The sequence below is a fragment of the Salmo trutta genome, chromosome 6 (genome assembly GCF_901001165.1).
Source record: "Salmo trutta chromosome 6, fSalTru1.1, whole genome shotgun sequence".
Taxonomy (NCBI): Eukaryota; Metazoa; Chordata; class Actinopteri; order Salmoniformes; family Salmonidae; genus Salmo; species Salmo trutta.
This window is the reverse complement of record NC_042962.1, coordinates 32,774,703-32,918,881: the sequence shown is the minus strand read 5'-3', so window position 1 is coordinate 32,918,881 and position 144,179 is coordinate 32,774,703. Positions and strand designations below refer to the sequence as shown.

The window sequence follows — 144,179 nt, the reverse complement described above, 5'->3', positions numbered from 1 at the left end:
ATCTTTGACCATCCACCAGAGGGCAGAGCGGGAGGTGAGCGACTACTCCAACTCCGTCAGAGTGCCCATACCCGCTGCTGAGTATGCCCTCACCTTCCGGACTGTGGCAGCCTCCAGTGGCTGGAATGAGCTGGTGCTCCACACACCCAATTCTGAAAAGGACTGCGCGAGGAGGTCCAGATGAAGTTGGCATGCCGAGGCGACAACCTTTACCTGGACGTGCTCATTGCTATGGTCATCTGCCTGGACAACCTCCATTGGGAGTGCCGTGACTCCCCTCGCCCTCCTCATTTAGCCATCCTGGGGCAGAGCCTGAACTCATGGAGATAGGGGGTCACACCTCCCTGTGGCAGAGTGACATTGCCGGAGAAAGCTGGGGCTGTGTCCCTATTGTGGCCAAGAGGGGATCCAGCGGTGTCCGGTGCGTCCCAACCCAAAGTCGACTGGGACAGAGGGAAGGCCACGCGATCATCCGTCTCCCAGGGTGAGCGTGAGTATTCCTTTATTGTTTTCCGCCAAATCCTTCCTGGTTTCCATTTCACTGGCTGGCTGTCCCTCAGGTGTTGTCTCTGTGGCTCTAGTGGTGCCACAGGGAATTTTGTCGACCTGGCCCTAGTCTCCTCCCTCAACATCACCGCGTTCCCACTCTCCTTTTCCGGTCCAAGCCCTGGATAAACATCCATTTGGATCATGCACATCACAAAATCACTCACCCTCACCGTGGGACCCATGCACCAAGAAAGCCTTCCATTCCTCATCATCACTGCTCCTGTACACAAACTAATCTTCTGCCTTCCGTGGCTCCAACGTCATGACCCCACCATCTCCTGGTCGAGGATAAAAACTCACCACCTGGTCACCCGGATGTCAGAAGACCTGATTTCCCTTACCTTGTGGTTCCACGTCAGTTGACAGTCCTGTGAGTGCCCTCCAGCCCATCATTCCATCCTTCCATATCTTTGGCCCACAGTTTTGTGCCGTAGATGTGGACATCTGCCAGGCTCTGGAGAGGGAATCTGGGCCTGCTACCTGCCCACTTGAGTGCATCTACATCTCCATGGAGGTGAGGGGTTGCCTGTTGGCCTGGGTGCACACATCCCTTGCCGCTGGACACCCAGGCACCACCCGCACTATTCAATCCATCTCCATGAAGTACTGGTGACCCACCTTGGCACAGGACGTCACCCGCTATGTCCATTCATGCTCTGTTTGGACGCATAATCTCCCCGGCATGCTCCAGCAGAGATACTCCTTCTCGTACCTCAGTGGCCTTGGTCCCCTCTGTCCATTAGATGTTGTTACTGATCTCCCTCTGTCTGATGGTTTCACCACTTATGGTTGTTGTGGACAGATTCTCTAAATCCTGTTGTTTCATCCCTCTCACTTGTCTCCCTACCTCTCTCCAGGTTGCTGAGGCATTGTTTCAGCAGGTCTTCCGGCACTATGGCCTTCCGGAGGACAGCGTCTCCAACCGTGGTCACGGTCAGCTTCACATCTGGGTACCGGCCTCAGTCTGACAGGCAGGTGGAGAAGACCAACCAGTAGCTGTGGATTTTTAAAAGGAGTAACTGCCAGGCCCGGTTTATTTCATGGGTGGAATATACCCAGAACTAATTTCATCACTCCTCCACCGGTTTGACTCCCTTCCCGTGCGTCCTGGGATTTCAGCCAGACCTTGCTCCGTGGACTCCGAGCCAGACCGAGGCCCCTGTAGTGGACGAGTGGTTCCGGCATGCAGAGGTGTCGAACGCCACACACGTGAGGCTCCACCTGGAGAGTCATCGAGATAACATACAGATTCCAGCTCCCCACTAACTACTGGATCTCACCCTCTTTTCATACAAGAGTATGTTATAATACTGTTATTGCATCAAATGGTGGTTTTATGGAGTAGAATAGGGTTTTTAGAACACTCTCATCTGTGCGTGGTCTTCTGAATTTGGCCTCTGGGGCTTAATGCTGACAGTAGATTTCTGATGCCTTAGGCCACATTCCATTCATGTGAGGGAGATGGCTTGGGTATGGATAAATATCAGAGGAACCTTGTTTGGGGCCAGACTCTGGTTTCTACACAATGAGAACAGTCTTTACAGCAGATACTGTCAGCTGTGAATTATTAGTATCTTTCATACAAATTCTAACCTTGTGGCCCATTCCATACATCTGTTTGTCATGAACATTCAGGAGGATGTACTTTGTTATAAAGTGCTGTGGCTCAAATCCGCTCGTTGGGCTCTCAACAAATCATCTAAGGGTGGTTTGTCGACCAGCTTCATTATTGCAATAATTAATTGATGTTATTAATACGTTTTGAATAAAGTAATGTCCTGATTGATGATTGACCTAGTCTCTCCTCATTATTGATTAGTATTTCCACGACAGGCCGGTGGTTCCTGGTCCCCTGGCTGATGCCGTTCGCCATGACACAACCCCGCCTATCCCCTCAGATCTCGTGGGGGTCGGCTCCAGTACCTGGTGGACTGGGAGGGGTATGTTCCAGAGGAGCGGTGTTGGGTTCTATTAAACAACATTCTAGATCCCAACATCTGAGATTTCCACCTTCCCCGACTGGCTCGCTCCTCGCCCTCAGGACTGTCCCCCTGGCCTGCGTCATCCTGCGACTGGGGCCGCGCAATGGGGGGTACGGTCATGTCTACTACCGCTTTGCAAAAACTTTCAAATACAATTTGGAAGATTCTTTGTTTTTTCCAATCATTAAAATATAAAGAAATATAAACTACAATTCAAAAGTTTGGGGTCACTTACAAATGTTCTTGTTTTTGAAAGAAAAGCACTTTTATCCATTAAAATAACATCAAATTGATCAGAAATAGTGGAGACATTGTTAATGTTGTAAATGACAATTGTAGCTGGAAAATACTTTTTTTTATTTTCATTGAATATCTACAGAGGCCCATTATCAGCAACCATCACTCCTGTGTTCCAATGTCACATTGTGTTAGCGAATCCAAGTGTATCATTTCAAAAGGCTAATTGATCATTAGAGAACCATTTTGCAATTATGTTAGCACATCTGAAAACTGTTGTTTTCAGCATCCCGGAGCCGCCTCTTCATTGTTGATGTTGAGACTGCTGTTTTGTGTGTATTATTTAATGAAGCTGCCAGTTGAGGACTTAAGTCGTCTGTTTCTGATCAATTTCATGTCATTTTAATGGACAAAAAAGGTGCTTTTTCTTTCTAAAACAAGGACATTTCTAAGTGACCCCAAACTTTTGAATGGTAGTGTGTGTGTATATATTATATATATATTTGGCTGCTTAATTGAAAATAATAAAATGGTCATGTATCTGAACCCAGGTCCATGGTCCATATGGCTCTGGTCAAAAGTTTTGCATTATAAAAATAATATGGTGCCACTTGGGATATATCCAAACCTATTATTTTTCACATTAGCATAGAGTTTATTAACCAAGCCAGTCAGTCCAGGCCCTATTTGTCCAATATATGTCATCAAATAAATCTACTACCACTACAGTGGAAGTCGGAAGTTTACATACTGTCACAACTTCTGCCGAAGTCGGTCCATCTCCTTGTTCGGGCGGAGTTCGGCGGTCGACGTCACCGGTTTTCTAGCCATCGCCAATCCACTTTTCATTTTCCATTTGTTTTGTCTTTGTTTTCTACACACCTGGTTTCTATTCCCCAATTACATGTTCATTATTTAACCCTCTGTTTCCCACATGTTAGTGTGCGTGTTTATTGATTGTTCATGTCGGTACTTGTCGGCTGATTATGTTTGTCGGGTTATGTATTTACACCCGTTGTTTTCGAGTGACAGGTATTTTTCTGAACCTTGAGTATTGTCTTTTTCCTGGTGCTGTCGTGGAATTAAATACCTTGTACACTCATTTCTGCTCTCCTGCGCCTGATTCATTGCACCAGTTACCCACCGCCTGACACATTTACCTTAGCCAAATACATTAAAACTCAGTTTTTCACAATTCCTGTCATTTATCCTAGTAAAAATTCCCTCTTAGGTCAGTTAGGATCACCACTTTATTTTAACCTGTTTAGGATAGGGGGCAGTATTTTCACGGCCGGATAAAAAACTTACCCGATTTAATCTGGTTATTACTCCTGCCCAGAAACTAGAATATGCATATAATTGTTTGATTTGGATAGAAAACACCCTAAAGTGTCTAAAACTGTTTGAATGGTGTCTGTGAGTATAACAGAACTCATATGGCAGGCCAAAACCTGAGAAGATTCTAAACAGGAAGTGCCCTTTCTGACCATTTCTTGGCCTTCTATAGCCTTTTTATCGAAAACAGAGGATCTCTGCTGTAACGTGACATTTTCTAAGACTCCCATAGGCTCTCAGAAGGCGCCAAAACGGGGAATGATGACTCTGCAGTCCCTGGCTGAAAAACAGTAGCGCATTTGGATAGTGGTCGATCTGAAAACAATGAAACGGGCGCATGCGTGCACGTGAAGAGTCCATTTTACATTTTCAGTCTTTGAACGTAAACGACGTCTCCCGGTCGGACTATTATCGCTATTTTACGAGAAAAATCGCATAAAAATTGATTTTAAACAGCGTTTGACATGCTTCGAAGTAAGGTAATGGAATATTTTGAATTTTTTTGTCACGATATGCACCGGCACGTCACCCTTCGGATAGTGTCTTGAACGCAAGAACAAAATGCCGCTATTTGGATATAACTATGGATTATTTGGAACCAAAACAACATTGGGTGTAAACTAGAAGTCCTGGGAGTGCATTCTGACGAAGAACAGCAAAGGTAATCCAATTTTTTTTTGTAAATCTGAGTTTGGTGAGTGCCAAACTTGGTGGGTGTCAAAATAGCTAGCCATGATGGCCGGGCTATCTACTCAGAATATTGCAAAATGTGCTTTCACCGAAAAGCTATTTTAAAATCGGACATAGCGATTGCATAAAGGAGTTCTGTATCTATAATTATTAAAATAATTGTTATGTTTTTTGTGAACGTTTATCGTGAGTAATTTAGTAAATTCACCGGAAGTGTTCGGTGGGAATGCTAGTTCTGAACGTCACATGCTAATGTAAAAAGCTGGTTTTGGATATAAATATGAACTTGATTGAACAAAACATGCATGTATTGTATAACATAATGTCCTAGGAGTGTCATCTGATGAAGATCATCAAAGGTTAGTGCTGCATTTAGCTGTGGTTTTGGTTTTTGTGACATTATATGCTAGCTTGAAAAATGGGTGTCTGATTATTTCTGGCTGGGTACTCTCCTGACATAATCTAATGTTTTGCTTTCGTTGTAAAGCCTTTTTGAAATCGGACAGTGTGGTTAGATAAAGGAGAGTCTTGTCTTTAAAATGGTGTAAAATAGTCATATGTTTGAAAAATGGAAGTTTTCGGATTTTCGAGGAGATTGTATTTTGCGCCACGCCCTATCATTGGATATTGGAGCGGTGTTCCGCTAGCGGAACGTCTAGATGTAAGAAGTTAAGCCATTTTGCCACAACTTTGGAAGTATGCTAGGGGTCATTGTCCATTTAGAAGACCCATTTGCGACCAAGCTTTAACTTCCTGACTGATGTCTTGAGATGTTGCTTCAATATATCCACATAATTTTCCTCCCTCATGACGCCATCTATTTTTGATGGCCCCCCATTTGACGGTCGAGAAGCATTGCAATGTCTGGGCACCACCATGGATCGCGTGCTGCAGACAATGGGTAGATGGGAGAGAGGAGGTCGTTCAACGCCTCCACCAGCCCCACTACAGCAGGCCCCACTGTCCACCCCTCCTTCACCCAGTTCCTGCGGGATTTCGCTCTCGCTCCCGAGGGAGTATGATGGGATGGCTGCTGGATACCAGGGGTTCCTACTTGAGCTGGAGCTCTACCTGGTGACCGTCCACCCGGCTCCTTCGGGACGTGAGAGCGTCTCCGCCCTAGTCTCCTGCCTCTCAGGCAAAGCCCTGGAGTGGGCCAACGCCGTATGGAGTGAAGCAGACGCGGCGTGGACCTTTACGCAGAGTTCACCTGCCGCTTTCGGGGCAGTTTTCGACCACCCACCTGTGGGTCGAGTTTTGGGTGAACGTCTGTTCCACCTGAGGTAGGGGACGAGGAGCGCACAAGATTTCACTTCGGACTTCTGGACCCTGGCCGCCAGCACGGGATGGAACAAGAGGGACCTGATCGATCACTACCGGTGCAGTCTGCACGAGGATGTCCTTCGGGAGTTGGCCTGCCGAGACACCACCCTCACGTTGGACCAGCTGGTAGACCTGTCCATCCGGCTGGAAAACCTGCTGGCAAAACCCTTCGGACGTCCGGATCGGGGCCTGTCAGTTCCATCCCCCAGCACCTCAACTCCGACGCCCATGGAACTGGGAGGTGCTGCGCTTAGGGCGACCGGAGGAGGGGCCATTCCCTGCACCATCTGTGGCCGCAGAAGGCACACTGCTGGTCGGTGCTGGGGGGGTTCCTCAGGGAGTCGAGGCAGCAGGCAGGGCACTATCTTGTCACCCCAGGTAAGTCGGCACCAGGCTCACCCAGAGCCCCCTGTTGCTCACATGTATGTGTTGATTAAAGCTCTGAAGGCGTGGAGACACTGGCTGAGAGAACACGGCTACTATTCCAGCCTCGGACGCGTCCACCTCCACTTTGAACGCCAAAGAGGGATCCGGATGAGCCAGCATGGGAGTCGAGGTAAACAGAGCCCTCAGATGACCAAAAGCCCTGTCCACCTAAGCCGATCACTGCAGTCGTTCATAGTGGAGGTGGATGCGTCCAAGGCTGGGATAGGAGCCGTGCTCTTTCAGTGCTCGGGTACGCCACCGAAGCTCCGCCCCTGTGCATTCTTCTCGAAGAAGCTCAGCCCGGTGGAGCAAAACTATGATGTGGGGGACCAGGAGCTGTTGGCTGCCGTCAAGGCTCTGAAGGCATGGAGACATTGGCTTGAGGAGGCGAGACACCCTTTTCTCATCTGGACTGACCACCACAATCTGGAGTACATCCGGGCAGCGAGGAGACTGAACCTTCGCCAGGCAAGGTTGGCCATGTTTTTACCCGTTTTGTGTTTACCCTGTCCTAACGACCAGGTTCCCAGAACGCTAAGTCACACGCATTGTCCCGGATGTATGACACAGAGGAGCAGTCCATGGATCACACTCCCATATTCCCGGCCTCTTGCCTGGTGGCACCGGTAGTGTGGGACCTGGACGCGGACATCGAGCGGGCGTTACGTACAGAGCCCACTCCTCTCCAGTGTCCAGCTGGGTGTCTGTACATTCCGCCTGCTGTCCGCGAGCAGTTGATCTATTGGGCCCACACGTCATCCTGGCATCGGTCGCACGGTGCGCTGTCTCAGTGGGAAGTACTGGATGTCCACCTTGGCCAAGGACGTGAGGGTGCATGTTTCCTCCTGCTTGGTGTGCGCCCAGTGCAAGGCTCCCAGACACCTGCCCAGAGAGAATTACAACCCCTACCCGTTCCACAACGGCTGTGGTCGCACCTGTCGGTGGACTTCCTGATGGATCTTCCTCCCTCACAGGGCAACACCACGATCCTGGTCGTTGTGGATCGGTTTTCTAAGTCCTGCCGTCTCCTCCCTTTGCCCGGTCTCCCTACGGCCCTACAGACTGCGGAGGCCCTGTTCACTCATGTCTTCAGGCACTACGGGGTGCCTGAGGACGTAGTCTCTGATCGGGGTCCTCAGTTCACGTCCAAGGTATGGATGGCGTTCGTGGAACGATTGGGGGTCTTGGTCAGCCTCACCTCAGGTTTTCACCCCGAGAGTAACGAGCAGGTGGAGAGAGTAAACCAGAATGTGGGTAGGTTTCTTCGGTCATATTGTCAGGACCGGCCGGGGGACTGGACGGCCTTCATCCCTTGGGCAGAGATGGCCCAAAACTCACTCCACCACTCCTCAACTAACCTCTTCCCCTTCTAGTTCGTACTGGGGTACCAGCCGGTTCTGGCACCTTGGCATCAGAGCCAGATCGAGGCTCCTGCGGTGGACGAACGGTTAAAGCGCTTGGAGGAGACCTGGGACGCCGCTCATGTGCACCTGCAATGGGCCGTGAGGCGGCAGAAGGCGAGCGCCGACCACTACCGCAGTGAGGCCCCGATGTTCGCACCGGGGGACCGGGTCTAGCTCTCGACCCGAAACCTGCCCCTCCGCCTGCCTGCCGGAAGCTGGGTCCACGGTTTGTGGGGCCATTCAAAGTCATGAGGAGACTGAACGAGGTATGCTACAGGTTACAGCTTCCCCCAGATTACCGTATTAATCCCTCGTTCCATGTGTCTCTCCTCAGGCCGGTGGTGGCTGGTTCACTCCAGGATTCTGAGGTGCGGGAGGTTCCTCCGCCCCCTCTGGACATTGATGGGGCCCCGGCGTATGCTGTTCGAGCCATCCTGGACTCGAGGCGTCGGGCGAGGGGCCTTCAGTACCTCGTGGAGTGGGAGGGGTACAGTCTGGAGGAGAGATGCTGGGTGCCGGTGGAGGACGTCTTGGACCCTTCGTTGCTGCGGGAGTTCCACCGTCTCCATCCAGATCGCCCTGCGCCTCGTCCTCCGGGTCGTCCCCGAGGTCGGTGTCGGCGCGCTGCTGGAGCCACGTGTCAAGGGGGGTGACTGTCACGGCTTCCGCCGAAGTCGGTCCCTCGCCTTGTTAGGGTGGCGGTAGGCGGTCGACGTCACCGGCCTTCTAGCCATCGCCGATCCACTTTTCATTTTCCATTTGTTTTGTCCTTGTCTTACACACCTGGTTTCAATTCCCCAATTACTTGTTCATTATTTAACCATCTGTTCCCCCATGTTTGTTTGTGAGTGATTGTTTATCTGTTCATGTATGCGCAGGTTAGACTGGTTACGCTGGGTTATGTTTTTAAAACCTCTTACATCTAGACATTCCGCTAGCGGAACGCCTCACCAAAATCCAATGGTATAGCGTGGCGCGAATTACAAATACCTGACTAAACATATGACTATTTTACACCATTTTAAAGACAAGACTCTCCTTTATCTAACCACACTGTCCGATTTCAAAAAGGCTTTACAATGAAAGCAAAACATTAGATTATGTCAGGAGAGTACCCAGCCAGAAATAATCACACACCCATTTTTCAAGCTAGCATGTAATGTCACAAAAACCAAAACCACAGCTAAATGCAGCACTAACCTTTTGATGATCTTCATCAGATGACACTCCTAGGACATTATGTTATACATTTACATTTAAGTCATTTAGCAGACGCTCTTATCCAGAGCGACTTACAAATTGGTGCATTCACCTATAATATCCAGTAGAACAACCACTTTACAATAGTGCATCTAAATATTTTAAAGGGGGGGGGGGTTAGAAGAATTACTTTATCCTATCCCAGGTATTCCTTAAAGAGGTGGGGTTTCAGGTGTCTCCGGAAGGTGGTGATTGATTATACAATACATGCATGCTTTGTTCAATCAAGTTCATATTTATATCAAAAACCAGCTTTTTACATTAGCATGTTTTGTTCAGAACTAGCATTCTCACCGAAAACTTCCGGTGAATTTACTAAATTACTCACGATAAACGTTCACAAAAAGCACAACAATTATTTTAAGAATTATAGATACAGAACTCCTTTATGCAATCACGGTGTCCGATTTTAAAATAGCTTTTCGGTGAAAGCACATTTTGCAATATTCTGAGTAGATAGCCCGGCCATCACGGCTAGCTATTTTGACACCCACCAAGTTTGGCACTCACCAAACTCAGATTTACTATAAGAAAAATTGGATTACCTTTGCTGTTCTTCGTCAGAATGCACTCCCAGGACTTCTACTTCAACACCCAATGTTGTTTTGGTTCCAAATAATCCATAGTTATATCCAAATAGCTCCGTTTTGTTCGTGCGTTCAAATCACTATCCGAAGGGTGATGCGCCGGCGCATTTCGTGACAAATAATTTCAAAATATTCCATTACCGTACTTCGAAGCATGTCAAACGCTGTTTAAAATAAATTTTTATGCGATTTTTCTCGTAAAATAGCGATAATATTCCAACCGGGAGACGTTGTATCCGTTCAAACACTGAAATAAGAAAATGGAGTCTTCACATGCGCGCGTGCGCCAGTCTCATTGTTCTCAGAAGGAGCACTCTCCAAAATCCCTGCTGTTTTTTGCCCAGAGACTGCAGAGTTATCATTCCACGTTCTGGCGCCTTCTGAGAGCCTATGGGAGCCTTAGAAAATGTCACGTTACAGCAGAGATCCTGTATTTTCGAGAAAGAGGCTACAGAAGACCAAGAAATGGTCAGACAGGGCACTTCCCATATAGAATCTTCTCAGGTTTTGGCCTGCCATATGAGTTCTGTTATACTCACAGACAACATTCAAACAGTTTTAGAAACTTTAGGGTATTTGCTATCCAAATCTACTAACTATATGCATATTCTAGTTTCTGGGCAGGAGTAATAACCAGATTAAATCGGGTATGTTTTTTATCCGGCCGTGAAAATACTGCCCCCTATCCTAAACAGGTTAAACCCTTATTTGTATTTCGTGTTAGTTTGTGCTGTGTGCTTTTGGGTCACCAAATAAAAGGCTCCGTTTTGCTACCAACTATCTGCTCTCCTGCGCCTGACTTCCTACAGCCCTTCACACATATCATTACAAGTGCATGTCATGCACAAAGTCTTATGTCTTTGGTGTGGGTGTGTGTGTATGAACCTGCTTGCCTGCCTGTGTAGTGGTTTGTGTTATAATAATTTTATCAGTAACTTTGTGTATAAATCAACAGATTGATATTGTATAAACTGAATACAGTACTATACTGTAGATTTCACACTATATTTGTTTTACAGCACACTAAGACCATTCTGTAATTTCAACATTAAAACACCTTAGACATTCTCAGTAAAATACTGTAAATGTGTTTTACAATATTAATTATGGTGGATTGTGGGAAAATATTGTTGGTGAGGAAAGAATCTCAGGCTCGTTAACATATTTTAAGGTGTGCCTTGTAAGTGGCTATATTTGTTGCACCTGTGAGTGAGAATGCTGTACCCCTACAGAATAAGGTAATAGTGTATACTCTATTTTATGAATACTACAAACTTTGTCCTGAAACTCTACAGTAACTCACTGGCCAATTGCTACCAGTCATTTTCTCTAATTCCGAATATAGTACCACACCACATTTTTGGAGTGACAAAAATATTTGAACACTAGTGGGTGAATAATATTGTTGTTTCTCTTTCGTCAACCTATTTTGATGTATGTCTTGTAGGAGCGAACTGAGAAGAGAAGCGACCCAGGGATGTGTGTACTTTGGGGAACTTTAACAGAACGTGATTGGCAGAACGGGTGTTGTATGTGGAGAATGAGGGCTGCAGTTGATAGATCGGGGGAGTGAAGTCTAAGAGGGTTTTAATTAAATACAATTAAATATTCACTATTAGCAATTGCTGTTTTTATTTTAATACAATTCAACAATAACGTACTGCATTGCGGTTTTGCTATATATTAACTGCAGCATACAGTAAATGATGGTGCATTGTGGGGAAATATTTTGGGAGGAGAAATAATCACTGCCTCATTAACATATTTTAAAGAGTGCCTTGTAAGTATATTAGTTGCACCCATTAGTGAGAGTCCTGTACAATTTGAAGGATAAAGAGTAGTAGTGCCCTAAAAATGAAATGTAAAGACCCTTTTCCAAAAATTTTTGTGTTACAGCCTGAGTTTAAAAAGGATTAAATTGACATGTTTTGGTCACTGGCCTACACACAATACCCCATAATGTCAAAGTGGAATTATGTTACAAATTAATGAAAAATTCTAAGCTGAAATGTCTTGAGTCAATAAGTATTCAACCCCTTTGTTATGGCAAGCCTAAATAGGTTCAGGAGTATACATTTGCTTAACCCGTTAAGCATTGGGAAGTTGTTATTGACACTTTGGATGGTGTATCAATACACCCAGTCACTACAAAGACACAGGAATCCCTCCTAACTCAGTTGCCGGAGAGGAAGGAAACCAGCCAGGTATTTCACAATGAGGCCAATGGTGACTTTAACCTTTTCACAAGTGAGTTCCAAATATCTCTAACGGTCGGCCCAGCGTGAGTTGTTTTATGCACGTGATGTCAGAATGCACTCACTGTTCCAAAATGTGATTATTATGCAACAGGACAGTTAACATGCACTGCCTGCTAATTATCTATAGGCTGTGTTTGCACATGTTAATTTCAAAATATTTTCTAACAAGTTGTATTTTCTAACAGTTTGAATTGAGGTCTGTTCCGCCTCCTCATTAATTCACGTAGAAGTAGTCCATTTCAGCGATGCAGACAATTTATGTTTGAGGCTTTACTGAGACGGATACACTTCTCTCTTCAAGGAGACCCCACCGCACTTCACTCATGTTTGCGCAGATCAAGTATGCATTTATTTGCACAGCAACTATTGGAACATTTTCATGCTGGCGCTTGATTTGCCTTCCTTGTTGCTTTAATAATAACTTTGGACATGTGTGCATTCCTATCAAAGTCAGTTCCTTAGTTTCTGTATATCGTGCTGTCATTTCTACTGTAGGCGCATACAGTTCCTGCAGTTCCAAGATTGCATAGCAGTCAGACATCCGTTGTCCTCCTCTTGTCGTGTCCCGTGTATATACACTGCTCAAAAAAATAAAGGAAACACTTAAACAACACAATGTAACTCCAAGTCAATCACACTTCTGTGAAATCAAACTGTCCACTTAGGAAGCAACACTGATTGACAATACATTTCACATGCTGTTGTGCAAATGGAATAGACAACAGGTGGAAATTATAGGCAATTAGCAAGACACCCCCAATAAAGGAGTGGTTCGGCAGGTGGTGACCACAGACCACTTCTCAGTTCTTACGCTTCCTGGCTCATGTTTTGGTCACTTTTGAATGCTGGCGGTGCTTTCACTCTAGTGGTAGCATGAGACGGAGTCTACAACCCACACAAGTGGCTCAGGTAGTGCAGCTCATCCAGGATGGCACATCAATGCGAGCTGTGGCAAGAAGATTTGCTGTGTCTGTCAGCGTAGTGTCCAGAGCATGGAGGCGTTACCAGGAGACAGGCCAGTACATCAGGAGACGTGGAGGAGGCCGTAGGAGGGCAACAACCCAGCAGCAGGACCGCTACCTCCGCCTTTGTGCAAGGAGGAGCAGGAGGAGCACTGCCAAAGCCCTGGAAAATGACCTCCAGCAGGCCACAAATGTGCATGTGTCTGCTCAAATGGTCAGAAACAGACTCCATGAGGATGGTATGAGGGCCCGACGTCCACAGGTGGGGGTTGTGCTTACAGCCCAACACCGTGCAGGACGTTTGGCATTTGCCAGAGAACACCAAGATTGGCAAATTCGCCACTGGCGCCCTGTGCTCTTCACAGATGAAAGCAGGTTCACACTGAGAACGTGACAGACGTGACAGAGTCTGGAGACGCCGTGGAGGACGTTCTGCTGCCTGCAACATCCTCCGGCATGACCGGTTTGGCGGTGGGTCAGTCATGGTGTGGGGTGGCATTTCTTTGGGGGGCCGCACAGCCCTCCATGTGCTCGCCAGAGGTAGCCTGACTGCCATTAGGTACCGAGATGAGATCCTCAGACCCCTTGTGAGACCATATGCTGGTGCGGTTGGCCCTGGGTTCCTGCTAATGCAAGACAATGCTAGACCTCATGTGGCTGGAGTGTGTCAGCAGTTCCTGCAAGAGGAAGGCATTGATGCTATGGACTGGCCCGCCCGTTCCCCAGACCTGAATCCAATTGAGCACATCTGGGACATCATGTCTCGCTCCATCCACCAACGCCACGTTGCACCACAGACTGTCCAGGAGTTGGCGGATGCTTTAGTCCAGGTCTGGGAGGAGATCCCTCAGGAGACCATCCGCCACCTCATCAGGAGCATGCCCAGGCATTGTAGGGAGGTCATACAGGCACATGGAGGCCACACACACTACTGAGCCTCATTTTGACTTGTTTTAAGGACATAACATCAAAGTTGGATCAGCCTGTAGTGTGGTTTTCCACTTTCATTTTGAGTGTGACTCCAAATCCAGACCTCCATGGGTTGATAAATTGGATTTCCATTGATTATTTTGGTGTGATTTTGTTGTCAGCACATTCAACTATGTAAAGAAAAAAGCATTTAATAAGATGATTTCTTTCATTCAGATCTAGGATGTGTTGTTTAAGTGTTCCCTTTATTTTTTTGAGCAGTATATATATTTACATCTTTTCTTCGCATATCTTTTTAGATATTTTTTTCTAAAAACTCAAACTCAAAACATTCTCCTGCAACCCACCTCACCAATTAAAAAAAAAAAGTATTTACCTCAAATCTGAAATCCACAACAGAAGCTAGCCAGAGGTTAGCCAGAGGTTCAGCTAGCCACGGTTGGCGGTCATCAGCTATCCCTTAGCTCGAAAAGCTATCGCCTGTTTTGTACAGCGCGACTCAGATCAGAGCATACCGTACCTATTTTCTCTCCATATCCCCGGATTTCTACCGCAGGCTCTGGACATTTACACCTGGATCTTGCAGCTAGCTAGCTGCTACCCGAGTGACTATTGGCTAATGTCGGTCCCGGAGCTAACATCAATTATTCCGGAGCTAGCCAGCTGAAGAGTTCCATCAGCCACTCCTGGGCTACAATCACCTATCCGGACCCATTTTACTGCCGATGCGGAGCCCCATCGGGCTTTCACGACTGGAATACTGACGTTATCTGCCCGAGGGAGTTATCCAACTGGCCCCTCCATCGCAACGTAACCTGAACGCCCATCTGCGGCCCGCTAGTCGTTAGCTGTCTTATCGGCTGCTATCTTAATAGGTCTATCGGACAATTTTCTTGGGCCACTATAACTATTTTGCCAATTGGACTGGTCCCCCCTACCACACGGAACCCCACTAATCTACAGACGGAATTGCACGAGGTGGCTAAAAACAGACCTCCCTCCATCTTCTGCCAACTTGCTACCTATGGCCGGCTAGCTGTCTGAATCTCACTTGGACATTTATGATCACTCGGCTAAGCATGCCTCTCCTTAATGTCAATATGCCTTGTCCATTGCTTTTCTGGTTAGTGTTTATTGGCTTATTTCACTGTAGAGCCTCTAGCCCTGCTCATTATACCTTATCCAACCTTTCAGTTCCACCACCCACACATGCTATGACATCTTCTGGTTTCAATTATGTTTCTAGAGACAATATCTCTCTCATCATCACTCAATGACTAGGTTTACCTCCACTGTATTCACATCCTACCATACCTTTGTCTGTACATTATACCTTGAAGCTATTTTATTGGCCCCAGAAACCTGCTCCTTTTACTCTCTATTCCGGACGTCAAAAACGACCAATTCTCATAGCTTTAGCCGTACCCTTATCCTACTCCACCTCTGTTCCTCTGGTGATGTAGAGGTGAATCCAGGCCCTGCAGTGCCAAGCTCCACTCGTATTCCCCAGGCACTCTCTTTTGATGACTTCTGTAACCGTAATAGCCTTGGTTTCATGCATGTTAACATTAGAAGCCTCCTCCCTAAGTTTGTTTTATTCACTGCTTTAGCACACTCTGCCAACCCGGATGTCCTAGCTGTGTCTGAATCCTGGCTTAGGAAGTCCACCAAAAACTCTGAAATCTTCATCCCTAACTACAACATTTTCAGACAAGATAGAACGGCCAAAGGGGGAAGTGTTGCAATCTACTGCAGAGATAGCCTGAAGAGTTCTGTCCTACTATCCAGGTCTGTACCCAAACAATTTGAACTTCTACTTTTAAAATCCACCTCTCTAAAAACAAGTCTCTCACCGTTGCCGCCTGCTATAGACCACCCTCTGACCCCAGCTGTGCTCTGGACACCATATGTGAACGGATTGCCTCCCATCTATCTTCAGAGCTCGTGCTGCTACGTGACCTAAACTGGGACATGCTTAACACCCCAGCCATCCTACAATCTAAGCCTGATATCTCACACAAATTATCAATGAACCTACCAGATACCACCCCAAAGCCGTAAACACGGGCGCCCTCATAGATATCATCCAAACCAACTTGCCCTCTAAATACACCTCTGCTGTTTTCAACTAAGATCTCAGTGATCACTGCCTCATTGCCTGCATCTGTAATTGGTCAGCGGTCAAACGACCTCCACTCATCACTGTCAAATGCTCCCTGAAACATTTCAGTGAGCAAGACTTTCTAATCGACCTGGCCCGGGTATCCTGGGAGGATATTGACCTCATCCCGTCAGTAGAGGATGCCTGGTTATTTTTTTTAAATGCCTTCCTCACCATCTTCAATAAGCATGCCCCATTCCAGAAATGTAGAACCATGAACAGATATAGCCCTTGGTTCTCTCCAGACCTGACTGCCCTTAACTAACACAAAAACATCCTGTGGCGTTCTGCATTAGCATGGAACAACCCCCGTGATATGCAACTTTTCAGGGAAGTTAGAAACCAATATACACAGCCAGTTAGAAAAGCCAAGGCTAGCTTTTTCAAGCAGAAATTTGCTTCCTACAATACAAACTCAAAAAAGTTCTGGGACACTGTAAAGTCTGTGGAGAATAAGAACACCTCCTCCCAGCTGCCCACTGCACTGAGGATAGGAAACTGTCACTTCTGATAAATCCACTATAATTGAGAATTTCAATAAGCATTTTTCTACAGCTGGCCATGCTTTCCACCTGGCTACCGCAGTCAACAGCACTGCACCCCCCACAGCTACTCGCCCAAGCCTTCCCCATTTCTCCTTCTCCCAAATCCAGTCAGCTGATGTTCTGAAAAAGCTGCAAAATCTGGATCCCAACAAATCAGCTGGGCTAGACAATCTGGACCCTTTCTTTCTAAAATGATCTGCCGAAATTGTTGCAACCCCTATTACTAGCCTGTTCAACCTCTCTTTCGTGTTTTCTGAGATTCCAAAAGATTGGAAAGCAGCTGCTGTCATCCCCCTCTTCAACGGAGGGGACACTCTTGACCCAAACTGCTACAGACCTATATCTATCCTACCCTGCCTTTCTAAGATCTTCGAAAGCCAAGTCAACAAACAGATTACCGACCATTTCGAATCCCACCGCACCTTCTCCGCTATGCAATCTGGTTTCAGAGCTGGTCATGGGTGCACCTCAGCCACGCTCAAGGTCCTAAACGATATCGTAACCGCCATCGATAAGAAACAATACTGTGCTGCCGTATTCATTGACCTGGCGAAGGCTTTCGACTCTGTCAATCACCGCATCCTCATCGGCAGACTCAATAGCCTTGGTTTTTTAAATGATTGCCTCGCCTGGTTCACCAACTACTTCTCTGATAGAGTTCAATGTGTCAAATCGGATGGCCTGTTTTTTTCTCTGTATACATCAAAGATGTCGCTCTTGCTGCTGGTGAGTCTCTGATCCACCTCTACGCAGACAACACCATTCTGTATACTTCTGGCCCTTCTTTGGACACTGTGTTGACAACCCTCCAGACGTGCTTCAATGCCATACGTCTCTCCTTCCGTGGCCTCCAACTGCTCTTAAATACAAGTAAAACTAAATGCATGCTCTTCAACCGATCGCTGCCTGCACCTGCCCACCCGTCCAGCATCACTACTCTGGATGGTTCTGACTGAGAATATGTGAACAACTACAAATACCTAGGTGTCTGGTTAGACTGTAAGCTCTCCTTCCAGACTCACATCAAACATCTCCAATCCAAAGTTAAATCTAGAATTGGCTTCCTATTTCGCAACAAAGCATCCTTCACTCATGCTGCCAAACATACCCGCGTAAAACTGACCATACTACCGATCCTCGACTTCGGCGATGTCATTTACAAAATAACCTCCAGTACCCTACTCAATAAATTGGATACGGTCTATCACAGTGCCATCCGTTTTGTCACCAAAGCCCCATATACTACCCACCACTGCGACCTGCATGCTCTCGTTGGCTGGCCTTTGCTTCATATTTGTCGCCAAACCCACTAGCTCCAGGTCATCTATAAGTCTATGCTAGGTAAAGCCCCACCTTATCTCAGCTCACTGGTCACCATAGCAGCAACCACCCGTAGCACGCGCTCCAGCAGGTATATCTCTCTGGTCACCCCCAAAGCCAATTCGTGACTTGGCCGTCTCTCCTTCCAGTTTTTTGCTGCCAATGACTGGAACGAACTACAAAAATCTCTGAAACTGGAAACACTTATCTCCCTCACTAGCTTTAAGTACCAGCTGTCAGAGCAGCTCACAGGTCACTGCACCTGTACATAGCCCATCTATAATTTAGCCCATACAACTACCTCTTCCCCTACTGTACAGTTTTATTTATTTATTTTGCTCCTTTGCACTTTTTTCCACTGCAAATCTACCATTCCAGTGTTTTACTTGCTATATTGTATTAACTTTGCCACCATGGCCTTTTTTGCCTTTACCTCCCTTATCTCACCTCATTTGCTCACATTGTATATAGACTTATTTTTCTACTGTATAATTGACTGTATGTTTGTTTTACTCCATGTGTAACTCTGTGTTGTTGTATGTGTCGAACTGCTTTGCTTTATCTTGGCCAGGTCGCAATTGTAAATGAGAACTTGTTCTCAACTTGCCTACCTGGTTAAATAAAGGTGAAATAAATAAATAAAATAAAACAAAAAATACAGTATGAATGTATATAAACTCAGCAAAAAATAAACGTTCTCTCACTGTCAACTGCTTTTATTTTCAGCAAACTTGGCATGTGTAAATATTTGTATTAACATAACAAGATTCAACAACTGAGACATAAACTGAACAAGTTCCACAGACATGGGACTAACAGAAATGGAATAATGTTTCCCTGAACAAAGGGGGCGTCAAAATCAAAAGTAACAGTCAGTATATGTTGTGGCCACCAGCTGCATTAAGTACTGCAGTGCATCTCCTCCTCATGGACTGCACGAGATTTGCCAGTTCTTGCTGTGAGATGTTACCCCACTCTTTCACCAAGGCACCTGCAAATTCCCGGACATTTCTGGGGGGAATGGGCCTAGCCCTCACCCTCCGATCCAACAGGTCCTAGACGTGCTCAATGGGATTGAGATCCGGGTTCGTCGCTGGCCATGGCAGAACACTGACATTCCTGCCTTGCAAGAAATCACGCACAGAACGAGCAGCATGGCTGGTGGCATTGTTATGCTGGAGGGTCATGTCAGGATGAGCCTGCAGGAAGGGTACCACATGAGGGAGGAGGATATCTGTCCTGTAACGCATAGCGTTGAGATTGCCTGCAATGACAACAAGCTCAGTCCAATGATGCTGTGACACCGCCCAAGACCATGACGGTCTTGAGGCGGTGCAGGTGCAGGTGTTGTTACACGTGGTCTGCCACTGAAAGGACGATCAGCTGTCCATCCTGTCTCCCTGTAGCGCAGTCTTAGGCGTCTCACAGTACAGACATTGCAATCTGGACATTGCAATTTATTGCCCTGGCCACATCTGCAGTCCTCATGCCTCCTTGCAGCATGCCTAAGGCACGTTCATGCAGATGAGCTGGGCATCTTTCTTTTGGTGTTTTTCAGAGTCAGTAGAAAGGCCTCTTTAGTGTCCTTTGTTTTCATAACTGTGACCTTTACTGCCTACCGTCTAAGTTTATGCTGAGTTAATGTATGTATGTATGTATGTATGTATGTATGTATGTATGTATGTATGTATGTATGTATGTATGTATGTATGTATGTATGTATGTATGTATGTATGTATGTATGTATGTACAGTGGGGGGAAAAAGTATTTGATCCCCTGACAATTTTGTACATTTGCCGATAAAGAAAGGATCAGCCTATAATTTTAATGCTAGGTTTATTTGAACAGTGAGACAGAATTACAACAAAAATATCCAGAAAAACACACGTCAAAAATGTTATAAATTTATTTGCATTTTAATGAGGGAAATTAGTATTTGACCCCCTCTCAATCAGAAAGATTTCTGTCTCCCAGGTGTCTTTTATACAAGTAACGAGCTGAGATTAGGAGCACACTCTTAAAGGGAGTGCTCCTAACAGCAGCTTGTTACCTGTAAAAAAGACACCTGTCCACAGAAGCAATCAATCAATCAGATTCCAAACTCTCCACCATGGCCAAGACCAAAGAGCTCTCCAAGGATGTCAGGGACAAGATTGTAGACCTACACAAGGCTGGAATGGTCTACAACACCATCGCCAAGCAGCTTGGTGAGAAGGTGACAACATTTGGTGCGATTATTCGCAAATGGAAGAAACACAAAAGAACTGTCAATATCCCTCGGCCTGGGGCTTCATGCAAGATCTCACCTCGTGGGGTTGCAATGATCATGAGAATGGTGAGGAATCAGCCCAGAACTACACGGGGGGGATATTGTCAATGATCTCAAGGCAGCTGGGACCATAGTCACCAAGAAAACAATTGGTAACACACTATGCCGTGAAGGACTGAAATCCTGCAGTGCCCGCAAGGTCCCCCTGCTCAAGAATACATATACATGCCCGTCTGAAGTTTGCCAATGAACATCTGAATGATTCAGAGGACAACTGGTGAAAGTGTTGTGGTCAGATGAGACCAAAATGGAGCTCTTTGGCTTCAACTCAACTCGCCATGTTTGGAGGAGGAGGAATGCTGCCTATGACCCCAAGAACACCATCTCCGCCGTCAAATATGGAGGTAGAAACATTATGCTTTGGGGGTGTTTTTCTACTAAGGGGCCAGGACAACTTCACCGCATCAAAGGGACGATGGACGGGGCCATGTACCGTCTAATCTTGGGTGAGAACATCCTTCCCTCAGCAAGGGCATTGAAAATGGGTCGTGGATGGGTATTCCAGCATGACAATGACCCAAAACACACGGCCAAGGCAACAAAGGAGTGGCTCAAGAAGAAGCACATTAAAGTCCTGGAGTGGCCTAGCCAGTCTCCAGACCTTAATCCCATAGAAAATCTGTGGAGGGAGCTGAAGGTTCGAGTTGCCAAACGTCAGCCTCGAAACCTTAATGACTTGGAGAAGATCTGCGAGGAGAGGTGTGGGACAAAATCCCTCCTGAGATGTGTGCAAACCTGGTGGCCAACTACAAGAAACGTCTGACCTCTGTGATTGCCAACAAGGGTTTTGCCACCAAGTACTAAGTCATGTTTTCCAGAGGGGTCAAATACTTATTTCCCCCATTAAAATGCAAATCATTTTATAACATTTTTGATATGCGTTTTTCTGGATTTTTTTGTTGTTATTCTGTCTCTCACTGTTCAAATAAACCTATGGTGACAAAGGCATTTGCCAGCTATATGTGGCGCCATGTTTGTTGATATTAAACAATGCATTCTGGGTGTCACATAATCTGCCAGACCAAAGATGTTATAATGACGTGAAGGAATGGTTCACTCATCTTTCGGGTAAACTTCCGGAAGTGAATGAAGGGAAGTGGATGATCGTAGACGACACACCCCCTTCACCATGCATACCAAAAACAGACCAAACTCATCTAGTCTCCTCCTATTATCTTTGTTTGATGCAAAAAAAAACAAGCATGGCGGCACGCACAACCTACCCATCGTCTGATTACTTTCGATTTCTAGAAAGTTTTTTACTCAATTATTTCGATCAATGGTGAGCTCACCCGTGATGTGATTAATTGTAAATAGTAATTGCTATTAGCTAATTCATATTGTAGTTTCTGACAGCCAAGAGTTATAAAAATATGACCGATTATGTTATGTCAATCTTTCCTCCGTTAGTACTAAGACAAATGTAGCCTACATTTTTGCGGTTTGGATGATTGTGATATGCTGTAGCTACTTCTGTGAATGTCTGAACATTGCATCCAAAAATAAACTGCTCACATTCTGGACATAACTTTGTAAGGACTGTGTTTGTGCAAAATATTTCTGTAAAAACTGTATGGCCAGCTGAAATGCTGACTCTTTTGTCATTCGAAACGTTCTAAATAAGCGTTCTAGTCACACCGGTTTGATCGATCACTACAGGGACCACTGTAGAATGATCACACCCATGTGTTGGTATGTGTGAAAAGGTTAAAACAGTTACTGAGGTACATGGCTGGCTGTGATAGGAGAAACCTGAGCATGGGTCAACAACATTGTAGTTAATCCACCATACTAACCTAATTGACAGAGTGAAAAGAAGGAAGCCTGTACAGAATAAAAACATTCCAAAACATGCGTCCTGTTTGCAACTAAAGTAATACTGCAAAAAACTGCAAAGGAATTTACTTGTGTTCCTGAATACAAAATGTATATGGGCAAATCTAACGCAACCAGTGGCGGCTGCTGAGGGGAGGACGGCTCATAATAGTGGCTGTAACGGATCAAATGGAATGGCATCAAACACATGGAAATCATGTGTATTATGTAATTGATACCATTCAACCTATTCCACTCTAGCCATTAACATGAGCCCGTCCTCCCCAATTAAGGTGCCACTAACCTCTTCTGAATGCGACACATTAGTGAGTACCACTCTCCATATTTTCAAGCATAGTGGTGGCTGAATCATGTTATGGGTATGCTTTTAATCGTTAAAGACTGGGGTTTTTCAGGATCAAAAAGAAATGGAATGAAGCTAAGCACAGATAAAAATCCAAGTGGAAATATCAGTTCAGTCTGCTTTCCACCTGACACCGGGAGATTAATTCACCTTTCAGCAGTACAAAAACCTAAAACACAAGGCCAAATCTACACTGGATTTTCTTACTAAGAAGACAGCAAATATTCCTACTTAAAAATCTATGGCAAAACCTGAAAATGGTTGTCTAGAAATGATCAATAACAAATTTGAAAGATCTTGAAAAATGTTGAAATAATTATGGGCAAATGTTGTACAGTCCAGGTGTGGAAAGCTCTTAGAGACTTACCCAGAAAGACTCACAGCTGTGATCGCTGCCAAAGGTACTTCTACAAAGTATTTACTCAGGGCTGTGAATACTTATGTAAATTAGATATTTCTGTATTTCATTTTCAATAAATTTGCAAACATTTTGAAAAACATGTCATTATGGGGTATTGCGTGTTCATGGGTGAGAAAATATATTTAACAATTTTGAATTCAGGCTGTAACTCAACAAAATGTGGAATAAGTCAAGCGTTATTAATACTTTCTGAAGTCACAGTATATAGGGAACGGATCAGAGGTAGCGGGTCATAAACGTTTTAAATGTTGAATATTTACCCATGTCCATTTGATCTGTTTTGCCCTGTAATCATGGCCAGTTTGGAAGCCTTTGTTTAGGCCTCTTGAAGTGCAAGTAATATAAAAACACCTAGTATTCAATAGTATGCTGTAAAATGCAAAGCCAACCTGCTTGCTCCAACTCTTTGTAATTACTGAAGAAAAATACTAAAGAAAAAATGTCTCAGTTTCATAATCACTTTTACTGTATTGTACTGTGTTTCATTGCTGTGGCATCTAGTTACCGTACTTATCTCTGTATTGGAACTCTCCAGAGATGGTCTAAGATATATCATAAGATATTTTGTTGTAATTGCAATTATTTTGAAGACAAATGTATACTTAACTACAACAACATTTACAGTTACGGTAACAGAAACGTTTTACTTGCTATGACTGTGTTGTGATATGTTTTTTTATATCACCTTGGTTTAATGCACTGATTGTAAGTTGCTAAGAACAAGAGTGTTCGCTAAATTACGTAAATGTATAAATGTAAAAATGAAAACTTGCTAAGGACACTGGGTAATATGTAACTGTATGGGTAATTTCAGTTATATCAGTGGTGTGTATTTATGGATGCCAAGGGAAGCCAGGCTTCCCCAAAACATTTAGCAAGAATACAAATAAAAAATATACAATCATTTACCTTTCATCTCTCTGTGTTTCATAATTTTCCTTCAATTCGCAAGAGGCTGAATGTATCTCACCAGAGAAAGTATCCGAGCAAACGAAATAGCGCCCATATGTCTCTGTATGTCTGTCTGATGATGTCTGGTCCAAAAGAGTATGACATTGTTCCCCCCATAGCATTGAATGCAAGGGAAGTCAGCAAGCATTTGGCCTCCATTGATAAAAATAAATATATAAAATAATAGACAACCAGCGTTGAGCTAAACTGAGTGAGCTCAACTGTGAATGGTCCTGGCGCACCAACAAAATCACTTTGGGTCTGGCTTCATTCCAATCGCATCGAGAGCATATGTCATTGACAGAAACTCGTTGTGCATCTCATTGTGTCATTGTCCTCAGGTGGCTAGCTAGCTAAAATTGGCCCTTTCCTAAATTAGCCATTGATAGAAATAGGGATTTGGACTTGTGGTTTTACTTAATTCTCCATACTGGCCAATGATTATAATGGCGATTATGATCCATCCATAAATTCATACATTGTCAATTGGTGACCAGTCATTCAGGGCAGCTGGGGCAGATCCACAATTTTAGGGGGGTTTGCCTGTTTTTAGGGGGGCTTGCCTGTTTTGCTTGTTATTTTGACGTTAATACGTGTCACATATCAGTTTGCAAACAATGTAAAAAAATGTATAATCATTGAGACAATAAAACCGCATACAAACATGGTCTCTTTTTTGCTTTCTTGAGTAAGCCAGCTGCAAAATGCAGGGGTTTCGGCTGCTTTCTGTGGTGGTGGGGCTAGCCAGCAGAAATACAGAGCGTTGACCCTGATTGGCTCAGTTTTCTGTCACTCATGGGACAGTACGTTACCCCAAATGTTATGGTTAGAGTTCGAAAAATTTTGCCCGTAGAGTTATATTAGAAGTGCCCATCCAAATAGGCTCAAGGTCATTGGCCACAGATAGAATGACATCAAATCACGTTATATCTACAGTAGCTTTGATTGGACTGATCATGTCAATATTTTACTTTCAAAGTCTTAGCTAGCAGTCATTCTCATAAATCAAGCTGACAATCTACTGGCAAATCCTTTTTAGTCCTTGTCATTTGAAGAGAAATAATGAAGAGAAATTATAGATAAAACGTATCAGTGCTCATCGGCCATTGGACATAAAGATTACACAACAAGTTGGAAATCGCAAATTCAACAATGAGTCGTGGAAGGAAGGGATCAGTGGCTAACTGCAAGCAGTACAAAGCAATCAGTAACAGTAGCCTGCTATTCAATCGAAAGGCTGTGTTTTTTTCCCCAAGGACTCACCATAAATCCAGAGAATGACAGACTTTGATGACAAAACCGCCGCGCCACCTTCATGTTTAAGTGAGCTTATCAGAAGCCAAGGTGATTCCAAAAATGTCTTGTATGCTGCTGCATAAATTATGTACTATGCAAGGGAGCTATGTATACTGTAGCTGAGAAACTAATACTAAGTGTATGTTGTGTAGTAAGCTGTTAGTAGCCCATGTGCCTGACCCTAATAATTTGATATTCACCAACGCGGTATTGTAAACACATCAGTCGTGGCCGGTGTGTGCTTGTTTGCCTATGACCTGTTTTAGAGAGATGTAATCATTGAATATTGTAAGAGCTTTCATTGTCTGTTTATATGTAAGAACAGCCCATGTTCTGAATTCTGTCGCTGTACATTTCATAAGTGCTGAACAAATAGTTATATAGACTACGTGGCGGCAGGTAGCACTTAACCCACTGTTCCCCGGGCGCCGAAGACGTGGATGTCGATTAAGGCAGCCCCCCGCAGCCCCCCGCAACTCTCTTATTCAGATTTCAGTTGAATGCATTCAGTTGTGCAACTGACTAGGTATACCTCTTTCCCTTTCGCTCATTAATGTCTTAATCGAAATTAAGGATTGCCTCTTATCCGCTTGTCGTCCTCTTATGCAATAGTTTGTACATCTCAATTGTCAGTAGAAACCACATTTGTTTAAGCAAGTCAGCCATATACGCTATGTTTTTTTAAAGGGCAGTAAATGAGGCTGAATGAACTGTAGCAGTGGCAAGGCGTTGTTGGGATTCTGCTGTTGGGACAGCTTTATGTTGGCCCTAACAGTTTGTGGACACCGTTTGTCACCGTTATAGTGCAATTAATGTATTGTTTAGTGTTGTGTTGTGGCTTTGCTGGCATGCATCCCACATTTTCTTTGTTTGCCCCACCAAGATGTACATGCTAAAATTGCCACTGATTGTGCCCCTGGCCTGAGAAGATTGATGTTCAATATGTAGCAAGACGTAGAAGGTTAATGTTAACAAACTAAGAGTTGCCCATGAAAGGAAGTAAGGCTAGCAAGCAAGCATTTTAGCCAGGTTGCCTAGGACAACAAAAAATGAAAGCATGTACTGTATCACAGAGTGATAGACCCTTTCATCAAATTCAAAGAGAGGAGGATGGCATTGGCATTTTTTTCTACTTGCACTAACGCACATGCATACATGCACACACACAAAGAAATCAGAACCATGGACTGCCACATCATACTGTATTTCGCTTAGGTTGATTGGACTAAATAGTTTTTGGTATTGTTTAGTTTTCACTGTATTAGACTAAGTATAGGTGATTTGATGATTTTGAATATTGAAGTTGAAACGGTGCAGGAATAGTCGAGGCAGCTCGTGTTTTCTTTTAAACTTGCAGTAACTCTCTGTGGTTCTAAATCAATAGTTGTTTAGTGGGCCAAATATGTCGGAAGCATTGACTTGTTTGACCGTGCTGTAGATCATGTAACTGTTTGTTACATGCAATATGCTTTGTGGACTTCACCGGATAGAGGTTGCTCTCCAGTTTTGTGATGAAACAAAGGTTAGGTTGAATGTATCCTGCGACTATGTCTTCTTCTTGTCTCGGCCGTGGGCCTGTATATCACGGTCGCAAAACATATGAACTAACAGGTTATAGAGCAAACAACGCAATTATCACGACACAGGTTGTAATATGTTTTTTTTTTCTGGCTAGGCTTCCCCAGTCATTTTACAGACGCACCACTACTGATTTAAGTGTACATTTGATTACAGTAAAACAAAATGTACCGTAAAATTGCTTACCATTAAATTGAGTAATATACTGGCCAATTGCTGCCAGTAAGTTCCCTGTACATTTTACAGGAAATGTTTTACAGTGTGTGTGTGTGTGTGTGTGTGTGTGTGTTTCCTGTTTACATCTTAATAAATGCATGATTCTATTGTATACACCGTCTCTATCAATGCTCCCACTGTACTCTCTGATAATCTGAACACCAATCTAAATGCACATCAAATGTAATATTTCTTTGTCTGAACATTTAGGATTTTCACCTAATCAGGAGGAGTTTTGCTGGCCACAGCTATTTTAACACCGGGGCAAAGAGCGGCCCAGTCAGCTTGGTCTGCATTCCAGTGAAATGTGCATCAAAAGGCACACTATTCCCTATAGTGCACTGCTTTTGACCTTAGACTTATGGTTTCTGGTCAAAAGTAGTGCACTACATATGGAATAGGGATGCAACCCATATTTGGGACAAGGGGTCATGATATAGGCTGAAATGTGAAAACACTTTGCCATAAATCAACTGAGGTCACAAGATGGTCACTGGATAATTTGATTAGCTGTATTACTGATCTTTGATTCCAAAGATGATTTAAGCACATTGTTCTTAGCTCTAACAAATAGCTACATTTCAATATTCATTCAAACCAGATATAGGCATAATTCACTATTTTGTGTGTATATATATATATATATATGTTTTCTTTTTTATCATGAAAAAGCATTTAAACGTCAGCTAAATGTATGCAGAAGATGCAACATTGCGACAGTGAGACGATTTATACCATAGAGTTTCCCAACCAGCCAAATCCAAAACATTTGCAGTTTTATTTCCCCATAGAATTGTAAAACTAGTTGATAAAAAGTTATCTTTGCTTCACAGAACAACAGGGTTTCTGATATTTTCTAAAAGGAACTATGATATCCCAGATATGGCTCTTTTTGGTGCTTGACTCCCCTGTGCTCTCTTATTCATGTTCATGTTGTGCCACTACCATTGATCTTTACTGTTGTGTTTGTGGACTATGGTGTTATGATGTATGTAAGGACACACTTATAGATGGTATTTTTTTCCCTTCTTCACGTTGTGTGTCAGAGAGACAGAGAGAGAAAGAGGATACCCTTTCATAAACAGACAAAGATTCCACTAATTTACCATGGCTGCTTCTTTTTACCTGCTTTTAGGAATGTCTGAAAGGGGTAGGGGGTTAAAAACATGGCAATTAAAAGCCACCTAAAGACCTAGTCATGATTCATGCATTTTCACAGTGTGAATGGTTGTCTGCTGTTTTTCCTGTAAATTCATTAACCTCTAGGGGCTATGTGGGACGCAAGCGTGCCACCCGTGGTGCACCCTATCAACAACAGGTGCATTTCAAGAGCGGCAAATTTGAAACCAATTAAATGTCAAAATTCTAATTTTTCAAACATACAACTATCTTACACCCTTTGAAAGATAAACATCTCCTTAATCTAACCACGTTGTCCGATTTCAAAAAGGTTTTACGGCGAAAGCATAAAGTTAGATTATGTTAGGAGAGTACATTGACAATAGCTGTGTGTAATGTTTTGTCAATTCAAAGACAGGGATCACCAAAACCATAAAATCAGCTAAAATTATGCACTAACCTTTGACAATCTCCATCAGATGACACTCCTAGGACATTATGTTAGACAATACATGCATTTTTAGTTCTATCAAGTTCATATTTATATCCAAAAACAGCGTTTTACTATGGCGTTGATGTTCAGGAAATCGTTTCCCTCCAATAACCGGCAGTCAAGTCAGCACAACAAATTAAATAAATACTATTCGAAAACATTGGTAAAATATTATATTGTCATTCAAAGAATTATAGATTTACATCTCTTGAACGCAACCGGATTGCCAGATTTAAAAATAACCTTACTGGGAAATCACACATTGCAATAAGCTGAGCACTGCGCCCAGAAAAATACGCTTTGCGATACAGACTAACCGCCATGTTGGAGAGATCTAAAATCGAAAATACTATGTAAATAATCCATTACCTTTGATTCTCTTCATCAGATGTCACTTCCAGGAATCCCAGGTCCATAACGAATGTAGTTTTGTTCGAAAAAGCTCATCATTTATGTCCAAAAAGCTCCGTGTTGTTGGCACATGATCTATGCCAGCCGGACTTCACTTCATGAACGAGGGGAAAAAAAATATTTTTGTTCGTTCAAACATGTCAAACGTTGTATAGCATAAATCATTATTGCCTTTTTTAACCAGAACATGAATAATATTCAAGGCGGACGATTGCGTTCTCTTTTAAAACGTATTGGAACGAGAGTACCCAACATGAACTCGCGCGCCAGAGTCTAATCGGCCATCACCGTTCCATGGCTCTTGTTCGGTCAGATCTCACAGTAGAAGACTCAAAACACTTTGTAAAGGCTGGTGACATCTAGTGGAAGCAATAGGAAGTGCTCAAACATTAATAAGCCCCTGTGTGTTTCAATGGCATAGGCTTAAAGGTAATTCAACACATCAGGTATCCACTTCCTGTCAGAATCTGTCTCAGGGTTTTGACTGCCATATGAGTTCTGTTATACTTACAGACACCATTCAAACAGTTTTAGAAAATTCAGAGTGTTTTCTATCCAAACCTGAACAAAAATATGCATATTCTAGCTTCTGAGTTGGTGTAGGAGGCAGTTAAAAATGGGCACATATTTTTTTCAAAATTCTCAATTGTCCTAGCCCTAATTAACACTACCATTGTTTAGCACCTCCTTAATTTGAAATACAAACAGCCTCCATGGTTTAACAACACCCTCCACCCATCCCTATTTGCCAGTTAACCACTTATATGTATAAAACGTGAACATAGTTACAGGTAATATATTACGTCTTCTGTCTGAAATGGCTAGGAGAGAAAAGGAGAAAGAGAAAGAAAGTGAGAGAGAGAGACAGAGAGACAAACTGGCCCAACACCCACTATTACACCCGCCCAAGTCCCATAGTGCAACCTAAGAGGTATGTATCAGATGCTCAACATGCTCTGCTCACAGCTACTGTGATGGTCCGGGTGTAAATAACACAAAAACAACACTAGACACTACAGAACACAAAGCTTTTACTATCTCATCCTGGAATATACAAGGTCTGAGGTAATGTGCTTTTGGGCTAAAGAGCGGGAACCCAGACCTCGTCAAAGAAAATGGAAATACAGACATTGTCATCCTACAAGAAACATGGTTTAAAGGACACATTGTTTGCCCTCTAGGTTACAGAGCTGGAAGTCCCATCCACCAAACTATCATGTCTGAAACAGGGAAGAGACTCAGGGGGTATGCTAATTTGATATAGAGCAGACCTAACCCATTCTATTAAAAGTCAAAACAGGAACATTTTACATTTGGCCAGAAATGAATATGGAAATTATCTAAACAGAGAAAGATGTTCTCATGTGTGCTACCTATATCCCCCCAATAGAATCCCCATACTTTAATGATGACAGCTTCTCCATCCTAGAGGGGGAGATCAAGAATTTCCAAGCTCAGGGACATGTACTATTCTGTGGTGACAAAAATGCCAGAGCTGGACCCAGAAAACCTTAGCCTACGCCTTCACTATAGTGAATCACTAAAACAATACAGAAATACTCTATGGAAAAAGAAGGAACAGCACGTCATAAATCAGCTCAATGTAATTGAATAATCAATAGAATCTAACCACTTCTGGGAAAATTGGAAAACTCGAAACAAACGACACCATAAAGAGTTATCTATCAAAAACGGCGATGTATGGATAAACCACTTCTCTAATCTTTATGGCTCTACAACAAAGAACAAACAGCAAAAACATATACAGTTGAAGTCTGAAGTTTACATACACTTAGGTTGGAGTCATTAAAACTCATTTTCAACCACTTCACAAATTTCTTGTTAACAATCTATAGTTTTGGCAAGTCGGTTAGGACATCTACTTTGTGCATGACACAAGTATTTTTTCCAACAATTATTTACAGACAAAATATTTCACTTGTAATTCATTGTATCACATTTCCAGTGGGTCAGAAGTTTATATACACCAAGTTGACTGTGCCTTTAAACTGCTTGGAAAATTCTAGAAAATGATGTCATGGCTTTAGAAGCTTCGGATAGGCTAATTGACATAATTTGAGTCAATTGGAGGTGTATCTGTGGATGTATTTCAAGGCCTACCTTCAAACTCAGTGCCTCTTTGCTTGACATCATGGGAAAATCAAAATAAATCAGCCAAGACAACAGAAAAAAAATTGTAGACCTCAACAAGTCTGGTTCATCCTTGGGAACAATTTCCAAATGCCTGAAGGTACCACGTTCATCTGTACAAACAATAGTAAGCAAGTATAAACGCCATGGGCCCACGCAGCCGTCATACCGCTCAGGAAGGAGACGCATTCTGTCTCCTAGAGATGAATGTACTTTGGTGTGAAAAGTGCAAATCAATCCCAGAACAACAGCAAAGGATCTTGTGAAGATGCTGATGGAAACAGGTACAGTAAATTGAGTCCTATATCGACATAACCTGAAAGGCTGCTTAGCAAGGAAGAAGCCACTGCTCCAAAACCACCACAAAAAAAGCCAGACTATGGTTTGCAACTGCACATGGGGACAAATATCGAACTTTTTGTAGAAATGTCCTCTGGTCTGATGAAACAAAAATATAACTATTTGGCCATAATGACCATCGTTATGTTTGGAGGAAAAAGGGGGAGGCTTGCAAGCCAAAGAACACCATCCCAACCGTGAAGAACGGGGGTGGCAGCATCATGTTGTGGGGGTGCTTTGCTGCAGGAGGGACTGATGCACTTCACAAAATAGATGGCATCATGAGGGAGGAATATTAAGTGGATATATTGAAGCAACATCTCAAGACATCAGTCAGGAAGTTAAAGCTTGGTCGCAAATGGGTCTTCCAAATGGACAATGACCCCAAGCATACTTCCAAAGTTGTGGCAAAATGGCTTAAGGACAACAAAGTCAAGGTATTCGAGTGGCCATTACAAAGCCCTGACCTCAATCCTATAGAACATTTGTGGGCAGAACTGAAAAAGTGTGTGCGAGCAAGGAGGCCTACAAACCTGACTCAGTTACACCAGCACTGTCAGGAGAAATGGGCCAAAATTCACCCAACTTATTGTGGGAAGCTTGTGGAAGGCTAATCGAAACGTTTGACCCAACTTAAACATTTTAAAGGCAATGCTACCATATACTAATTAAGTGTATGTAAACTTCTACCCACTGGGAATGTGATGAAAGAAATAAAAGCTGAAATAAATAATTCTCTCTATTACTATTCTGACATTTCACATTCTTAAATAAAGTGATGGTCCTAACTTACCTAAGACAGGGAATTTTTACCAGGATTAAATGTCAGGAATTGTGAAAAACTGAGTTTAAATGTAGTTGGCTAAGGTGTATGTAAACTTCCGACTTCAACTGTACATGATCAAATACAAATATTAGAATCAACTATTAAAGACCAGAACCTACTGGATTCTCCAAATACATTGAATGAACTACAGGACAAAATACAAACCCTCCAACCCAAAAAGGCCTGTGGGGTTGATGGTATCATAAATGAAGTGATAAAATATACAGACCACATATTCCATTTGGCTATACTTAAACTCTTTAACATCATCCTCAGCTCTGGCATCTTCCCCAATATTTGGAACCAAGGACTGATCACCCCAATCCACAAAAGTGGAGACTAATTTGACCCCAATAACTAACGGGGGATATGCGTCAACAGCAATCTTGGGGAAAATCCTCTGCATTATCATTAACCTGCAGACTCTTACATTTCCTCAGCGAAAACAATTTACTGAGAAAAAGTCAAATTAGCTTTTTACCTAATTACCATATGACACCCATGCATTCACCCTGCACACCCTAATTGACAAACAAACAAACAAAAACAAAGGCAAAGTCTTCTGGTGCTTTGTTGTTTTCAAAAAAAGCATTAGACTCAATTTGGCATGAGGGTCTGCAATACAAATTCATGGAAAGTGGTGTTGGGGGAAAAACATACAACATTATAAAATCCATGTACACAAACAACAAGTGTGCATTTAAAATTGGCAAAAAATACACACATTTCTTTCCACAGGGCCGGGGGCTGAAACAGGGATGCAGCTTAAGCCCCACCCTCTTCAATATATATATATATATCAACAAATTAGCGAGGGCTCTAGAACAGTCTGCAGTACTCGGCCTCACCCTACTAGAATCTGAAGTCAAATGTCTATGTGCTTCTGTCCCCAAACATGGAGGGCCTATAGCAGCACCTATATCTTCCGCACAGATTCTGTCAGACCTGGGCCCTGACTGTAAATCTCAGTAAGACAAAAATAATGGTGTTCCAAAAAAGGCCCAGCTGCCAGGACTACAAATACAATTCCATTTAGACACTGTTGCCCTAGAGCGTGCAAAAAACTACACATACCTCGGCCTAAACATCAGCGTCACAGGTAACTTCCACAAAGCTGCGAATGATCTGAGAGAAGGCAAAAAAGGCCTTCTATGCCATCAAAAGGAACATAAAAATCTGACTTAGGTTCTAGCTAAAAATACTTGAATCAGTTATAGAACCCATTGCCCTTTATGGTTGTGAGGTCTGGTGTCCGCTCGCCAACCAAGAATTCACAAAATGGGACAAACACCAAATTGAGACTGCAAGATACGTTAAATTCTACAACCACCTAAAAGGAAGCAATTCCTAAACCGTCCATAACAAAGTCTTTACCTACAGAGAAATTAACCTGGAGAAGAGCCCCCTAAGCAAGCTGGTCCTGGGGCTCTGTTCACAAATACAAACAGACCCACAGAGCCCCAGGACAGCAACACAATTAGACCCAACCAAATCATGAGAAAACAAGAAGATAATTGCTTGACACATTAACAAAATTAACAAAAAAACCTAGCATACTAGAATGCTATTTGGCCCTAAACAGAGAGTATACAGTGGCAGAATACCTGACCACTGTGACTGACCCAAACTTAAGGAAAGCTACTGAGATAGGCTGCCGAAGGCAGACCTGGCTCTCAAGAGAAGACAGGCTATGTGCACACTGCCCACAAAATGAGGTGGAAACTGAGCTGCCCTTCCTAACCTCCTGCCAAATCTATGACAATATTAGAGACACATATTTCCCTCAGATTACACAGACCCACAAAAAAAATTGTAAACAAATATACTATTTTGATAAACTCCCATATTTATTGGGTGAAATACCACGTTGTGCAATCACAGCAGCAAGATGTGTGATGTTCTTGTTGCCACAAGAAAAGGGCAACCAGTGAAGAAAATACCCCATTGTAAATACAACCTATAGGTATATTTATTTATTTTCCATTTAACTATTTGCACATTATTACAACACTGAACTGTATATAGACATAGTATGACATTTGAATTGTCTAACTTTTTTGAGTGTATTGTTTACTGTTAATGTTTACCGTTTTATTTCACTTTTGTTTAATATCTATTTCACTTGCTTTGGCAATGTAAAGATATGTTTCTATGCCAATAAAGCCCCTTAAATTGAAATTGAGAAAGAGAGAGACAAAGAGAGAGAGAGAGGAAGACAATGAGAAAGAGGAGAGAATAGGAGAGAGTAAGAGAGAGAGAGAGACCATGCAGCCGTGAAACAAGTCAGTATTCAACGTTCCTCCATGCCTGTGGCACTGATGTCTCTCCTACAGGAAAAGGGGGCCGAACAGGCCCCCATTAACATCGGAGGGGCTGCAGTGGAGCAGGTCGAGAGTTTCAAGTTCCTTGGTGTCCACATCACCAACGAACTATCATGGTCCAAACATACCAAGACAGTCGTAAATAGGGCACGACAAAACCTTTTCCCCCTCAGGAAAAGATTTGGCATGGATCCCCAGATCCTCAAAGGGTTCTACAGCTGCACCATCGAGAGCATCCTTACCGGTTGCATCACCGCCTGGTATGGCAACTGCTCGGCATCTGACCGTAAGGCGCTACAGAGGGTAGTGCGAACGGCCAGTACATCACTGGGGCCAAGCTTCCTGCTATCCAGAAACCATATAATAGGCGGTGTCAGAAGAAAACCCAGAAGATTGTCAGAGACTCCAGTCACCCAAGTTATAGACTATTATCTCTGCTACCGCATGGCAAGCGGTACCAGAGCGTCAAGTCTAGGACCAAAAGTCTCCTCAAAAACTTCTACCCCCAAGCCATTAGACTGCTGAACAATTCATAAAAATCGCCACCGGACAATTTACATTGACCCCCCTCTTGTACACTGCTGCTACTCGCTGTTTGTTTGTTACCTATGCATATTCACTTCGCCCCCACCTGTACATAGCCTCGTTATTATTATTCGTATTGTGTGACTTTTTATTATTACTTTTTATTTTAGCCTACTTGGTAAATATTTTCTTCTTCTTGAACTGCACTGTTGGTTAAGGGCTTGCAAATAAGCACTTCACAGTAAAGTCTACACTTGTTGTATTTGGCGCTTGTGGCAAATAAAGTTTGATTTGATTTGAAGATGGTGTTAAAACCGTCCGCTAGGGGCAACAGTGAGCGCTATTACCTTCAAGTAGGTTTCGGTATTGCTAGGGTGTTGTGGACTGGGACTTATGGTGCCAAAGGTGGAATGTGGAATCCAGCGATTGAAAGTTATTTGTATTTTTCCTTTAAGCCTATCTAAAATCTTAACCCTTACCTTAACCATTCGGAGTTAATGCCTGAACTTAACCTGAAACACACATTTTGTTTAGAAGAATTTCGAAATTTGACTTTTCTGAAACATGGATAAACTTCTAATTCTGACGTGAGACTGTGAGAGTTAGTTGAGACCAAGACCAAAACAGAATTCATAAATATTCACAAAACCAATATTGAGGCTATCCAGGCCCATTCAGTAGGGAGGATTTGGTCAAGAGCCACAGTCAGTCATTGTCAATCAGTGGCTGATCTTTCAATAGAACATGCCAGATGTAGAAATCCCTCTGGCTCAGTGAATAGCTACAGTTTGATGCTTGGTTGGGAGGACAGCTCCAAAGTGAAAGCTTGGGAGAGTTCCAGGAATGCAACTCATGCAACTAACACCCTGGGGAGGAAACAACTCTTGCAGGCCTGCTGTTTGTGACGATTTATAAAGAACTCCCCATAGTTCAGTAAATAAAATTAGAAACCACAAACTAAATAATTTACATATTTTGCCCACTATAGATTTTTTTATTTGTGTTTAGAGGAAAAAATATTATTGCCACACTTTATGTAATTCAAGTTTTCTATATTATCCACACTTCAAGGTTAACATTTGAATACTTACAAAAAGGCAGGCAAACAGTAGCCTACCTTATTCTTACATGCTAAATAGGCCTATCCTACTGGTCACAGATGTCAGTTCATCTAGTTTTGAGTTGTCAACTAACATGAATTCAACATGAAATGAACAAAAAATGTCACCATGTCATTGGATTTAGGTTCAAAGTTGGGTGAAAAAAAGAGAAATGCCCTTACATTGACGACTTTTTGTAAATCCAATTAGTTTTCCACATTGATTCAACATCATCACATATATTTTTGGAGGTTGAAATTCCATGGAAATAACGTTGATTCACCAGGTTTTGTCCAGTGGGATATGTCAATATATTTGGACATTTCTTCATTAGGCCTATATTATTTGCTACCACATGAATATTAGTGGTCTTACATTCAGGCTGAGGTTTTCAAATTGAGCTGACAATAATATATAATTTCTCTCCATCCTTCTGTTGAAGTAGCCTACATCAGTCCGTTCAAACATGCCTCCACAGCGCAGCAAGCTGTTCATTATTTTCTCTCGGACGATTTCTCCCCCTGCCCTGTATCAGGGACTTGTGAATGACAGCCAATCGGAGGCTGTGCCCTTTCCTTCAGCCTCCCCTGACATACACATAGAGAAGTGATGCTGCCTACGCGAAAAAGCTAAACGCAGTTGAGGAACAGCCTTGAAGCTCTTTTGGAACTGCTGCAGTGAACGAAAGGATACACTTCGCCCTCATCTCACCAACTACCCCTTCGCTATCGTTGGATTTCTCCAACTGAATAAGAACTCCGGTGGCAGGTGAGTGAAACGATCAAATCAACTTTATATATATATATATATATATATATATATATATATATCGATGTGAACATCTTTGCAGCTTTGTGATTTGTGGCCAAATGAAAGGTTGTCCCGATATATAAGGCTACTGTTTGAAAACTGCCGAGTCAAGTGCTATTGCGACCTAGAGGTTAGGCTATTGGTGTAATTTATTGACCGTTGTACATGAATTGATTTCCAGGTAGCATTATACGTTATATGTTCAATAGTTGATTCATAAATAAGGGTAAGTCTAGGCGACTTAACTTTAGAGTACATCGCTGGAAGTTGCTTGGAATATCACTCGATGTGTAATTATGCCGCATTCACGTAACCAGCCGGAACTACGAAACTCGGAAATGTTCGACTCGCTAACTGGTTGAACGCGGCACGTGTAGCCTATAACTAGTTAGCAAGTCGGACATTTCCGAGTTTCCTAGTTCCGACTACCACATAAACGCGGCATTAGACATAATGGACCACTGTGCCAACTTTAGGTTTTCGTTTATTATAGGCCACGATGTTGCATAATGTATTGTGGATACTATTATTTATTTGACTCCTTCAGATCAGATGTACAGTAGGCTGCAGTAGCACTGTGCTGGCACCACAAGTCAACACATCATGGAGAGTATCAAACGGAGGGAGGTCCACCTTATATCTCCTTAATTAATATAATGACATCTGAATATTTTTTATGTAATATTCATTGTTTGTTGTGCTATATGTGCTATATGAAATGTTCTCATTCTTCTTAATTCTTCCCCACTGGTTATGCTACGGATATCGATGCAGGTAGCCTAAAGGCTACAGTAGAATAGGCTACATGCGTTGATGGAAATATGAAATTCTTTCTCTCTGTACAGTTGGCTGGTGTAGCCTGAAGCACACTGGCCAGACCATGATTTGAATAGGCTCCAGGAGATGCCAGGATTTTTCCAAGTATGCCTCCTCAAGTGCGCCCTCAGTCATATTACATTAAGTCATAACGTTTGAGGCTTTTACAGTATTAATTTGGACTAGGTACATTCGGGTAGGCCTGTAGGCTATGCAATTCTTCAACACCTTTGCATTCTCATCAGCTTTTTAGTTGGGGGGGGGGGGGGGGGGGGCCCACCTCGCTGCCATTTTTTTTGCCATGGGCAGAGAGAAAAAAGTTGCAGTTTTACAGCTAATTTCCTGCATTTCTACCCATTTTGTCACAGGGTGGAGTAAGATGTATGCAGTATTAAAGCTAATTTCCTGCAATTCTGCACATGTTGTAATGACATCTGAGTGAGAAATGACTAACAAAATCAATGGGGACCCCTCGAAGTCAGGGCCCCTGTTCAAGTGCCCTATATGCCCGGTCGGTATTCAGACGTGATTACTACAAGCTTAGATAGCTGGCTAGACTAATTACCAATCCAACAATTGTTAGTTGGCATGGCTAATTGAGTGGCTGTCAGTGACTGACATAAGATAAAACTTTGCTTTGTATGTGTACAGTGGGGAGAACAAGTATTTTATACACTGCCGATTTTGCAGGTTTTCCTACTTACAAAGCATGTAGAGGTTTGTCATTTTTATCATAGGTACACTTCAACTGTGAGAGACGGAATCTAAAACAAAAATCCAGAAAGTCACATTGTATGATTTTTAAGTAATTCATTTGCATTTTATTGCATGACATAAGTATTTGATCACCTACCAACCAGGAAGAATTCCGGCTCTCACAGACCTGTTAGTGTTTCTTTAAGAAACCTTCCTGTTCTCCACTCATTACCTGTATTAACTGCACCTGTTTGAACTCGTTACCTGTATAAAAGACACCTGTCCACACACTCAATCAAACAGACTCCAACCTCTCCACAATGGCCAAGACCAGAGAGCTGTGTAAGGACATCAGGGATAAAATTGTAGACCTGCACAAGGCTGGGATGGGCTACAGGACAATAGGCAAGCAGCTTGGTGAGAAGGCAACAGCTGTTGGTGGAATTATTCGAAAATGGAAGAAGTTCAAGATGATGGTCAATCACCCTCGGTCTGGGGCTCCATGCAAGATCTCACCTCGTGGGGCATCTATGATCATGAGGAAGGTGAGGGATCAGCCCAGAACTACACGGCAGGACCTGGTCAATGACCTGAAGAGAGCTGGGACCACAGTCTCAAAGAAAACCATTAGTAACACTACGCCGTCATGGATTAAAATCTTGCAGTGCACGCAAGGTCCCCCTGCTCAAGCCAGCGCATGTCCAGGCCCGTCTGAAGTTTGCCAATGACCATCTGGATGATCCAGATGAGGAATGGGAGAAGGTCATGTGGTCTGATGAGACAAAAATAGAGATTTTTTGTCTAAACTCCACTCGCCGTGTTTGGAGGAAGAAGAAGGATGAGTACAACCCCAAGAACACCATCCCAACCATGAAGCATGGAGGTGGAAACATCATTCTTTGGGGATGCTTTTCTGCAAAGGGGACAGGACGACTGCACCGTATTGAGGGGAGGATGGATGGGGCCATGTATCACGAGATCTTAGCCAACAACTTCCTTCCCTCTGTAAGAGCATTGAAGATGGGTCGTGGCTGGGTCTTCCAACATGACACCGACCCGAAACACACAGCCAGGGCAACTAAGGAGTGGCTCCGTAAGAAGCATCTCAAGGTCCTGGAGTGGCCTAGCCAGTCTCCAGACCTGAACCCAATAGAAAATCTTTGGAGGGAGCTGAAAGTCCGTATTGCCCAGCGACAGCCCCGAAACCTGAAGGATCTGGAGAAGGTCTGTATGGAGGAGTGGGCCAAAATCCCTGCGCAGTGTGTGCAAACCTGGTCAAAAACTACAGGAAACGTATGATCTCTGTAATTGCAAACAAAGGTTTCTGTACCAAATATTAAGTTCTGCTTGTCTGATGTATCAAATACTTATGTCATGCAATAAAATGCAAATTAATTACTTATAAATCATACAATGTTATTTTCTGGATTTTTGTTTTAGATTCCGTCTCTCACAGTTGAAGTGTACCTATGATAAAAAATTACAGACCTCTACATGCTTTGTAAGTAGGAAAACCTGCAAAATCGGCAGTGTATCAAATACTTGTTCTCCCCACTGTATGTATATATATATGCCAGAAATGTATGGGGGATTGGAAGTGATGCAGTTAATTACATTGATGGAAGCTACAATCTATCTGCAATATTAAAGCTGATCTACACCCTAAAAAAAATAAAATTGAGACCCAGACTGAGCCCCCCCATACGGTCAGGGGCCCTAAAAGGACCATTTATGTCGCTTATGCCTGGAACCTTAATAACTTTAATTGCTTGCATGAGTTTGATTGAGCTGTATTCTTTGGGTTGGTTAGGCCTACCTTATGCACCTTGCTTGGACAATATGGCAGTTGATTATTTCCTAGTGTTTTTTTTTGTTTTGTGCCATTTAGCCTATATCATAAACTTCACTCTTAACAGGCCCTTTGCTCTGTACACCTTAGCTTGTGCAGCATATAAATTACTTCATGTTTCATGCTTCAGTTACAAAAAATATTGTGCTTAAAAAAAGCATTAGATTAGAAACTACATTCTCAAATTGTGGGAACGTCAGGTGAGCGCTACTGGGTGTTGTCTAGATGGATTACAGTTTATGTCAACATTGACTTTTCGTAGCTGGTTAGAACTTACACAGCAGGTTAGGATAATTTACATAGCAGGTTAGGATAATTTGATTAAAGCTAGGAACATTTTGAGGGTTCGCAAAAATGTTACGTCAATTTGGCGTAAACTGAATCCCTTCTAGACATGACCATGCTGTTGGTCATGCGCACTGCATTCTGGGAATCTGCCTATTCCTCAAAACCTTTGGAGAAAAAATGACACATTTAGGCATACCTCACTGTATATACACAAAGATAAAAAAAGAATCACTGTTAAATTAAAGTTGATATGTAAAAGTAATTAATTATTCAAACATCCATATTTTGTGTTTTAATGCTTGATAAAGTTATCCAGGCCTTCCTCTAGCCTCCAGATTGCTTCATGTTGGTTATATTGCTCTAGATCTCTAAAGCCTGCAGTGATATGCCTGGAGGAGGCCAAGAAGTTGTTAGGGGGAGTTGACTAAGTAGGCTACCAGGGGAATATGCTGCAAGAATATTACCCTCTCTCACACATTCAAATGAGCAGATCATGTACTACAGTACATGCTTAAAAAAAATAAGATTGTACGCTGTTGACAGAGACTTGTGCAATGGGTAGCTCATGCATTACATTAAGATGTTGGCTTTGGAAATAAAATGCGTTTTACATTGACACTTGGAAGGAGTTGTGTTATAGGCCTAATGCTGATATGTTTTTCATAATTCACCCATCTGCATTTGAAAATTACTTATCACCATTTTGTTTGCATAAGACAGATGACAGCAGTTTGGTACTGTAAAATAACTTACTAGTGTGACGAGACCAAGGCTTTTGCAACAGAACAGATTTCATGGCTCAGTTTTTACATACATTTTGGTTTGAAGTTGGAAGATGAAAGAGAGAGAGTAGCATAAGATCGGTGTCTGATCAAAGACATACAGCAAACATGTCAGGGACTGAATATTTATAGCCTCTGAAAATAGACATTCCTCTGTGTGTGTGCCCCCGTGCATGGATGTGTGTGTACTGTGTGTGTGGTGTATGTCCGTGTGTAGAAGCATGTGTGTGATTGTGTGTCCGAGTGTGTGCGCATGGGTGTGTGGTGTATGTGTGTGTGTGGGGGGGGGGACGGACGGACGACAGAGGATAAGGGAATAGCCATATCATGGAATTTGTTTTGACAGGTAAGGGAATAGATATATCAAAACCATTATTCTTCAAGGCCTTGAAATGAATGCTTTGGAGTCAACATTTCATCAATCCATTTTTTAAAATCAACTATCTAGTATATTCCACAGGTAATTTGCGTCATCAGTTTAGGGCAAATCCAAAGGCTGGATGTTGTTATGAGGTGATGCTGATTACCTGTGTTCTCAATCTGCTCGTTCTCTCTCTCCCTGTCTCTCTTTCTCTCTCCTGTCTTCACTATCTCTCATCTCTTGAGTGTTAGTGTGATGATGATGACATCACAGGATGTGGGTAAACCCGATGGCCGGGCTGTCTGTGATGACCAATGACCCATTGCTGATTACATTATGTCCGCTCCAGATGGACAGCGTCATTTTGATGTGTCCTGCTCCAGAATCATAATATTGAACCTTTCAAGTCCTCAGTCCTCCAAGCAGCAGCATCTGGTCTTAATGAAATCACATCCCCATGCCCACTGACTATCTGTACCACTTCACAGTGACACACAAAACTAATTGCGTTCTTTCTGTGTGTGTGTGTGCACATGCGTATGTTTTGATGTATTAGTAGTCAGTCACATAATACCTTGGGGCACCTTGATTATTTCTGTGCGTTAGTGAAGGTCCATATATGTTGTGATTATCATGGCTGTGGTTGTATTGAAAGAAAGGGTATGGAGTTTGACAATTGTTCATTTGGATATTCCTGGGTTTAACTCAAATGGAGGATGTACTCACTAGAATGTTTGAAGAATTGCCTTTAGTATTTTGCCCATACAAAGAAACATGCCCCCTTCTGGACAGAAGAGATATGGAAACTATATGACAGGTGTTTATGACTGCTGACTTGTCATCACCAAAACTAAGCATTTTGAAGTTTCTTTGAGAACAATGCCAACCTGGTAACTATGTGCTAATGGTGTATCTTCATTCAGAAAGGTATGGTCAGAACATTTTTAACTGAACTCAAGCAAAATAACAGTTAAGATGTGGTGCTGACATCCCAAACATTTGAGACGTCTGTATTTTGGTTATTCTGAGTGTTTGTGGAGGTCAGTGTTCTTTTTTTGTTGTTGATTTTTGTACAAATATTGTCCGCTGGCCAAAATAATAACACCATTCTACAGTAGAATCTCAGTTGTTAATTATCTCAGTAATAACTTTAGTAACAGCATAGTTGTTACGTAGGTATTACTATGTAATTACATGGTAATAGGGAGTAGTGATATCAGTTATTACACAATTGGAACAAGGACTGTAATTACAGATCCACTTGCTGATGGTTATTCCATTACTAATGTTATTACACATTTCCTGTTCCACTATGTAATTAATGTTTTGTAATAACACGTATAAAAGTAAATTGTGAGTTAACATGTTTATAACGGCCAATAAATTGTGACCTCGTTACATGTAACCACACAGTGCCGCTACCATCAAATCCCCCACTTAATCCCAGGGTTGATTCCATCTTGAGCTAATGATGGAAATAGGCTGGTAACAACAATTACATACACACCAGTGTTGGGGTCAATTCCATTTCAATTCCAGTCGATTCAGGAAGTACACTGAAATTCCTATTCCACTTATTTTCAATGCTTTTAAAATGAATTGGAATTTCGTTTACTTTCTGAATTGGGTGGAATTGAAACCCTGAGACACACACACACACACACACACAACCCCCCCCCCCCCCACACACACACACCAGAGACAGCGCGAAGCAAAAGGTATAAGGTTCTCAACACGCTTCTCAGCACAATTTAACAAGATATATTAGTCACCCAGGAGGCAGCAAAAAGCCAGCCGTCCATAGTGCTCAGCAGACTGGGCTCTGACTGGGGAAGAGAGATAGTGATTTACCACAAAGCCCTGTAGACCATGGCACCATTTCAGAGGCTGGGAAGTCACATGATTGAGGCATGGCCGTGAAAGCCCACACATACAGTAGCTAGTTACCTCTTTTTATTTTTTCTTAGGGATAAAGGCTTGGAAAGAGTTGGAATTAGGGTAAGGGGGATTTGCGGTGGCTAAAATGCAGGTTTTAGCTAAATAGTTGTGTTTGGACTGTGCTGTGAGCTGTAAGGTATGAAAGATAAACAACTCCACCTTATATAAACTTAGATCGGGTGCTGAATCCTCGTGCTGTGCATAGTCCAAACAACAAAAATAGGAGAGCACTCCGGTGATTAAACTGAAATGAACATATTTGTATTAACGCACAAACTTAGAGTATGAGCCCTTCTTCAGCGTGCATAGGAGGCAATGGCAATCAATGTTATAGATTCACAAAGTCAGTATTGATCCAATCAAGAGATGCAATGCAGACTTTTCTATGACGCATCATGTGTTCCCTCAGTAGTATTATAGTATGTGTCTAATCTGTGCTGTGAGCTATAAGGTGTGGACAGATACTGTAGATGAAGACACTCATACAGCAGCACACATTCACACACACTCAGATCCTACCTCGCGTCCAGCCGCTTCACTCTGTCTGGTTATAAGGATTCCTGGCAGTAAACAGCCCAGGGGCTTAACTCCAATACTACAGACAGGGAACGTCCCAAATTGAACCTTATTCCCAATATAGTGCACTACTTTTGACCAGGGCCCATAGGGATCTGGTCAACAGTAGTGCACTATGTAGGGAATAAGGTGCCATTTGGGACGAAGGCACAGACTGCACTAAGTGGCCTGAGGATGTTAAACAGTGTCTGGGGGGCAGAACAGAAAAGAACATGACAGTCAGTTAATAAGTGTTAAGAAGAAGACCAAGTGGAGAACAGACGACAACAATGTCTGTCTGACTGACTCAACATACTGTACAGCACAGGAGGGTCTGACTGGTGTTAGAGAAGAGGAAGGGATCCTATTGACTGTTGGATAAGAATGGGGCAATAAGAAGAGATCACAGATCCAAGCAGAAGACGAGGAGTATTAGTGGCTAGCTTTGATACATAGACAAGGAATGGGTCTGTGTGTGTTTGTGTCTGACTCGCTAGAGCAGGGGCTGTGGGAGAGGAGAGGAGCGAGGGATCTAGCTAAATAGGATGATAATGACACATGCTTACTCCTGCAGGGCCTGCCATTGTTCTGTCAGCACAGCAGAGAACTGTCAACTACAGAGAACGCTAAGACCAAGGAAGATTTGGGTGTGATAGACTGTTTGTCTGTCAGTGTGTGTATGAATGTGTGTGTGTGTATGTTGGCAGCAGAGGGGGGGTGATATGATTTCCACACCCTAATAGTCTTCAGAAGTAATTATGCAGGTTATTGCATATGACTTGTAACACGTCGGCTCAGTGAATGTTCACAGTGTGACAGGCTGTCCTTGTGCATTAGCCTAGGGGCTGTGCTTCTGTCCTGCTGCTGGCCAAAACCCTCCTCTTACACCCAGCCCATTCAGGCAGGCAGGCAATCATTCTTTTATTTTTTATTTTTTTCTATCTCTCTCTCTCTCTCTCTCTCTCTCTCTCTCTCTCTACACTCACACACACACACACTTTTTAGTAGCACATTCACACGAATCTGCATGATAAAATGTTTCACATGAAGTATGTAAACATTTCTCATTTATTTCCCAAGGCAAAACTGGTCAGCATCCTATCTCAACTGAACTATCAAATACTGGAGGGTAGAAATGGTTCTAAAACACCGGTCCAAGATTTGCCAATCAGAAAGGGGAGGAGTCAAGGTTCGAATGACTGTCAGTTGTCAGAAAGCAGAATATTATTTCCAAGTAAAGCTCTCTCGCTCTCTCTCCCTCTCTGGTTCGTGGAACAACACTTGAAAATGTAGGATTTTATAGCATCTCTCAAATCTCTCTCACTCTCGCTCACTCTGTGTGTACTGTATGTGTTTCTCTCTTTCTCTTTGCTGTTGATGGCTTCCCTGCCTGTTGTGGCACTGATACTGTATCTGGACTTTCCTTTCCCAACAGTCCTCTCTCAGCACATTTTACTAGTTGTACCTTATACTGAAGAAGAACAGCTAACCTTTACAACAGGCTTTCATACACTCTTAAATATTAAGGTGCAAGTTGGAACCAAATAAGGTTCTTGAGAGCGATACCATAGGGTAGCCATTCCACAGTCTCTGAAGAAGCATAAATGGGATGGTTTTTTAAAGAACCATACAATAATCCAAAACCAGAAATGTTTCTGTCCTCCAGGACCAGAATTGAATAGCCCCGCTGTTGGGTTTCAAGCCTTATTTGCATATTTCCCAGGGTGTCTTTCAAGTAGTGATGGGAAACAGGCTTTCTGAACCCTTTGGGGCTTTCACCAAATTGTGCCGAAAAACTGTTAATTACTCAGAGCTTTTAACAGACAGCACATTTGTGACTTTTATCACATTTCAGGAGAACACCCAGATGCAGACAGTGTCGAAGTAACAAAGGTTTATTACTAGAACAGGGGGCAGGCAAAACGACAGGTCAAGGGCAGGCAGAGGTCAGTAATCCAGATCAGAGTCCATAAAATACAGAACGGCAGGCAGTCTCGGGGTCAGGGCAGGCAGAGGTCAATAATCCAGGGTGGTGTGACAAGGTACAGAATAGCAGGCAGGCTGAGGGTCAGGGTAGGCAGAATGGTCAAAACCGGAAAAACTAGAAAAACAGGAACTACAGTTAACAACATACAAACAGAGAACACAGGTATAATACACTGGGGGAAATGGGGAAGATGGGCGACACCAGGAGGGGGTGGAGACAAGCACAAAGACAGTTGAAACAGATCAGGGTGTGACAACTTTTGCTGGTCAGGAATAAATATATAAAAATTATATAGTACCAGTCAAAAGTTTGGACACACCAACTCATTCAAGGTTTTTTATTATTTTTTATTATTATTTTCTACATTTGTAGAATAATAGTGAAGACATCAAAACTATGCAATAATACATATGGAATCATGTAGAAACCAAAAAAGTGTTAAACAAATCAAAATATATTTTATATTTGACATTTTTCAAAGTAGCCACCCTTTGCCTTGATGATAGCATTGCACACTCTTGGCATTCTCACAACAAGTTTCACTTGGAATGCTTTTCCAACAATCTTGAAGGAGTCCCCACATATTTGAGTACTTTTTCGGGTGATTGTGAAGGCCAAGTCATCTGAGGCATCACTCCATCACTCTCCTTCTTGGTCAAATAGCCCGTACACAGCCTGGGGGGGTTGGGTCATAATCCTGTTGAAAAATAAATGATAGTTCCATTAAGCGCAAACCAGATGGGATGGCGTATCGCTGCAGAATACGGTGGTAGCCATGCTGGTTAAGTGTGCCTTAAATTTTAAATAAATCACTGACAGTGTCACCAGCAAGCCACCCCCACACCATCCACCGGTCTAATGTCCATTGCTCGTATTTCTTGGCCCAAGCAAGTCTCTTCATCTTATTGGTGTCCTTTAGTAGTGGTTTCTTTGCAGCAATTACACCATGAATGCCTGATTGACGCAGTCTCCTCTGAACTGTTGATGTTGAGATGTGTCTGTTACTTGAACTCTGTGAAACATTTATTTGGGCTGCAATTTCTGAGGTGCAGTTAACTCTAATGAACTTATCCTCTGCAGCAGAGGTGACTCTGGGTCTTCCTTTCCTGTGGCAGTCCTCATAAGAGCCAGTTTCATCATAGCGCTTCATGGTTTTTGCGACTTGCAAAACGTTATTGAAAATTTTCCGCATTGACTGACCTTCAATTCTTAAAGCAATGATGGACTGTCGTTTCTCTTTGCTTATTTGAGCTGTTTTTGCCATAATATGGACTTGGTCTCTTACCAAATAAGGCTATCTTCTGTATAATCTTCTGTATAAACTGTGCATCCAGAGTATTATTTAGGATGCTGGATAAATAAAACCAATTATTTGAACAACAATTGCAAGATAGTGTGGTTTTTCAAAAATATATTTTTCAACCATAATTTCAACGATTTAGAAAACAAATGTAATCTTTATGTGTATTTTATCCTCTCTCGACAAGATTAGAGTCACTGCTCTACAGGCTGAGCCAACTGTCAGGTGATAACTAGAGAAGAATATCTGGACTTAAGTCAAATCAAATCAAATGGTATTAGTCACATGCGCCGAATACAACAGTGAAATGCTTACTTACGAGCCCCTAACAAACAATGCAGTTTAAAAAAATACGGACAGGAATAAGAAATTAAAGTAACAAGTAATTAAAGAGCAGCAGTAAAATTACAGTAGCGAAGCTATATACAGGGGGGTACCGGTACAGAGTCAATGTTGTTTTGGTTCCAAATAATCCATAGTTATATTCAAATACCTCCATTTTGTTTGTGCGTTCAGGTCACTATCCGAAGGGTGACGCGCGAGCGCATTTCATGACCAAAAAAATTCAAAATATTCCATTACCGTACTTCGAAGCATGTCAAACGCTGTTTAAAATCAATTTTTATGCGATTTTTCTCGTAAAATAGCGATAATATTCCAACCGGGCGACGTTGTATTCATTCAAAGGCTGGAAGAAAAAAATGGAGAATTCTCATGAACGCGCTTCTCAGTCTCACTGTTCCCAGGCTGACCACTCACAAACAGAGCTGCTGTACTTCGCCCAGAGACTGCAGACACCCCATTACACTTTCTGGCGCCTTCTGAGAGCCAATGGAAGCCTTAGAAAATGTCACGTTACAGCAGAGATGCTGTATTTTCGATAGAGATGCAACTGAAGGACAACAAATTGTCAGACAGGGCACTTCCTGTATGGAATCTTCTCAGGTTTTGGCCTGCCATATGAGTTTTGTTATACTCACAGACACCATTCAAACAGTTTTAGAAAGCATACATGTAATCCCAGATGTGGCCCTACAAGCTTGTTGGAATGGTACAATACAAGCTGTCTAGAGAGTGACAGTCAGAAAATGACCATGTACTAATAATGCAACAATACCACAGTGTATACATAGGCCTATCGGTGGGGCCAGGGGCTGGGGTCCCTTCTGTATTTTACATGTCCTCAGTCAGTCCCTTTGTGAAAAGGTCACCCTTTGAGACCCAAAACAGCTGAACACAGTGCCGTGACACACTTAACTGACAGGTGGATTTGTATGGGCTGTGAAGGCCTCCAATTACTTTCTGACGTGTCTGCTCATCAAAGAGAAAGAGAGCAAGGACCTGTCAGAGAGGCTGGTGTGTGCGTGTGTGCGTGTGTGTGTGTGTTTAACTATATTTGTGGGAACCAGAAGTCCCCACAAGAATAGTAAACAAACAAGGTGAAATGTTATTTCTAGGGGGTTTAGGGTTAAGGTTAGAAGTAGTGTTAGGGTTAGGATTAGGTTTAGGGTTAGTTTTAGGGTTTGCATTAAGGTTAGATTTCTGGGTTAAGGTACTCATTAGGGTTAGGTTTAGGGTGAGGTTAGGGAAAATAGGATTTTGAAGGGGACTGAATTGTGTGTCCCCACAATGTTAGTTGTACAAGACTGTGTGTGTCTGTGTCTGTGTGTGTGTGTGCGCATGCCTAAAAGTCCACAAACCCCTGTCATTGTGGAGGGGCAGCAGGGTACTCATCATTATTTGAGTTTGATCTAATGAAGGTGATGCCAAATGAGAGTTATTGTTAGCCCCGAGGACAATACAAAGTTGAATTTTATGTAAGATGCTTGGGGAATTTCTTTGAAATGGAAAGATTGCATTAAACATTCCATTTGTATTAATCATATTGTGCTTGTTATTAGTAGCTATGGTGTGCTACTCCTACTAACAGCAGAAACGGCAGTTTAAGGCTATTTCCCACATGATAACCTTTTCCCTGTGTCAAAGGTAGTGTACTACCGGAAATTCCGGACTATAAGCCGCAACTTTTTTCCCACGCTTTGAACTTTGCGGCTTAACCATCTAGACGTTCTGCTAGCGGAACACCGCTCCAATATCCAATGATAGGGCGTGGGGCGAAATACAAACTCCTCGAAAATCCGAAAACTTCCATTTTTCAAACATATGACTATTTTACACCATTTTGAAGACAAGACTCCTTTATCTAAACACACTGTCCGATTTCAAAAAGGCTTTACAACGAAAGCAAAACATTAGATTATGTCAGGAGAGTACCCAGCCAGAAATAATCAGACACCCATTTTTCAAGCTAGCATATAATGTCACAAAAACCAAAACCACAGCTAAATGCAGCACTAACCTTTGATGATCTTCATCAGATGACACTCCTAGGACATTATGTTATACAATACATGCATGTTTTGTTCAATCAAATTCATATTTATATCAAAAACCAGCTTTTTACATTAGCATGTGACGTTCAGAACTAGCATTCCCACCGAACACTTCCGGTGAATTTACTAAATTACTCACGATAAACGTTCACAAAAAACATAACAATTATTTTAAGAATTATAGATACAGAACTCCTTTATGCAATCACAGTGTCCGATTTTAAAATAGCTTTTCGGATGAAGCACATTTTGCAATATTCTGAGTAGATAGTCCGGCCATCACAGGCTAGCTATTTTGACACCCACCAAGTTTGGTACTCACCAAACTCAGATTTACCATAAGAAAAATTGGATTACCTTTGCTGTTCTTCGTCAGAATGCACTCCCAGGACTTCTACTTCAACAACAAATGTTGGTTTGGTTCCAAATAATCCATAGTTATATCCAAATAGCGGTGTTTTGTTCGTGCGTTCAAGACACTATCCGAAGGGTAACGAAGGGTGACGCGCCAGCGCATTTAGTGACAAAAAAATTCAAAATATTCCATTACCGTTCTTCGAAGCATGTCAAACGCTGTTTAAATTCAATTTTTATGCGATTTTTCTCGTAAAATAGCGATAATATTCCGACCGGGAGTCGTTGATTTCGTTCAAAGACTGCAAATGTAAAATGGACTCTTCACGTGCATGCGTGCGCCCGTCTCATTGTTCTCAGATCGACCACTATCCAAATGCGCTACTGTTTTTCAGCCAGAGACTGCAGAGTCATCATTCAACATTCTGGCACCTTCTGAGAGCCTATGGGTGCCTTAGAAAGTGTCACGTTACAGCAGAGATCCTCTGTTTTGGATAGAGATGACAAAGAAGGCCAAGAAATGGTCAGACAGGGCGCTTCCTGTACATAATCTTCTCAGGTTTTGGCCTGCCATTTGAGTTCTGTTATACTCACAGACACCATTCAAACAGTTTTAGAAACTTTGGAGTGTTTTCTATCCAAAGCTACTAATTACATGCATATTCTAGTTTCTGGGCAGGAGTAATAACCAGATTAAATCGGGTACGTTTTTTATCCGGCCGTTAAAATACTGCCCCCTATCAATAACAAGTTAAACAATGACGCGGCTAATATATGGATTTTTCCCGCTTTCAAATTTGTGGGTCCTGACAGCGTGGAGCATTGTCAAAAAATCCACTATCATCAACGGGTTTCGAAAGGCTGGACTGATGCGTGTTGAAGAGGGCTCAGCGGGGGATTTGCCTCCGGATGAAAGTGACGAGAGCAACAATGAAAACAATCCAATATCGGATGAAGCAATTCTGAGGCTATTCAACACCGACTCCGAAGGAGATGGTTTCAGTGCACAGGAGGAGGAAGACAGTGACCAATGACTTTCTTGGTAGGCTACTGTTTACTGGTAATTTTACATTTTTTGTTATAAGCCGTGTTTCATTAAAGCCTATTTATTTTTGTTACAAGCCGTGTTTTGTTAAAGCCTATTTATTGTTGTTACAAGCCGTGCTTCGTTAAAGCCTATTTATTTTTGTTACAAGCCGTGTTTCGTTAAAGCCTATTTATTTTTGTTACAAGCCGTGTTTCGTTAAAGCCTGTGTAAAGTTCATTTGTTTCAATGTACCGGTAGGCACCTGCGGCTTATAGACATGTGCGGCTTATGTATGTTCAAAAAAATATAAAAAATGTAATTCAGTAGGTGCGGCTTACATTCAGGTGCGCTTAATAGTCCGGAAATTACGGTATATAGGGAATAGGGTGCCACTTGGGACATAGACAAGCAGTGGTAAGGGATAACTAAAGCAGGACTCTCCAACCCTGTTCCTGGAGAGCTAGCCTCCTGTAGGTTTTCGATCCAACCCCAGTTAAAACTAACCTGATTCAATTTATGAACCAGCAAATGTTTTTAATCATGTGCACTAGATTAGGGCTGAAACAAAAACCTACAGGACAGTAGCTCTCCAGGAACAGGGTTGGATAGTCATGCTGAAGAGGCATTAGAATAACCAGAAGCTAACTGTATGTGGCTTAGACCCTTAGTCAAAAGTAGTTCAAATCAAATCAAAGTTTATTTGTCACGTGTGCCGAATACAACAGGTGTAGACCTTACAGTGAAATGCTTACTTACAGGCTCTAACCAATAGTGCGAAAAAAAGGTGTGTGTGTGTGTGTGTGTGTGTGTGTGTGTGTGGGGGGGTTGGGGGGGGTAAGTAAAGAAATAGAACAACAGTAAAAAGACATTTGAAAATAAGAGTAGCAAGGCTATATACAGACACCGGTTAGTCAGGCTTATTGAGTTAGTATGTACAGTACATGTAGGTATGGTTAAAGTGACTATGCATATATGATGAACAGAGAGTAGCAGTAGCGTTAAAAGAGGGGTTGGCGGGTGGTGGGATACAATGCAGATAGCCTGGTTAGCCAATGTGCGGGAGCACTGATTGGTCGGGCCAATTCAGGTAGTATGTACGTGAATGTATTAGAGGTCGACCGATTAATCGGAATGGCCGAATAATTAGGGCCGATTTAACCTTTTCATAAGAATCGGAAATCAGTATTTGTGTACGCCGATTTGGCGTTTTTTTTCTTCTTTTTTTTACACCTTTATTTAACTAGACAAGTCAGTTAAGAACACATTCTTATTTTCAATGACGGCCTAGGAAAGGTGGGTTAACTGCCTTGTTCAGGGGCAGAACGACAGGTTTTTACCTTGTCAGCTCGGGGATTCAATCTTGCAACCTTACGGTTAACTAGTCCAACGCTCTAACCACCTGCTTTACATTGCACTTCACGAGGAGCCTGCCTGTTACGCGAATGCAGTAAGAAGTCAAGGTAAGTTGCTTGCTAGCATTAATCTTATCTTATAAAAAACAATCAATCAATCACTAGTTAACTACACATGGTTGATGATGTTACTAGTTTATCTAGCCTGTCCTGCATTGCATATAATCGCTTAGGTACACGTTGCTGCAACGTGTACCTAACCATAAACATCACTGCCTTTCTTAAAATCAATACACAAGTATATATTTTTAACCCTGGATATTTAGTTAATATTCCCTGCTAACATGAATTTCTTTTAACTAGGGAAAATGTGTCACTTCTCTTGCAACAGAGTCAGGGTATATGCAGCAGTTTGGGCCGCCTGGCTCGTTGCGAACTGTGAAGATTATTTCTTCCTAACAAACAGAGCCGACTTCGCCAAACGGGGAATTATTTAACAAAAGCGCATTTGCGAAAAAAGCACAATCGTTGCACGACTGTACCTAACCATAAACATCAACGCCTTTCGTAAAATCAAAACAGAGAAGTATATATTTTTAAACCTGCATATTTAGCTAAAAGAAATCCAGGTTAGCAGGCAATATTAACCAGGTGAAATTGTGTCACTTCTCTTGCGTTCATTGCACGCAGAGTCAGGGTATATGCAACAGTTTGGGCCGCCTGGCTCGTTGCGAACTAATTTGCCAGAATTTTACGTAATTATGACATAACATTGAAGGTTGTGCAATGTAACAGGAATATTTAGACTTAGGGCTGCCACCCATTTAGATAAAATACGGTTCCGTATTTCACTGAAAGGAAAAATGTTTTGTTTTCGAGATGATAGTTTCCGGATTCGACCAAATTAATGACCTAAGGCTCATATTTCTGTGTGTTTATTATATTATAATTTAGTCTATGATTTGACAGAGCAGTCTGACTGAGCGGTGGTAGGCAGCAGCAGGCTCGTAAGCATTCATTCAAACAGCACTTTCGTGCGTTTTGCCACCAGCTCTTCACTGTGCTTCAAGCATTGCGTTGTTTATGACTTCAAGCCTATCAACTCCCAAGATTAGGCTGGTGTAACCGATGTGAAATGGCTAGCTAGTTAGTGGGGTGCGTACTAATAACGTTTCAAACGTCACTCGCTCTGAGACTTGGAGTAGTTGTTCCCCTTGCTCTGCATGGGTAACGCTGCTTTGAGCGTGGCTGTTGTCGATGTGTTCCTGGTTCGAGCCCAGGTAGGAGCGAGGAGAGGGACGGAAGCTATACTGTTACACTGGCAATACTAAAGTGCCTATAAGAACATCCAATGGTCAAAGGTATATGAAATACAAATCGTATAGAGAGAAATAGTCCTATAATTCCTATAACTTCAACCTAAAACTTCTTACCTGGGAATATTGAAGACTCATGTTAAAAGGAACCACCAGCTTTCATATGTTCTCATGTTCTGAGCAAGGAACTTAAACGTTAGCTTTCTTACATGGCACATAATTGCACTTTTACTTTCTTCTCCAACACTTTGTTTTTGCATTATTTAAACCAAATTGAATGTTTCATTATTTATTAGAGGCTAAATTGATTTTATTGGTGCATTATATTAAGTTAAAATAAGTGTTCATTCAGTATTGTTGTAATTGTCATTATTACAAATAATTTTAAAAAATCGGCCGATTAATCAGTATCGGCTTTTTTTGGTCCTCCAATAATTGGTATCGGTATCGGCGTTGTAAAATCATAATCGGTCAACCTCTAGAATGTATAGTTAAAGTGACTGTGCATATAAGATAAACAGAGAGTAGCAGCAGCATAGAAGAGGGGTTGGGGGGGGCACACAATGCAAATAGTCTGGGTACCTTGGTTACCTGTTCAGGAATCTTATGGCTTGGGGGTAAAAACTGTTGAGAAGCCTTTTTGGCCTAGACTTGGCACTCCGGTACCGCTTGCCATGTGGTAGTAGAGAGAACAGTCTATGACTGGGGTGGCTGGGGTCTTTGACAATTTTTAGGGCCTTCCCCTGACACCGCCTGGTGTAGAGGTCCTGGATGGCAGGCAGCTTTGCCCCAGTGATGTACTGGGCCGTACGCACTACCCTCTGAAGTGCCTTGCGGTCGGAGGCCGAGCAGTTGCTGTACCATGCAGTGATGCAACCGGTCAGGATGCTCTCGATGTTGCAACTGTAGAACCTTTTGAGGATCTCAGGACCCATGCCAAATTTTTTTTGTTTCCTGAGGGGGAATAGGCTTTGTCGTGCCCTCTTCACGACTGTCTTGGTGTGTTTGGACCATGTTAATTTGTTGGTGATGTGGACACCAAGGAACTTGAAGCTCTCAACCAGCTCCACTGCAGCCCCGTTGATGAGAATGGGTGCATGCTTGGTCCTCTTTTTCCTGTAGTTCACAATCATCTCCTTAGTCTTGGTTACGTTGAGGGAGAGGTTGTTATTCTGGCACCACACTGCCAGTTCTCTTACCTCCTCCCTATAGGCTGTCTTCACTATATAGATAGGGCAGTGTTTCTCAACCCTGGTCCTTGAGTACCCCCAACAGTACACATTTATGTTGTAGCACTGGACAAACACACTTCATTCAACTCATTGAGGGCTTGATGATTAATTGACAAGTTGAATCATGTGTGCTTGCCCAGGTTTACAATAAAAATGTGTACTGTTGGGGGTACTCGACGACCAGGTTTGGGAAGCACTGATAAAGGGAATAGGCTGCCATTTGGTACGCAAGCTCTGTGAATCCAACAGTTGGTATATTGTTAATTATAATGTTTAGACCTCTGTTCCCGTGGGATGTCGTCAGTCATTCAAGCTCTTCACCAGCAGATTAAATGAATCATCCTCTTAATTCAATCAAATGGCCGACACTCACAGCTCAGCCTCTCTAAGTGGCTTTAAGAGAGCTGGAGACTGAGTATACGTCCCAAATAGCACCCTATTCCCTTTGTAGTGCACTACTTTTGACCAGAGCTACTTTTGGGCCATGGACAAAAGTAGTGCACTACTGGACTAGGGTGCCATTTGGGATGGAGAAGGAGACTATGTTTGAGGGTGTGTATGGCCCGTCACAACAGAGCTAAAGAGCTAGGCTTCTTTCTGTCTGGAGAGAATGAGAACTACTCCAAGTGGTCAGGGGTTGGATTCACAGAGTCAGGTGTAGTGGTTATTCATGACTCGCTTATCCTACACTACAAACACACAACTTCAAACCTGGCCTTATTCATGGGGTTGCCTAAGACTACACTACATACACACCAATTCAAAGTCAGAACTTGAATTCTATCAGATGCAGAGTTGCAGACCAGTTGTAGAAATGCAATGCAGTCCATCCATATCTCGTATCCCTCCTCTTCAGCCGCCCGGGGCGGCAGGTAGCCTAGTGGTTAGAGTGTCGGGCCAGTAACCAAAAGGTTGCTGGATTGAATCCCCGAGAAGTCAAGGTAAAATAATCAGTCATTCTGCCTGTGAACAAAGCAGTTAACCCACTGTTCCCTGGTAGGCTGTCAATGTAAATAAGAATGAGTTCTTAACTGACTTGCCTACTTAAATAAAAATGGTATGTAATGGATGCAGGCGAAGCATCTGTCAACCTGTTCCAGATGGGAGTCAAGCAGGATGCGCCGCTTGATTCAAACTCAGCATCCACTTCTGCCATCGAACTCAGCATCCACTTCTGCCATCTCTATCTGATGAATTCATGAGGTTCTAGGTCTCTAAACTGACCATCCTCCCCTCCACACAAACAAACAAACTGGCACCTGCCGCCCGGAAACTTGTCAGTAACGTAACGTAATGTCTTCAGAGTGTATGACTGTAGAATAAACTTAAGCCTCCGATGCCCTCTGTCTGTCAATTTATGGAGGACACTCTTACTCTTCTTGAACAGGGAAATGGACAGCACTCCAAAGATAACCTTCAATATTTATCCATACATTTTTTTAAGAACAATCTGTGAGTTAGTATGTAGTCTATGATCTCACATTCTCACTCTGCAGGCAGCTTAGCTCAATGAAACCAACGTACCTCTATGCTCACTGACATAGGGCTAAAAGTGGCAGTGAAATATGTCTCAGGACATTTTGAATCTCTGTTTTCATGGCTGCTGTCATTTCCACGCCTCTCCCTGCTCACCCCTGTCGAGGTGCTGAGTAGAATGAGTGGTGGCAGATCTGCATCCCAAATGGCACCATATTCCCTATATAGTGCACCACTTTTGACCAGCACCCAGGTCAAAAGTAGTGCACTATATAGAGAATAAGGTGCCATTTGGGACACATCCAGGGTGTACTGTACTGTACGGCTGTACTGATATAGCTGGTTTATGGACTATAGAGCACTGTCCCCCCAGTTTTGTCCTAATGGAGGATTCAGCTCATAAAACAGCATCATGATTTGCAATAAGCAGAGTTAGGGAGAGTAATGAATGTGGAAATCAACTGAGCATTTTTTTTTATCTGACGTTTGCGGCCCTCCTGCCTGCCTGTCCCCCACTACTCCAATGTCTTCCTCTCCTCCCCCCTCCCTACCGGCTCACCCTCCTACCGGCCGGCTCCCCTCTTCCCGGCCGGCTCACCCTCCTCCGGGCTGTCTCCCCTTCTCCCTCTGTAATGGAAATCCTGGTGCTCTCTAATAAAGCTAAGAGTGAGCTGTGGTGTTAGTAAACATAACCTGTAATCATTCAGCCTGGTCCCAGTTCTAGCAACGTGCCTCTTCTCATGCGTGACTTCGACTAGCCATATCCAGGAAAACAAAAGCTGACCGGAAGTGGGCAGTTGGGGATTTTACTTGGGGATGAATAGAAATAGTTTAATCCAAGTATGGAAGAGGGGGTATTTGTTGGGCCTACTGATAAATACAGCTTTGTTGTCAGCTATTCACGGATGTTCAGATAAGTTGTTTATTTCGTTGGCTGTGCATGGACTATAGCAGGGAATGTATTGATTACGTACAGGCATTGTAAAGGGCAAGACGGGGCCTTAGAGCTAACAGCAGCAGGATCTGCCTCACTCTGCCATTTTATAGATAGAGTCATCATCGTCACAGTGTAGAAATGGAGTGGCCAAGAATGTGGATTAGAAGCAATCATCAAAAAGAAAAGGATCAGATACTTTTAGAGTGGAAATGCTTGGCCTGGGAGTCGTGTTAAAATATCCATTCCTCGCCCTGTGACATCGATTGAAAAGCAAAAAGGCTATAAAGAAGGGTATTCGTTTTTTAATGCAGTGGGGTCTTTCATTCTGAGACTAAGGCCAGGGTAAAAAAGAGAACACTTGTGTGAGTGAGTGAGTGACTGACTGACTGACTGAGTGAGTGAGTGAGTGAGTGAATGAGTGAGTGCATATCTGTTGACCTCATATACAAAGAAATGACGGCAAGGGATAATGAAAGAAAGTGGCCTACATTTTCGATATCGGTTTGCCCCTCAAGTTCATGAGGGAGATTGGTTGCCTGTAGTCCACCCATGACATTGGGCTGAATGATTTTTCTCATCTAGCTGTTTAAAACCAGGTTGCCTCCTCTGCCTCTTTAATGTGGTATTGATTGTTTATCTGAAATAACACCGTGCTGGAGCCATTGTTGGTGGCAATGTGGGTTGAGGATGGATAGGGGCAGTGGGGGAGAAAGGCTGGGTGGTAAGGTTATGATGGATAATCAGACACGCTTTACAGATCGGTGGTGATCCTGTATCTTATTACAAGTTCCACCCTACCAGTACAGTACATTAATGGCCCAAGTCTTAAATAGATAGAACCTGAGTTTGAAATTATAGAAATGTGGCTCGTGTTCGATAAGGCATCCTCAAATTCATATTAAATCGTATGCCCTAGTCTAGTGGCTGCCTGTTGGCTTTGCCTGGTGCCAAGGGCTTGTGTCCACCATCCACCCCTCTCTGCACCCTCTCTTTTCTGCCCATGGTCCCTGGGTCTCCAGCCCATATGGTCAGATACAGTGTATCACAGTGACCTGTGGCTGGGGTTGTTGTTCAGCCAGACCCCTGAAGAGCCTGGTAATTAAACATGCACTGGAGGTCACCCTGGTCACTAGGAGAGGTGAGTATTATTAAATAGTGTGTGTGTGTGTGTTTAGGGTGGTGGGGGGTCCTGTATACTGTTTAGGCATGCAATCTATTGGTGTGTGTGTGTGTGTGTGTGTGTGTGTGTGTGTGTGTGTGTGTGTGTGTGTGTGTGTGTGTGTGTGTGTGTGTGTGTGTGTGTGTGTGTGTGTGTGTGTGTGTGTGTGTGTGTGTGTGTTTCATTCATTAGGGTGTATAAAAAACAACACATTCAAAGCACTTAATTTCAATGATTAGACAACCCAAGCCATAGGAATAACGTATTGCCGAAAGTCACCATGAGTCACTGTTAGGGTCAGCAGGCCAGGCCACATTTCTAAGGAATTCACAGACAGTGGTTAGAAATGAAAGAGGCAAATTCCACCAAGCCATTCATTGGAGCCAGTGGTGTAAAGTACTTAAGTAAAGATACTGGAAAGTATTACTTAAGTAGTTTTTTGGGGTATCTGTACTTTACTATTTATATTTTTTGCCAACTTTTACTTCACTATATTCCTAAAGAAATTATGTACTTTTTACTCCATACATTTTCCCTGACACCCAAAAGTACTTGTTACATTTTGACAGGAAAATGGTCCAATTCACACACTTATCAAGAGAACATCCCTGATCATCCCTACTGCCTGTGATCTGGTGGACTCACTAAACACAAAATGCTTTGTTTGTAAAATATGTCTCTGTGTTGGAGTGTGACCCTGGCTATCTGTCCCCAAAAAATAACTATGCAGTCTGGTTTGCTTAGTATAAGGAATTTGAAATGGTTTATAGTTTTACTTTTACTTTTGATACTTAAGTACATTCAAACCCAAATACTTTTGGACTTTTACTCAAGTAGGATTTTACTGGGTGACTTTCACATTTAGTTGAGTCATTTTCTATTAAGGTATCTTTAAGTATGACAATTGAGTACTTTTTCCACCACTGATTGGAGCACAATCAAAATTGAGAGAAATTGATTGCTGCTGTAGGATAACCACTAATACTTTCTGAATTGAAGCATGGTAATCACATGTTTCTTTAGGACAAGGACATATATCCATATCTTTACAATGTTCTAATTTGATAAAGTATACAAGACGCCTTTACAAAGTGCAAGTATGACTCAACCCTCTGACTCAACTGCATGTGTGACTGAAACATCAATAATGTAAAAGCAGCTGTTTTACTGGGAGCTTCCAAGAAAATACATATTTTTTCTCCGGATGGCGGAAGAGGAGGAAGAAGAAGCCCTTCTAATTTAAATTTGTAATGTCTTCTGTTTTAGCTCCATGAATTATGTAGTGTTGTGTGACAATTAGGTCTGTAGAGTGGTTGCTCCACTAAACGTTTTGTGATTATGCTGCGGGACTTAGAGGTATTTTGTGGTTTAGTACGGTACTCTTCGTCACTACTTCATTAGTAGTGACGAACTGACAATGTATGGGCGATAGAAACGGCAGTACTGTAGCCCACTCCCGACAGGTTACGATGTACAGTGCATCAGTGGCGCAACGGTCTAAGACACTGCTTAGTGGTGCAAGCTGTGTTGCTACAGATGCTGGTTCAATACCAGTGCTGGCCTTAGCTGGAAGACCTATAACATGACTGTAGGTCTTTGGTTATTCTCACAGATATATTATTAACCGTGTTATTAGCAGGACAATATATATTGGTCATATTGGTCATGGCTCCCGAGTGGCGCACAATGGGATTGCCTTGCAGTTCTCCTGCTGTATCCACTGAAACGGAGGTGGGCGCACGAGGGGGATAATGGCGCTGACTAGGGAAACATTTCCGCTGTTCTTAGTGCCAGTCTGCATGTTCAAACTTAAACAATGTAACTAAAAATTCCCCTTAGATATGAATTTGGAGGGCAGATATTATTTAATATTAAAGCATTGTACCTGTCACCAAAGGTGTCACTCAAAAGTTATACTTAAAATACGAACTGGATTTAACGAAAAATGACATGAAAAGCACACATTTGTAAATCCCAAACTCGAAAAAGTAATTGGAAAGTAGATACAAATGATTTGTGACATTGTGGTTACAATAAAGAATGTAAACAAGCTGTGTTTTTATTTACAGTAATGATGGTCAGCTAGTGGCATTTTGAAGACAGGTTTTCATACAATTGCAGCCCGATTAGCAGGACTCTTTACAGCCCGGCGACTGTAGTTGTGAACATCCCCCTACCTGCAAAAAATGACATTGCAAATAAAGGGAACAGACGAAATGGACATCATTTTCAGCAAGCCAGCTTCATTCTGTGGTGCTACCCATTCCAGGGTTAGGACCGTAACCACGAGAGGACATAAAAATGAGCCGGAGCTGAGAGGATTGCCAAAACTCAAGGTATTTTGGTTTCAGTGCATTTTCTTAAATAAAAAATGTATATAGCCTATCAAAGTGTAGTCATAATGTGTAATAACGTTGATAAGTAACCTCTCTGGGCCAGTGGGACGCTTGCGTCCCACCTAGCGTCCCACCTGCTCAACAGCCAGTGGCGCGATATTCAAATACCTTAGACATGCTATTACTTAAATTTCTCAAACATATGACTATTTTACACCATTTTAAAGACAAGACTCTCGTTAATCTAACCACACTGTCCGATTTCAAAAAGGCTTTACAACGAAAGCAAAACATTAGATTATGTCAGCAGAGTACCCAGCCAGAAATAATCAGACACCCATTTTTCAAGCTAGCATATAATGTCACATAAACCCAAACCACAGCTAAATGCAGCACTAACCTTTGATGATCTTCATCAGATGACAATCCTAGGACATTATGTTATACAATACATGCATGTTTTGTTCAATCAAGTTCATATTTATATCAAAAACCAGCTTTTTACATTAGCATGTGACTAGCATGTGACTAGCATTCCCACCGAACACTTCTGGTGAATTTACTAAATTACTCACGATAAACGTTCACAAAAAACATAACAATTATTTTAAGAATTATAGATACATAACTCCTTTATGCACTCGCTATGTCCGATTTTAAAATAGCTTTTCGGTGAAAGCACATTTTGCAATATTCTGAGTAGATAGCCCGGCCATCACAGGCTAGCTATTTTGACACCCACCAAGTGTGGTGCTCACCAAACTCTGATTTACTATTAGAAATGTTTGATTACCTTTGCTGTTCTTCGTCAGAATGCACTCCCAGGACTTCTACTTTAATAACAAATGTTGGTTTGGTTCCAAATAATCCATAGTTATTTCCAAATAGCGGCGTTTTGTTTGTGCGTTCAAGACACTATCCGAAGGGTAAAGAAGGGTGACGTGCCCGACGTGTTTCGTGACAAAAAAATTCAAAATATTCCATTACCGTACTTCGAAGCATGTCAAACGCTGTTTAAAATCAATTTTTATGTGATTTTTCTCGTAAAAAAGCGATAATATTCCGACCGGGAGTCGTTGTTTTCGTTCAAAGAGAGAGAAAGTAAACATGGTGTCAGCTCGTGCACGCGCCTCCAGTCTCATTGTCCTCAGATCGACCACAATCCAAATGCGCTAATGTTTTTCAGCCATGGCCTGCAAAGCACCATTCATCGTTCTGGCACCTTCTGAGAGCCTATGGGAGCGTTAGAAAATGTCACGTTATGCCAGAGATCCCCTGTTTTGGTTAGAGATGATCAAGAAGGCCAAGAAATAGTCAGAGAGAGCGCTTCCTGTTTGGAATCTTCTCAGGTTTTGGCCTGCCAAATGAGTTCTGTTATACTCACAGACACCATTCAAACAGTTTTAGAAACTTTAGGGTGTTTTCTATCCAAATCTACTAACTATATGCATATTCTAGTTACTGGGCAGGAGTAGTAACCAGATTAAATCGGGTACGTTTTTTATCCGGCCGTGCAAATACTGCCCCCTATCCCCAACAGGTTAAATAAAGGTTAAATAAAAATAAAAATGATTGTGTAATAAAAACATTAATGTGTTTTTGCAGAGCATACAACCATGCCGACAACCATCCGTGGAGATCAGTGGACAAAGGGCTGGACAACGGGCCACACCGAAAAACACATGGTTGCCAAGAAAGTGGTACGTTTTGCAAGGTTCTTAAAATGTGTACGCAACATTTGTGTGTTGGAGTCACTTTTAATTCTTAATTGATCTACAGTTTTTATCATAGGCCACTGTAATCCATGGGGGCTCAGGGCGGTACCATTCTGCTCATCTGATGAAGGTGCACATGGATCAGATTAAAACTTTGAAGACCGAGATCGAGTCATTGAAGGCAGACCCGCAGAAAGAGAAACATTAACGGATGGCAGAGATACGGGCGACAGCTAATGCATTGGTACAGAGCCAGGTGGCATTGGCGGAGAGACAGGTATAGGATGACGCGTTGAAGAGGGCGAGGAACGAGATGGAGTCACAATCCATGCCAGGCACACCTGTGAGCTCTGGAACTCCACCTCCGACAAGCAGAGTCAACATACCTGGCGGGTTCACCAGGGCGTCGGTTCACCCTGACATTTCCATTCCTCTTCTGACAGCAGAACTTGACCAACTGCTCACCAGGCACATCAAGGGCCGTCCGGACTGTTATGCTGTTCTGCTATAACCTAATAAACAAATGCAGGTGGTTTATATTTTCAAAATACTTTAAATTCTTTATTATCCAAATGTAAAATCATATACTGTACAATACTGTATTTCATCATCAGCATCTTTATGCTTTCGTTAATAAAATAATGATAAAAATACTCTTTCAAAATGCAGATGTTTATTTAGTTATGGATCAATTCCGAATTACTATGGGAATAGAATAAATATCACTGAATTATAGAAATATTGGAGCAAAGTTGTCTAATGAAGGTTAACAAATTGTTGCTTACTGGAAAATACTCTTTCAAACACACACAGTCACATTGTACAGCGCCATTATGGCTATTAGCAGGGCTACAGTTTAAGTCGGAAGTTTACATACACTTAAGTTGGAGTCATTAAAACTTGTTTTTCAACCACTTCCTAAACTTCTTATTAACAAACTATAGTTTTGGCAAGTCGGATAGGACATCTACTTTGTGCATGACACAAGTAATTTTTCCAACAGTTGTTTACAGACAGATTATTTCACTTATAATTCACTGTATCACAATTCCAGTGTGTCAGAGGTTTACATACACTAAGTTGACTGTGCCTTTAAACAGCTTAGTAAATTCCAGAAAATTATGTCATGGCTTTAGAATTGGAGGTGTACCTGTGGATGTATTTTAAGGCATAATTTCAAACTCAGTGCCTCTTTGCTTGACATCATGGGAAAATCAAAAGTAATCAGCCAAGACCTCATGAAAATAATTGTAGACCTCCACAAGTCTGGTTCATCCTTGGGAACAATTTCCAATTGCCTGAAGGTACTACGTTCATCTGTACAAACAATATAAACACCATGGGACCACGCAGCTGTCATACTGCTCAGGAAGTAGATGCGTTTGACTCCTAGAGATGAACGTACTTTGGTGCGAAAAGTGCAAATCGATTCCAGAACAACAGCAAAGGACCTTGTGAAGATGCTGGAGGAAACAGTTACAAAAGTATCTATTTCCCCAGTAAAACAAGTCCTATATCAACATAACCTGAAAGGCCGCTCAGCAAGGAAGAAGCCACTGCTCCAAAACCGTCATAAAAAAAGCCAGACTACCGTTTGCAACCGCACATGGGGACAAAGATTGTACTTTTTGGAGAAATGTCCTCTGGTCTGATGAAACATAAATAGAACTATTTGGTCATAATGACCATCGTTATGTTTGGAGGGAAAAGGGGGAGGCTTGCAAGCCGAAGAACACCATCCCAACCATGAAGCACGGGGGTGGCAGCATCATGTTGTGGGGGTGCTTTGCTGCAGGAGGGACTGGTGCACTTCACAAAACAGATGGCTTCATGAGGAAGGAAAATTGTGTGGTTATATTGAAGCAACATCTCAAGACATCAGTCAGGAAGTTGAAGCTTGGTTGCAAATGGGTCTTCCAAATGGACATTGACTCCAAGCATACTTCCAAAGTTGTGGCAAAATGGCCTAAGGACAACAAAGCCAAGGTATTAGAGTGGCCATCACAAAGCCCTGACCTCAATCCGAAAGAACATTTGTTGGCAGAACTGAAAAAGCGTGTGCGAGCAAGGAGGCCTACAAACCTGACTCAGTTACACCAGCTCTGTCAGAAGGAATGGGCCAAAATTCACCCAACTTCTTGTGGGAAGATTGTGGAAGGCTACCCAAAATGTTTGACCCAAGTTAAACAATTTATAGGCAATGCTACCAAATACTAATTGAGTGTATGCAAACTTCTGACCCACTGGGAATGTGATGAAAGAAATAAAAGCTGAAATAAATATTTCACTCTTCTAACATTTCACATTCTTAAAATAAAGTGGTTATCCTAACTGACCTAAGACAGGGAATTTTTACTAGGATAAATGTCAGGAATTGTGAAAAACTGAGTTTAAATGTATTTGGCTAAGGTGTATGTAAACTTCCGACTTCAACTGTATATTTTGGCCTTCATGTGCGGCGCTACAACTGGCCCAGCGTTTCTCTCTCTTTAAAAACAGATATAAATGCAAATATTATTTTCGCCTTCATTCAGATTACAATTGCTCACTTTCGTTTTTTTGAAAACGAAATAAGCTCCAAAATATCGTTATTTGCACTGCATGCACAATTTTTTGGCAAATTGTATTCCTCAGGATACATTTTATTGTTGGAACATACACAATGCTCTCAGTCATTCCAAAATGTTAATGAACCTCAAACCTGAATATTTACCGAAGGAAAAGTGAGTTTTGTCTTTCTCAGGGGGATATATCAGTGTGCACAATAATTAGGCAACAATTAGTGTGCAGAATTATGAGGCAACTAATTACAAAAATAATTTCTCCCAACTCACTTGTTTATTCAACATTTTTAGAGCAAGTGTAACAAATAAGTGACACAAAATGACAATTAAATGACGTTTTTGGCCTTTTAAACATATTCATTGACCAATATAGCCACCCTTCTTTTCAATAACTGCCATGAGCCTTCCATCCATGGAGTCTCTCAGTTTCTTGATCTGTTCACGATCAACTTTCGCTGAAGCAGCAACCACAGCCTTCCAAATGCTGTTCAAAGAGTTGTATTGTCTTCCGTCACTGTAAATCTCACATTTGAGAAGGGCCCACAAGTTCTCAATAGGATTTAAGTCAGGTGAGGAAGGGGCCAGGTCATTATTCAGGCATCTTTGAGGCCCTTGCTGGCTAGCCAAGCAGTGGAGTACTTGGATGCATGTGATGGAGCATTGTCCTGCATAAAGATCATGGCCTTCTTGAATGCTGAGGATTTCTTCCTATACCACTGCTTGAAGAAAGTATCTTCCAGAAACTGGCAGTAGGTTTGGGAGTTGAGTTTCAGTCCATCTTCAACACGAAAAGGTCCAACTACCTCATCCCTAATGATAGCAGCCCATACCAGTACCCCTCCTCCACCTTGCTGGCGCCTGACTCAAAGTGGTGCCCTGTGTCCATTACTGATCCAGCCACGGGCCCATCCATCTGGACCATCAAGAGTCACTCTCATTTCATCTGTCCATAAAACCTTTGAAAAATCTGTCTTCAGGTATTTCTTTGCCCAATCTTGACGCTTGAACTTGTGAATCTTATTCAGTGGTGGTCGTGTTTCAGCCTTCTTGACCTTGGCCATGTCTCTGAGCACTTGACGCCTTGTACTTCTAGACCCTCCAGGTAGGTTGCAGTTCTGGAATATGATGGCATTGGAGGATAATGGGTTCCTGGTAGATTGAAGTTTAATTCTTCTCAAGTCTTTTGCAGTTAATTTGCGCCTTTTCTTATCCATGCGTTTTTTTCGCCCCCAGTTGACTATTCGCAACAAAACGTTTGATTGTCCAGTGTTCAGGCCTCAATAGTTTAGCTATTTCAAGAGTGTTGCATCCGTCTGAAAGGCATTTTACAATTTTTGACTTTTCAGTGTCAGTTAAATCTCTTTTTTGGCCCATTTTACCTGAGGTAATGAAGCTGCCTAATAATTATGCACATCTTGATATAAGGTGTTATTCACTTTCGCCACACCCTCCCTCATTACACAAATACATATCACCTGAAAATTATTAAATCCAATAAGCATTCAAGTTTATATGGTTTGGAAAATGTATATAGAAATAATGATAATGTCAGAATACTCACTTGCCTAATAATTGTGCACGCATTGTATTATCAAGTTGATGGCACAGTCATATACAGTGCCTTGCAAAAGTATTCATCCCACTTGTTTTTCCTATTTTGTTGCATTACAACCTGTAATTTAAATGGATTTTTGTTTGGATATCATGTAATGGACATACACAAAATAGTCCAAATTGGTGAAGTGAAAAAAAAAAAGAATTATATACAAATAAAATTTAAAAAACGTTTCCAAAAAAGAAAAGAAAAGAAAAGTGGTGCGTGCATATGTATTCACCCCCTTTGCTATGAAGCCCCTAAATACAATCTGGTGCAACCAATTACCTTCAGAAGTCATATAATTAGTTAAATAAAGTCCACCTAAGTGTCACATGATCTGTCACATGATCTCAGTATATATACACATGTTCGGAATGGCCCCAGAGTCTGCAACACCACTAAGCAAGGGGCACCACCAAGCACCATGAAGACCAAGGAGCTCTCCAAACAGGTCAGGGACAAAGTTGTGGAGAAGTACAGATCAGGGTTGGGTTATAAAAAAATATCCGAAACTTTGAACATCCCACGGAGCACCATTGAATCCATTATTAAAAAATTGAAAGAATATGGCACCACAACAAACCTGCCAAGAGAGGGCCGCCCACCAAAACCCACAGACCAGGCAAGGAGAGCATTAATCAGAGAGGCAACAATGATACCAAAGATAATCCTGAAGGAGCTGCAAAGCACCACAGCGGAGATTGGAGTATATGTCCATAGGACCACTTTAAGCCGTACACTCCACAGAGCTGGGCTTTACGGAAGAGTGGCCAGAAAAAAAGCCATTGCTTAAAGAAAAAAATTAGCAAACACATTTGGTGTACGCCAAAAGGCATGCGGGACACTCCCCAAACTTATGGAAGAAGGTACTCTGGTCAGATGAGACTAAAATGTAGCTTTTTGGCCATCAAGGAAAATGCTATTTCTGGTGCAATCCCAAAACCTCTCATCACCCCGAGAACAACATCCCCACAGTGAAGCATGGTGGTGGCAGCATCATGCTGTGGGGATGTTTTCATCGGCAGGGACTGGGAAACTGGTCAGAATTGAAGGAATGATGGATGGTGCTAAATACAGGGAAATTCTTGAGGGAAACCTGTTTTAGTCTTCCAGAGACTTGAGACTGGGACAGATGTTGACCTTCCAGCAGGACAATGACCCTAAGCATACTGCTAAAGCAACACTCAAGTGGTATAAGTGGTTTTTTGTCTTATTTCTTGTTTGTTTCTCAATAAAAAATATTTTGCATCTTCAAAGTGGTAGGCATGTTGTGTAGATCAAATGATACAAAAATCGATTTTAATTCCAGGTTGTAAGGCAAGAAAATTGGAAAAATGACAATGGGGGTGAATACTTTCGCAAGCCACTGTAGCCCGGCACCTACATAAAGCTGAGTGACTCACTCATTCATGGCTTTGGATCAAAATAAATAAGTACCAACATTCTTTCTGATAGTCTTTATTAATAAAGAAATGTTTTGGTTATCCTGACCTGGACACCATGTACAGTATTATAATAGCCCATTATGGGCTATTAGCAGGACAATATACCTTTACAAACACCTCTCTGTATTTTGATACTTTGTGGATGGGGGCTCCCGAGTGGATGGGAGCTCCCGCAGTGCAAAATGCGTTGCTACATATGCAAGTTTGATAGCCGTGCCGGCCGCCACCGGGAGACCCATGAGGCGGCTTTTGGTTTTAATTTAGAATCCTCGAATCCTCTATATGTAAATATTGGCAGAGAGTGAGGTCCTATTTTTCGATATATTGTAGGCCTACCCTAGGCGACATGAGCCTCACTAGTGTTGAGTAATGTGCTGCTAAAAGTGGTGTAGGTCTTATTTATATAAAGAGCATATTGAAGTTATAAGCAGTAGGATTTGAAGCAGTAGCCTACAACTATTTTTGCACTATTTCGTGCTGCTCTGAGACAAGCATGGGGACTGGTCTTGATAAATAAATTTAGATTTTTATTTTCACTGAATCATCTTTTGGGTATTGGTTAGACTACAATTATACAATTAGGGTGTAGAAATGTTATGCTCTTAGTGTAACCTTTCTTTCACTAGGCAAATCAGTTAAAGAACAAATTCTTATTTACAAGGACAGCCTACTCCTTCCTCCCTGTCGGGGAATTGAACCCCGGTCTCCCGCGTGCCTGCACGACACTGGGATTCTTTAGCTAAATAGCCTAGTACTGTAGCCTATTCCCTACTGTCACTTTGTACAGCGCCATATTTTCCGTTCCATCCTAACGGAAACCAGAGAGTTTTTCCTATTTCTTGGAATAGAAACACCATAATATTAATCAAATTAATTATGCTAAATTTCTGTCCCATATACTATGTTCTTACAAAACATTTTTTTAATTCTCTAGTACAGCCAGTATTGAAGACTATCAAATGCTTCTCAAAGATGCCTTCTGGTGGTCAAACTAGCACTAACTAGCATTAATGGTACCAGTGGTTGGCACTTAAATAACGTGTCATAGAATTCTGCGGCACAATGCAAGCTGTGCCTCAGTACGCTGCAACTTTTAAAGGATGAACCACTGTAGCTGACCTGCTGTTTACAGCGTCAATAGACGCTTGAATGAAGATGTGTTTTTACAAAGGTCCCCGTTTGTAATTGCCACCACCAGGCTAGAAAGAGGAAGAGAGGGAAATGAAACAAACGAAACGTGGGAATGCAACGGCCGCTCTGATTTTCAATTCACAGCACGCTGTTTGACCTTTGTGTTGCTGAATCAATGCGTCCGCTTCTAAATTGCACCATTCATTTTATAAAGTAAGGATTTGTTACCAGTCGATCTAATCTCCAGGTACATTATTAAAGCAGAACAAACAAAACAATGAATAATGGAAATAACAACACCTTTTTTAATTACATTTGCTTTGAGTGTGTTTATTTCTGTATTGATATATTTGGGGTGTTTTTCCTGTGGACTGTGTATTGGGATAATTGTTGAGGGAATATGCTTTCACACTTGACTACACATGGCAGGCACAAACACTCGGCACACATTAACACACTTGGCACACACACGCACACACACACACTTGGCACACACTCACAGGTCATTTGCATAGGAATAGAGGCTCCCATACAGTACCCATCACCGAAGCACAATGGGCAGGCAGGAAATGAGTAATGAGTAAGGCAGGGGAACCAGTCGAACCCCCCGCTGAGTTCTCTCCTCCTTCTCTGTTGTAAATAACAAAAATGCATCCTAAATGGCAAGCTATTCCCAACATAGTGCACTACCTTCAACCAATCCCTTTGGGCACTGGTCAGAAGTAGTGCACTACGTTGGGAATAGGAAACCCTTTTGAATGCAGCCTAAATGCCAAACCTCAGAAGTCGATGTCCGAACCCGTGCGGAAATCGGTGATGCCATCACGTTTTATTACATAAAACACTGTGTGTTTACACTATTGACTTCCTGTTTCTTGCATGTGCAACGGTGCAATTCATTGAATCTGCCTATGTGCAGTCATTCGCCCATGCAGTAGAGCGGCACTTCCCAGTTTCTCCCCCGAAAAGTTACTTATCACAAAAATGTCTGTCAAGTCTGAACGGTTTGAGCAAGAATCTATTTGGACCCCACTATCGAAATTTGAGACTCACGAACACGGACATTTCGGCTTCAAGGGACTCGTCTGAAGGTAACACATTACCGGGATGTAAAAATGATTGGAAGTGAATTGGGCATTTCCACATCAAAGGTATACGGTATAAATAAATACATTTTGAGCTTTCTTATATCTCTCAGATATAGGACAGAGACTTCAAAACATACCGCCTTTTGATTTCCTTTTTGACTATCTGTGCTAGCTAAGGAGACAAGAACAAACAAACTACGATTCACAGACAACAGAGAACGATGGGGGGGTGGGGGAGACAGAGAGAGAGGACCCTCTTCCCTAACCACTATGTCACTCCACTATAGTAAACAGAAACACCACTAGCTAACACAGGGACATGTTCACAGGGCCATCCACTATATAAACAGAGAGAGTAATGAAAAGAAAGAAAGAGAAAAAATACTTCAGATCAAAGAACAGAATCTTGAGAAAGCCGTTATAGTAGGAACCCCATTTTAACACACACAACCTGAGCTAAAGAGGCTAAGGCAACAGAAATACTGGTGGAAAGAAAGGGTTACACCAGTAGCCTATGTTTGCGATATCTAAACTTGAAGACAAGTGTTGTGAATGTAAGCAGTGGTGGCGGTGGCGGTGGCGGTGGCGGCTGTGGAGCGCCTGCTTGGGTTGAGTGATGCGGTCGTCTCTGAATGATAGCGGGGCTGGATATAAGGAGAAACGGACTGCGTCCCAAATGGCACACTATTCCCTATATAGTGCGCTACTTTTGACCAGGGCCCTTAGGGTCTAGTGAAAAGTAGTGCACTATATAGGGAATAGGGTGTCATTAGGGATGCACACAGGGAAATGGCACAGTCGCATTGACTTGGCCCAGATCTTATGATTTATCAGGTTATTTGGTAAGCATTTGGGCAGCCAGGCAAGGTAATGGTGTTTGCATTGAGCTCTGGAGTGATACACGTGGATGTATTGTTGAGGGAACATCCCCTGAACATTGGCATGTATGGTTCGGACTAACACACCCCCGCCCCCTGACAAGGATGGTACAGGTTCATTTGTTTGTTTTTTGTTATTATGCGAATGGTGCATTTGTTGAAATCGACATGCAGTTATTCAGGGCATGATCGAAGAATGCATCGTCCTTATTGGTTATGTCTTAATTTATAGGCTTTCTTTGGCTAATGCCCTGGGTATTCTCTCTGCTAGCTTGAGAGCGGGTGGATGCAGATGGAGAAATTTTAGCAAGGAGTAATGTTGTCTCTGTCAAGTTATACAATCAACCATCATATTCGAAATGCACTTCTGCATACCCGCTCCCTTCCATTAACCTGGTTCAGTTAGAGCCGAAACTGAACGAGTGTGCTTGCATACTCCATTAAAAGGCCTAGAAAAAAGCGGCAATAGTACTGTTTGTCCATTTTGATACACCGTAGCCAGTTTACGCTTCCTCAAAAAAGTCCAGATTAATCTAAAATAACTCAAGAAATCTGTCATTAATTTTGACATTTTTGCAGAGGACATCTTAGTTGCACAATTTTACATAGAACTAATATGCTTGGTACAGTATTTCTCAATGAAAAAAATGTGCATGAAAACGAGTCGTCTCTCGTTGAATGACAGACTTTATTGAAGAATCCCTACTGTTGACCAATCACAGACGAAGGGGCGAAGACTTTAGCTCCGAACTTCGGCTTGCCTCCATAAAACGATTTGTGTGCCCAAACAGCTGAAAAAACCATCACCGAAGTCCAAAACGAGCTAAAACGTCACAAAACGTCATCATAATATATGCACAAACTCTACTGAACTGTTTCGGCTGGAAAGCATATGGACGCCTTTAGGAGATGTGACTAAGGTGTGATTATGGTTCAGCCTTAAGGGGACCATAAGAGAATAAACAGGTTCTACTAATTAACCTTAACAACCTAAGAAAAGCCAAAAAAAAGAGTACAAACAAGGGAAGGGCCCTCAGGCTTTCTGTCGAGAGAAAGTGTGTACATGTGTAATGGCTGTCGTATAGATGGGACCAAGGCGCAGCGTGTTGAGTGCTCATAATTACTGTTTATTAAACTCAGAACACTAAAGAAAATAACAAAGAGAAAACGATCAGCTAACAGTTCTGTCAGGTACTGACGACTACACAGAACACAACTAAACAGAATACAACTGCCCACAAACACAATAGAGAAAAAAAACTTACAATTTAAATATGGTCTCCAATTAGAGACAACGTGAACCAGCTGCCTCTAATTGGAGATCATCCCAAATAAACTCCATCATAGAAATAGAAAACTAGAACTAAACATAGAAATAGAAAACATAGAAAAAAACACCCGAAACCCCCTGTCACGCCCTAACCTACTCTACTATAGAAAATGACATCTTACTAGGGTCAGAACGTGACAACATGTACACACTTTGTAAAGGAGAATTACTGCTCTGTAAAAGGGGAATTACTGTATATGCTACATGCTGCCACATACTTCTCAACATCCTCCAGTTTCTTTGCTGAATCCTCTTTTATTAAAGTAAGGCGGCAAGAAATATATTTTCAAGACAAAGACTAGACAGACACTCCCAGTTGAGCCGAAGATCAGGTTTTCTAAATTAGAATCAAGGTCCTATGTTTCTTCTGTTAGTAGGAGGAGGCGAGGAGATTGGTGAAACAAAAACAGCCAGCCAAACACTCTTTACCCAATGGTTTGGCTCGTTACTAAAAACCTTGTGACAGAATAGTGTCCTGTCCAGGTGGTATACATGTACATCATACTGCAGAAACAAGTGATAGGCTCTTGCCCTATGGCCGTTCTGGCTCGTCCTACGCTACTTACTTTACATCCTTGTGACTTGAGGACAAGGAAATCTAAACCCTACCCAGTAGCCCATCCGTTGGGTTTCCATGCTCTCACAGATGTATGAACAAAAACTGAAAGAAAGACACACAAAAAAGTAAAGAGTTATATTTGGGTCGGCTGCTCTATTCCCAATGCACCAAGTGGGATTTAGTGATATATTTAGCCAAGAAGGGGCGCTAGAGAATAATAGCATGGAGAGCGATACTGTGAGGGAGTGACTCTCTCGGCCTGTGTCCATGTTTGCGTCCCAAATGGCACCCTATTCCCTATGTAGTGCTACATAGTAAATAGGGTGCCATTTGGGATGTAGCCCTTGTCCTCTTAATAAAATAAATTCAGAGCATGACAACATTGTGTCAAGGCGAAGGGAAAGAAGGGAAACTGTGAAACAACCTGTCGCTGACAGTGACACACATTAGCAGCCTTTAAGGGTCTTCTTTGGTTTGTACCAGGGCCATGTACCCCCCACCCCCCACTCGCCCGTGGCTGACATTCTCCTATCTCACTTTTAATTGCCCCTCCCCGAGGGCATTTTCTGGGTTGCTGTGGAAGCCTGGGTTGCCGTGGCTCAATGGGTGCGATAGGGTACTGCCTCTCTGTGTCGCTCATCTTCTCTCGTTAGGAGACTAAAGAAACAGAGAGAGAGAGAGAGAGAGAGAGAGACACAGAGAGAGAGAGATAGACACAGAGAGAGAGAGATAGACACATACAGAGAGAGAGAGATAGACACAGAGAGAAATAGAGATAGACACAGAGGGAACGAGGAAGAAGAGAGAAAACAAGAGGATGAGTAGTACTGCTGTTCATAGGTCAGTTTTGCCTGCATGGCTCCAGACTATACACGAAATGCCCCTGAAGCCATTTAGTGTAGTTACATATAAAACACTAGAAAAGCTATTAGTCTGCTACATCCATATGAAGGATACGTTTGTGTGTCTTGCTGTGTCCCTGTCTTTATCTATGAGTCCCTGTGTTCGATACGAGCAATAGATACATTTAATAGCTAATTGTTATGAGTTGAAATGTTATTTCATGCAATTCTATGAGCCTAGAATCCCTGGGTCCACTCTCCAAATTGCCGGCTGACACATTCATCTTGCTAACCCTGCACGGAACACAATGCAGAAGTATTCTAGCCACATGTAGTGACTCCAGATAATTGGTGACAGGCAATTTAAAGCTTTTTTTTATGGTTGCAATTAAATGGCGCAAAAAATGGATGCAATGAGAAAGAGGGAGTAGAGGCAGAAAATCAAGCAGTGTCAGGGTTGTTGTAAACACTTTCTCTTAACTGTGAGGATATAATTGCGTTGTCATGTTCTATTACACAGGTTCATTATGACGCTGACACTTACTGGGGCTGGGTACCAAGAAAAGAGAGGAGAGCTACTCAACACACACACACACACACAGAGTCACATACACACAGATGTAGAGAAAACTAAGCTCTGGATGTAACTGACTTACTGCTACTGGTCCACTGTTGATGGAGAATTAAGGGGTCAGAGAGCTCAAATGGCACCCTATTCCCTACATAGTGCACAACTATTGTATTCTCCCAATTTAAAGTAGTGCACTGCATACACTCTTAAAAATAAAGGTGCAAGTAGGAACCACATTAGGTTCTTGAGAGCGATGCCTTAGGGGAACCATTTTAGGATCTCTGAAGAAACATAAATGTGATGGTTCTTTGAAGAACCATACAGAAATCCAAAGCCAGAAGTAGTTCTGCCCTCCAGGACCGGAATTGAATAGCCCTGGTGTAAGGTTTTAAGCCTTATTTGCATATTTTTAGAGTTACCAGTACCACCAATAAGGCCTTCTTTAGAGGGCTGAGTATTACCCTAATACAGTGGCCTGAAACTCAAGGCTTACAGGACACATCAAGCCTGCAAGTCACATTATGCTAGTTTGCAAAGTGATGTGTAAGTCATATTCTAATCCAGCCAGAGAGGGCATATCCAACATTTTAATTCACCCACAACCTGCTTTCAGAATGACGGTCAGGGTTGGGAACACTAAGATATGAGACTAACTTCAACATCCAAACTGGAAGCAAGCCTAATAAGCCTAATAAGTCTAAGTAACAGGTTTGAATAGTTTGTAAAAATTGTATTTATATTTTATTTGCAAGAGATACATTAATTAATCAATGTAGATGCAGAAATGTTGATATTGAAACATTTTACACTAGTTAACACTGGCCATAGCTGTGTGCTATGAAAGGGATACATCTGAAGGATTCCACGTTTCAAGAACCTTTTAGAATTCTGAAGAACCGTAGATGCCACATCAAGAACCCCGAACTTAACTCAAAGGTTATTTTTCGGGCAAGAGTTCTCCCAAGGAACCTGAAGAGATGAGGAAGAACAATTTAAGAACCTTTATTTTTTTCGGTGTGTAAGCAATAGGGTGCCATTTGGGACAACATGGATTCCAGGGCATGACAAAATGTGATCAGCGGTGCGAGCGCTCCTCAGGGACAGCAGGCAGGGCCTTTCCATACAGTCAGTCAGGCATTAGCTTCCAGCCAACCACAGTGACATTATAAAGAAATATATTGAAAGGACTGACTGTCTGCCTCCCACCAGAGCAGAGCAGTGTGTGTGCTTGCGTGCATGCGTGTGTGTGCGTGTGTTGAGAAGCTGAAGACTGGAGGTATTAGAAGGCTCTGAGAAGCAACCCCGGAGACCACATGGTATTTCCAACCACACTGCTGAGTCCTATAGCAAATCAATAGCTCCCAGTCCCCCACGCTCCCTCACCATGGTCAATTAAGGAAATTCATAAAGTCAAGCGTGTGAGGACTTGGGAAAGAGAAGGAGGGAAATAGAAGAGAGGAAGTAAAAGAGAAAAAAATACTTTTAGCTAAAAATGTATTTGAACCAGAGCTATCCACGTGAGAGTTATACTAAGAGAGAGAATGTGAGTGGGCTGTGGGTTTGGGTACTCTATGGTTCCGTCCCAAATGGCACCCTATTTCCTACATAGTGCACTACTTTTGAAAAGAGCCCTATTGGTTGACTATGGGAGCTCGTCAAAGGGAACGCACTATATTTGAGACAGGCCGTCACTCTCACCTGCTTCGTCGGCCCAGAGAGAGCCTGTTGTGACCTATGGGTTCTTATTCCCCCTGCTGAGGCATGCAAAGGACACATTCAAAGTGACTAGCATCGCAAGCGTCTGGAAATCCCCCACGATAATGCATATCAGCTGAAGCACATGCAGCAGGCATAGAGGAGAGGAGCTTTGGCATGGGGTATAATAAACTGCAAGGCATGGGGGAAAAGAGAAAGGAGGACCTAACCCCTCAGCTTTTCCCATTTGCGTTTTGCCTCATAAGGGGAAAGCAGGGTTGAAAGCAGGTAGAGAGGGAGGGCAGGGAGAGAGGCCTTGGCATGGATGGCTAAAAGGATAGAGAGAAGACAGGTAGGGTAATGGATGGGCTAGACACACACAAACTCTCACCCACACACACAGCTCCTCTCTTAACTGTCCTGCTGACGCTGCTCTGACAGGATGTTTCTACCTCTCCTTCACTCCCTCCATCTCTCTCTTTCTCTATCCTCTCGCGCTCTCCCTACCAGTCCCTGACCCACCCTCTCCCCCTTTCAACAATTATCTCTACCTCTTTCTCCATCGCTCTCTTTCTCCATCTCTCTCCCTCCATCTCTCTCTCTGCCTAACCTACCCTGGCCCTCCCTCTCTCTCCACCTGAGCCTCTCCCGCCATCTCTCCCCCTCTCAATGTGTCTCGACCAGTCTGTCTCTCCCTCTTTCTCTAGCTCAATCTCTCCCCACTTTCTGCATGCAGTTCAAAGTTCTTAATTCAGCAGAATGGCCAGAGATGTTTTTCTTTATGCCCTGTGAGAAAAGCAGAGCTGCCATCCAGCGTTCTGCATCTCTCTATCTGAGCTGAGCATGTGTGTGTGTCCCTAATGGCACCCTATTCCCTATATAGTGCACTACTTTTGACCAGTAAAAGTATGGGTCCTGGTCAAAAGTTGTGCACTAGGATGTCATTTGGGACGTAGTCTGTGTGTGATAGTGACGGTGGTGCTGCTAGTTCCCAATGTGCCCACTGATAACCCAGCGCCCAGACCCCAGCGGTACCACATCATCGGCCTGGATAGCACCCAGACAGGAATAATGAGCGTAGAATAAGAAGTCATGCCCTTCTTCATCTCTCCATCTTGTTCCATTTTCTCCCCCCATGTTTGTCTAACCATGCCTTCATATATATATATATATATATATATATATATATATATATATTATATATATATATATAGAGAGAGAGAGAGAGAGAGAGAGAGAGAGAGAGAGAGAGAGAGAAAATGGGCGAGAGTCTGTGTGTGGCACTGTATGCTCTGTGATTTCATTGTGTGGTTTGCAAACAACCATTTTGCTTAGTATCTTTACAATGATCTGAAGGTAATAAACTCAGATTGACATTGCTCAGGGTCTCCATTGACAGCCTGCTTGCTCTGATAACATAGTGTGACCAAACAGATTCAAGAGATACAAGCTGAGCATGTAGACCTATTAGTCTATTAAAGGTTTATTCAGTTTAGTATACATACAGTACCAGTCAAAAGAACTCATGCAAGGGTTTTCTTTATTCTTACTATTTTCTACAATGTATTATACTAGTGAAGACATCAAAACTATGAAATAACACATATGGAATCAAATGATAGTCCCACTAAGCGCAAACCCGATGTACATGTAGCCCTTTGTAGCTGTGTCAATGTGTGGATGGAGAAGTAGACTCATTATGTCGAGTCATATTCCTTTAAAGGGGCAATCTGCCCTTCAAGCGGCAAATCTGACCACGACTCCATTTTGCTCCTCCCTTCCTATGGGCAGAAACTCAAACAGGATGTACCCGTGCTAAGGACTATTCAACGCTGGTCTGACCAATCGGAATCTACGCTTCAAGATTGTTTTGATCACGCAGACTGGGACAAGTTCCAGGTAGCCTCAGAGAATAATTTTGACATATATGTTGATTTGGTGAGTGAGTTTATCAGTAAGTGTATAGGAGATGTTGAACCTACTGTGACTATTAAAACCTACCCTAACAGAAACCGTGGCTAGAACTGAAAGTGCGAACCACCGCATTTAACCATGGAAAGGTGACTGGGAATATGGCCAAATACAAAGAGTGTAGTTATTCCCTCTGCAAGTCAATCAAACAAGCAACATGTCAGTACAGAGACAAAGTGGAGTCGCAATTCAACGGCTCAGACATGAGACATGAGACCAGAGTCTACAGACAATCATGGACTACAAAAGGAAAAACAGTCACGTCACGGACACCGACGTCTTGCTTCCAGACAAACTAAACACCTTCTTTGCCCGCTTTGAGGATAATACAGTGCCACCGACGCGGACCGCTACCAAGGACTGTGGGCTCTCCTTCTCCGTGGTCGCCATGAGTAAGACATTTAAACGTGTTAACCCTCGCAAGGCTCCCGGCCCAGACGCCATCTCGATCCATGTCCTCAGAGCATGGGCAGGCCAGCTGGCTGGTGCGTTTACGGACATATTCAATCTCTCCCTATCCCAGTCTGCTGTCCCCACATGCTTCAAGATGGCCACCATTGTTCCTGTACCCAAAAAGGCAAAGGTAACTGAACTAAATGACTATTGCCCTGTAGCACCCACTTCTGTCATCATGAAGTGGTTTGAGACTCTAGTCAAGGATCATAATCACCTCCACCTTACCTGTCACCCTAGACCAACTTCAATTTGCTTACCGCCCCAATAGGTCCACAGACGATGCAATCACCATCACACTGCACAATCCCATCTGGACAAGAGGAATACCTATGTAAGAAGGCTGTTCATTGACTATAGCTCAGCATTCAACACTATAGTACCCTCCAAGCTCATCATGAAGCTTGAGGCCCTGGGTCTCAACCCCGCCCTGTGCAATTGGGTCCTGGACTTCCTGACGGGCAGCCCCTAGGTGGTGAAGGTAGGAAACAACATCTCTACTTCGCTGATCCTCAACACTGGGGCCCCACAAGGGTGCGTGCTAAGCCCCCTCCTGTACTCCCTGTTCACCCATGACTGCATGTCCATGCACGCCTACAACTCAATCATCAAGTTCGCAGACGACACAACAGTAGTAGGCTTGATTACCAACAATGATGAGACAGCCAACAGGGAGGAGGTGAGGGCACTCGGAGTGTGGTGTCAGGAAAACAACATCTCACTCAACGTCAACAAAACAAAGGAGATGATCGTGGACTTCAGGAAACAGCAGAGAGAGCACCTCCCCCCCCCATCCATATTGAGGGGACAGCATGGAGGTGGAAAGCTTTAAAATCCTAGGCGTGCACATCACGGACAAACTGAAATGGTCCACCCACACAGACAGTGTGATGAAGAAGTCTCAACAGCACCTCTTCAACTGCAAGAGGCTGAAGAAATTTGGCTTGTCACCTAAAACCCTCAGAAACTTTCCAGATGCACAATTGAGAGCATCCTGTCAGGCTGTATCACCACCTGGTACAGCAACTGCACTGCCCACAACTGCAAGTATCTCGAGAGGGTGGTGCGGTCTGCACAACACATCACCAGGGGCAAACTACCAGCCCTCCAGGACACCTACAGCCTGTTCACCATCCAGAAGGTGAGGTCAGTACAGATCAAATCATAATCAAATCAAATGTATTTATATAGCCATTCTTACATTAGCTGATATCTCAAATTGCTGTACAGAAACCCAGCCTAAAACCCCAAACAGCAAGCAATGCAGGTGTAGAAGCACAGAGGCTAGGAAAAACTCCCTAGAAAGGCCAAAACCTAGGAAGAAACCTAGAGAGGAACCAGGCTATGAGGGGTGGCCAGTCCTCTTCTGGCTGTGCCGGGTGGAGATTATAACAGAACATGGCGAAGATGTTCAAATGTTCATAAATGACCAGCATGGTCAAATAATAATAATCACAGTTGTCGAGGGTGCAACAAGTCAGCACCTCAAGAGTAAATGTCAGTTGGCTTTTCATAGCCGATCATTGAGAGTATCTCTACCGCTCCTGCTGTCTCTAGAGAGTTGAAAACAGCAGGTCTGGGACAGGTAGCACGTCCGGTGAACAGGTCAGGGTTCCATAGCCGCAGGCAGAACAGTTGAAACTGGAGCAGCAGCACGGCCAGGTGGACTGGGGACAGCAAGGAGTCATCATGTCAGGTAATCCTGAGGCATGGTCCTAGGGCTGAGGTCCTCCGAGATAGAAAGAAAGAAAGAAAGAGAGAAAGAGAGAATTAGAGAGAGCATACTTAAATTCACACAGGACACTGGATAAGACAGGAGAAATACTCCAGATATAGAGTAACAGACTGACCCTAGCCCCCCGACACATAAACTACTGCAGCATAAATACTGGAGGCTGAGACAGGAGGGGTCAGGAGACACTGGCCCCATCCGACGATACCCACTTTGCCAAAGCACAGCCCCCACGCCACTAGAGGGATATCTTCAACCACCAACTTACCATCCTGAGACATGGCCGAGTATAGCCCACAAAGATCTCCGCCACGGCACAACCCAAGGGGGGGGGGCCAACCCAGACAGGAAGACCACGTCAGTGACTCAACCCACTCAAGTGACGCACCCCTCCTAGGGACGGCATGGAAGAACACAATAAGCCAGTGACTCAGCCCCTGTAATAGGGTTAGAGGCAGAGAATCCCAGGGGAGAGAGGGGAACTGGCCAGGCAGAGACAGCAAGGAGCGGTTCGTTGCTCCAGAGCCTTTCCGTTCACCTTCACACTCCTGGGCCAGACTACACTCAATCATAGAACCCACTGAAGAGATGAGTCTTCAGTAAAGACTTAAAGGTTGAGACCGAGTCTGCATCTCTCACATGGGTAAGCAGACTATTCCATAAAAATTGAGCTCTATAGGAGAAAGCCCTGCCTTCAGCTGTTTGCATAGAAATTCTAGGGACAATTAGGAGGCCTGCGTCTTGTGACCGTAGCGTACGTGTAGGTATGTACGGCAGGACCAAATCGGAAAGATAGGTAGGAGCAAGCCCATGTAATGCTTTGTAGGTTAGCAGTAAAACCTTGAAATCAGCCCTTGCCTTAACAGGAAGCCAGTGTAGGGAGGCTGACACTGGAGTAATATGATCAAATAATTTGGTTCTAGTCAGGATTCTAGCAGCCGTACTTAGCACTAACTGAAGTTTATTTAGTGCGTTATCCGGGTAGCCAGAAAGTAGAGCATTGCAGTAGTCCAACCTAGAAGTAACAAAAGCATGGATACATTTTTCTGCATCATTTGTGGACAAAAAGTTTCAGATTTTTGCAATGTTACGTAGATGGAAAAAAGCTGCCCTTGAAACAGTCTTGATATGTTCTTCAAAAGAGAGATCAGGATCCAGAGTAACGCCGAGGTCCTTCACAGTTTTATTTGAGACGACTGTACAACCATCAAGATTAATTGTCAGATTTAACAGAAGATCTCTTTGTTTCTTTGGACCTAGAACAAGCATCTCTGTGTTGTCCAAGTTTAAAAGTAGAAAGTTTGCAGCCATCCACTTCCTTATGTCTGAAACACAGGCTTCTAGCGAGGGAAATTTTGGGACTTCACCATGTTTCATTGAAATGTACAGCTGTGTGTCATCCGCATAGCAGTGAAATTTAACATTATGTTTTCGAATGACATTCCCAAGAGGTAAAATATATAGTGAAAACAATAGTGGTCCTAAAACGGAACCTTGAGGAACACCGAAATTTACAGTTGATTTGTCAGAGGACAAACCATTCACAGAGACAAACTGATATCTTTCCGACAGATAAGATCTAAACCAGGCCAGAACTTGTCCGTGTAGAGCAATTTGGGTTTCCAATCTCTCCAAAAGAATGTGGTGATCGATGGTATCAAAAGCAGCACTAAGATCTAGGAGCACGAGGACAGATGCAGAGCCTCAGTCTGACATCATTAAAATGCCATGAGGCGTGGATGCAAATCCATAGACGAAATGTTCAAAAGTTCCATTACCGTTTGTAGAAACATGTCAAACGATGTTTACAATCAATCCTTTAGGGTATTTTTTACGTAAAATTGCGATAATTTTACAACCGGGCAATCGGTATTCATCCCAGAAGAAAAAGAACGAACAGCGAACTCGCGTGCATGCGCATCACGCGACACCTGTCCTCAGACTAGCCACTGATTGACTGAGCCACAATTTTCTGCCCAGTAACAGGTGATGGATGAAACCAGTTCCTAAAGATTGTTGACAGCCAATGGAAGCCTTAGGAGGTGCAACGTAAATCCTATGTCACTGTAGCTTCTCAAGGGATTCAAAAGAAAAACTACATTTCTAATTTCTCCCACTTCCTGATTACATTTTTCTCAGGTTTTTGCCTGCCATATGAGTTCTGTTATACTCACAGACACCATTCAAACATTTTTAGAAACTTCAGAGGGTTTTCTATCCAAATCTACTAATAATATGCATATTCTATTGTCTGGGCCAGAGTAGTAACCTGTTTAAATTGGGTACGTTTTTCATCCGGCCGTGAAAATACTGCCCCCTAGCCCCAAGAGGTTTTAAAAGGTCATTACCACCTTCACAGGTGCAGTCTCAGTGCTATGATGGGGTCTAAAACCAGACTGAAGCGTTTCGTATACATTGTTTGTCTTCAGGAAGGCAGTGAGTTGCTGCGCAACAGCTTTTTCAATTTTTTTTGAGCGGAATGGAAGATTCGATATAGGCCGATAGTTTTTTATATTTTCTGGGTCAAGGTTTGGCTTTTTCAAGAGAGGCTTTATTACTGCCACTTTTAGTGAGTTTGGTACACATCCGGTGGATAGAGAGCCGTTTATTATGTTCAACATAGGAGGGCCAAGCACAGGAAGCAGCTCTTTCAGTAGTTTAGTTGGAATAGGGTCCAGTATGCAGCTTGAAGGTTTAGAGGCCATGATTATTTTCATCATTGTGTCAAGAGATATAGTACTAAAACACTTTAGTGTCTCCCTTGATCCTAGGTCCTGGCAGAGTTGTGCAGACTCAGGACAACTGAGCTTTGGAGGAATACGCAGATTTAAAGAGGAGTCCGTAATTTGCTTTCTAATGATCATGATCTTTTCCTCAAAGAAGTTCATGAATTTATTACTGCTGAAGTGAAAGCCATCCTCTCTTGGGGAATGCTGCTTTTTAGTTAGCTTTGCGACAGTATCAAAAATAAATTTCGGATTGTTCTTATTTTCCTCATTAAGATGGAAAAATAGGATGATCGAGCAGCAGTGAGGGCTCTTCGATACTGCACGGTACTGTCTTTCCAAGCTAGTCGGAAGACTTCCAGTTTGGTGTGGCGCCATTTCCGTTCCAATTTTCTGGAAGATGTACCAAAGATGGGACCGAGAGACTGAAAAACAGCTTCTATCTCAAGGACGTCAGACTGTTAAACAGCCATCACTAACACAGAGAGGCTGCTGCCTACATACAGACTTGAAATCATTGGCCACTTTAATAAATGGATCACTAGTCACTTTAATAACGCCACTTTATTAATGTTTACATATCTTTCATTACTCATGTCATATGTATATACTGTTTTTTTATACCATCTATTGCATCTTGCCTATGGCACTCTGTCATTGATCATCCATATATTTATATGTATATATTCTTATTCCATTCCTTTATTTAGATTTGTGTGTATTAGGTAGTTGTTGTGGAATTGTTAGATTACATGTTAGATATTGCTGCACTGTCAGAACCAGAAGAACAAGCATTTTGCAACACATGCAATAACATTTGCAAACCATGTGTATGTGACCAATAACATTTGATTTGATTTGAAAATATACAGATCACAATTTCCAATTGGCTATACTTAAACTCTTTAACGTCATCCTCAGATCTGGCATCTTCCCCAATATTTGGAACTAAGGACTGATCACCCAAATCCACAAAATGCCTCAATTTTGACCCCAATAACTACCATGGGATGGTGCGTCAACAGTAACTTTGGGACAATCCTCTGCATTATCATTAACAGCAGACCAAAATACTGTACAAAAGACCATGTATTCACCCTGCACACCTTAATTGACAAAAAAAAGTTGTTGTCACATGCTTTGTTGATTTCAAAAAAGCTTTTGATTATATTTGGCATGAGGGTCTATTATACAAATTGATGGAAAGTGGTGTTGAGGGAAAAAACATATGACATTATAAAATCCATGTACACAAACAACAAGTGTGCAGTTAAAATTGACAAAAAACACACACCATTCTTTCCACAGGATCAGGGGGTGAGACAGGCATGCAGCTTGAGCCACACCCTCTTCAATATATATATCAACGAATTGGTCAGGGCACTAGAATGGTCTGCAGCACCCGGCCTCACCCTAATAGAATTTGAAGTCAAATGTCTAGTGTTTGCTGATTATCTGGTCCTTCTGTCCCCAACCAATGATGGCCTACAGCAGCACCTAGATCTTCAGTACAGATTCTGTCAGACCTGGGTCCTGACAGTGAATTTCAGAAAGTCAAAAATAATGGTGTTCCAAAAAAGGTACAGTTGCCAGGACCACAAATTACCATTCTTGTCCCACTTTAAATGATGTGGAGCTTATAAAGCCCACATAAACACTACATAAATGTGTTGCAAATCATCTATAACCATATGTTATACTCTGTAAAGGGTTCATAAATGTAGCATAACTGTGACATAACCACCAATGTCAAACTTGACATAACCCACTAGGTCAAATATGACAAAACCTGTGCTTTATAAAGGGTGGCGTGCCGGGACCACCCATACGTTAAAGAAAAGATGCACGTATGACTAAGTCACTTTGTATTAAAGTGTCTGCTAAATTGTATATATTACTCAAAAATATTTATAGGATGGCCCAACCTCTTTCCCTCTTGGGTGCATTGCCAATATTGGACCTGACCTCAACTTTACCCCGCTCTGAAGTGCAGTCATTTCAGCAAAAAACACTGGTAGGACCTTTTTGAAATCTGTTTTTATTTTTGGCCTAATTCAGTTTTTTTTCTCCAAAATTCAGTTTTCTCTGTTTTGTTTTTCTAGGTTTCCGATCCCCCCCCCCCCCCGAATTCTGGTTTTCCCCCAGTTTTTTCACACTTTTTTAACAGAAAAACAGCAACATTCGATTTTCTGTGTTTACAAAAATGCTTAAACCATATCAGGGAATGACTTTTCAGTTATGGGAAAAATCTTAGAAACTTATTGTAGTTGCCCCGCACAGTTTTTTGGATAGTGGTGTTTCTGTATCACAGTAAGCGCACATGCGCACATGAGTTCGCAAATCAAATGCCCGCTTGTGGTGCCACTGGACAGCAAAAAAACAAGCAAGTTAACCTTTATTTATTTCTAATTTAAATGAATTTGTAGTAGTCTAGTGTTGACTTAGATTACATAGTTATTTCAATTGTTATTTCAAATAATTTCACAACAATTGCTAGCTAGCTAATAACATTTTGCTAGCTAGCAGGGTCAGCTAAATAAAAATTCCCCTAGATACAGCCACGTCTCATAGTCACATCATGAGATTTGTGACCCATTGCCACAAAAAAAGGGCAATCAGTGAAGAACTAACACAATTGTAAATACAACCCATATGTATTTATTTAAGTATTTGCACATAGTTACAACACTGTATATAGACATAAATTACATTTGAAATGTCTTTATTATTTTTGTAATGTTTACTTTTATTGTTTATTGAATTTTTGCTTTGGTAATGTAAAGATATGTTTCCCATGCCAATAAAGCTCCTTGAATTGAATTGACAGACAGACAGACAGACAGACAGACAGACAGACAGACAGACAGACAGACAGACAGACAGACAGACAGACAGACAGACAGACAGACAGACAGACAGACAGACAGACAGACAGACAGACAGAGTGTGAGGGAGAGAGAAATAAAGAGTCAGAGAGAGGGGGGGTGAAAGGAGGAAAGCATATGTTGCTGAGAAGAAGGGAGACAGGATAGGAGGAGAAGAAAGTTATGGCTTAGCTCCTACAGACAGGGATTGTTGCACCAAATATCATAGTAGTTAACTGTTCCAAGTATTCCCAGTATTAACATCCTGACTGTGTGTTCTATGTTCCAGATACTGGCTGGACCTGGGCCCCAATGGCAGACTGACAGCCCGTGCTGCTACTGCGGACCTACACTCAGACCTGGAGGAGTGACCCAATGACTAAACTTCTGACTAAAGTCCACTGACCACTTCACACTAACACCCAGAGGGAGTAGAACATCTGGCTGAACCAAGCTGTATTTTGAGCTTTGTAGCTACTGGCCTGGCCATGTTGAGAGGAAGAACTGTACTTCTCCTGCTGGTCCTCTGGGCATACCTGTGTTCCCATGGGGATGGACTGCGAGCCCTGAGGAGGACTACAGGGGGGAGGCGGGGGGACGCAGGGGTGGGGTTGACGCTGATGGGACAGGACGCTAATGGAGTGCCTCTGAGACGCTCCAAACGAGGATGGATGTGGAACCAGTTCTTCCTGCTGGAAGAGTACACAGGGTTGGATCACCAGTATGTTGGCAAGGTACGGCGTGATGTTAATTATCTCCTTTCATTATTGTTATCATCTCATTGTCTGAGTTCGACAGGATGAAAGGTGGGGACTTATATTATTATTCTGATATTGGTTGATTGAATAAGACATTTCAGTCATAGCCAGCATTCCAGCCATAACTAATAATTTTGAAATAGGATACACACCATATATTATAATTCTCAGATGGCCTAAAATGTACTTTGATTGAGATACAATACTTTCACTAGTAAAGCAGACTCCTCCATGTACTTCTCCCTAGATCTGTACCTAGAGGAAACTTCCCCTGAGCACTGCCTCCTAGGCTGACTCGGATGTTGTGTTCTCTGATGTGTTTAGTGCTGACTGTCAGCTATGTGGTAGCTCGGCCGATGTCCACTCCACTCATATCAAAGCATCCTACGGAGGTAGTGGACTAGTTCCCTACTGCCGAACACACAGGCTTCTTACGGCCATTATTTGTCCAACAAAATCAAAACACAATGTCGACCCAGTTACATAACGGAGAGTAGGCCTACAGCAAAGAATATCCAATAAGAAATGCTTTACATAGCTAGATGAGAGAGTTGAGGAAGTCGATATCCCTCTATTTGCAACATCGTACAACATACTGTTATTGAGAGATTGTGAATGTCAAGCATCCCAGCCAAGGTCAGGACAAGTGACGAGGAGTGAAGAGTTTCTTGTGAGGACTGGGATGTGTCCCAAATGGCAGCCTATTCTCTATATATTGCATTACTGGTCAAAAGTAGTGCACTATATAAAGAATAGGGTGCCATTTGGGATGAAACACTGGATGAATAGGGTCTGGTTGCTTTGCATTCCTGTGGTGCAGTCGGTCTCTCCGTCCACCCAGAGGATAGAGCCATCCAACCCAAATAAGATTCCACAACATAACATCGTCCCCAAGCGAGGCTTGACTTTCAGCCTTGCTTCTAAAACGATTACAGAGCTTGTGAAGGAACGAAGCGGAGGAGGAGGGAAGAACAAATATGAGAACAAAAAAAGACAGATAGTGAGCAGAAGAAAAAAAAGTAAAGAAAATACAAGACGGTTGAGATCTAAAGTCAACCACTGGAGCATAATCAAACCACTTTATCTCCTTTGAGCATTGATTGATGTTTCGGCTCGTCCTTTAGCGTGTAAAGGGCTAATAGACTGTGAGGGTATATGGATTATCAGAACATGGTTAGCACACACGCAAGTGCACACACACACACACACACACACACACACACACACACACACACACACACACACACACACACACACACATGAAATACGCACACACTAGAGACGTGCAGACTCACAACCCTTGAGCTACGGTGGGGCTGCGTCCTTAAGAGCCTTTCTACTGAAGATAGACACCATTAAGGTATCAAGCCATTGAGGAGTGTTTCACTTAATCAAGCCTCTCTGAGCAATATGTGTTATTTCGCAAGTACACACAGATGCCGGGACATTCTTCTCTATACTCTTAGAAATACAGTTAGGGTACAAAATGTACCCTGGGGTACAACAAATATTAAATACACATAATGTACCTTCAGAGGTACACATAATGATCTCACATGGTGCTGTTTGGTACCTTTTTAGGGTATATGTGCAGACAATTTAGTATAATGGTACATTTTTGTACCCAATATTTTGAATATATAGTGTACACTACATGACCAAAGGTATGTGGACACCTGCTCGTCAAACATCTCATTCCAAAATCATGGGCATTAATATGGAGTTGTTCCCCCCTTTGCTGCTATAATAGCCTCCACTCCTCTGGGAAGGCTTTCCACTAGATGTTGGAACATTGCTGCGGGGACTTGCTTCCAATCAGTCACAACAGCATAGTGAGGTTGGGCACTGATGTTAGGCGAGTAGGCCTGGCTCGAAGTCGGCGTTACAATTCATCTCAAAATTGTTCGATGGGGTTGAGATCAGGGCTCTGTGCAGCCCAGTCTAGTTCTTCCACAACGATCTCAACAAACCATTTCTGAATGGACCTTGCTTAGTGCACGGCGCATTGTCATGCTGAAACAGGAAAGAGACTTCCCCAAACTATTGACATAAAATTGGAAGCACAGAATCGTCTAGAATGTCAATGTATGCTGTAGCATTAAGATTTTCTTTCAATGGAACTTAGGCGCCTAGCCCGAACCATGAAAAACAGCCCCAGATCATTATTCCTCCTCCAAGAAACTTTACAGTTGGCACTATGCATTATGGCAGGTAGCATTCTCCAAAACTCAGATTTGTCCGTCAGACTGCCAGATGGTGAACCGTGATTTATCACTCCAGAGAACGCTTTTCCACTGCTCCAGCCGACGCTTGGCATTGCGCATGGTGATCTTAGGCTTATGTGCGCCTTCTCGGCCATGGAAACCCATTTCATGAAGCTCCCGACAAAGAGTTATTTTGCTGACATTGCTTTCAGAGGCAGTTTGGAACTGTTAAGTGAGTGTTGCAACCGAGGACAGACGATTTTTACATGCTTCGTGCTTCAGCACTCAGCGGTCCAATTCTGTGAGCTTGTGTGGCCTACCACTTCGTGGCTGAGCCGTTGTTTCTCCTAGACGTTTCCACTTCACAATAATTGCACTTACAGTTGACCGGAATAGCTCTAGCAGGGCTGGAATTTGACGAACTGACTTGTTAGAAAGGTGGTATCCTATGACGGTGCCACGTTGAAAGTCACTGTGCTCTTCAGTAAGGTCGTTCTACTGCCAATGTTTATCTATGGAGATTGCATGGCTGTGTGCTCGATTTTATATACCTGTCAGCAACGGGTGTGGCTGAAATAGACGAATCCACATGTATATATAGTGTAAAATCATCACACTCTACGGTGAAGTCACATTTCTGTTTCCCAGGGTACAAATGCATTTTGTGTACCCTCAATACCCACCATAAGGTACAATGATTCATTTGTGCCACTTTTAAGGAACTAACGGCTTTGTCAAAGTAACCACATTTCCATCCACAGTTTTATGCGAATAAAGTCATTCCGTATACAACATTTATCACGACAGCTGTGATGGAAACAAAACGTTTTGGTACAATTTGATAAGTGCTGCAATTTGTTTGTTCGACATGGTGGGATCTTTTTGTGTCTGTCAAATGTATTATACGAGAAATGGCAGTGGAAACGCCTTTATGTGCAAATATTGATATAATAACATAATTTCAAAGTAAACTTGGAGTCACGCGATGATATGGTCTGTTGTCCTGCCACTACAACTCTGTAAACCAGTTGTTGTTCCCTACACTCGCAATAACACCTGCTGACCATGTGTATGTGACCAATACAATTTGATTTGATTTGAAACAATACAGTTTATTAGGCTACAGATTAAATACGTTATTATGAACTTCACAGAATGGTGAAAGTGCACGGTGATGAGCTTGATGCTTCTTTTCAATAACTATTGTGGGTTTATTCTGATTGATGCTTGACTGCCGTTTGACAAATACAAATCTTCTCGCTCTTATCCATAATAATTGTATCATGTACACTAGCCTAGAGTTGAAAATGCAAGAGAAATACAGTAAACTTTAGATTTTTATTCTGTACGGTCGTGGCCAAAAGTTTTGAGAATGACACAAATATTAATTTTCACGAAGTCTGCTGCCTCAGTTTGTATGATGGCAATTTGCATATACTCCAGAATGTTATGAAAAGTGATAAGATGAATTGCAATTAATTGCAAAGTCCCTTTTTTCCATGCAAATGAACTGAATCCCAAAAAAACATTTCCACTGCATTTCAGCTCTGCCACAAAAGGACCAGCTGACATCATGTCAGTGATTCTCTCGTTAACACAAGTGTGAGTGTTGACGAGGACAAGGCTGGAGATCACTCTGTCATGCTGATTGAGTTCAAATAACAGACTGGAAGCTTCAAAAGGAGGGTGGTGCTTGGAATCATTGTTCTTCCTCTGTCAACCATGGTTACCTGCAAGGAAACACGTGCCGTCATCATTGCTTTGCACAAAAAGGGCTTCACAGGCAAGGATATTGCTGCCAGTAAGATTGCACCTAAATCAACCATTTATCGGATCATCAAGAACTTCAAGGAGAGCGGTTCAATTGTTGTGAAGAAGGCTTCAGGGCGCCCAAGAAAGTCCAGCAAGCGCCAGGACTGTCTCCTAAAGTTGATTCAGCTGCGGGATCGGGGCACCACCAGTACAGAGCTTGCTCAGGAATGACAGCAGTCATGTGTGAGTGCATCTGCACGCACAGTGAAGCAAAGACTTTTGGAAGATGGCCTGGTGTCAAGGAGGGCAGCAAAGAAGCCACTTCTCTCCAGGAAAAACATCAGGGACAGACTGATATTCTGCAAAAGGTATATGGATTGGACTGCTGAGGACTGAGGTAAAGTCATTTTCTCTGATGAATCCCCTTTCCGATTGTTTGGGGCATCCGGAAAAAAGCTTGTCCGGAGAAGACAAGGTGAGCACTACCATCAGTCCCTTGTCATGCCAACAGTAAAGCATCCTGAGACCATTCATGTGTGGGATTGCTTCTCAGCCAAGGGAGTGGGCTCACTCACAATTTTGCCTAAGAACAGAGCCATGAATAAAGAATGGTACCAACACATCCTCCTAGAGCAACTCCTCCCAACCATCCAGGAACAGTTTGATGACGGACAATGGCTTTTCCAGCATGATGGAGCACCTAGCCATAAGGCAAAAGTGATAACTAAGTGGCTCAGGGAACAAAACATTGATATTTTGGGTCCATGGCCAGGAAACTCCCCAGACCTTAATCCCATTGAGAACTTGGGGTCAATCCTCAAGAGACAAACAAAAAACCCACAAATTCTGACAAACTCCAATAATGCAAGAATGGGCTGCCATCAGTCAGGATGTGGCCCAGAAGTTAATTGACAGCATGCCAGGGCGGAATGCAGAGGTCTTGAAAAATAAGGGTCAACACTGCAAATATTGACTCTTTGCATGAACTTCATGTAATTGTCAATAAAAGCCTATGACCCTTATGAAATACTTGTAATTATACTTCAGTATTCCATAGTAACATCTGACAAAAAGATCTAAAGACCCTGAAGCAGGAAACTTTGTGGAAATTAATATTTGTGTCATTCTCAAAACTTTTGGCCACGACTGTACATGAAAACTTCAGTGAAAAATAAGATTTTGTGTGCACTACATAATCAGCACTGATTTTCTATCGGCAACAAGTACGTTTGGTGGAAACGACTGGTGGGAAAATGTGCATATTTTCTTTATGAATATTTTGGGAAAAATCGCATGAAAGTCTGTCGCCAATTGGATGGAAACCTAACTTGTGGTGGTACCCTAAAAGGCAAATAGATTTGTACCATAATCATTATCATATTATCCAGCATGCTCTACTAGTTGATTTTTGATATAGTAAACCAGTCAAAGGTTTGGACACACCTACTCATTCAAGGGTTTTTCTTTATTTTTACTATTTTCTACATTGTAGAATAATAGTGAAGACATCAAAACTATGAAATAACACATATGGAAACATGTAGTAACCAAAAAAGTGTTAAACAAATCAAAATATGTTTGAGATTTGAAATTCTTCAAAGTAGCCATCCTTAGCCTTGATGAGAGCTTTGCACACTCTTGGCATTATCTCAACCAGCTTCACCTGGAATGCTTTCCAACATTCTTGAAGGAGTTCCCACATATACTGAGCACTTGTTGGCTGCTTTTCCTTCACTCTGCGGTCCAACTCATCCCAAAACATCTCACTTGGGTTGAGGTCAGGTGATTGTGGAGGCCAGGTCATCTGATGCAGCACTCCATCATGCTCCTTCTTGGTCAAATAGCCCTTACACTGCCTGGAGGTATGTTTTGCGTCATTGTCCTGTTCAAAAACAAATGACAGTCCCACTAAGTGCAAACCAGATGGGATGGTGTATCGTTGCAGAATACAGTGGTAGCCATGCTGGTTAAGCGTGCCTTGAATTCTAAATAAATCACTGACATTGTCACCAGCAAAGCACCCCCACACCATCACACCTCCTCCTCCATGGTTCACGGTAGGAACCATACATGCGGAGATCATCCGTTCAACTACTCTGCATCTCACAAAGACACAATGGTTGGAACCAAAAATCTCAAATCATCAGACCAAAAGGCAGATTTCCACCGATTTAATGTCCATTGCTCGCGTTTCTTTGCCCAAGTAAGTCTCTTTTTCTAATTGGTGTCCTTTAGTAATGATTTCTTTGCAGCAATTCGACCATGAAGGCCTGATTCATGCAGTCTCCTCTGAACAGTTGATGTTGAGATGTGTTTGTTAGTTGAACTCTGTGAAGTTTTTATTTGGGCTGCAATTTATGAGGTGCAGTTAACTTATCCTCTGCAGCAGAGGTAACTCTGGGTCTTCCTTTCCTGTGGCAGTCCTCATGAGAGCCAGTTTCATCATAACGCTTGATAGTTTTTGCGACTGCACTTGAACTTTCAAAGTTCTTAAAATGTTCCACATTGACTGACCTTCATACCTTAAAGTAATGATGGACTGTCATTTCCCTTTGCTTATTTGAGCTGTTTTGCCGTAATATGGACTTGGTCTTTTACCAGATAGGGCTATCTTCTATGTACCACCCCTACCTTGTCACAACACAACTGATTGGCTCAAACACATTAAGGAATTCCACAAATTAACTTTTAATAAGGCACACCTGTTGGTTGAAATGCATTCCAGGTGACTACCTCATGAAGCTTGTTGAGAGAATGGCAAGAGTGTGCAAAGCTGTCATCAAGGCAAAGGGTGGCTACACTGAAGGATCTCTAATGTAAAATATATTTTGATTTGTTTAACACTTTTTTGGTGACTACATGATTCCATATGTGCTATTTCATAGTTTTCATGTCTTCACTATTATTCTACATTTTCAGACCTGTGGGCGCGCTCCACCTCAACCTTCCTATGATCCATCTGTAGCTTTTCGGTGACAATAATTCTCACTTTCTCCTCAGACTCCATACAGGTCTCATGTGGAGACTCTATTATGCTATCCACAGCAATGTCATTCCTCCTGGATTGTCCTTCTCAATTGTCTGTTTTCCCAGTCATCTGTAATAATGATTCACAGACAGTACTGATGTCAACAAGCTTCGTTTGTTGTCATCTCACTGCAAGTCTCTTTCAGGACATCCACCTATCCCTGGGAGAACGGCAAACTGTTATTATGGTCTTGGACCTCTGGTCAGATCGTCCATTCTTTTGTTAGTTGAATCCAACAGTATTTGGAGAAATCTCTTAAAGTTTTTTTCCTTTTGCTTTTACAATTGTTTGTAGACATATGTTTGTTAATTTTAAAGATCATGCACCTGTGATAGCAAAACACTGTACTCTCCATTACTCCAACCTTCTTTAACTTTGGGCGGCATGATGGTAGCAATGTAGGCTAATGCTGGTACTCCACACAATTCCAGCCACCACAGCTTGCAGGGCTAAAGGAAACAGCAACAAACAGCCACAAGGTCAGGACTATCTGCAGTCCCAGCCACGAGGGCTAACCGCATTACCGGCTGTGTTCAAACTGTCAAGGAAGTCTGGGTAGCATTGCCAAGCAGCAGCTCTTCAGACTTTAGCAGTTGGCAGTATGCCGGGACAGATAGTAGAGGTCCCAGCAACTGAGGCTAACAGTGTCGCGGGATCCAAATTAAACAGGTAGACTGGTAAAGAAACACTTTCCCAGAAACTTTCAAAACAACAAACCTGAGCTCTCTCTCGTTCCTCATTGAGCATGCGTTGCACTCTGATGACATATGAGTCTGTGAGGAGGCTTGTGCCAATTGAATGTCAGCATGCATAGTACATCAAGGCCACTACATCTCTAGTTGAGTGATGTTATGATAGGGTAGAAACCAACGTGTTGGTCAGTGTTTCCCAGGGGAATCTAATCACATTTTAATAGTTGTTGCATTTAGACAAATATTTTAGAATAGGCTATCTGATTCAGAACATGCTGTTGCACAAACAACTTGATGATCTGCAACACCTCTGGTAGCAACCTGTATTAGAGTTATCGTTTGCTTTTCTGTAGCTAGTGAATTTAGCTAAATGATATTTAGCTAGCTAGTTAGCGATTAGCATGAGCATTATTTTAGGCACATGTCAGCTTCCTTTGACTAACTAACTCACATTTTGCAGAGAGCAAGATACACAAACTAATAGTATAATAGAGAAATATGTGGATTAATATTTAGACGCAACGTGGAAAGCAGCATCGTTCGTGTCTTGGAAGAATATGTTGTGTGCATGAATTGACAGCATTCTGAGAGAATAAACAGCGTGGAGGGACTGTGTGCAGCCTGCTTTAGTGACAGGGGCAGGATTTAGTGTGTGTGGCCCGGGAACTGTAAGTAAGTAGCCGCGGGAGGCAGTCTGTTTTGTTTGAGCAGTGTAGAGAAGGGTGTTGAGGTGACCAAATTGGTCACACTTTAGACCCCAGAATGCACTACTTTTTACCAGAGCTCTAATGGTCTTTGTGAAAAGTACTGCACTAAATAGGGAATAGGGTGCCATTTGGGACGCAATCGTTGGCTGTTATCTTGGTGTGTGTATGGGCCGGTTGGTTGTTTTTCCTGGAGGAAGAGAAGAGAATCACCGTACACGGAGTCTCATTAGCAGTCGAGCAACATATCGGCCTAAAGAGAGCCTGGGCTGTCACTGGGGAAGAGTTTGTTTGCTTATTTGATTATTTTCCTGCTTTACCAAAGGGCACATTCCTAGTGAAAATGGTTAATGGCCTGTGGTTAAGGAGTATTTGTACTGTACCATCATATCTCATAAAGTATTTACAGACCCTGATAGGCCCCAATGGTTTGCTAGGCCTGGTGGGTATGGTCTCTCCGCGCCTCCCAAGCGAGCAGTTATATTCTATCTATTTTCTCCCCGCGCTCCCCTTTGCTACACTCCCTTCACTGCCTGGCCCTGTTTACCCCACAGTAATGGGCTGGAAATCGGGGAACATTTAAGGAAAAAAGCAAGTGAACAGAGACATAATGCATCCGGCTAGGCTGGTTCCTACTCGGCGTTCCCAAGTCAGTCTAGCTGTGTGTCAGTCAGCGCCTTCCTGATACGTGTTCCAAATGGCACATTATTTCCTACATAATGCACAGCACTACTTTTGATCAGCGCCCTATGGACCCTGGTCAAGAGTAGCGCACCTCAAATGTACTAGGGTGCCATTTGAGAGTCACACATAGGCTATGTGGGGATCTGTGGGGAGCAGCCCCAGTCTCGGAGGCTCCCAGGGTAGTGGTGGTGGGGAAAGTGGGGCCTAGCTCTGCTCTCAGCATCTTTTCATGCTCCCCCATCCCCCGTTGGGCGTTGGAGTTTGTAATATGGCACAGACAGAAACACTTTTTGTACCTGCGCCATGGCAACACCTTGGTCTCTGGCGGAGCACAAATCAAATCAAAGTTTATTGGTGGCATTCACAGATTTGCTGATGTTATTGCAGGAGCAGCGAAATTCTTGTGTGTTTAATAATACACAACAATATGCACATTCTCCAAAAAGTTAAAATAAAGAAATTAACAAGTATCAGAACGAACAATATAAGAGTCCGGAATATAAATATATATATAAATATATATAAATATATATATATATATATGTATATACAGTACCAGTCAAAAGTTTGGACACACCTACTCATTCAAGGATTTTTCTTTATTTTGACTGTTTTCTACATTGTAGAATAATAGTGAAGACATCAAAACTAAGAAATAACATGTTGTAACCAAAAAAGTATTCAATGAATCAAACTATATTTTATATTTGAGAATCTTCAATGTAGCCACCTTTGCCTTGATGACAGCTTTGCACACTATTGGCATTCTCTCAACCAGCTTCAAGAAATAGTGACCTAGAATGCATTTCAATTAACAGGTGTGCCTTGTTAAAAGTTCATTTGTGGAATGCGTTTGAGCCAATCAATTGTGTTGTGACAAGGTAGGGGTGCTGTACAGAAAATAGCCCTATTTGGTATTAGACCATGTCCATATTAAATAAGCAAAGAGAAACAACATTCCATCATTATTTTAAGGCATGAAGGTCAGTCAACACGGAAAATGTCAAGAACTTCAAAAGTTCCCTCAAATTCAGTTGCAAAAATCATCAAGCTCTATGATGAAACTGAACTCATGAGGACCGCCAGAGGATAAGATCTTTAGAGTTAACTCTTAACTCAGAAATTGCAGCCCAAGTAAATGCTTCACAGAGTTCAAGTAACAGACACATCTCAACATCAACTTTTCAGAGGAGACTGCGTGAATCAGGCCTTCATGGTCGATTTGCTGCAAAGAAACCACTTTAAAAGACACCAATAAGAAGAAACACGAGCCGAGAAACACTAGCAATGGACATTAGACCGGTGGAAATTTGTCCTTTGGTCTGATGACTCCAAATTTGACCGTGTCTTTGTGAGACGCAGAGTAGGTGAAAGGAAGATCTCCACATGTGCGGTTCCCAACATGAAGCATGGAGGAGGAGGTGTGATTGTGTGGGGGTGGGTGCTTTGCTGGTGACACTGTCGGTGATTTATTTAGAATTCAATGCTGTGTTAGCATGGCTAACACAGCATTCTGCAGTGAAACGCCATCCCATCTGGTTTGCGCTTAGTGGGACTATCTTTTGTTTTCAACAAGACAATGACCGAGTTTTGATGACTTCACTAATATTCTACAATGTAGAAAATAGTACAAAAAATCAAGAAAAACCCTTGAATGAGTAGGTGTGTCCAATCTTTTGACTGGTACTGTATATATAAATGTTTCTTACAGTTTTTGTCGTTTTTGTTCTGAACCCACTGCCCGCAAGTTGTTATGACGTCATCAAGTTCACCACCCCCATCCCGACCCAGTCCGTTGTTTGGTTGTACCTGTTTATCTGCCTTTTACAGAGCTCATAAGGTCTCCCAGTCTGCCATGTACGGAGATTAAGTGCCCGGTATCCAAACATGAGATGCGTTGACTTGTCGGGTGAGTGTAGCAAGCTACCTGGTTTAAATATCAACAGTACACTCAAAAAAAATGCTAGGTTAAAAACACCCCAGAACTGGGTAAATAGAGGAAAGAACATACGTTGGGTTATTTTTGACCCAGCCAGTTGGCGTTGCTTTCAGATAGTTATTTTTGGACACCAATGAGAGTAAATGTCATTCAGTTTTTTTTTTAATTATATGTATATTTTTTTTCACCTTTATTTAACCAGGTAGGCCAGTTGAGAACAAGTTCTAATTTACAACTGTGACCTGGCCAAGATAAAGCAAAGCAGTGCGACACAAACAACACCGAGTTACACATGGGATAAACAAAACGTACAGTCAATAACACAATAGAAAAGTCTATATACAGTGTGTGAAAATGTAGTAAGATTAGAGAGGTAAGGCAATAAATAGGCCATAGTGGCAAAATAATTACAATTTAGCAATTAAACACTGGAGTGATAGAAGGGCAGAAGATGAATGTGCAAGTAGAGATACTGGGGTGAAAACGACCAAAAAAATCAATATGGGGATGAGGTAGTTGGGTGGGCTATTTACAGATGGGCTGTGTACAGGTGCAATGATTGGTAAGCTGCTCTGACAGCTGATGCTTAAAGTTAGTGAGGGAGATATAAGTCTCCAACTTCAATTATTTTTGCAATTCGTTCCAGTCATTGGCAGCAGAGAACTAGAAGGAAAGGCGGCCAAAGGAGGAGTTGGCTTTGGGGATGACCAGTGAAATATACCTGCTTGATCACGTGCTACGGGTAGCGTTCAGAAAAGCTAGCAGGCCAGGGCTAAGTAGATGGTTCTTCGGCGACATCGTAACAGAATAGCCTGTTAAGACCACATCGAGCGATCACGTCTGCAGTCCAGTTGTGATGGATCGGCGGGGCTCCGTGTCGACAATAAAGGGTCCAGGGCAATTGGCAAAGGAGGTATTGCAGCCCTAGAATTAGCTGGTATATGTGCCTAGCTCAAGGCTAGCTGGTGCTTGCTTCAGGACAGAGGCGTTAGCTAACAGTAGCCACTCGTTTGCAGCTAGCTAGCTGCGATGATCCGGGGTAATGATCCAGAGTGGCAGGAATCCGGTAATGTGGTAGAGAGAAGCAGTCCGATATGCTCTGGCTTGATATCGCGCTGTTCAGACTTGCAGGTGTTGTCCGAGCTAAGGCTGGCTGGTGACCGAGAAAAAGGTGAAGACCGCTAGCCGTGGCTAACAAAGACTAGTAGCTAGTTAGCTGGCTGACGCCTGATGGAAGTTCCAGTTATAAGGAATAGAAATAGCAGATCTGTACCACATTGGGTGAGGCGGGTTGCAGGAAAGTATATTTAGTTCGTAGATAGAAAGTGAGATTAAGATATATATGAAAAAGGCTGGCTATTTACACGGGATAAGACACGGGATCAGACAAAGACAAACACACATGTCCTACTGCTACGCCATGTTGGAGAGCAAAAATGTTCTGTTGTATTGTTAACACATGTTAAGGTTGAGCACTGACACTTTTGTACTTAAAGAGATTCTCCATTAGTTTGTATAGTTCTGTAGCGCTCACGAGCCAAAAGTGGTACACGAAAATTGCGTACTACGTCATATACAGTGGTTCCTCCTATAAAAGTTGTGCCATACTGCGGCACACCCTGCATGCTGTTGCAGCATTCTGTGGCATGTAATTTAATTCTCAGCCATTTCTTCTGTTACTGCAAGTAATTGCTAGTTTGACCACCAGAGGGCATCTTTGAGAAGCATTTGATTGTATTCCGTATTGGCATTACCAGAGAATTTAAAACCTTTTTTTGTAATAACATAGTATATGGGATTGATTTTAAGAAATTTGGCTTAATTAATTTGATTAATATTACGGTGTTTCCATTCAGAGAAAAATTGTCCGTTTGTAAATTCAGACCGTTTCACTCTCGGAGCGCACACTGGACATTCGGCCCGAGGAGTAGGCTTGATTTGAGCGCTCTGGCCTTACAACGGCAGTCAAGCGTTTTAATTTTACATTTACATTTTTTACATTTAAGTCATTTAGCAGACGCTCTTATCCAGAGACACAAAAGAGACTACTCTGACCATTTTACTTGCCCTAGCAGAGCTGGTAAGTCAGTTTTCATGTTAACCAGAGCGTTGGTGACTGTAAATATGCTGCTGGAAACAATTTAATTATGCTTTTTATCCGACGTTTACTGACACCGGCCATATTCAACGGGTGTTGAGCGCTCGTAAAGTAATTATTCTGCGTTCTGGTACACTCAGACGAGAGTGCTCTGAAACCCATGTAGATAGTAGGCTGGACAAATACAATTTTTAACAATGTTCTTTTATGATAAAAACTAGTTCATTGCATCTGCCATGGAGCTGTTTCATAATATGACCATATTTCCCAGCTGCTTACCGTCATTTTAAAGTAATCGCGAAAAAACAGGCCTTATTTTAGTGCATTTTTCACCCTGCCAACTCCTATTAGTTCTATTGAGCACCGTGGCACCAGCTCACCTTCCGAACGTTCTATTCCCAGCTCATTGTTCAACGTCTGTCACATCCTGACCAGCAGAGGGAGTAGTTGTTCAGTATTTTGGTCAGGACGTGGCAGAGGGATGTTTGTTTTGTATGGTGGGGGTTTTGTGTGTATTGTAGAGGGGTGTTTGATTTATGTGTTCCTGGGTTTTGGGTGTATGTTCTAGGTTAGTATGTTCTAGGTTGTATTTCTGGATTCTGTCTAGTTTAGGTTTTCTATGTTTAGGTTTGGGTGCTGGACTCTCAATTGGAGGCAGGTGTTTCTCGTTGCCTCTGATTGAGAGTCCTATATATGGGTAATTGTTTGGTGTAGTGTTTGTGGGAGATTGTTTCTTGTTTTGCCTGTGTGAGCCTGACAAGACTGTTTTGTTGTTCTTCGTTCTTTTGTTATTTTTGGTGTTCACCTTTATTTAAAAATAAAATACAAGATGAGCATCCACATTCCTGCTGCGTTTTGATCCTCCATTCCCGACGACAACCGTTACAACGTCACAATGCCTGCTTCGCTGGCAATGAGACCTGCTCACGTTGGTTTATAGTTAAAATGTAAACAACAAAAATAATATTGGAACTCTGCATTGTTTCCTATGGGGGAAATATAGGCATGTCTGTCTAGTTAGCGGGGTGCGCGCAAATAGCGTTTCAATCGGTGGTGTCACTCGCTCAGACCTTGAAGTAGTTGTTCCCCTTGCTCTGCAAGGGCTGCTGCTTTTGTGGAGCGATGGGTAAGAATGCTTCGAGGGTGGCTGTTATCTATGTGTGCAGAGGGTCCCTGGTTCAAGCCTTGGCTAGGGGCGAGGAGAGGGACGGAGGCAAAACTGTTACACGGGCCCAATTTTAATCAGAAGAATCTCCTCTTTGTAATTATGAGAGTCTGGGCAGCGAGCTCATTTGTCATTGATCGGTATAGTCAGAAGTTTTTATTTTTTCCCTACTTAAGCATAAGCACAGTTGACACCATCGAGGTGCAGATATTTACTTTCTACACAAGTTGGGTAGCTAGCTAACATACCGGTACATACTGCTGTAATGATGTGCTATGTGGTTCGTAAGGACAGCGTAGCTAACAAATTGTTAGCCAACATAACGTGTAAGGTAACTTATTTGAAAAGGCATTACTTTATTACATTAAGTAGCAGGCCCTTGGTCGTTAGGGCAAATCTGGTCTGTGATGGGGGGTGGGGGGGGGGGGGGGGGGGGGGGGTGGGGGTTCACACTTAGCTTGGCTATTAGTGTATTAAGTAAAGGTTGAATAGTCTATTGTTCAGCTATTAGCCCTCCTCCCCAACTTGCAACAAATTGCTGTTCCGATCTCATTCCTTTCCCTCTTCCACACATCATCATTCTGCTCCTGAGTGGCTCGCTTGTGGGTGTGCTGGCAGGATATGGCAGCATCTTCGGTTGTGCGTCAAGAATTCTGCATACAGTAGCGCGTTTGTATGAAGGTGTGGTTATTCACAGGAAAACTGTTATATGCTATGGAGGTACATCTGTGTCTTTTTGTCGAGAGCAAAACCTTTTTTATTTTCAATCAAAAATAATTGTTCTGAAAGCAACTTTTTTCCAACACAAAGGAAGTCAAAGTGGACACCTACGAAGATGGCATCTCAGGTAAGCAGCACTGGGCTGTATATCCTAAAAATTACATCTGCTGCTTTAGATTGAACGGTCATATCTCAGTTATTGTTTTCATATCTATAAAAAATAAGCTGTTTTCTTTACTTTCAGAGAGCGAGCTGACCAAGGGGTCGAAAATGTAGATATTGCCAGATGTTCACTGTCCGAGGAACAGGCCGTGGAAGCTTTATTGCTGGCAAAAGTGTCCATAACCAGAGGTAATTAAACTGTTCTGCGTTCTTTTTCTCCGTCTCTGCCTGTCTTGTGGTACATGGAACCTGTCTCACATGCATTAATTAAAAAACCCTTAAGATGTCAGCTGCTAATTTTCAGATTCACACCGCATAAACACAGCCATTTTCACTGGACTATAATTTTCTCTGGGGGTTAGCCTTGCAATAACCAGGTGGTGAGACACATAGCCCTCTCTATATTTAAATGTTTGAGGCACACTCCGATTTGTGTCTGCATCACATACAGTATCTTCTATTGACATTATCTTCTATTGTTTGTCCTCATGTGTCTGTTTTTCAGCATAAAGTAATCGGTAGCCAATTAGTGTGGACACCAGGTGAGACCACACACACACACAATAACAGTCTCTCTTCTTCACTTCATCCCCTGTCCCCCTTAATACTCTAGGTTATATCAGCTGTTTTGGGGAACCCCTCCCGCATCTGAACTGGCTGACACAGAGGGCACAGCATGATCATAGGTGAGATGTCACTCGGTCAGGTCAACAGGAGGTATTATTAAAGAGATGCTTGACATTGAAATACAGACAGAGATGTAGTAGTCCCGGAGTTAATGATCCAAGGTCAGTTTTGCATTTCACCTCCTAATTTAAGATGACTAACCTTGTTAGAGTAAAAAAAACAAGGCTTAATTATGCTCTCTCTATCCATGTGTCACTCGTCTGCAGGTATGTTTTGATTAGAGAGAGGAAGCCAGTCCCGTCATCGCCACCTCACCCGCTCTTAAGATAACCTTCGGGCCAACTGGGGGCTCAAGGCTGGTTCGGAGACACCGCAATTGTGATGAACTGAGAGAATATTAGGGTAGCACTGTAATTCATGAATCATATGCTGTCTATCGCTGTTCTTACCTCTCTCCCCACCTCGTCTTTCTTCCTCGTTTTATAATGCACACCATATGTGCATTGAAGTACAGATTGAACTTGTATTTATACTATTACAATTATCATAATTATTATGTATTTATAACACCTGGATAATGAACTTCTTTCAATAAAGCGTTTCACATTCTTCACTGGTTGAAATTAAAGAATCTCATTGAAATACTATCCTTTGTCCTCAGATTAATGCAGATGAAGGGAGTTAGATATACATAGTTTTTTTTTCTGTATATATGAATTGCAAATCAATCATGTTTCTAGTCTATTGCATAGTTACAATGTGTAATCATTGATGTCCCAGGAGCAGGAGTGGTAAACATTGTTGAAGTGTATAGTTGTAATACATACAGGCAGACACAGCATCATTCAAATAATGGTGTTTGATACTACTGGTATTGGATATGACTGAAAAAGAATGTCTCAGAGATTCATACCTGAACCGCACCTTTATTTGCCAGGGAAGAGTACATGATCAGTGAATATATTCAATGTACAGGCTACAATGTGGGAATCTCATGCATGGTAATAACTACAGAATATGTGTATATAGGACTTGCATCCTTGGCACAATAAAGTTATTATATTCTACTCTATCCATAGGCTTCATTAATGCCATTCAGACTTGAAGTTGATACAACAACTATGATAGCTGATTGGTATGAATATTAGTTTAGAACCTAATGTTTTAAGGGTCCATACACAGATCGGCTACATACTGTAGCTAGTTACACATCCATATGCATACAGTTATTTTTATCCTCCACTACACAATAAGCAAGTAAATAGTTAGCTAGCTATGTTACTTCAGCTGCATTGCATGGCAAGCTTACACAATTGTACATTCAATTTGCTGTAAATGCTTTAGCTAGCTAGATTCTTTACATCTATTGTTTCACAAGACGACTGCCTGGTTTGCTGGTTTTCTCAGGAGTCCCTAAAACATTAAACAACACGAATTACAAATTCATTCTCCTAACACTAGCTAGCTGGCTAATGTTAGCTAGTCAGATAACTTGCTAAATAGCGATTTTTGTAAATTAACTTTATGACAAAAAGATGTGCACAAATGTTTGTCTCTACATTAACTAACATATTCCTCTCAATTGTAAATGTTTTGCTTGACTCGTTATGACGTTATAACAACTTACATCTGGTTCCACCATAATGTTTTGTCAGCCATCTTTGATGAAGAACGCCACAAGGCAAGGGTGGCTCGGTCAAAATTCGTCATTGGAACCACTCGATATGATTGGTCATCAAAAACCTTGGGACCCAAATGCATAATGAGTGCTCTAACTCCCCATTGTGGTAATCTGGAGCAATGAAGCCATGACTCTGTGTACCTCTAAATCCTGCGGTGCAAACTCGCAACTTTTAAAGGGGGAACCACTTTACGTGCAGATATGTGCACCACGTCATTGCTCTCTCTCTTTCTCTCATGCTCTGCTGTGGGTGCATGATGTCGCTTTCAAACTAGGGATTTCATGGCTAACTGAAGTACTACAGTAATTCTACTCATAGATTATGCATGTATGAACTACACATTGACACATCCAGCCCAAATTGGAATGTTTAAAAAATACTTAGTAGTTGTCAGTAGTCTGGAGCATGTCTTAAATGAGGCTTACACAAATTCAGTTCCTCAAGTGCCTATGTGTAATACCAATGATGAGATAGTTACCACTTTGTTATGTTATTTAAATAATACTGTTATTAATTGTATAAATCCATATGTGCCCTAGTCCACTGCATAGGGGATAGTGTGCCATTTGGGACACACACAGACTATTTGGCGGTAGACTGTAGGGCTAAAAGGGTAACTGGCTGGTTGACTTAAGGGCCTTGTTTAAAACCATACATATTGTATACCCTATAGCTCTGTGATCCTCAAATGGCAGCTAAATATGTCTGGACCACCATGCCATTTTCTGTGCTAATGATATACATTAATTTAAAAGAAAAACATCTACAATATTCCTGCTCCTAATATGCAGAATTAAGGTAAAAACGTATGTGATATCATTATTTTTTTAGGAATGTATTGATTATTATTATTATTACGCTTAAAATGTTAGGATTTATGGATCTTGCGGAGTTGGTTAATGTTGCCTTTCAAAACTACTGTCTCGCGACCTTTTTATTTTGTGTAATAAAATTGAATAGTTCTTAATCTAATAGAGTATGGGTTGACCTACAGAACAGAAACTCGCTCCACAAAAGACCAAAGCTCTCCTGTAGCACTAGTGACACTAGCACTGGAGCATCTTCCTTGTGTGCTTCCCAAATGACACACTAAAGAAGTTCACTAAATAGGGAATAGGGTGCCATTTGGGACATATTCCTCCTTTGCTTTATTTCATTATGATTTGATATCATGGAGGACGGAGGAGAAAGGGCTCTGCATCGACGTGTGGAGGTATCCTGGTGGCCATGATCAATGCTTTCTTCCCCCTAGTGAGTCTTTTATTGAATTTTCAAGAGAAATTTATCAGGAGCCATTGTGGATCCACGTCTGGCTGACAGATTGATTTTCAGGAGAGGTTTTTCTCCTAATTTGAGTAGCAGGGACCCGGGTGGGCGGCTGTAAATTCACTTCCACCATAGAAAGGGGTAGGGTGGATGACAAGAAGAGGAGGGAGACGGAGGGATCACACACCTTAGTGCAGTAAGCAGGAGAGGAGAGCAGGGGTTCGATACACTGAGCTGGCTGTGTAATATCCTTCAGGGGAATGAGGGAATGATGCTGAACCCCTCAAAACCAAATGAGCAGACCCTGAGCGCTCACTCTGTGTCCATACAAACAAGATTGGACGGAATATGTCACACTGTCTGTCTATCGGTCGCAGGTAGCGGTTAAGAGCGGTTAAGAGCATTGGGCCAGTAACCAAAAGGGTGCTGGTTTAAATCCCCAAGCAGACTAGGTGAAAAATCTGTTGATGTGACCTTGAGCAAGACACTTAACCCTCGTTGTTCCTGTAAGTTGCTCTGGATATGAGTGTCTGCTAAATGACTAAAATGTAAATGTATCTCATTGGGAGCTGGTGATGGGAGAGGAACAAGAAGATAACCAGTCAGTTGCACAACTGAATGCATTCAACTGAAATGTGCCTTCTACCTTTTATCCAACTCCTCTGAATCAGAGAGGTGTGTGGGCTGCCTTAATCAACGTACAGTGAGGGAAAAAAGTATTTGATCCCCTGCTGTTTTGTACGTTTGCCCACTGACAAAGAAATGATCAGTCTATCATTTTAATGGTAGGTTTATTTGAACAGTGAGAGACAGAATAACAACAAAAAAATCCAGAAAACCGCATGTCAAAAATGTTATAAATTGATTTGCATTTTAATGAGGGAAATAAGTATTTGACCCCTCTGCAAAGCATGACTTAGTACTTGGTGGCAAAACCCTTGTTGGCAATCACAGAGGTCAGACGTTTCTTGTAGTTGGCCACCAGGTTTGCACACATCTCAGGAGAGATTTTGTCCCACTCCTCTTTGCAGATCTTCTCCAAGTCATTAAGGTTTCGAGGCTGACGTTTGGTAACTCGAACCTTCAGCTCCCTCCACAGATTTTCTATGGGATTAAGGTCTGGAGACTGGCTAGGCCACTCCAGGACCTTAATGTGCTTCTTCTTGAGCCACTCCTTTGTTGCCTTGGCCGTGTGTTTTGGGTCATTGTCATGTTGGAATACCCATCCACGACCCATTTTCAATGCCTTGGCTGAGAGAAGGAGGTTCTCACCTAAGATTTGACGGTACATGGCCCCGTCCATCGTCCCTTTGATGCGGTGAAGTTGTCCTGTCCCCTTAGCAGAAAAACACCCCCAAAGCATAATGTTTCTACCTCCATGTTTGACGGTGGGGATGGTGTTCTTGGGATCATAGGCAGCATTCTTCCTCCTCCAAACACGGCGAGTTGAGTTGATGCCAAAGAGCTCCATTTTTGTCTCATCTGACCACAACACTTTCACCCAGTTGTCCTCTGAATCATTCAGATGGTCATTGGCAAACTTCAGATGGGCATGTATATGTGCTTTCTTGAGCAAGGGGACCTTGCGGGTGCTGCAGGATTTCAGTCCTTCACGGCGTAGTGTGTTACCAATTGTTTTCTTGGTGACTATGGTCCCAGCTGCCTTGAGATCATTGACAAGATCCTCCCGTGTAGTTCTGGGCTGATTCCTCACCGTTCTCATGATCATTGCAACTCCACGAGGTGAGATCTTGCATGGAGCCCCAGGCCGAGGGAGATTGACAGTTCTTTTGTGTTTCTTCCGTTTGCGAATAATTGCACCAACTGTTGTCACCTTCTCACCAAGCTGCTTGGCAATGGTCTTGTAGCCCATTCCAGCCTTGTGTAGGTCTACAATCTTGTCCCTGACATCCTTGGAGAGCTCTTTGGTCTTGGCCATGGTGGAGAGTTTGGAATCTGATTGATTGCTTCTGTGGACAGGTGTCTTTTATACAGGTAACAAACTGAGATTTGGAGCACTCCCTTTAAGAGTGTGCTCCTAATCTCAGCTCGTTACCTGTATAAAAGACACCTGGGAGCCAGAAATCTTTCTGATTGAGAGGGGGTCAAATACTTATTTCCCTCATTAAAATGCAAATCAATTTATAACATTTTTGACATGTGTTTTTCTGGATTTTTTTGTTGTTATTCTGTCTCTCACTGTTCAAATAAACCTACCATTAAAATTATAGACTGATAATTTCTTTGTCAGTGGGCAAACGTACAAAATCAGCAGGGGATCAAATACTTTTTTCCCCCACTGTACACAAAGCAGTTGTTGGGGGTTAACTGCCTTGCTCAAGGGCAAAAATACAGACTTTTCCACCTTGCCAGCTCAGGGATTTGAACAATTAACCTTCTGGTTACTGGCCCAACGCTCTTAACCACTAGGCTACCTGCCACACCAGAGGGGAGGTACATGGTCAGCACAACATAACCACAAATATAGACAGTCAGTAGCTAGCTTTTCCCAACTTGGTTAGACAGGTGGAAAACATGACGATCATATCTTTCAGTGTTTACAACAAACACAGAAATGTTAAAGATACTAAACTTAAAAGGAAGCCATTTTGCTTCCACAGCTTTGTTTTCACACAGAACACAATGAATTAGTTATATAAAGCCTTCCAGCACCTGAAATAAAAATTCATTCATATTTTAGAGAGAGAGAGAGAGAGAGAGAGAGAGAGCATTAGGAGTAGGGTGCATACTGTCTTCGTCCCAAATGGTGCCCTATTCCTTATGTAGTGCATTACTTTTGACCAGGGCCCATAGACCCATAGGGCTCTGGTGAAAAGTAGTGCACTGCATAGGGAATAGGGTGCAATTTGGGACACAATCATACTGTTGCAGTGCTCATCCACCTGATTGAATTTACTGACTGCACAATCTAACATACTCCATCTGTCCAGCACCAGAAGCTAGCAAGTCACACACCACATTATGTGACCAGATTCAGGATCGTAGGCTTTTGATGCTATTTCCTACTTCAAAGTAGGGCCCTTTGAAAAAAAATATGATGTCTTCTTTAACATATGAACTTTCATATGCCTTAATTACAAGCTGGTCTGGGGTCCGTAAATATGAATAAATTAGCTATGTAGGAAGAAAGGAAGGGTCCATGATTGGCTGAGATAATTGAGGGGCATAATAGAGACTACACTCTAAAAATAAGAGGTTCCTTGAGTATCCTTTAGGGGTTCTTCAAATTGAAACTGTAGAGGAAACCCTATAAGTCCTTCAAAGAACCCATTAAAAGGGTTTTTCAAAGAACCCCTTTTAATTGATCCTCGAAGAACCTTTGAAGAACGTTTTGGGGTTAATTTTTTAACTACCCCCCTCCCCTATTATTTGTATTATTATTAATAATAATACACATAACAATAATACAATATTGTAATTGTCAGTGTTTATTATGATTTTAGTGGCAAAGCAGAATAGAAAAATCTAAATATGAGGTAAACTCCCAGCAGAGCCCCAAGTCCAACTGGTATATCCTCTGACGTGTTGATGTTAATGTGTTGATGTTCTCCATATCCATAGCCAGAATGATTTTATAGTGCATAAGGATCAAACAGTTTTCCTGTTATATTCATCAGAGGGGTAGGGAGGGTGAAGTCTGTGAATCCAAAAAATAGTAATTATACAGATGTTTAACAAAACATGCACACGACAGTATTCATACCTTGTTTTTTTTTGTAAATGTGAATGAAAAAAAAAATTCATTTTTTATAATGGTGTTCATACACATACCTTGTCCATAATGTAGAGGCCTATGGGATTTTCATTGAAGAGGTACATGTGATCTGCATAACAAACCAATACCAATTGGCATACATTTGTATGCCTCCTCGTCTGTATACCTGTAGAGACAGACACAAAAATGAGCATATCAGTCATCTGCACCTAATACAGCTAGCCTTCAACATATTCTTATAGCCTACATATTCTTACTTCTTTGTTGATTGATATCCATTGAATTGTGTCTATTTTCTGTTTTAGAAAAATTTGCACAAATATGAAAAGATCGATGGTATCATCATAAAACAATACCAATTTAGATCATACAAGGAACAAACTTTAATTTAAATTGAGGAGATCTTTGCATTTTTCATTTAAATGCCTGCACCTGCTGTCCTTTCAAATTCAAATACAAATGTTTCAGCTCGGCAGTTAACTTCTTGCAAGAACCCTCACCAACTAAGGAGGTTCCTCGATGAACCCATCCTCCTATGGGGTTCTTGGAAGAATCTATTGGGGGCAATTTTCAGTACCAAGAACTTTGAGGATCTTAGAAGACACCTTGTTGAACCCCTAATTTTTAGAGTGTACTTTCTGGGGGACAATGCCATGCTGACTCATGCTTTTAAATTCTGAAAGAGATTGGTGGGGCTAAGGCTTCAGAGGGTGTGAACTATGCTTAATGGGCGTTAACAATGAGGGGTCTCTCGAAAGAGAGAAAATCATTCAAGGCATTTTTCTTCTACCTGTCTCTAAAGTGGGATAACAAGTTTATCAAATGTCAAAGAAGCATAACGTTCCCAGGATTCCCCCATCTGCAGTGTATGAAAGACTATTTGGAAGAGTCTATTAAAAAAATGTCAATCTTGAAAATTCTACACAAACTCACCTTCCTGAATTCAGTCACATTACAGCCTTATTCTAAAATGGATGAAATGAAAACAATTCCTCATGAATCTACACACAATACCCATAATGACAAAGCGAAAACAGTTTTTTAGAAAATGTTGCTAATTTATTACAAATAAAAAAGATGGAAACCTTATTTACATCCATATTCAGACCCTTTGCAATGTATTTACATCCGTATTCAGACCCTTTGCAATGCTTCCACAACTTGATAGGAATCCACCTGTGCTAAAATGAATTGATTGGACATGATTTGGAAAGGCACGCACCTGTCTATATAAGGTCCGACAGTTGACAGTGCATGTCAGAACAAAAACCAAGCCATGAGGTTGAAGGAATTGTCCGTAGAGCCCCGGGACAGGATTGTGTCGAGGCACAGATCTGGGGAAGGGTACGCAAAAATATCTGCAGCATTAAAGGTTCCCAAGAACAGTGGCCTCCATCATTCTTCAATGGAAGACGTTTAGTCAAGTCAAGGCTCTACCTAGAGCTGGCCACCCGGCCAAACTGAGCAATCGGGGGAGAAGAGCCTTGTTCAGGGAGGTGACCAAGAACCCGATGGTCATTCTGACAGAGCTCCAGAGTTCCTCTGTGTAGATGTTAAAATCTTCCAGAAGGACAACTGTCTCTGAAGCACTCCACCAATCAGGCCTTTATGGTAGAGTGGGCAGACGGAAGCCACTCCTCAGTAAAAGGCACATGACCAGAATCTGTGGATAGATGGCGGCATTCGCGCAAAACTGAAAGCTGTCTCCACATGCTTCAAGATGGCCACCATTGTTCCTGTACCCCAGAAGGTAAAGGGAACTGAACTAAATGACTATCGCCCCATGGCATTCACTTCTGTCATCATGAAGTGCGTTGAGAGGCTAGTCAAGGATCATATCACCTACACCTTACCTGTCACCTTAGACCCACTTCAATTTGCTTACCACCCTAATAGGTCCACAGACGATGCAATCACCATAACACCGCACACTGCCCCATCTGGACAAGAGGAATACCTATGTAAGAATGCTGTTAATTGACTTCAGCTCAGCATCCAACGCCATAGTACCTTCTAAGCTCATCATTAAGCTAGAGGCCCTGGGTCTCAACCCTGCCCTGTGCAATTTGGTCCTGGACTTCCTCCACAACATCTTCACTTCGCTGATCCTCAACACTGGGGCCACACAAGGGTGCGTGCTCAGCCCCCTCCTGTACTCCCTGTTCACCCACAACTGCGTGGCCATGCACACCTCCAACTCAATTATCAAGTTTGCAGATGACACAACAGTCGTAGGCTTGATTACCAACAACGATGAGACAGCCGACAGGGAGGAGGTGAGGGCACTCGGAGTGTGGTGTCAGCAAAACAACCTCTCACTCAATGTCAACAAAACAAAGGAGATGATCATGGACTTCTGGAAACAGCAGAGGGAGCACCCTCCTATCCACATCGACGGGACAGCAGTGGAGAAGGTGTAAAGTTTTAAGTTCCTCGGCATACACAATTACGGACAAACTGAAATGGTCCACACACACAAACAGTGTGGTGAAGAAGGCGCAACAGCACCTCTTCAACCTCAGGAGGCTGAAGAAATTTGGCTTGTCACCTAAAACCCTCACAAACTTTTACAGATGCACAATTGAGAGCATCCTGTCGGGCTGCATCACCGCCTGGTATGGCAACTGCACCGCCCACAACTGCAAGGCTCTCGAGAGGGTGGTGCGCTTTGCACAACGCATCACCGGGGACAAAATACCTGCCCCCCAGGACACCTACAACACCCACTGCCTGTTCACCCCGCTACCATCCAGAAGGCGAGGTCAGTACAGGTGCATCAAAGCTGGGACCGAAAGACTGAAAAACAGCTTCTCTCTCAAGGCTGTCGGACTGTTAAACAGACATCACTAAGACAGAGAGGCTGCTGCCTACATACAGACTTGAAATCATTGGCCACTTTAATAAATGGATCACTAGTCACTTTAATAAGGCCACTTTAATAATGTTTACATATCTTGCATTACTCATCTAATATATATACTGTATTTTATACCATCTATTGCATCTTGCCTATGCCGCTCTGTCTTTGCTCATCCATATGTATATATTCCATTCCTTTACTTAGATTTGTATGTATTAGGTACTAGCTGTTGTGGAACTGTTTGATTATATGTTAGATATTGCTACACTGTCGGAACTAGAAGCACAAGCATTTCGCTACGCTCGCATTAACATCTGCTAACCATGTGTATGTGACCAATAACATTTGATTTGATTTGACAGCCCGCTTGGATTTTGCAATGTCACCGAAAGGACTCTCAGACCATGAGAAAACAGATTCTCTGGTGTAATGAAACCAATATTTAACTCTTTGGCCTGAATGCCAAGCATCATGTCTGGAGGAAACCTGGCAACTTTCCTACGGTGAAGAATGGTGGTGGCAGCATCATGCTGTAGGAATGTTTTTTCACCGTCGGGGACTGGGAGACTAGTCAGGATCAAGGGAAAGATGAACGGAGCAAAGTACAGAAAGATGCTTGATGAAAACCTGCTCCAGAGCACTCAGGACCTCAGACTGGGGCAAAGGTTCACCTTCCAACAGGACATCGACCCTAAGCACACAGCCAAGACATCACAGGAGTGACTTCGGGACAAGTCTCTGATTGTCCTTGAGTGGCCCAGTCAGACTTAAACCCGATCGAACATCTCTGGAGAGACCTGAAAATAGCTGTGCAGCAACTACCCCATCTAACCTGACAGCTTGAGAGGATCTGCAAAGAAGAATGGAATAAACTCCCCAAATACATGTGTGCCAAGCTTGTAGCATCATACCCAAGAAGACCCGAGGCTGTAATCGCTGCCAAAGGTGCTTCAACAAAGTACTGAGTAAAGGCTCTGAATGCTTATGTAAATGTGATATTTCAGTAGATTCAGTAGAAAAATGGAATCCATTTTAGAATAAGGCTGTAATGTAACAAAATGTGGATAAAGTCAAGGGGTCTGAATACTTTCTGAATGCACTAAAATATAAATAAAAAAGGATGGGAAACAACAGGAGGAAAGAGAGGAAGGACACGTGTTGTGTCCCAAATAGTACCCTATTGCCTATACAGTATAGTGTACTACTTTTGACCAGATATCTATGGGCCCTGGAAGTGCACTATATAGGGATTTCGGTACCATTCAGGACGCAGACAAGATTTTGATGAGTTCCCAGACATGAATATGTTGAGGAGATTTGGTGGCTGTATTAAAATGTCAGAACAAGCTAAGCTGTTGTTCATGCAGACAGAAACAGGCCACATCAGGAGAGTGAGCAAATAGTGGAGTAGAGAGGAGATTGATAGGAGAGGAGATGATTGAAGAAAAGAAGAAGTGAAAATATCATGTCATGTTTCTACAGCATGTTAGAGAAATCTGATCTCCTCGGAGTTAGTAAGAACAGACATAGGACACACAGGTCACACTCAACCTGATTACATTTCTATGAAATTATAATTATTTCAGTAAATGGCATAGGAAATTGGGGACAACACAAATATCTTAAATCAAACACCTAAAAAGTAATTTTTGAAATATATGTAAATGGTCAGGATATCGTTGTGTCACAATTAGATTATTTGTCTTCAGATCATTTACAATCAGTCACTAGCACAGAGTGCCATAAACTATTGAAGTTTCTTTGTTTGTCCCAAGAGGAGTCCAATAATTGAAATGTGCATATTCATTACAAATCCTTTGCATTGTGATTGAGTGCTATTGTGAACTGACTTCGTCCCCTTTGTTTCTCATTACTCTACAGCTCCACTCAGACGGGGACCGGGGTGATGGTAGCATACGATATGTCCTGACCGGTGATGGAGCCGGTAGTCTGTTCATCATCGATGAGAACTCTGGGGATATCCATGCCACTAAGAGATTGGACCGGGAGGAGAAGGCCTACTACACGCTCCGGGCCAAGGCCGTCAACAGAATCACTAACACCTCTCTAGAGGGAGAGTCAGAGTTTATCATCAAGATCCATGACATTAACGACAATGAGCCCAAGTTTACCAAGGACCCCTACTTCACAGAGGTACCTGAGATGTCCCCACTGGGTACGTATGAACACCTACACCCTAACCCTTAATTCACACACATACCTGAGATGTCCCCACTGAATATGTATGATCACCTACACCCTTACCCCTACTTCACTCACGTACCAGAGATGTAACCTCTTGGTACGTATGACAGAAGTAGGCTACAGAGAACAGCCCTACATCCATCTTACTCACTTCTTACCACAGACACCTACCAGGGCAGAAGTGGTTAAAATGTTTCTCGTTGTCAAGTCATAACCATGTCATCCTGTTTTGCCCTGTGTGTAACTGTAACTCATAGCCTGACCGACCATTGTTAAACAGTTCCACAGTTAAACTGATAGCCTGGACATCATTATAAAAGAGGGGGATCTCATGCGGTCAGTGGTAATAATATATGCCATACTTGTATCTGCAATGGATAGCAGGATTAGAAGGCTTATGTGTGAGACAAGCTAAAGTTGTTACAAACAAACGCCTATCCTGTTGGATCAAAGAGGGCTTTATCAATCATAATAATGAGAGGAAAGATTGTCTACATCCCAAATAGCACCCTATTCCCTATGTAGTGCACTACATTTGAGCAGGGCCCATAGAGAATAGGTTGCCATTTGGGGTGAATAAATTGAGTCGTTAAATGCGAATGATTACAGGCCATTAACTGTTTTATTACAGCCAAACAAACTAAGTGAAGCGGCCCAATGATGCTGATTATATTACATACTTGAGCTAATCTTTTGAATACTCTGTTCAGTTATCAATTACAACACATTAAAAACTCTGTTTTTTGCCTGGTGTATGTCAATAATGTAGTTGGAATTCAAGACGATTAATCATGCAGTTCAGATATTAGGGTATGTGAAGTATACACTTAACACTAAATAGTGACATTGGTCACATAACACCGACAAGTGACAAACTGTCAGCCTGTTTACAAACTCTAAGGAAGAAAAGCAGTTGCCCATAGCCACAAGTGAGGTGTGCCTTGAAAGAGGGCCTGTTCTGGACAGGCCTTTATAGTACAATCGACTGGACACTTTGTCCTGTGAAATACTGAGCATTCCCTCTACAGAAAGCAAAGTGATATCATCAAAGAAATTAGCTTACACTTTATTTATTCAATAAGGAGGTTAAAGAGAAAAGTAACTTCAGATGTTTGTGCAGCAATGTAAAACTCCCACTAGTTTCACCCGTGCAGACCTCACATTGACACTGAATTAGAATTAGAGGTTTCAGTTGGTCACGATTCCAATGCCAATTGCACAATTCTATATTTATGTTCATTGCCATTAAATAGTTCTACTCAATTAATTATTCTTATGCATTTAATGAGTCAACACTGGGCCCCACTAGGCATCGCTGGGAGGTACTATTTGACGAACACTTTGCCCCTTTGTTCTGTTGGAATATCATTCTCTGCCTCTTTGATAAGGAAAATGGATCACAGCCGTTGCCTTGGATCAGATATAGGGTTGTTAGACACTCGAGATACACTAATAGGTTTTTAGGGGTTTGCAAACAGCAGAGCTGCTATACTGGCTGGTACTGCTGCGTACGGTGCCTGTGAGATTTGTATAGCGTATAGGAAATTATATGTTTAGAGGGCATAGAATAGTATGCATTTTTTTTTTGGGGGGGGGGGGGGGGGGGTCATTTGTGACGCCACCAAAGACTTCAGTTCAGTCCAGTTCACTTTATTGGCCTTATTCAGGAAGTTGTCTTGAATCTTGTGTTATTGAGTGTTCCCCAACGCCCACTCCATTCCATGTGTATAACTTTGCTCACCAAGTTACCCTCTTTTTTTTCTTCTCCTCCCTCTTTCCTTCCCCAGGCACGGTGGTGACGCAGGTGACCGCTACAGACGCTGATGACCCTACATATGGTAACAGTGCCAGGGTGGTCTACAGCATCCTGCAGGGACAGCCATACTTCTCCGTAGAGCCCAACACAGGTCAGTGTTAACAGACCCTGTCTTTTTGCTTTTCTGTAGACAGAAAGGAGAGGTAGGGTCAGTTACAATGCAAATACAGTGTTCTATAATATTTACCCTCTACAGTCTATCTGTGGCTCAAGGGAGCAATGTTCCCAGAGAGTGAACAGGGAAGTATACACAAGGTGCCATTAACCTGCCTCACTGAAGATTCAACTAACACCTGAATGGAACCCAAATTCATACTGCGAGTGAACCAGGATATGAACAGTGCACTACCCCGTCACTACCACGTCTGGAGACTGTGTGTGTGTGTGTGTACGTGTGCGTTCACTGCGGCTATTAACTCCCGTGTCAGACTGAAAAGACATGACAGAAAAGAAGGACAGAATCTCCACCAACCGCCGCTTTTCAATCCCACTGCTCCGTCTCCACTGCTATATTTAATCATTTGTAATGTGTGCTTTGGATTGGATCCCAAATGTGTTTTTTGCTTAAACAAAAGGGAAATGGCGACCCAAAAAATATATTAATCGCAGGATTAACAGTAATATGGTTTATGCCAGATGTGCCATGTAAACTGACATCCCCCCTACACAAAGGCAGGCTTGGACATCATAAGTATGATTCTCTCTCTCGCCCTGTGTCTATGAGTGTATCAGAGTGTATTGGTGTATACATACAGTACACACACATACTGTATATCTATGTATTGTTCCCCCTCAGAACTACTTGAATGGACTAGCATGTTTTTCAGTTGCTAGCTGTCCTTCAGCGAGTGAGATACACACACACACTCCTCTGTTCTCCCTCCTCCCCTGCTGCCACATCCTAAGTGATGAAAGAGCAGGATGAGAGTTTTATACCCCTGCGTTCACTGTGCGTTTCACCAACGCTGCTCAGAACTAGGTTTGAATGATGTGCACCATCAACCCTCACATCCCCTATTGTTTGATATTCAATTATTATTTCCTCTTTGGAAAAAGTGTTAGTGCTATATATATCTATCTCTATCAGAAGTATCTAATCTTGCATCACTTTGACCGTCTGTCCTGACTGTCTGTCCTTCACATTCAGGTGTGATCAAGACAGCCCTGCCTAACATGGACAGGGAGACCAAGGAGAACTATGTGGTTGTGATCCAGGCTAAAGACATGGCTGGACAGATGGGTGGGTTATCAGGGACCACCACAGTCAGCATTACCCTCTCTGATGTCAATGACAACCCACCACGCTTCCCAAAGAGTGAGTATAGTGCACACAAACAGACAGATGTGTGTATGCACATGCACTCACACACACACACACACACACACACACACACACACACACACACGTGCACCCTATCTCACACAGACACATCAGTCCCCTGAATATAAAACTCAGTTGACTATACAGGCTTGTGCCAACCAGGCAGCCTCCATCTGGTGGCAATTTCAAAATGAATGTGGATTATTGCAGCAAGTATTACTGTGCTGCTGTGGCGTGTGTGTGTGTGTGTGTGTGTGTGTGTGTGTGTGTGTGTGTGTGTGTGTGTGTGGCAGTACCGCTCTCTTGAAGGCAAGGCATAATTAAATGTAGAGCCATATGAGAGAGTGAAGGGTCCTGCACAGTGCATCAGATCAGCCTGCTAATCCCTATTAAATGAAAAGAGTACACTGTGGGTTTTATCTTCTTCACTCTTTCTCTGTCGCTCTCTCTTTATCTCTAACTCTATCACTTTCATTCTCTTTCTCTCAGTCATTCTCAATCTCTTTCTCTTGCTCTCTTTAACGCTCTCAATGTCACTGTGTGTGGCTCCGCTACTGTCCTTTGTTTCTAATTTTTTTCTCCTTCCTCGTCCTCGCTTTCAGTGTTTCTTTTGCCATTCATCTTTTTCTCATACACTCTCCCACTTTCCTTCAATCTCCACTCACACACTGTCTCATGTCCCTCGCTTTCCCTTGCTCTCTCCCTCTCTGGTGCATCTGGTGAATTGCAAAGGCAGCTGCATCAGATTGACAGATTACTGGTGTCATTTTGTTTCCCCTCAATAACAGCAGTGTGTGTGTGTGCTTCTATGTCTCTGTGTTTATCTCTGTGTGTTTGCGTGTGTGTGTGTGTGTGTGTGTGGGCGTGTTACACTTTGTTAGAATCAACGCATACAAGCCAAACAACTCTTCACGTGACAAAACTCACACAAACGTAGAAACCCTGACTCCATTTATCACCCTCTACAACAGGGAGACAAACACTGTCACTGCACCTCACCTCAATGGACAGAACAGGAAGGGAGGGATGGAAGGGGTTGGGATGGATAGAAAGGAAGAGAAGGTGAGACGGGGAGGAATAAATGGAGGGAGTGATGAAGAGAGGGGGCAGGTAGAAAGAGAAAGAGAGTGAGGGCAAGTGGATATTGTAATGGGACACCCAGTGTCAGGCAGCGATATAATTTTTGTATATTATACCTCTCAACCCAATGCTGAATACTTGTTAGCCTGGGAAACTTCTCCATAGTGGGATGTGTGTGTGTGTGTGTGTGTGTGTGTGTGTGTGTGTGTGTGTGTGTGTGTGTGTGTGTGTGTGTGTGTGTGTGTGTGTGTGTGTGTGTGTGGTTTTACTATCCTTGTGGAGACCATAAATCCTCACAAGGATAGTTATGGTTAGGGGTTAAGGTTAGGGTTGAGGAAAATAGGATTTTGAATGGGAATTCATTGTTTGTTCCTACAACGATAGTAAAACAAACATGTCTGAGTCTGTGTGTGTGCCCATGCCTTTGTGTGTGTGTGTGTGTGTGTGTGTGTGTGTGTGTGTGTGTGTGTGTGTGTGTGTGTGTGTGTGTGTGTGTGTGTGTGTGTGTGTGTGTGTGTGTGTGTGTGTACACTTGAGTGTGTGCATGCAAGATGTGTGTGTGGGACCTGCCGACTCAGGCGTTGCCAGAATGATGTCAGCATGTTTTATGAGGGTGTCAGTGGTGTTTGTATATGCAGCCTGTGTGTATAACAGGTCCATCCCTCTGCAGACCAGACCAGCTATTTATTTAAGCATATGAGATACAGTGGGGTGCTCAAGCTGGCAGACAGGGACGCATCAATTTATCTGGCTCAAACCAGGAAATCATCTGGTGAAAATAACTAGCTATGTATGGTCCATTGTATTCAGAGTTGAATAAATGATGCAAGATTGATTGATCTTGGCTTTTAAGATGTACAGTATTTAAAAGTATGAGTTTAGGGGTTGATCCAGGTGGTACAGATGGAAAAAACAACAACAACGGATGTGTGTATGTCTTTCCTCCAGGTCTGTATGAGTTCAAAGCTCCCGAGTCGACAGAACCAGGCACGACGGTGGCTGTGCTGCGAGCTACGGACGCTGACATCGGCAGGAACGCTGAGATGAACTACCGAATCACCAGCAGCGACGGCCCCGCCATGTTCGACATCTCAACCAATAGGAGCACACAGGATGGTGTCATCACCCTCAGGAAGGTCAGTGAATGGCTGGATTCCAAATCTACCACTACCCTTTGTCCCTAGTCCCTATTCCTTTGCCCCTAATTTTTACATTTACGTCATTTAGCAGACGCTCTTATCCAGAGCGACTGACAGTACGGCTGGATTCCAAATCACTCCTAGTCCCTCGTTCATGGGGCATTCGACCCTACTCCCTAGGTGTTATCACACTCAGAAAGTTCAGTATGGCTGGATTCAAAATTGAACCGTAACCCCTATAAACACTAGATCAAGGTTTCCCAAACTCGGTCCTCGGGGCCCCAAGGGGTGTACGTTTTGTTTTTTTCCCTAGCACTACACAGTTGATTCAAATAATCAACGAATCCTCAAGCTTGGGTAACTTGATTAAGCTGTGTAGTGTTCGGGCAAAAACCAAAACGTGCACTCCTTGGAGAGAGTTTGGGAAACACTGTGCTAGACCGTACTACTGTCCACACTTGTTCAAAATGTTTGGATTCCAAATCAACCCCTAACCAGTACTCCCTAGGGCCCTAAAAGTATTTGGTAGATTTAAGTGATATGGTAACTGCTTCACCTTGCCTTTTGAAAGGGTGGAGTTTGCCACATTGCTATCCAGTCATGTCAGATTTTACATTCACATGCTCAGATAGGATGTATTCTTAGTCACGGTTTCTGAGTGCAGATCAGATTGATGCTAGGTATTTATTTCACCAGAACCAGTCAGTAGTCCTCTGGGTGCTCTGAGCTATAGTATGTTTTGATGTATTAAACAGAATCAGATTGTTGCTTTATCAAGCGCCCCCTTATCCTCTAGTGTGGCTTTAAATCGATCACGCCACTTCCACCAGGTCATCATTGAGTGGAGGGAGATGTAATTGCCTTCTGCTGATGCTACCGTTGTAATGATATTGGAGGGATCTAGGCTCGCTCTCTCGCGCTCTGTGTGTATGTGCGGGTGTGTACCGAGTCTGGTCTACAACCAAGCCTACTTTAATTAAATGGCTCATCTAGGTAAAAGGGCATGCCATTTCTCCTGTACCACTAGCACTGTCACCAAACAACACATGCTCATGTTGACATCATTAAACCCCTGTCTTGAGGAAAAGCCAAGCAGGACAAAAAATAAATCAATGATTTATTGAGTATGAAGGGTCATATCAAATGTCTGTATTTGTTTGATATCAAGTTCGGTACAGGCAGACAGTAGCCAGTTGAAAGCTCATTGGCATTGAAAAACCTGCACTGATGCAAGTGCGCACGCACACATACACACCTACCTCTCCGGTTAAATGACTGCATTTGATTTGGCAGTAGCTCCCTCACAGCTAAAGGCACACGTCAGATGTGTTCTTTCCAGAGAGCGTTGGTGTGATGACACTCTTAAAGATGGAGCACAGAGCCAGAGGTTTCATCCCATGGCTAGAGTTTCCATAGCATATACCAGTAATTTCCTTTCAAGGCCATGAAGGGAATAATAATAATAATACTACATGGTATTTATATGATGGATCCAAAGTCGCTTAGAATCAAACAAGTGCAAACTTCAGGAGAAAGGAGAGATTATTGGGATTCACACAAATAGAAAGAAGAGGAGAGAGCTTTAAACCTTTTTTACACCGCATACCTGAGTTAATTTACTAAAGACAGAATATAATACTAATTGTGTGGTGCTTATATTTGTCCTATTTTCACACACGCATGTGTGAATTGGAAATGTTTTTTTGTTGCATATCCCAACTCTCCCGAGACACCCTCGGAGAGTGGGGTCACTGCCAGGGGCTGCCATTATCAAATCAAATTCTATTAGTCACATGCGCCGAATGCAACAGTTGTAGACCTAACAGTGAAATGCTTACTTACGAGCCGCTAACCAAAAATGCAGTTTAAAAAAAATATGAGTAAGAATAAGAAAGACAAGTAACAAGTAATTAAAGAGCAGCAGTAAAATAACAGTAGCGAGACGATACACAGGGGGGTACCGGTACAGAGTTAATGTGCGGGGGCAACGGTTAGTTGAAGTAATATGTACATGTAGGTAGAGTTATTAAAGTGACTATGCATAGATGATAACAACAGAGAGTAGCAGCGGTGTAAAATAGGGAGAGGGGGTGCTGTTCAGGATTAGATGTTCAGGAGTCTTATGACTTGGGGGTAGAAGCCGTTTAGAAGCCTCTTGCACCTAGACTTGGTGCAATTAGGGTTAAGTGCCTTGCTCAAGGGCACATCAACAGATTTCTCACCTTGTCGGCTTGGGGATTTGAACTAGTGTAATGTAATATAGAAATCGCCAATAGCTGGATGAGTCACCATTTAGTTTGGTTGAAATGATCCAACCATTATGTAGGTTGGTGGAAATCCCCATCGACTGAGGATGAGGGGTCTCCATTATGTATGTTGAATAATAATAAACTACATTTATCAATCTGACTCCATTATTATGTGAATGCTATAGGCCCATACCCGTATCCAGTGGGTACAGCCAAGGTTGCGAGCCTTGCGTCACCACTCAGAATACTATAAGATACACATGTCTAGGTTTACTGTTATGCAATTATTAAGAGGCTGAGCAACAAGGAGCTAATATCTGGCAATTAATGTCCTAGCATTACATTATCGAGTTAACCTCAGCTCAGAGATGCACAGTTAGAGACCACGCGTACTGTATATGCTGTGTGTATAGTGTAATTAACAACTATCAATAGCCCTATTAAATTATAGGCATATAGTCAATCAAATAATTACTCTGTTAAACGAGGAATGCATTTACTCAATTCAACTAATAGAATGTATTACGAAAGAATTGACACTCAAACAATTACAGTGCACATGAAATACATACATTACAAAATAACACGGAGTAAATTACTATCCCCAATAGGCTAAGACTTAACATGGTTACATGTGTCTTCAGTTCAGAATCATCTCTAAGAGAAAAACTGTGAGTTTGATACACACATGAGCTTGAATTAAAATTACTTAACACTTTGCGAGTGAAAACGAAAACAGGAAAACACACCCAGATTCTAAACTAATCAACTCAATTTGAATGTTATGACCAGACAATAGGAATGTGCCTGATAACCAGTCAACCCAACATACAATTTAAATCCAGTCACTTTAAAAATACATCAAGCAGAAAACATATAATGCAATAAGACATATGTGCAGCTCTTTATAAGCTCTTGAAACAAACCAACCACAACAATTTAATTCACACAGGAACATTAATTTAGTCGATTCAAGTTTCATCAGTCTTCACACCTCTCCTGGTGACTGACCCTAGGATTTCCATGAGAACTTCTCATCCTGGAGATTGCTACAGCAAAGGTGTGACTCGCTCCTGTGAGATGCAAATATACAGCCATCACTCCGGACAATGCCATATTGAATCAACTCACCAGGCTGGTTTCAGCAAGTCACCAGTCGCGAGTATATTACCTTCTCACGTTCTTCTACTACACTAGCAACATTTCAGTTACTGGCCCAACACTCTAGCCACTAGGCTCCCTGCCACCCCAGACACCAGAAAGCAGCCAGAAAAAGAGGGAGTCGTTGAGTTACACTGAATTAATTCAATTGTTGATATTGTGTGTGTCTTCGACGAGGATTGTGTTGCAAGTTACAGGATTTGTCTGTGTGAGAGGGGAAGTAAATTAAAAATGTGTCAACTGACGAGGAACGGAGAGGTTGAGTCACACTGAATCAATTCAATTGTTGATAGAGTGCGCGTTGTTTGGTGTGTCTGTGTGTGTCTGTGCGTGTGTGTGCGTTGCTTAGACGAGGAGGGTGTTGCATGTCACAGGATTTGTCTGTGTGAAAAGGAAAGAAAGTGGAATAGAAATGTGTCATCTGGCGATTGAGTGTGTGTGAGTTGTTAACCCTCTCTTCTCCATTCTACCTCTGTCTCCTCAGTCTCTGGACTTTGAGAGGAAGCGGTCCTACACTCTAAGGATCCAGGTGGAGAACTCCAACCCTGACCCTCGGTTCCTGCGCTATGCGGCGACCACGGACGGGGCGACGGTCAAACTGATCGTGGAGGATGTGGACGAGCCGCCCGTGTTCGACCGGGTCGGCTATGTCATGGAGGTCAAAGAAGACGTGGCGGTAGGCACAATCATTGGATCAGTCAGCGCCACAGATCCAGACAGCAGCCGCAGTCCCGTCAGGTACTACGCACGCACACAAACACACACATTGGGGAGGGGAGAGGACAGACACACACACACATACATACTTATCTGTTGATATTAATCAGTGGAGGAGCCCAGCCGACTGAATTATTGAGAATATTAGAAAGGCAATTAGCACCCCAACAGCAACAGATTTAACAAGCTTAGACTAACTGTCAGAAACGAGAGGGGCAAATAGTGTGTCTGTATGTGTGTGTTTGTCTGTGAGTGTGTAGGGCGCATTTAGACAGACAGACAGACAGACAGACAGACAGACAGACAGACAGACAGACAGACAGACAGACAGACAGACAGACAGACAGACAGACAGACAGACAGACAGACAGACAGGACAGACAGACAGGACAGACAGACAGACAGACAGACAGACAGACAGACAGACAGACAGACAGACAGACAGACAGACAGACAGACAGACAGACAGACAGACAGACAGACAGACAGACAGACAGACAGACAGACAGACAGACAGACAGACAGACAGACAGACAGACAGACAGACAGACAGACAGACAGACAGACAGATAGATAGATAGATAGATAGATAGATAGATAGATAGATAGATAGATAGATAGATAGATAGATAGATAGATAGATAGATAGATCGATCGATAGATAGATGCTAACACAGTTGGTTGTTCAGGAAAAAGAGTAAAAATAGTGGTTGTGAAAGGGGAGAGTGGAAGAGGGTGTATATGGAAGAGAGGGAAGATTGGGGTAGGGGGTGCGATGGTACACGATACCTGAGCGACTGACCACCCTGGTTCATGCTCTCCCCCGGGGATATGCTTCCCTCCTTCGCTCCGCTCCCCTTCCCTCTTCTCCCTGTCAACATCTGCAACTAAATGGCACCCTATGGGCCCAGGTCAAAAGTAGTGCACTATATAGGAAATAGGTTGAATTTGGGACACAACCGAATTCTGATCCTCCATTAATCAAACTGATGTATAACAGTCAGTCTTAGGAAGTGGAGAAACACAACACGACTGGATTACCTGTGTGTGTGTGTGTGTCTGTATGTGTGTGTGAGTGGGTGCACATAAATGTTGTGTGTGTGTGTGTGTGTGTGTGTGTGTGTGTGTGTGTGTGCGCATGCCTTTGTGTTTGTGTGTCCATGTTAGCACAGATAAACATTTTTGAAGTCATTCTATTTTTAGCCGAACAACCAATCCACAACTGTCAGTCATCCAAATTGCTTTCAAATTGGATGATATTTGTAGCAGTAGGACGTATTGTTGTGATAATGCGGCACTGGACATTTGTTTTGTGCAGATACAGGTACTCGATAGAACAGCACACAGACAAAGACAGGGTGCATAATATTCCTGCGAACGTGAAGAAGCTTATACACTGCCTCACAGCCAACAGTGCATTGGGTTTATATGAAAACAAAGTGAGGAAGCTTATACTTGTTTGCTATGTGCAGGTACTCTATTGACCGGCGTACAGACATGGACAGGGTGCTCAACGTGCATCCAGGTAACGGCTCAGTGTTCATGCTGAGGACTCTGGACAGAGAGGACATCGCCTGGCACAATGTCTCTGTTATTGCCACTGAGTTCAGTAAGTACCATGTTTTTTTTATTTCACCTTTATTTAACCAGGTAGGCCAGTTGAGAACAAGTTCTCATTTACAACTGCAACATGGCCAAGACAAACCAGTGCAACAAAAACAACAACACAGAGTCACACATAAACCAGCGTACAGTCAGTAACACTAAAGAAAATAAAAACAGAAAAATCTATGTACAGTGTTTGCAAATGTAGAAGAGTGGGGAGGTAAGTAATAATATTGATTGGCTGTGTACAGGTACAGTGATCGGTAAGCTGCTCTGACAGCTGATGCTTAAAGTTAGAGAGGGAGATATAAGACTCCAGCTTCAGAGATTTTTGCAATTCGTTCCAGTCATTGGCAGCAGAGAACTGGAAGGAAAGGCGGCCAAAGGAAGTGTTGGCTTTGGGGATGACCAGTGCAATATACCTGCTGGAGCGCGTGCTACGGGTGGGTGTTGCTATGGTGACCAGTGAGCTGAGATAAGGCGGGGCTTTACCTAGCCAAGACTTATAGATGACCTGGAGCCAGTGGGTTTGGCGATGGATATGTAGTGAAGGCCAGCCAACGAGAGCATACAGGTTGCAGTGGTGGGTAGTATATGGGGATTTGGTGATAAACGGACGGCACTGTGATAGACTACACCCAGTTTGCTGAATCGAGTGTTGGAGGCTATTTTGTAAATTACATCGCCGAAGTCAAGAATCGGTAGGATAGTCAGTTTTACGAGGGTATGTTTGGCGGCATGAGTGAAGGAGGCTTTGTTGCGAAGTAGGAAGCCAATTCTAGATTTAATTTGGGAATGGAGATGCTTAATGTGAGTCTGGAAGGAGAGTTTACAGTCTAACCAGACATTTGTAGTTGTCCACATATTCTAGGTCAGAACCGTCCAGAGTAGTGATGCTCGTCGGGCGGGAGGGTGCGGGCAGCAATCGGTTGAAGAGCATGCACTTACTAGCATTACTAGTTAGTAATTTACTAGCACTTACTAGCATTTAAAATCAGTTGGAGGCCACGGAAGGAATGTTGTATGGCGTTGAAGCTCGTTTGGAGGTTTGTTAGAATGGTGTCATCTGTGTAGAGGTGGATCAGAGAATCACCAGCAGCAAGAGCGACATCATTGATATACACAGAGAAAAGAGTCGACCTGAGAATTGAACCCTGTGGCACCCCCATAGAGACTGCCAGAGTTCCAGACAAAAGGCCCTCCGATTTGACACACTGAACTCTATCTGAGAAGTAGTTGGTGAACCAGGCGAGGCAGTCATTTGAGAAGCCAAAGCTATTGAGTTTGCCGATAAGAATGCAGTGATTGACAGAGACGAAAGCCTTGGCCTTGTTGATCATTGATGTACGTGTGTGTTTGTGTGTGTGTGTGTGTGTGTGTGTGTGTGTGTGTGTGTGTGTGTGTGTGTGTGTGTGTGTGTGTTGAATTACTACAGTACTTTCTAGTTACATGTACAGTAGTATGAGCAGTTGAGTTAGCATCATTGTATCAACAAGACAAAGTAGATCTACTTCCATAGCCCCCAAATCCAATATGGACCTTGAAGCCAGTTCCACGTAATTATTTTTTTCATTCTTCCTCTGTAATCATGGATTGATTCAGACCTGGGACACCAGATCAGGTACAACAACATACCAGCATTACTCCGGACCTCATAGAGCAGTGCTTGCTTTGCGTTTGTTCATCTCCCCCTACTGGGTCCGAGCCACTGTCGTATTGTAAGAATTGAATACCCCTGTTCTACAGTATTTTCCACTGTGCGCAGGGGTATTCAGATCTGACACTACGCGATCCTGACTACTGCTGGTTTTCTATTCTACCTGATCATTTATTGCACCCACTTGCCGTCGCCGGTCTAAATCAGTCCCTGATTAGAGGGTAAGAATGAAAAAAACCAGTGGAACTGACTTCAAAGTATAGATTTGAATTTGAGGGACCTACACCAAAGTGCTTGCTGAGACACAGAACAGTATCACAATCATATCAAAGGCAGTTATTGTCTTTTAGTTGGTGTTGTTATTAAATGTCATGTCCCTTTGTATCACAGACAACCCACGGCTGATGAGTCGTGTACCAGTCTATGTTAGAGTACTGGACGTTAATGACAACGCTCCTACGTTCGCCACTTACTACGAGACATTTGTCTGTGAAAATGCGAAGGCTAACCAGGTAATGGAAAACAATGTACTATTATTTTAAACCCCTACAGCAGGTCTTCTTTGCCACCTAAGGTCCCCAACTGATCTAACCTTTATCAGTGTATAACCTTCATCAGTTAACACATTTGTCTTGTTCCTCGAGATAAAGTATGTTATCTGTGCTTGATCATATTTGTCCTACCTTTTTCAGAGGATTCAGACAGTAAGTGCTGCAGACGCTGACGAGCCTATTGGTGGACACAGGTTCTTCTTCAGTCTAGCGCATGAGGCTTCTGTGAAAGCCAACTTCACCGTCAGAGACAATAAAGGTATGTACCCTTCCTCCTGTAGAACAACAGTTGACACACATTTAATGTCAGTGTCTTTTATTTGGTATATTCATAACATGCTGTATGTATGCCACAGCTGCCATGATCACAATTTGTAAATCACACCCAGTCATATATATTTAAGCACACTCTAATATAATATTTAAGGCCGTACATTTGAGACAAGATACATTGAAAGAAAACAAGCCTCTTAAAAAACTGGGAAACGTTCTTCCACCTAACTTGTATGGTAGCTAACAATTTTCTCTCCAACAGACAACACGGCAGGTATCCTGACCAGACGGAATAGCTACAGCCGGCTACAGAGGAGTACCTATCTGGTTCCCGTGGTGATCTCGGACAGCGACTTCCCCATGCAGAGCAGCACCAACACCCTGACGGTGCACGTTTGTACCTGCGACCGCGAGGGGAACATGCAGCTGTGTAACCAGGAAGCTCTGGTACTCACCGCAGGCCTCAGCACTGGAGCCCTCATGGCCATCATCTTCTGTGTCCTCATACTGCTCAGTGAGTACTGTACAATTCAGTTCAATAAAAAAAGCTTTATTGTCCATGAATCTTTTTAAATGACACAGAAAATGTTATTTGGCATGTGGCTTACATAGAGCATATTTAAAGCATCAATCACATCAACACACATAAATTATATGTTTCACATCCACCTCACACGTCCTATGTGGCAGCGCATGCCTTTCTCAGCCCACCAAAGTACATTAGTGAGCGTATCATATATCCACACCACCAATGGTTCCCAACAGACAAAAGCTATCCTTCAGAAAATAGGTGGAACCCAAGAAGGAAAAATATCAAAAGATGCACAGCCTTTTTTGTCTTGTTTCTGAAGTGATCATGATCAATGCATTCCTCAGTATCGAAGCACACTCCTCTCCTTTCCTTTGCTCACCTCTCCTTTCCTCGCCTCTCCTCTCCCATCTCATACTCAAGTTCTTCTTTGTCTTTCCCTCTCTTTTTGTGTCAATAGTGATTGTGGTGCTGTTCGCTGCCCTGAGGAGGCAGCAGAGGAAGAAGGAGCCTCTGATCATCTCCAAAGAGGATGTGAGAGACAACGTCGTCAGCTACAATGATGAAGGGGGCGGAGAGGAGGACACCCAGGCCTTTGATATCGGCACGCTGCGCAACCCAGAGGCCACAGAGGAGAGCAAACAGCGCAGGGACATTAAGCCCGAGACCCTGCACCCTCCCGTCCGTCGGACTGTGATCCTTTCCCCAGCCCATAGGGACAACGCGGACGTCAGGAACTTCATAAACCAAAGGCTTCAGGAAAACGACCAGGACCCCACCGCACCGCCCTACGACTCCCTGGCCACCTACGCCTACGAAGGGAGCGGCTCAGTTGCTGAGTCCCTTAGCTCCCTGGGATCCATGACCACAGAGGGAGACCAGGACTATAACTACCTGAGTGAGTGGGGACCCAGGTTTAAGAAACTAGCTGACTTGTACGGGGGAGAGGACAGTGACAGCTGCAGGGATTCCTAATGAGAGAGAAGGAGCTTGTAAGAGGGGAGCTAAAGGAAAACGTACCACAAACAAACAAACACTCGCACACTAGCTAAAGTGAACTCCTGGTACTGTGTTGAAGTGGCAAACAATAGAACAAAACAAAGAGGACACAAACAGACACGAGGCAGTATTTTACCGTCGTTGATCACCGTTGATGTTTGACCTCTCTGGAGGACTAGGAGGAAGAAGCTAGGTGTATCCTGTCAGTATTAGTGGTTTTTCTCTTTCTCTGATAGGCAGCAGGGGACTCCTGAGGAAAGACTTGTTGTACTTTACTCTGTACACCAGGCCCTCAAATACAGTATCTCTATATACAAACAAACTTCTACTCTTTTCTTTTTCAAAAGCTTCCTGCAAAGGAGGGAGTAACAGCAAGCGGTTTTGTGGTGGACTTGATAGACAGACAGCGCCTATTAATTTTTCAGTGTTTCTGGGACAAAAAAAGCTGCATTTTGTGAGTTTTATCGTAGCTTGTGTGTGCTTATCTGTAAATCGATACAATACAGTGAACAGTTATGTTTTGTTTTCAGGCTTCTAGCGTCCCATCTACCCCCTTATAGCAATGACTCTGTATGTCACAATGCTCTTTTGAGGTCACACAAGCCTTGCTGAGAGGCTGAATGCTTCATCTCTATGGGTACACCCAAACTGTCCGCCAGTCACCCACTATGGCATAATTGACTTGAAGGGGGACAACCGCTCTACTCGTTCTATTTCTATGGGTTGGACGTCACAAAACACACCTTTTTGACTGTCAATACCTGATCCACATCTCCTTATAGTTTTGCATATATTCTGCCTCACATGATCGAAATTATTGGCACCCTTGATGAAGATGAGAAAAAAGACTGAGCTGTATTTTATGCAATTTTTTTTGATTATACTAATACAATTGCTCAGAGAAAGAGATTTTGTTTAACAAGTAATACATTGTTTTCTCCAAAAAATGGTTGTCAAAATTATTGCTCAGTACTCTGGTACCCTCCACTTGTGAGGATAACAGCACTTAGCCTTTTGCTAAAATGTTTTATGAGATTGGAGGACACATTGGGAGGGATCTTAGACCATTCCTCCATACCGAATCTTTACATACAGATTTGTTTTTAATTATTGTTATAAAAAATATTTCTATGAGCAATTGTATTAGTTTAAAATAATATAATTGTCAAATGAATTTATCGTGCAATATAGCTCAGTATTTTTTGCTCATATTTATCAAATAAAGGTTCAATTAAAAAAATCAAGGATGCCAATAAACGAAAATCAAGGATGCCAATCATTTCGATCATGGCTATATTCTCTGTGGGGGTAGCTGAAACACCTGGACCAAAAAGCTCCTCTGGGCACTGTATGTATCTGAAGAACTAATGTCAATAATGCTTCACTTTTAAGGCACCCTCTTTAAAAAGTGTTACTGTAATATCTGTCATAACATCCTTGTTGACCGGCTGAAGAAGTGGATGAGAACCCCTGGCATTGACCTCGACTGGTTCAGGTCATATTTATGTGGCAGACGTTTCTCCGTGAGCATGGGTGGTTTAGTAATGTCCCCAGCAGCTATTCACTATTGTGTCCCTCAGGGGTCAAATCTGGGCCACATCCTTTTTTACCTGTCCCCTTGGTGACATCATCCACAATCATAACATTCAGTTTCACTGCTAGGTGGATGACATACAGCTTTATTTACCAATCAGACCCAGTGACCAAGCTAGCATAGCTACCCTTCACAAGTGTCTTGCTGACATCAAATGTTGGATGTCTGAACATTTTCTCCAGCTCAATGATACAAAATCAGAGAATGTTTTATTTGGCCCCCATCCAGATTGTAAATAACCTTGGTCATTTGTCCACCAATGTAAAGCCTACGGCCAGTAACCTTGTCTTCTTTGACCTTGACCTCGAACTGCATGTAAAAACGGTAGTCCAGTCCTGCTTTTATCATCTAAGAAAAATAGCTAAAGTCAAGTCTTATTTCAGTCACTGATCTGGAGAAAGTTATACATGGTTTTTATTCCTCATGCCTAGATTACTGTTACTCTTTGTATGCATGTCTCAGTCAGAAATCACTCCATTGTCTACAGTTAGTTCAAAATGCTGCAGCTCGGCTTTTAACAGGCACCAGAAAATGTTACCATATCACACCTATTTTAGCTTCTCTACACAGGCTACCAGTCACTTTTAGAATATATTTTAAAATTGTATTAATCGCATGTAAGGCTAGGCTTGGTTTAGCCCCATCCTATATCACAGATATTGTATCTCCCTATGAGCCAGGATGCAGCCTGAGATCCTCTGGCAGGGCACTGCTGACCATTCCAAAGTCTAGGTTGAAAACGAAAGAAGAGCAGGTATTTGCCATTAGGGCCCCTGGACTTTGGAATGGTCTGCCAGAGTATATCAGGCTTGCCGATTCAGTGCCTCTTTTTAAATCCCTGCTGAAGACACACTTTTATAAAGATACATTGAAATCATACATTAAAGGTATGATTTTAATTTGCTATCATTTGTCATTTTCCTTCCTGTCTTTGTTAGTACTTTTTATTTTATTATTTTATGAAGTGAAGCACTTTTTACTTGTATTAAAATGCGCTATACAAATAAAGTAGTTATTATTATTATTATTATGTATTCTTATTGGAAGACTGTCTATAGACATGAAAGCATAGAGGGTTACAGTAGCAGTGTGTTGCTTAGTATAAACAAAACATGCAGTTCCCATTAAACATTAATTCCTTACTTAGTGTTTTACTCTGTATGCTTTTCTGTATTTTAAAACAGTTTCCTTTTCATTCAAATGTAAGTAATTGATTGATGGTTGACTATATATTTGTGATGTGCACACTGACAAAAAGGGCATTCTCAGGCTTGACATATTGGGACTATGTGGGGGAAAACGCTGCCTATTAAGTGAAATATGATATTTCAGTTGTGAGGAAGAGGGTCGATATTCCCCTGGGATTGTCCTTGACATAGGAGGTAAAGGTCAATACAATATTAGGATCATGAAATGGTTTGACACATACGTATGAAATGGTCATGAAATGGTTTGCCATCATAAAATGGTTTGACATGTATGTAGTAAGAAAATTCAAATGAAGCAAAATCAACCCCAAATTGTCCAAGGCCGCAAATGACAAATTAAACAGTAGTAGCATTGCGATATTGCCTCCAAGCATTATTTTTCTATGATTTATGAACAAACAGCTTTGATATCGTTTAGCTGATAAGAGGAATTTATGAGGGAGCACTCAGAGGGCAGCGGCACATCAAGAGATAAAAAGTGCTGAGATGCATCCTAAAAGACCCTTTATTCCCTATAGTCCACTAATTTTGCCCAGGGCCCTGTTCAAAAGTAGTGTACTATATAGGGAGTAGGCTGCCATTTGGGATTCAGCCTAGCTAAAACAAGCAGTGGCTACTCTCTACTAAAGGCCAACCTGAGGACTGATTACATTTAGCAGACATTTCAAACTAATAACACAACTGACGTAATTGCCACGATGATGATTATATTTTTCTCTATGTCTGCAGCATTTACGATTCACACAAATCGGACTTGATACTTTATTTTTCAAAAATATTTTCCAAGTGCCCATGGATGTAAAAAATCTTATAATTTGATGAAAATAGTGTGGTAGCTTAGACAGTCCTCTAAGACAAGAACACACTTGTTAAAAATGTATACTACTATAATATGCTCAATATTATAATAAGAAACTGTGTAAATTAAACAAGAAGACCATTGAGCGCCCACTGTGTAAGTGACTGTTTGAGATTGTGGCACATGTGGCTTTGATAAACAGCATTTATTTGGGTTTCTAAACCCTTCACACTGAAAAACAACTGTTATTCTTCTACTGCCCTGAGGGTTTGACATCTAGTTTATGTCAGAAGGAGAAATGACAGCAGCAGACTGCATTATTGTTTTCCTTCTTTAAAGGGACAATCTGGGATTGGTATATCCATTGTCTCTCTTTAATACAGGGTAGGGTGTCAGCAGCATAATTTCACTATAAATAAATGTTTGTGCATTAACACCATGCTCAGCTAAGGACACAAATTAAACAAACAGTACATCAAGCATCGTGTAACAACACAAGCCAAAGCTATTGGCGGTTTCTAGAGAAGAGTTAGCTGCCAGATATGGCTAGCCTACAGTATACAGTACTGATGTCCTCTTTCTAAAGAGATGTTAATGTAGACAGTTGGCTAGCCTTAAGGTTGCCTCTATATTATGTTGCTGACTATGTTATTGAGCAGTCTATGGCTGTGTCCCAATTCTCCACCCTTCTCCTAAATGGTGCACCTGCACGCTACCAGTCATGGATTTACAAGAATAGGAATGTTAAATCCATGCAAGAAGGTAGCATCCTGTTCAGGGGCTGTACATGTACATCAAGCTGCCTCACCCTACAGAAACAGGGGCTCTGGCTCGGACAAGGCTTACTTACTATGTGAGAAAGTATGCAAGTGCACACTTAAGGGGAATGATGGAGAATAGGGGTGCAGACATTTTTTTTCTATGTGGATTAATACTATGAGAGGTTATAGTATGTGAAGTTGTTTAAAGGGGCCCTGTCATGACCCGATGCCCATTAATTCATCTAGCTGCTTTGTACAACATGATTTTGTACTGGATATTTACATGATCCAACAATTAAATTTCTTCAAAATCATGCATTCATCCTTACTGTTTCTATGCGTAGACATCAGTGTTTCAGAATCAGATAAGCTTTGCTGTCCCAACAAAGGGCAATTTAACAGACATAGGAAGGGAGAAAGTTGGGGACTACTTGACAGCCAGACTAGCCAAAAACTAAAACTTACCATAACCAAACCCTAAACACTGACTGGCCAAATTTTTACCAATTTGGAAATAAAAAAGCAGTCTCTACATTAGCCATAGTCCCTTAGTTTTTGCCTAGGATGACATCAGACTAGCTCGAAGGTACTGTAGCTTAAGTTCTTATGACGTATGTTGAAATTCAAGACAAAGTGGTTAATAGCATGGATCCTGTGGCTACTGAACTGAAGCAATCATTAATTCCACACAATCTATAATTAAGATCTTTAAATCTGGCTATCGGATTTGGAGAGAGGGGGGAAAAACAATTTTTTCATTGTTAGAGGAAGAGGCAGCAGATGCGAGACAGATGGTGGCATTTTACATATTTAATGTAATTAAATCATATTAACGCTTTCCCCTCCTCATAACGTGCATGTGATATGCCACTACTAGTTTTCCCATTAAGCAATTTGTCGTTGGACACTGATTATGAAGAGTATGGCTATCAAGAGGACAGATGTCATTATAATGAAAAATATATATTTCAAATACCTTTATTAATATCAATTATTATCAATGTCACTTGCAGTAAAAATTGACATTTAAAACAAAGCATTTCTGTTGATGCTGTTCATTATCATGATCGACGACCAACAGTGCTGTAGATTTAGTTTAAAAACTGACTGTACATAATCAACATTAAATTGATTAAGACCTACACATGAAAGCAGCTCAAAACAACCACAAACGCAACCAAACACAATAAAAATGGGACGAGACAGTACAGGGTGGACTGTAGACTAGTGGTCTTTCTCAATTGTCTAGAAATATGTCCTCTCCTCGCATCCTCTCCTTCATTGCACTGATCTGAAAGAACTGACCAGGTGAAAGCCAGTCTAATGATAAGCTGCCAACATATTGTTTACACCTGACAAATCTTCTCCAATCAGATGCAGATGAAGGGAGTAGTCAGAGGAAAATGTATTTTTTGTTTGCAATTCAGGGTGTTTGTAAATTGTTCATCCCTCCACTTCCTGTTCCTTCCATACACTATTCAATATCATCCATCTTAATTGGTCAAAGAAGTGCTCTGTCCATCTCGATGGGTCAGAGAAGGGCTCTGTTACCTCCTACTTTCCTCTGGTTCATCTCCCATCTTCTTCTGGCGCTACCTCTCTCGTATAATCTCTTTCAGCTCCTGACTGTACTTCCACTCGATGAATCGCTTCTGATGAGCCATAATAAAAGAGAGACATAATAAAAGAGAGGTGGACCAAGGAAAATATAAAAGATAGAGAGGAATAAAGAGAGAGACAAGGTCAGTCTACGACCGATAGAGGACATTGATTAGTATAGTGTTTAGCATGTGTTGACATTGTAATGTATACATTGTCATTTTAGTTATAATTCGTGAAACACTGCAAACATTACTAGCACTGAATGGCCCTAGTACCTCATTATTTTCCTTCCTAATATTAGCAAAATAACATGGAATTCGACAGGCTTCATTTGATGTCATTGTGATGAGAATGGGATCTGATAAGCTAATTAGAACATAACATCTCCAAATGAGATCTGTAATAAAGAGAACAGAAAATGATCACTGCGTCATTGGAATTAACGTCTCAATTTAGAACCGTACCCATGAAGGGATGCCAGGTCTTCTGTGTCAAAGCGTTTATGTCACAAATTTAGATTGTGTCGATTAGGATATCATGAAAGAACAACAGACAGTTTAGTTGTGTAGACCATGTTTGTTCTGTACCGTAAGTTATTCGGTTCACAGATCTCACACTGGCTCTAAGTTTTACAGTAGCCTTTTGACTAACTGTCTATGGGTCAAGCTCAATCAATAAAAACCCTGATGAAGGCCACGGGCCAAAATGTGTTGGTTTTAAAAATATCAATAGCATTTTTATCAACTGCCACTGTCCTCCAGGAGTTGCTTAATTTCCTCTTCACTTAAAGCTCAATCAAACACACTCTATTTAAAAGACAACTAATACTATTTGACCCCAGGTCGAATCTTTGGTCACTCCACCATGTCATGCAGTCTACAGACAATAAAAACATTCTGGATAAGATCCTCTGCTAAATGACTAAAATGTAAAATGTATAGCAAAATGCCCCAACGTCTCTCTACAGCAATGAGGCCAACATCTAGTTTAAGCAAACATATTCACTTCAAAAAACAGTGAGGGATACACTATAGTGCGATTGGCCTTAGATGAGTAAGCAACACTTGATGAGCCTCAGAGAGAAAAGAAAACTACCTTTTGCAGTTCAAATATGGAAATCAGTGTCAGCATTTTAGTCTGGAGATGACTTAACCTGTTATGGATAGGGGGCAGTATTTTCACGGCCAGATAAAAAACATACCCGATTTAATCTGATTATTACTCCTGCCCAGAAACTAGAATATGCATAAAATTACTAGCTTTGGATAGAAAACACTCCAAAGTTTCTAAAACTGTTTGAATGGTGTCTGTGAGTATAACAGAACTCATTTGGCAGGCCAAAATCTGAGAAGATTCTGTACAGGAAGTACCCTGTCTGACCATTTCTTGGCCTTCTTGATCATCTCTATCCAAAACAGGGGATCTCTGCTGTTACGTGACACTTCCTACGGCTCCCATGGGCACTCAGAAGGCGGCAAAAAGCTGAATGGTGGCTTTGCAGGCCCTGGCTGAAAAACATTAGCGCGTTTGGATAGTGGTCAGTCAGAGTACTATGAGACTGAGGCGCGTGCACGAGTCGACTCCATGTTTACTTTCTCTCTCTTTGTACTGAAACACGGTTTCCCGGTCGGAATATTATCGCTTTTTTACGAGAAAAATGGCATAAAAATTGATTTTAAACAGCGGTTGACATGCTTCGAAGTACGGTAATGGAATATTTAGAAATTTTTTGTCACGAAACGCGTCGGGCGCGTAACCCGTCGTCACCCTTGGATAGTGTCTTGAACGCACTAACAAAACGCCGCTATTCGGATATAACTATGGATTATTTTGAACCAAACCAACATTTGTTATTGAAGTAGAAGTCCTGGGAGTGCATTCTGACGAAGAACAGCAAAGGTAATAACATTTTTCTTATAGTAAATCTGACTTTGGTGAGGGCTAAACTTGGTGGGTGTCTAAATAGCTAGCCCTGTGATGCCAGGCTATCTACTTAGAATATTGCAAAATGTGCTTTCACCGAAAAGCTATTTTAAAATCGGACATAGCGAGTGCATAGAGGAGTTCTGTATCTATAATTCTTAAAATAATTGTTATGTTTTTTGTGAACGTTTATCGTGAGTAATTTAGTAAATTCACCGGAAGTGTTCTGTGGGAATGCTAGTTCTGAACGTCACATGCTAATGTAAAAAGCTGTTTTTTGATATAAATATGAACTTGATTGAACAAAATATGCATGTATTGTATAACATAATGTCCTAGGCGTGTCATCTGATGAAGATCATCAAAGGTTAGTGCTGCATTTAGCTGTGGTTTTGTTTTTTGTGACATTATATGCTAGCTTGAAAAATGGGTGTCTGATTATTTCTGGCTGGGTACTCTGCTGACATAATCTAATGTTTTGCTTTCGTTGTAAAGCCTTTTTGAAATCGGACAGTGTGGTTAGATAAAGGAGAGTCTTGTCTTTAAAATGCTGTAAAATAGTCATATGTTTGAAAAATGGAAGTTTTTGTATTTTTGAGGAATTTGTAATTCGCGCCACGCCTATCATTGGATATTGGAGCAGGTGTTCCGCTAGCGGAACGTCTAGATGTAATTAAGAGATGAGAATAACAGAGAGAGAGAGAGACAAAGAGCAATAAATGCTTCTTTGGTCATTTGCATTGTTTAACATGCCGTTACATAAAGAGTGTAAAGGGACAAGAGATTGAGACTCTTAAAACTTCTTCGGAATTGGTGTCCCTTCCATGGGACGGTTGAGCTAGCGTAGGCTGATGCAATTAGCATCAGGTTGTAAGTAACAAGAACATAGACATGTCTGATATTGGCAGAAAGCTTAAATTCCTCTTATCTAACTGCACTGTCCAATTTACAGTAGCTATTACAGGGAAATAATACCATGCTATTGTTCGAGGAGAGTGCACAATTTTGAACATGAAAAGTTATTAATAAATAAATTAGGCACATTTGGGCAGTCTTGATACAACATTTTGAACAGAAATGCAATGGTTCATTGGATCAGTCTAAAACTTTGCACATACCCTGCTGCCATCTAGTGGCCAAACTATAAATTGCACATGAACTGGAATATTACATTATGGCCTTTCTCTTGCATTTCAAAGATGGTACAAAAAAATACAAAATAACATTGGTTCTTTCTTTGTATTATCTTTTACCAGATCTATTGTGTTATACTCTCCTACTTTCCTATCACATTTCCACAAACTTCAAAGTGTTTCCTTTCAAATGGTACCTAGAATATGCATATCCTTGCTCCCAGTCTGGCAGGAGAAGACAGAAAAGACAACAGGGTCTCTGTGTTGTGTTAAGGTTTTGCATGAAGAGACATATTGAGAATTCTCTGCGGTCCGACGTTGTGTAGAAAATCCATACTGATCACCTTAGTGTTAGGCGTTAGCCCACTTAGCTTGACTTGAGTCTTTTGTTTATCGACAATCTGGTAATTCCTTTTAAGGACAGGGTTGCGACTTGTGGTCTTGAGATTCAAAATTCTGTGTTTTTGGAGAGAGAGAGGGGAATGGTTTTAAGTTTGGGACCCTATCAACAATGAGACGTGTTGTGCCCCACAACGATGACACTTTGGTATGTAGCTAGCAACACTCGACTTCCTCAAGGGGTGCTGCAGAATACAGAGACACACAACACACACACTGACTAAAGAACAGCATGCCTATTGCCTATGGGAATCTAACACATTTAAAGCCCTACTAACGAACCAACACATTTACAGTAGCCTATATCTCTCCAGCAATAAGCTTCGACTTTATTACGACTGCTCCACAATAGAGCAGACTGTGTAAACACACATCTATCACCTATGGCTCACACACACCACATCTAACCAACACTAACATTGCATCTACCCATGTACCTTTGTTGATGAGATAAGATTTCCCTATAGCCTACCTCCCTGTCTCACCAAGGGGCAAATACATAAACACACAGAACCAGTATATCAAGATCATCCATCCCTCCAGCCATCCTCCATACTGTTCTGTACTGTACTTGTTGTGTATTCACACAAGCCCTTACCCAGAGATTAAGGGTTAAGTCACAGCTGAGGAGAGAGGTTGTAGTACCCTCCCTGCTCGCTGACAGCCAAATAGATAGAGAGGTTGCATCCCAAATTCCAATGGGGCACAGGTCAAAAGTAGTGCACTATGTAGAGAATAGGGTGTCATTTGTGAAACATTCTGAGACTATTTCTTGTCGCATCCAGGAGAAGAAGAAACTGTATTGTTTAGGAAACATGCAGCTGCAGGAGAGACAGAGGATCGAACGATGTGGTGGTGATAAAGAAAAGAACGAGGGAGCGAAAGAGAGAGCGGAGGAAAGTGTGTAATAACAGATTGAGAGCATAGAGAGAGAGAAAGAGATAAAAATAAAATAAATCTGATTGCTTTAAAAAGGATGAGCGATGCGTTGATAAATGGTCAACTCGTCTCCCCATGTATATTTCATCTTCTCTGACCTTTCAGGGCCAAGGTATATGGGGCTCCTGGGACACATCTCTCCCTCCCATCTTGCCCGCCTACCTGGCAGGCTCAGCTCTATCCATTTGCTCCTCCCCTCCACCTCCAACTCTAGTTCAGGCCTGGGTTAATATTTAATTCTGCTTCGACAGATATTTTTACATTTTAGTCATTTAGCAGACGCTCTTATGCTGAGTGACTTACAGGAGCAATTAGGGTTAAGTGCCTTGCTCAAGGGCACATTGGCAGTTTCTTTCACCTAGTTGGCTCAGGATTTGAATGAACTTTCAGTTACTGGCCCAATGTTCTTAACCGTTAGGCTACCTGCCGCCCAGAGCCACCAGAGAATCTATAAAGCGAAGCATAATACTAACCTTTGGGCCACTTTCTCTTTAATGAGCCATCTATGTGAGGACTTAGCATGGCTCTTTTTCTCACTTCTCTACTCCTCTACTGCTGGCAGTTAACCCTCAACAGCAACTGCTCCTCGGGTGCCGATGATGTAGATGTCGATTAATGCAGCCCCCCGCACCACTCTGATTCAGAGTGGTGGGTTAAATGCAAAATACACATTTTGGTTAAATGCATTCAGTTGCGCAACTGGCTAGGTACCCCCTTTCTTTTTTTCCCTTTGCAGCTATGTTGCCTGTCAGGTAGGGAGAGAGGCAAGGAAGGAAAGTGGGAGGTGGGCGTGGCGGTGGTGCCTTCGAACAAAAAGTTCAATTTCACTGAGTGGCTCGATACCCAAGAAGGCCTTAAATAAAACATGGAAATGAATCCAGACAGAATGTCTGTGACATACTGTTGGTAGCTAGAGTAAGGCACTAAGTGTAAGAGGAGAAAATGCGTGTGTGCCCCGAGGTTGGTCGAGTGGTTAAGGCCACGCACCCTCAGCACATTATGCAATCGCCTAGCTGCATGGTTTCCAATCCCAGCCTCACTGGTCTTCACTCTATGTTCTCTTTAATTATCTGGCTCCTAGCTCATTTCTGTCTATCCCTCTGAATAAAATAATTAAAATACAAAAATATATATGGAAAGGAGTGCCATTGATATTTTAAGTATAAATTGTGTACCGATATTGCGTTTTAAAAGCTTGTTATATTAAATGAAGTGCCCTTAATATAGATCATATGGAGAACTCAATAAATCTGACTTGGTAAAGTGCAAAAATTCTGCATTTTGACATGTCCCTCCAAGTACAATCTGTGGCTTCTAGGAAGATTTTAACCCACTTAACTCCAACATTTATCCAAGTTTTCACCATAATTGTAAAGCCTTAGTTATTTTGTGGCTTTGACAAAGTTCTTTCTGAAGATGATTATTTAATATGATTAGTGATTCATTTACGTCTGCTCTCATTTTAAGGTTAACCCTGTTAGGTGAACTGAACTCTATTTAATATAGTGAATTTATTCCTTTTAAAAAATCTACTATTTTTAGCCATTTTCTGGTGGGAAACTGAGTGGGTCGAGCATAACACGTCAAACCTGTGAAGCTTACATTCAATTGACACTCCCTGCTGCACACAAACAGCTTCCATTCCCCCTGTTACAAGGTGATTTATTGCTGATTTCAAATGAAATTGTCAACCCTGTTACGGTCAACCCTGTTACTTTATTTGGCACTTAAATAGACACTTTTTTATTTAACCTCTTGAGATGGGAAAACATGTTTTTTATGAAGTTCAACATGCTCTCTTTATGACACAATATTAAAGGTGAAATCAAAATTATTTAACTTTTTTTTTTACTAAGTTACACTTCTCAAACAACACCAAATTGGTGGAACGACCCATAGTTAAATGCATTCAATGCTCAGTACAATAAAATTACCGATGATGAATCAAATGATGCACACCGTAGAGCCATTTAGTGTTGGTATAGAAATAAAAGAATAAAGGCCCCCGGCAAACACATGGGAGACAATATGATCACACTATTGAAATCTCATCTAAGATACATTTCAATGGCATTTCAGATATATTTTCAACTTACAAATGGCAAATAAATTAAAGTTGAACGCTCAAATTAAAGTTGGATCCTCAATACAGAAGAGTTAGGATTTATGACTACACTCCTTTTCTACTCTCATTATCTGTGGAATAATATGTCCTGTGATCCCTGGGTGTTACCGGGGTGTAAACAGACAGAACACAAGACAGTCCACTCCCAACTACAGATCCCCCTTTAAATACAGATACACTGGCTTCGTCCCAAATAGCACCTTATTCCTATGTAGTGCACTAATTTTGACCAGAGCCATATGCAGGCCATGGTCAAAGGTAGTGCAATTTGTCAGGAATAGGGTCCCATTTGGGATGCAGGAGTGTCCACTCCCCATCTACAGGTAAGTGCCAAAATAAAGGAAACACCAACATAAAGTGTCTTAATAGGTCATTGGGCCACCATGAACCGGCAGAACAGTTTCAATGCAACTTGGCATAGATTCTGTCTGGAACTCTATTGGAAGGATGCGACACCATTCTTCCACCAGAAATGTAATCATTTTGTGTTTTGTTGATGGAACACATGTTGATGGAACACGCACGCACGCACGCACGCACGCACGCACACACACACACACACACACACACACACACACACACACACACACACACACACACCTTTGAGACTCCTCTTTCAAAGTCACTGAAATCTTTTCTTCTAGCATTGGTAGCCAAAATAATGAACAACTGGGCCTTTTATACATGACCCTAAGCATGATGGGATGTTAATTGCTTAATTAACTCCACTGTGTGGAACCACCTGCTTTCAATAAACTTTGTATCCTTCATTTACTCAAGTGTTTCCTTTATTTTGGTAGTTACCTGTACATTTCCCCTTTATTAAAGGGACACTGTTTGATCATTGTACATCCGTAATTGCCCCCCTAACACATAGATATGATTCATGCTAGTAGGGAGTAAGCGCTTTGGGAGACTTCAGTCATAACCTGGACAAACTTTGGCTATGTTCAAAAGTCTTGAGAAGTTTTTAAATGTCCCACATGCACTGTAGGGAGACGTCTTTCTCACAGGAGGTAGCTAGCCTTATTAACAGAGGAAACAACTGTCCAACACAGTTTGTAATGAAGGAAGAGGAGGATTGCAGGGGTTCAGTGCCATGCTGAAGGGCACATCAGCAGGCGATGGTATCAAGGATGATGCTAGCAATCCTCCAGTTGTAGGCTCATTCCAGTTGTCGGCTCATCCGTCGGAGTTGCGTTTCAAACCGGCAACCCTCTGGTTGACCAGAGTTTAAAAAGACAAGTACCAAGAGTAACAATGTCCACGGATAGTCCTGAATGAATCGTGAATAATGATGAGTGAGAAAGTTAGACACACAAATATCATACACCACCAAAAATGTTAACCTCCCCTGTTATTATAATGGTGTTAGCATGTTTTGGGGGTATGATATTTGTGCATCTAACTTTCTCACTCATCTCTATTCATGACTAATTCAGGACTATCCGTAATCATGGTAGCATCCACATTAATGTAGAGGTGTTTAGGAACATTCTATTCTTGTTTACAATAAAAGTGACTCCAAAATGACACAATACGTTATTTACCATTAATTTCTATTGGGCACAAAATAATATTAAACACAACCAAAACAAACAGCAAATGCATCCAATAAGTTTGTAGAGTTACAAGCTTGGAGTAATCATTGCGTGCTAGGAATATGTGACCAAATACTAAACTTTTGACTAATTCAATACAAAAGTAAATTTGTCCAAATACTTTTGGTCCCCTAAAATGTACAAAAAGTGTACAAAAAGTGTTGTAGTTTCTAAACGGTTCACAGGATCTATTATGAAAATACCCTCTAATTAAAGATGTCTGCACTTTAACCTCAGTCATTGTATCATCTCAAATCCAAAGTGCTGGAGTACAGAGCATAACAACAACAAAATTGTTGCTGTCCAAATACTTTTGGAGCTCAATGTACAGTATCTATAATTGGGCCCCCAACACAGAGAAATGACT

The 144,179-nt window shown here is 42.4% G+C and overlaps 1 protein-coding gene across 1 annotated transcript; it reads left to right on the top strand.

Moving 5' to 3' along the window:
- The first annotated feature begins 36,777 nt into the window (after positions 1-36,777).
- Positions 36,778-134,404, top strand: LOC115195866 (cadherin-6-like). Its single transcript, XM_029756183.1, has 12 exons — positions 36,778-36,992; positions 86,639-87,083; positions 114,308-114,602; positions 116,419-116,538; positions 117,595-117,762; positions 119,797-119,984; positions 123,882-124,135; positions 125,587-125,723; positions 127,767-127,888; positions 128,069-128,186; positions 128,463-128,714; positions 129,190-134,404. The coding sequence occupies exons 2-12, from the start codon at positions 86,838-86,840 to the stop codon at positions 129,702-129,704; spliced, it is 2,415 nt and encodes an 804-aa protein (XP_029612043.1). The 5' UTR covers positions 36,778-36,992; positions 86,639-86,837; the 3' UTR covers positions 129,705-134,404.
- The last annotated feature ends 9,775 nt before the right edge of the window (positions 134,405-144,179 follow it).

What these genes read in the sequence shown, in the direction of transcription:
- LOC115195866 (XM_029756183.1), top strand. Translation starts at nt 86,838, where the DNA reads ATGTTGAGAGGAAGAACTGTACTTCTCCTGCTGGTCCTCTGGGCATAC. An exon ending in ATCACCAGTATGTTGGCAAG is followed by an intron (nt 87,084 to 114,307) that starts GTACGGCGTGAT and finishes ATTACTCTACAG; the next exon opens with CTCCACTCAGACGGGGACCG. An exon ending in AGCAGCCGCAGTCCCGTCAG is followed by an intron (nt 124,136 to 125,586) that starts GTACTACGCACG and finishes TGCTATGTGCAG; the next exon opens with GTACTCTATTGACCGGCGTA.